Source organism: Mustela lutreola, chromosome 3 (assembly GCF_030435805.1).
Source record: "Mustela lutreola isolate mMusLut2 chromosome 3, mMusLut2.pri, whole genome shotgun sequence".
NCBI lineage: Eukaryota > Metazoa > Chordata > Mammalia > Carnivora > Mustelidae > Mustela > Mustela lutreola.
Genome location: NC_081292.1, coordinates 67,723,569 through 67,867,747, shown reverse-complemented (window position 1 = coordinate 67,867,747; position 144,179 = coordinate 67,723,569). Strand labels below are relative to the sequence as shown.

General features: G+C 41.3%; 3 protein-coding genes, 1 long non-coding RNA gene and 1 pseudogene across 7 annotated transcripts; 4 read left to right on the top strand and 1 right to left on the bottom strand.

The window, feature by feature from the left end:
* The first annotated feature begins 26,703 nt into the window (after positions 1-26,703).
* Positions 26,704-27,586, top strand: LOC131827846 (protein BTG3-like; annotated as a pseudogene).
* Positions 27,587-45,890: 18,304 nt separating this feature from the next.
* RRS1 (ribosome biogenesis regulator 1 homolog) lies at positions 45,891-48,247 on the top strand. The gene has a single exon (XM_059166324.1). The coding sequence runs from the start codon at positions 45,998-46,000 to the stop codon at positions 47,111-47,113; it is 1,116 nt and encodes a 371-aa protein (XP_059022307.1). The 5' UTR covers positions 45,891-45,997; the 3' UTR covers positions 47,114-48,247.
* Positions 48,248-49,093: 846 nt separating this feature from the next.
* ADHFE1 (alcohol dehydrogenase iron containing 1) lies at positions 49,094-88,538 on the top strand. Of its 4 annotated transcripts, none has more exons than XM_059166320.1 (14): positions 49,094-49,201; positions 56,043-56,080; positions 57,905-57,951; positions 58,677-58,730; positions 58,921-59,075; positions 59,221-59,417; positions 61,034-61,111; positions 62,432-62,537; positions 65,532-65,684; positions 67,951-68,049; positions 71,422-71,500; positions 71,686-71,782; positions 74,589-74,746; positions 88,145-88,538. In XM_059166320.1, the coding sequence occupies exons 1-14, from the start codon at positions 49,137-49,139 to the stop codon at positions 88,253-88,255; spliced, it is 1,437 nt and encodes a 478-aa protein (XP_059022303.1). In that variant the 5' UTR covers positions 49,094-49,136; the 3' UTR covers positions 88,256-88,538. The 4 variants fall into 4 exon arrangements, with proteins under 4 accessions (XP_059022303.1, XP_059022304.1, XP_059022306.1 ...); XM_059166321.1 differs by lacking the exon at positions 88,145-88,538 and adding an exon at positions 81,808-84,599; XM_059166323.1 differs by lacking the exon at positions 56,043-56,080 and having other exon boundaries at positions 49,114-49,201.
* A 19,325-nt stretch (positions 88,539-107,863) lies between these two features.
* On the top strand, positions 107,864-131,851 carry VXN (vexin). Its single transcript, XM_059166318.1, has 6 exons — positions 107,864-108,386; positions 112,913-112,968; positions 120,562-120,712; positions 124,682-124,743; positions 127,560-127,651; positions 129,482-131,851. The coding sequence occupies exons 1-6, from the start codon at positions 108,320-108,322 to the stop codon at positions 129,663-129,665; spliced, it is 612 nt and encodes a 203-aa protein (XP_059022301.1). The 5' UTR covers positions 107,864-108,319; the 3' UTR covers positions 129,666-131,851.
* Positions 124,724-137,723, bottom strand: LOC131826762 (uncharacterized). Its single transcript, XR_009351733.1, has 5 exons — positions 137,500-137,723; positions 134,114-134,205; positions 128,820-128,943; positions 126,925-128,647; positions 124,724-126,823 (listed from the first exon to the last, which is right to left on the bottom strand). It is a non-coding gene; the product is annotated as an uncharacterized LOC131826762 (long non-coding RNA).
* Positions 137,724-144,179: the final 6,456 nt, after the last annotated feature.

Below are 144,179 nucleotides of genomic sequence, written 5' to 3'. Positions count from 1 at the left end.
TGTTAATATTCTATTACTCAGAGGTCATTAGCACATTCTGCTGGCAGTATAGATCAAATAATATCAAGTGACAAGGGGAGAACATGAAATATTCCAATTATGATTTCTTTTAGAAAGGGCTGCCAAAACCTTCTCTCCAGAGTGAAAACTATATCCTGCAAATTCTAAAAATGCTACAACCTTTCTCCATTAAATGAGGTACCATCAGGGGAGGGGAAGATTACCTAAATAGAATAATAGCTAACATTTAATATGTGCCAGGCACAGTTTGAAGGGTTTTCCAATAATTCACAAAATCCTCACAAATAGGTAGTTATTATCCCTATTTTAACAGGTAGGGAAACCAAATCCCTACTGAGATTTTAAGTAAATTGTCCAACCAAGATTGTATACCTTTTAAAAAGGGAGCCACATGTAGAAACATGGAGCTATGCCACTCAGACCCCCACTTCAAGGAAGGCTTTGTGGCTAAACACTATAAAGATGTATTTCTTGCCCATGCTACAATTCTTCTGTAGGTGTCAGGGTAGTTCTGTTCACTCTGGTCACTCAGGGACCTAGACTGATGAAATAGTCATCATCCTGAATGCTTCTGATTTGCAACTCAGAGGCAAAGAGAGACCCCTGAGAGTCTAGTATTATTAATTAAATGTTCCTGGTTTAAAATGACACATATCCTTTCTACATAAAGCTTACTGGCCTGAATCACAAAAAAAGATGAGAAATGGCAATCCCACCGCGTGATCAGGAAGGAGAAGAACTGAAAATACTTGATGAATTGTACTAATCGCAGTCACATCTAGTGACAGAGATTGTCAAGGTCAAGGGTTCCCAAACTTGGCTATATGCAACTTAATCATTTGGGGAGTTTTGGTTTTTAGTAAAAATTGCCAAATTCCAGCCCATATCTACAAAATACAAATGTCCAGAATGGAGGCTGGAAATACATAACCCCCTTGCAGGCAACTTGAAACCAATCTAAAACTATGCATCTGAGAATCACACCACTAGAACAGCTCCAAGATTCCTTGCAAAGAAAGAATGCTATAAAGCAGGGCACAGATTTCAATAGACTAAGTGGTTTTACATATGCAAATTTAATTTTATTAATTTCTTAGTCTCTATTAAATCTTTCTAAAGTATATTTTATGTATTCATAAATTATATGGAGTAAACCTCTCTGTGTTGACTCTGATTTCAATCAGCAAAGAATTCCCACCTTCATTCTAGCACTTTGTTGTCATCATGGTCCTGACCTCAGGAGGCTCAGGAGCCGTATGGCCTGCTATGGCCTAATAAACCATCTCCCTGGCCAGCACAGTCTGTGGCTATGACCAATCCCTTGTCTCCCTAGTACATGGCCCTGACTTTCAATTGCCATCCAAGTCTCACACCCTGAGTACTGCTTGTCATAGAGAGACTTTTGATTAAATAGGCCCTTGATAGAGTTTATCAAACATATACAATGACTACTTACATATATACAAACACAAAACTAGCCACATGTAAATTATACTCTAGCTTCTGTACAACTATAAAAACAACATAAATGTATGAAATAAAACCTAACAACTAAGAGATTGAATGTTTAAAATCAGACTATCTAAGTTAAAACTAATTATTCCTCTTACAAATTGTGTCTTTTTGAGTGTTACTTAAACTCTTCAGGTTTTGGTCTCCTTATCTGTAAAATAGGAATGATAATAATTACTATTATATACATTGCTTCAGGATTAAATTAAATAATCCATGTAAAGTATTAATGAATGATTAGTTAATATTATTATAAAATCAAAAACTTATAAAATCAAATAAAATACAAATTGAATTAATATAATGTGATACACAACAATATAATGTGATACATGATATTTTCCTGAAACCAAATAACCAACATGAATATGGTACTGAGCTATGACAGGTTGAGTCCCACATATCTATACTACTATCTGCATGATGACTCAGTTTACCTATCATATACCGACTTCTGGGAAAACTGCATTTGTCCAGTACACCATGATGGCTATGACCTTTTCCTGGAGTGAAATGCATTACTTATCCATTGTCTTTCTCTGTACTATACCCATGAGTTATAACACAGTATTAGCACAATTTGTGCTATTATGTGATACAGATTACATATCTGTATTTGGTAATAACATGGCCATTAGGATTAGCCAGAAAATGTTTACTCCTATTTCCTAAACTGTCGTCAAAATGAAAACACAATAAAGAACATTCCACCAGGGGCGCCTGGGTGGCTCAGTTGTTAAGTGTCTGCCTTTGGCTCAGGTCATGATCCCCAGATCCTGGGATCAAGCCCCACATCGGGCTCCCTGCTTGGCAGGAAGCCTGCTTCTCCCTTTCCCGCTACCTCGCCTGTGTTTCCTCTCTCATTGTATCTCTCTCTGTCAAATAAATAAATAAAATCTTTAAAAAAAAAAAAGAGCATCCCAGCAAATCTTATGAGGAACCCTGCCTGGTTCCTTATGAGGAACCCCAGGAAGCCAAGAAAAAAGCTAATGGTGCTGGATGCCAGAATTTAGATGTTAAATGATAACCCAAGTATAAGAAAATGAAAGTTAACATAAATGCAAATTCCTACACTCCTATCCAAAAGACAAACCACACAAGTATATCTGGGAAGATATATCCTGATAAGAGCACAAATTTTAAGAACCAAGAAATTGTTTGATGGCCAATAGGATGATGTGCTTGCCAAATAGTAAGATCTTGGTTACATTATCAGAAGCAAAGTCTCCAAAATAAAGTGAGTTCTACCCTGCTCCATGCAAGTGAGATCATATCTAAAATCATGCATTTGGTACCATATGTGGCCCTTTAATAGGTTTATTAGTAAATCAGAACCAGTCTACTGTGGTGATTAATAACATGGAATCTAGAGTTCAGGGAATTGGATGGGAATTGGAATATCAGCCCCAGAATCTCAGACATTTTGGTTCACCACTCTGAGCTTTAGTTTCCTTATCAGCCAAGCCCTGATACTAATAATATGTATCTCATGAGGCTGTTGTGAGAATTAAATCAGAAAATACATAGTAGTATATACTGTAATCTAAAGGTAAAATGCTGAACACAATGTTAAGCCTTTAACTTCTGGCCCAGTGGTATTTAAATAATCCACTGGAAGTCCATCATTTTTGTTATTTTGGACATACTATGTTTTCATCTATCCAGAAAATGAAGCAAGGTTCAGCAAATGCAAGTTTTCCGGTATCCATTTTTAGTTTAATAAAAGAAAGAATTTTTTAACCATTATTGCTGTCTAGTAATGGGGTGGTCTGTCTCTGGGGATAGCAATGTCCCTGTCAGTAGAAGTATTAGAACTGAAACGCGGTGGGTATGGGGCTCAAACTAGATTACTTTTTAAGTCCCTTCCAACCATACTTCTATCTATATAATGATGTGGTGATTTCAAATGGAGTCTAGAAAGAAAAATCACCTGAGTGTATAAATAAATGAACTCAGGTTCACTTACTGAGACACATCTGCACTTGTTATAAATACTTTAATTTAGAAAATAAAATTAAAACTTCCATTTCAAATAGTTTTACTGCTATTTTCCTCATGAAAGATTAGTGTATTTTAAAGACTTTTTTTTTTTTAAGTACTACTCTACACCCAATGTGGGGCTCAAACTTAGGACCCCATAATCAAGAGTTGTATGCTCTACTGACTGTAGAGTCAGGTGCCCCCCACCTTTTAATTCAATTTAGTTAACATACACTCTGTTCTTAGTTTCAGGGGTAGAATTTAGTGATCCATCAGTTGCATATAACACCCAGTACTCATTACAACAAGTTCAGGTGCCCCTTTTACAGATTTTCTTTTTAAGTAATAGGTTAGTGTATTTTAATGATAAATGCTTGCAGTACATTACAAAGAAACAAGTTCTCTAAGAATATATATGTAATAACAAACAAAAAACTGGGTGTATAAAAGTTTAAGTGAAATCCCAGAGCAGCAATTGTGTAATATCCTCTGAAAATGTATAACAAGACTTGACTTTATATGGAATCACTACAATATATACATGAAACTAATATAATCCTGGATGTTAACTATATTGGAATTTAAAATTTAGAGGAAAAAGGGCTTGATTTTGGTTCCTCCTTCCACTTTCAGATCATGAAAAAAATCACCCAGAAGGGTATGAAATTCAATGCAATGAATATAGATGAACACAAAAATTCATATAAGAAAGAAGCTATCACCAGATCATCTCAAAGCTATTCCTATGGTTAAAAATTTGCCTTTATGACTTTCATGCAAGAAGCAATAATGTCCCACTGAACAATGTCATACTTTTAATGTCATGAGGCAGTTTTGTAAAAACGAATATGGACGCTTTTGACACACTTCCTTCATATTGCTAAGGAATATACCTCCCCCAGAGAATGTTCATTCTCTGCCTCTACAAAGAGCATAATAGTCTCAATCTCTGGTATTTCCTCTTTAATAAATAGGGAATTTGTACATGGGCCGAAAAATGTCATTAAACACACTCCCTTTAGTCACTTGGTAATTTAATTGCCATGGTAATCTTTGGTAAACTTGAAAAATACTTTGAAGGGGTCATTTCCAATGCTTGTTTTTAAAATTCTAAAACTTTTAAAAGTCCTAAAGGATAAAGAGGCTGAAAACGCTTATCTCTTCAATGCCTCGCCAAGGATTCATCGAATGGAGCACAGCTATTCACAATGTGACATGCATTATACCTCTGACAATGATCATTTCATCATTTCCCACCTCAAGATCATTCTTATAGACTGCCCATATCTTCCCAACTGAGTGAAAGCATTAACTTGGTTCTCCCTGGCAGCAAAGGGAATTAATTCATGAAATAAGCACTTTCCCATAATAGCCCCCAAAGCTTTTCACAATTGAGCAGTGTCATTTTTGGCCTTCCATCAATAATAGGGTGACAAATTATACTCTGAAGCAGTTTAACAAAGGAACACCAGATAACTTGGGACTTGAACAGATCCAGGCTGCTACCCAAGGAAACATTGTCGGACATGAGGCTCTGATGATTCATAGCTCTAACCCACTCTGTTCATCAACCATGTCAGGGCTCAAAAGGTTTCAGGAAACACTGTCTGGAAGACTTTTTTCTGCCTAATAGCTACATTTGACAACTGACCTTTAATCTTTACTTCACATTATCATCCTATCATTAGCCAAGGATAATACACGAGCATTTTTCAAATGATTTGATGGACTGGAGGTGTTCTAAAGATTTTTCATCCTAAGACACTATTATTAGCTTTATCAGACTCTGACTCTATCCTGAATTTTTTAAAAGAACTTAATTAACTAAAATTAATGGTTTCATAGTGTTGAATAAGCAGTCACACACTATTTGTTTCATTCTTTTCTGTGGGGCTCTCTTGGTCACATTAGAATAGTATAACACTCATGAACTAAAGCAGTGTAGGCTGTGTGGTAGAAGGAGCACTGACTTGGAAAACAAGAGTCTGCTTTGATCTTAAGCAAACCATTTAATATCCTTTAATCTGTTGTCTCATCTGTAATATCTGAGGACTGAACAGAGTAAGAGAGCATGTGGCTCCTATCAGTATAGCTAGAACACAGAGGAAGAAGTAAAACACAAGGCAAAATGAGGTTTGGCCATGTAGGGAGGGGCTATACCTTGCCTTGTGGGGCCTCCTCAAAGATTCTGATTATTTACAGAGAGCAGGAGAATATAACCTACTGAAGATATAAGCAAGGAGGTAATATGATCAGAGATTTATTCTGGAAAGTTCACTATGGAGTTTGGATTCTAGATCAAAGCAAAGACATGGAATCCAGTTAATAAACTACTTCAGTAGACTTGGGATGACCTGCTTATTATGTCTCTGCCCCTGAGGCAGAGGCCACTTCACTACCACCCAAGTAGATCCAGCCCTGCCCCAAAGCTGAACTACTTTTTTAAAGGTAGATCATAATCCTGCTTTCACAAGATTGTTAAAAAGCCTAGCACAGTGCTTTGTCAAACTAATAGCGGTCCTATTCTCCATTCTCCCCACCTTGGTCCCAGGATCAGGATCTTTTGGTTATGGGATCTTGGGATACTTACTTGCTACCTGGGGCCCTTAAAGTCAGAAGTTCCAGTCTCCATGTTGAGACTTCCTGGCTATGTGAACTTGGGCAGGTTGCTTACTATTTATTTACAGCCTTGGGATCCTCACCTGCAAAAAGTGGGGTAATAACTATCTCACAGTAGGGTCAGGATGATCAAATGATATGACTTATTGAAAGCATTTCAGAAATCATTCTGCACATCTTGTGCTTCCCATTCCTGGTAATCAGACAGCAGACCCTGGACCTTCCAGCCGGTTCCACCGTGGGTGGGCCTGGTGTGGCAGGCTCCTTTCTGCCCTTGGGAGCTGCACTAAATAAACCATCCCCTTCTTCAACACAAAACTATCATATCATCATAACAGATGACTTCCCTATCTGAAGGCCCTGCTTTGGCCTCACTCTTATTTAGTAATACCCACTCTGAAATACCCCTTTTTTCCAATAATCTCACCTTCTCTCACTACTAGCTTCTGTTTCTCTCATATCACTCCCCTCCATTCTCTGCTACAATTTTCCAGTTAATGATACCAGTTCAAACTATTCTAAGAGAATTGAGGGTAGGAAGGTAGGAGAGGCTAGGAAGTTCCACAAAAGTTCCTAGAACATGTGTGCATGAGGAGGATGGCTGCTGCTTACACAAACCTCATTAGTTTTCCAGCTGCCTCTGTGTGTGTATCTCTCCATCAACAGTGATTATGCAAATGTGATATTTGTTTTAATGAGCATGTCAGGTGTGTTTTGCTGTAACGTTACATATGATTGACTGTGGTATTAAAGTAACAACTTGATGACAACTGCATACGAATATGTGGAGCTGTAAAAATAGAGGTCTGGCAAGCTTCTCTCTTCTAACAATAGCACAATCTCTGCTGGGACAATAGGAGCCGAAGTATCCTATAGAGCAACTTCCACAATGTGAAGAAAATTCAGATATTCAGAATCCAAGCATAGTCATCCATACCTGCCAACTTCTTTGGAGGCACAAGACTCCGGGGCTCCAACTGGCCAGTTGACGTAGGGAGGCGGTTTTCAGACCATATGTGGATTCCTTTGTGAAGCTGTATAGGGTTGAGGAAAGCACAAATTATATTCTGGAAGATAGAAAATAGCAGAGTATGAGCATACAACAGAGTATGAATTCCGGTTTCTGCTCCTTCTTGCTGTATGATCTTACTGGAGTTACTCTGTAGATCTGAATTTCCTTAACTATAAAGTGAAGATATGGAACAATGCCTGGGGTGCTGTAAGAATTTGATGAGGTACTAGCAGCAAAGCATTTAGCCTTGTATACGATCCCTCAACAAGTTGTTCGTGTTAGTAGAGACAAGGACAACCAAAGCATTAGTTTTCTGTCCACCAGTCCAGTCTCTGTTCATTGTACTATATATTATATATTAGTGAAAATACTGCACCCTAGATCTGTCCTCCCATATTTTCCTCCCACCTCCAGCCTCAACTCTCCCTATCTTGACTGCCTCTCTCCACCTGTATTGAAAAATATCAAACCCTCTTTTGAAAGATACATATAAGTGACCAAAATAATGGGAAAAGAAAAAAAAAAAAAAAAGATGGGATAAAGATGGGAAATACTGGTATCTCCTCTCAAGGTTTCTGACAGTTGTCTGACAGGATCAAGAAAAGAGCTCATTGGCAAGAAGGCTCTCCTCTGAAACTCCGATTCTTTCATTACTAGTACATGGGCAAGGAGAAAGATGGCCTGCTGGAGGAAGATTCCATCCTTCTCTAGGACACAAACAGGGAGAGTACCAAGGAAACCAATACACCAAAATTGAGTAAGTAACCAAGACAATTTTTTATTAAAATCCATTTTCAGTTCTTTGATTTTACCATATGACCTCTAGTTACTGCTCTGGCTCTCCCTATCACAATACGTACTTACATATATTTCATCCGAATCACACAAGGTGACTATTAAAACACCAAACATCATAAACCACCATTTGGCCATTTTATCTTCCTACTCCTGGATCTAGAAAAGTGTATGATGGGAAATGCCCAAATAACAACAATAGCAGCAACAACAAAACTGACAGAATACCTGAATTCTTATGAAAATGATAGTAAGTCAGAGGTTTTGATAATTTCCTCTTGTCATAAAGGCAAAAACAAATTTCATTATCTGAAAAGTCTGAGCATCAACAAGGACAACAACCCCTTATCCAATATATAGTGGCAAATATTTTGTTCCATTTTGTAGGTTGCCTTTTCATTTTGTTGATAATTTCCTTTGCTGTGCAGAAGCTTTTTTGTTTGATGTAGTGCTATTTATTTTTTCTTTAGTTACTTGTGCTTTTGGTGTCAGTGTCAAGAAATAATTGCCAAAACCAATGTCATTGAGCTTCTTCACCATATTTACTTCTAGGAGTTATGAAAACAGGATATTGAGGAGATGTTTATTACAGCATTATTCACAACAGCCAAGATATGGAATCAACTTAAGTGTCCATCAACAGATTAACAGATAAAGAAGATGTTGTATGTATAGAAAATGGAATAATATTCAATCATGAGAAAGAAGTCCTACCATTTGCATCAACATGGATGGACCTTTAGGGCATTACACCAGTGAGATAAGTCAGACGGAGAAAGATAAATTCTCTATGATATCACTTAAATCTGTAATCTAAAAAAGCTGAACTCATAAAAACAAGAACCAGATGGGTGATTATCAGAAGCTTGGCAGGTGGGATGGGGGAGTGGTGGAATTGGGAGACCTTGTTTAAGGATATGAACTTGCAACTAATAAATAAGTTCTGTAGATCTAATTCATAGCAGAGTGATTATAGTCAATGATACGGTATTATAAACTTTAAAGTTGATAAAAGACTAGGTCTTAATTGCTCTCACCACAAAAAAGAAATGATAATTATGTGACATGATGAAGGTGTTCATTAATGCTACACTGGTAATCATATTGCAATATATACAGAAATAAATCAACATTTCGTAACTTTAAACTTACACAACAATATATGTCAACTATATCTCAATTAAAAAAAATTAAAAGGGGAGGAGTCAAGATGGCGGAGAAGTAGCAGGCTGAGGCTACATCAGGTAGCAGGAGATCAGCTAGATAGCTTATGTAAACATTGCAAACACCTACAAATCCAACAGGAGATCGAAGAGAATAAGAACAGCAATTCTAGAAACAGAAAATCAACCACTTTCTTAAAGGTAGGACTGGCGGAGAAGTGAATCCAAAGTGACGGGAAGATAGACCGCTGGAGGGAGGGACCGGCTCCTGGCAAGCGGCGGAGCAACACAGCACAAAATCGGGACTTTTAAAAGTCTGTTCAACTGAGGGACATCACTCCAGAGGCTAAACCAGGGTGAAGCCCATGCAGGGTCACCATGGCCCCAGGTCCTGCAGGGTCACAGAAGGATCGGGGGTGTCTGAGTGTCGCAGAGCTTGCAGGTATTAGAACGGGGAAGCCAGCTACAGAGACAAAGCCGAGAAGTGAGCTCTCAGCTCGGGGTTACCTTGAACCGGTCACAGCCTGGGTGAGCTCAGAGCACGGCCGGAGGCCAGGGAGATGGGAGTTATTGGGCACTATTTTCTGAGGGTGCACTGAGGAGTGGGGCCCAGAGCTCTTGGCTCCTCTGGGCCGGAGACTAGGAGGCTGCCATTTTCATTCCCATCCTCCGGAACTCTACAGAAAGTGCTCAGGGAACAAAAGTTCAGAAAGCAAACCCTATCGGATTACTCAGCCCGGCCCCTGGTAAGGGCGGTGCAATTCCGCCTGGGGCAAAAACACTTGAGATTCACTATAACGGGCCCCTACCCCAGAAGATCAACAAGAAATCCAGCCAGGACCAAGTTCACCTACCAAGAAATTCCACAGGAGGAGAAACCAAAGCACTGAACTCATGGCTTTCTCCCCATAATTCATTAGTCTTGCAGTTAATTTAATTTGTGGGTTTTTTCAATTTTTTTTTCTTCTGCTAAATTTTTTTTTAACTTTTACCCTTTTCTTTTTTAACGTTTTTTAACTAGTTTATCTAATATATATATATTTTTTTTCTTTTTTATATTTTTTCTTTATTCATTTTCTTTTTTTGTTTCTTTTTTTTTTTCTGAACCTTTTTTTTTTTTAAAGATTTTTATTTATTTATTTGACAGAGAGAGATCACAAGTAGGCAGAGAGGCAGGCAGAGAGAGAGAGAGGAGGAAGCAGACTCCCTGCCGAGCAGAGAGCCCGATGCGGGACTCGATCCCAGGACCCTGAGATCATGACCTGAGCCGAAGGCAGCGGCTTAACCCACTGAGCCACCCAGGCGCCCTTCTGAACCTCTTTTTATCCCCTTTCTCCCCCCCCCCCCACGATTTGGGGTCTCTTCTGATTTGGCTAAAGTATTTTCCTGGGGTCTTTGCACCCTTTTGGTATTTTACTTGCTCATTCATATACACTTATCTGGACAAAATGACAAGGCGGAAAAATTCACCACAAAAAAAAGAACAAGAGGCAGTACCGAAGGCTAGGGACCTAATCAATACAGACATTGGTAATATGTCAGATATAGAGTTCAGAATGATGATTCTCAAGGTTCTAGCCAGGCTCAAAAAAGGCATGGAAGATATTAGAGAAACTCTCTCAGGAGATATAAAAGCTCTTACTGGAGAAATAAAAGAACTAAAATCTAACCAAGTTGAAATCAAAAAAGCTATCAATGAGGTGCAATCAAAAATGGAAGCTCTCACTGCTAGCATAAATGAGGCAGAAGAAAGAATTAGCAATATAGAAGACCAAATGACAGAGAATAAAGAAGCTGAGCAAAAGAGGGACAAACAGCCATGGGACCACAAGGGCAGAATTCAAGAGATAAGTGACACCATAAGATGAAATAACATTAGAATAATTGGGATTCCAGAAGAAGAAGAAAGAGGGGAGCAGAAGGTATATTGGAGAGAATTTCCTAATATGGCAAAGGGAACAAGCATCAAAATCCATGAGGTGCAGAGAACCCCCCTCAAAATCAACAAGAATAGGTCCACACCCCATCACCTAATAGTAAAATTCACAAGTCTTAGTGACAAAGAGAAAATCCTGAAAGCAGCCCGAGAAAAGAAGTCTGTAACATACAATGGTAAAAATATTAGATTGGCAGCAGACTTATCCACAGAGACCTGGAAGGCCAGAAAGAACTGGCATGATATATTCAGAGCACTAAACAAGCAAAATATGCAGCCAAGAATACGATATCCAGCTAGGCTATCATTGAAAATAGAAGGAGAGATAAAAAGCTTCCAGGACAAACAAAAACTGAAAGAATTTGCAAACACCAAACCAGTTCTACAGGAAATATTGAAAGGGATTGTCTAAGCAAAGAGAGAACCTAAAAGTAGTAGATCAGAAAGGAACAGGACAATATACAGTAACAGTCACCTTACAGGCAATACAATGGCACTAAATTCATATCTCTCAATAGTTACCCTGAATGTAAATGGGCTAAGTGCCCCAATCAAAAGACACAAGTTATCAGAATGGATGAAAAAACAAAACCCATCTATATGTTGCTTACAAGAAACTCATTTCAGACCCAAAGAAACCTCCAGATTTAAAGTGAGGGAGTGGAAAAAAATTTGCCATGCTAATGGACATCAGAATAAAGCAGGGGTGGCAATCCTTATATCAGATCAATTAGATTTTAAGCCAAAGACTATAATAAGAGATGAGGAAGGACATTATACCATACTCAAAGGTTCTGTCCAACAAGAAGATCTAACAATTTTATATATCTATGCCCCCAACGTGGAAGCAGCCAACTATGTAAACCAATTAATAACAAAATCAAAGAAACACATCAACAATAATACAATAATCGTAGGGGACTTTAACACTCCGGTCACTGAAATGGACAGATCATCCAAGCAAAAGATCAACAAGGAAATAAAGGCCTTGAATGACACACTGGACCAGATGGATATCACAGATATATTCAGAACATTTCATCCCAAAGCAACAGAATACACATTCTTCTCTAGTGCACATGGAACATTCTCCAGAATAGATCACATCCTCGGTCCTAAATCAGGTCTCAACCGGTATCAAAAGATTGGGATCATTCCCTGCATACTTTCAGACCACAATGCTCTGAAACTAGAACTCAATCACAAGAGGAAATTGGGAAAGAACCCAAATACATGGAGACTACACAGCATCCTTCTAAAGAATGAATGGGTCAATCAGGAAAATAAAGAAGAATTGAAAAAATTCATGGAAACAAATGATAATGAAAACACAACGGTTCAAAATCTGTGGGACACAGCAAAGGCAGTCCTGAGAGGAAAATATATAGCGGTACAAGCCTTTCTCAAGAAACAAGAAAGGTCTCAAGTATACAACCTAACCCTACACTTAAAGGAGCTGGAGAAAGAACAAGAAAGAAACCCTAAACCCAGCAGGAGACGAGAAATCATAAAGATCAGAGCAGAAATCAATGAAATAGAAACCAAAAAAACAATAGAACAAATCAATAAAACTAGGAGCTGGTTCTTTGAAAGAATTAATAAGATTGATAAACCCCTGGCCCGACTTATCAAAAAGAAAAGAGAAAGGACCCAAATAAATAAAATCATGAATGAAAGAGGAGAGATCACAACTAACACCAAGGAAATACAAACATTATAAGAACATATTATGAGCAACTCTACGCAAACAAATTTGACAATCTGGAAGAAATGGATGCATTCCTAGAGACATATAAACTACCACAACTGAATGAGGAAGAAAAAGAAAATCTGAACAGACCCATAACCAGTAAGGAGATTGAAACAGTCATCAAAAATCTCCAAATAAACAAAAGCCCACGGGCAGATGGCTTCCCAGGGGAATTCTACCAAATGTTTAAAGAAGAACTAATTCCTATTCTCCTGAAACTGTTCCAAAAAATAGGATAGGAAGGAAAACTTCCAAACTCATTTTATGAGGCCAGCATCACCTTGATCCCAAAACCAGACAAGGATCCCAACAAAAAAGAGAACCACAGACCAATATCCTTGATGAACACAGATGCGAAAATTCTCACCAAAATACTAGCCAATAGGATTCAACAGTACATTAAAAGGATTATTCACCATGACCAAGTGGGATTTATTCCAGGGCTGCAAGGTTGGTTCAACATCCACAAATCAATCAATGTGATACAATACATTAATAAAAGAAAAAACAAGAACCATATGATACTCTCAATAGATGCTGAAAAAGCATGTGACAAAGTACAGCATCCCTTCCTGATCAAAACTCTTCAAAGTGTAGGGAGAGAGGGCACATACCTCAATATTATCAAAGCCATCTATGAAAAACCCACCGCAAATATCATTCTCAATGGAGAAAAACTGAAAGCTTTTCCACTAAGGTCAGGAACACGGCAAGGATGTCCATTATCACCACTGCTGTTCAACATAGTACTAGAAGTCCTAGCCTCAGCAATCAGACAACAAAAAGAAATTAAAGGCATCCAAATCGGCAAAGAAGAAGTCAAACTATCACTCTTCGCAGATGATATGATACTATATGTGGAAAACCCAAAAGACTCCACTGCAAAACTGCTAGAACTTGTACAGGAATTCAGTAAAGGGATATAAAATCAATGCACAGAAATCAGTTGCATTTCTCTACACCAACAACAAGACAGAAAAAAGAGAAATTAAGGAGTCAATCCTATTTACAATTGCACCCAAAACTATAAGATACCTAGGAATAAACCTAACCAAAGAGGCTAAAATCTATACTCAGAAAACTATAAAGTACTCATGAAAGAAACTGAGGAAGACACAAAGAAATGGAAAAATGTTCCATGCTCCTGGATTGGAAGAACAAATATTATGAAAATGTCTATGCTACCTAAAGCAATCTACATATTTAATGCAATTCCTATCAAAATACCATCCAGTTTTTTCAAAGAAATGGAACAAATAACCCTAAAATTTATATGGAACCAGAAAAGACCTCAAATAACCAAAGGAATATTGAAAAAGAAAGCCAAAGTTGGTAGCATCACAATTTCCAGACTTCAAGCTCTATTACAAAGCAGTCATCATCAAGACAGCATGGTACTGGCACAAAAACAGACAAATAGATCAATGGAACAGAATAGAGAGCCCAGAAATAGACCCTCAACTCTCTGGCCAACTAATCTTCAACAAAGCAGGAAAGAATGTCCAATGGAAAAAAGCCTCTTCAATAAATGATCTTGGGAAAATTGGACAGCCACATGCAGAAAAATGAAATTGGACCATTTCCTTATACCACACATGAAAATAGACTCAAAATGGATAAAGGACCTCAATGTGAGAAAGGAATCCATCAAAATCCTTGAGGAAAACACAGGCAGCAACCTCTTCGACCTCAGCCGCAGCAACATCTTCCTAGGAACATCACCAAAGGCAGGGGAAGCAAGTGCAAAAATGCACTATTGGGATTTCATCAAGATCAAAAGCTTTTGCACAGCAAAGGAAACAGTGAACAAAACCAAAAGACAACTGAAAGAATGGGAGAAGATATTTGCAAATGACATATCAGATAAAGGGCTAGTGTCCAAAATCTATAAAGAACTTAGCAAACTCAACACCCAAAGAACAAATAATCCAATCAAGAAATGGGCAGAAGACATGAACAGACATTTCTGCAAAGAAGACATCCAGATGGCCAACAGACACATGAAAAAGTGCTCCACATCACTCGGCATCGGGGAAATACAAATCAAAACCACAGTGAGATATCACCTCACAGCAGTCAGAATGCCTAAAATTAACAAGTCAGGAAATGACAGATGCTGGCAAGGATGTGGAGAAAGGGGAACCCTCCTACACTGTTGGTGGGAATGCAAGCTGGTGCAAACACTCTGGAAAACAGCTTGGAGGTTCCTCAAAATGTTGAAAATAGAACTACCCTATGACCCAGCAATTGCACTACTGGGTATTTATCCTAAATATATCCTATCAGATCACAAACATAGTGATCTGAAGGGACACATGCACCCGAATGTTTATAGCAGCAATGTCCACAATAGCAGCAATGTCCACAATAGCCAAACTATGGAAAGAACCTAGATGTCCATCAACAGATGAATGGATAAAGAAGATGTGGTATATATACACAATGGAATACTATGCAGCCATCAAAAGAAATGAAATCTTGCCATGGATGGAACTAGAGGGTATCATGCTTAGCGAAATAAGTCAATCGGAGAAAGACAACTATTATATGATCTCCCTGATATGAGGAAGTGGTGATGCAACATGGGGGCTTAAGGGGGTAGGATAAGAATGAATGAAACCAGATGGGATTGGGAGGGACCCAAACCATAAGTGACTCTTAATCTCACATAACAAACTGAGGGTTGCTGGGGGGAGGGGTTTTGGGAGGGGGAGTGGGGTTATGGACCCTGGGGAGGGTATGTGCTATGGTGAGTGCTGTGAAGTGTGTAAACCTGGCGATTCACAGACCTGACCCTGGGGATAAAAATACATTATACGTTTATTTTTTAAAAAAGAATTATGAATAAAGCAAGTGGTATTTAAAATAAATTAAAAACCACACACTAAAACCAAGGGAAACAAGTCTGACATTTAGGCTTATTCTCTTTCCAACAGTATCCAAGTTCTTTTTAACTTTGGGGCCAGTACTAGTGGCACTCTATTCCCTTCAAGTTCTTCTAGAGAATTTCTGCTTAATCTGCTCTTCTTAAAATATCAAGCTCTTTACATATTTACCCAAAATTGTTTACCTTATGAACTAAGGTCCTCTATTTCCTGTGCCATTAGCAGACCAATGATGTCTCAGAACTTGATGAGCTAAACTTGGGTGTGAATCTAGTCTATGCCCTTCTTGGATTTTATTATAAGATGAAGTTGTACATTTCAAATACTGGAGGCTTCTCTGAATCTCAAATATCTGAAATTTTAAAAATAGCTTGGTTTAGGGTGCCTGGGTGGCTCAGTCAGTTAAGCATCTGACTCTTGATTTTGGCTCAGGTCATGATCTCGGGGTTGTGAGATCAAGCTCTGCCTCTGCTCATGCTGAGTGTGGAGCCTGCTTAAGGTTCTCTCTCTCCCTCTCTCTCCATCCATCCCCCACCTGACCCTATCCACCCCACTGCCATGTGCACATGCACATTTTCTCTAAAAAATAATAATAAAATAAGCAAAAATAAGTTTTAAAAATAATTTCAAAATAATAAAAATAATGTGGCTTTAAGATCCACAAATAATGCAAAAACTTTTAAATAATTAAAATCAACCTTCTCACTCATGAAAATTTTAGCCAGAATTCCTAACGAAATAAACTTTAACTCATATAAAATAGAATTAAATGTTTCCAAACCAGGTTGCTCAAAAAGACCCAAAATGCCTAAATAATTAATTGACAGCCAAGAACTGGGTATCATTTCCAAACCCCCAGAATGGGGCTGAGCTAAATGAGCAAAGAAAAGACATATCAAGTCAGACATGTCTTGGTGAGGCCTTCCTAAGCAGACAGCACAGTAACACCTCATCCTTCACCAGAGAAATAGCAATTCATCATCATATGCTACTATCTTTTTAATTTAAGAATAGCATTTAACAAGCTTATTTTGGAATCTGATTCATTATCATTTTTAGGAAATGTAAAGGCCTTAAACCTTTTCCATACTGTGTGTGATTATAGCTAATTAAAGTTCACATCTTTCGCAGAAAGGTGAAACATCAGTTCTAATTTTATATACTAGTGTGATAAAGAGCATAAAGCATCAGATTAAAGGTCAGGAGACCCAGGTTCAATTTCTGACTTCATCACTACTTCTCTTGCTTTTCTTAAACGTCTCAGCTTTTCCAACCATAATATATGGTAAGAGTTTACTAGAACTTGTTACATCTCCTTAGGACAGATTATGTCATCAGCATTTGTTTAAAAATTATTCAGCCCATACCATGTGCAAGACACCATCCTATTTGCTAGAAATACAATAGTGAACAAGAAAGGCATGATTCCTAATCTCACAGAGTTTACATTTGTTCCAAATATGTTCACTGCTATCCAATCATTGATATGATACCCTCATGAATTACTGAGGACATGTGAAGCCAGTAAGTTATTTATTTACTTATTTACTAACTGACTTGGTTAAAGTCAACAAATATTGTTGAATGCTTATAAGGTACAAGGCATATTCTACATGTAATGAGAAAAAAAAAATGTCCCCCACTAGACTTACGCTACAAGAAAATAGAGGTCATATTTGTCATTGCACTCTGTGTCCCCACTAGCCTGGTACCTGGTACTAAGAAGGTACCTGATATATAACTGCTGGAATGACCAAATGAGTAAATTTGTGAGTAGGAAAAAAAAATTGTGGACCCTGCTCTCAAGGGATTAGTATGTAATGAGGAATTTAAAGCATATGTGTATCAACTACAATAAATCATGGTATGTTATAAAAAGACATGAAGGACACGAAAGTATTAAAAGCAGGAACTCCAAACAGATCTAGCATATCAATGTTCATAGCAACATGTTCACAATAGCATAAAGGTGAAACAACACAAATGTTCATTAACAGATGAAAAGAGAAACAAAATATGGAATATCCATACAGCGGAATATTATTCAGCCTTTAAAGGGAAGGTAATTCTTTTTTTCCCAATATTTTATTTATTTGACAAAGAGAGACAGCAAGAGAGGTAATACAAGCAGGGGGAGTGGGAGAAAGAGAAGCAGGCCTCCCGATACGCAGAAAAGCTGACACTGGCCTGATGAGGGGCTCGATCCCGCCTGAGCCAAAAGCAGACACCTAACAACTGAACCATCCAGGCGCCTCTAAAAGGAAGATAATTCTGACACATGTTACAACACAGATGAGCCTTGAATCATGAGACCAAATAAGACACGAAAAGGACAAATAATGTACAATCACAATGACATGGGATAACTTTGAATAGGCAAATTGATAGTGACAGAAAATAGATTAGTGGTTACCAGGGGCTGGGGGGAGAGGGAAAGAGGAGATAGTGTTTAATGGACAGAGTTTCTGTTTGGGATGAGGATAAATTCTAGTAATGAATAGTGGTGATGGTTGAACAACAATGTGAATTTACTCAATACCACTGACCTATACTCTTAAAAACAGCTAAGATGGCAAATTCTGTGTTATATATGTTTTCCTACAATAAAATACAATGATAATTCTAAAAAGACATGAAGGAGTTTCGGAGGCAGTGACATCTGCCCAGCCTAACCAAGGATGGGTTTCTTAGAGGTGGTATCATTTCAGCCTGCTCTCCACTTAATGCCTACAGATCAGAGTCATCACTTACTGGTATGAACCAAGCATTTAAAAAATTTAAAAAATAAAATAAAATTTAATTTAATTTTAAAAAATAAGAACAACAACAACAACAAAAAAAAAACATTACATTTCCCAGAATTTTTTAAAAATTTTTTATTTGAGTATAGTTGACATACAATGTTCCATTAGTTTCAGGTACACTACATAGTGATTCAACTTCTCTATATGTTATGCTATGCTTACCACAAGTGTAGTAACCATCTGTCACTATACAATGCTATTAAAACACCATTGACTATTAAAAAAAAAAAAAAAAAGAACCAAGCATTTGTTTTCACAAGGTTCATGAATTTTATAGGACTCCTTCCTATACAAGAAACTGGTCAGAGTGGTTGCTTCTCAGCAGAGACACTGGAATTCTGGAGAGTTAAGGATATAATGGCCTGGGGTGAAATTATTTCCTTTTCACTATACATTTGTTCCTTTTTAAAAATTTTTGGATGGGAGGGGAAAAGAGAGGAAGAAAGAGAAGGAGAGAAAGAATCTCAAGCAGACTCCATGGCCAGTATGAAGCCTGATGCAGGGCTCAATCCCAGAACCCTCAGATTATGACCTGAGCCAAAACCAAAAGTTGGCCACTCAAATGACTGAGTCACCCAGGCACCCCTATGCTCTGGGTTTTAATCTTGGATCCTCTTCTGATAAATTGCAATTTATTCATAGAGATATTTGTGGTGGCAATGCCCTGGATTAAAAGACAAGCTTCCTTAGACTCCTTTGCAGTAGGTATGGCTAAGTGATTAAATTCTAGCCCATGAGAAGTATTATGTTATTTTTTTAGAAGATTCCTTTTTCCTTCACTCTGCTTCCTTCCAGGAAGTGATTTTGAGGATGGAAGGCACATGCTGAGGATGATGGAAGAGACTGAACACTTGGTTGCTGGTGGGATCCTGATGCTTCCATCCAACACATGGTTCCCTCTTGTGGATTTCTTTTATGTGACAAACCACTGTGTGGTTAAGACACAGTTATTAGGACTTTCTATTATATGCTGTTTACATAAGCTTTCTTTCCTTTTCCCCCACATATTCTTTCTTCTTTGGGCTTTTTTTTTTTTTTTTTTTTGTCTATTTGTTTGTAGTTCCTATACTTTCATATTTTGTAACTCACTCTCTGTTTTCTGGAGGTTTTCACTTTCTTGCTTCAAGCATTTGCAATCCACTCTGCCTTTTGCACAGGGCTGCTACTAGGTATTCTCCTCCACCTATGACTTCTGTGGCTACTTTATCAGTCCCATCATTCTGGCCTCTACACAAAATGCTGCACATTCTGCAGTTCTTCTATTTTGCAGTTGGTTCCCACTAGGAATATCAGCTCCAAGAAGGCAGAGCTGTCCTGTCTACTTCCAGCTATACTCCTTGAACTTAGAGCAGCACTTGAATTTTAGTAACCACTCCATAAATATTTCATCATGTTTATTCAGCAAATATTTATTCCATAAATATTTCATCATGTTTATTCAGCAAATATTTATTGAGCACCTTTCTAAGCAAATTTCTTCACTATGTTCTAGTATGGGAGAAAGAAAAATAAACATTCAATCAATCAATCAATGAAAAAACAAATGAAAAGCTAACCTAGTATTTTACCAGGGAAGAAGTGCTATGGAAAACCAGAGCAGGCAAGGGGGATTGGAGAACTCATGGTAGAAAAAGCAGGAGGGAAAGGAGATCACAGTTTCAAATAAAGAAAGGACTAAATTGTCCCTAAGAGAAGGCAACATTTAAGCAAAGACTTGAAGGAGGTGAGGAAGTGAGCCATTCAAATACTCCAGGGAAGAGCATTCCAGGCAGCTAGTACAATGAGGGAATAGCTAGTACAAAGGCCTGTGGCTTCAAGAAATAGTGCGGAGGACACTGAGCCTAGAAGAAAGTGAGCAGGAGGGAGAGATTTAAGAAGAGATCAAAGCGATCTCAAATTTTATAGGTCAATCTCAGTTTTTTGGCTGTTGCTCTGGGTGACACAGGGAACCACTGCAGGGCTTGGAGCCGAAGAGAGACTCGATGTAAGAACACTCTGGCTGCTGTGTTGAGAACAGACAATAAAGGAATAAGAATGGAAGTAAGAAGAACAGTAAGGAGACCTACAATAATTCAGATGACAGTTAAAAGCTTGGGCCAAGATGTACAAAGAAGTAAGGGGGAAATGATCAGATTCTAGATATATTCTGAAGGTAGAGACAAAGGGATTTGTCAGTCAATTGGGAGTGGGGTATTAAAAAAGAAAATAATCTCTTGAATGATTCCAAGTCTTTCAGCTTGGACAGCTGGAGTAATAGTGTTGCCATTAACCACAACTGGGAAAACTACAAGAGGACCAGGCTTGGAGGAAGGATTTTAGTGTGGCTATGTGAAGAGGGAGAAGTCTCTTAGACATTCCAGTAGAGGTGTTCCACCAGATAGCTGGATATACACACCTAGAGTTCAAAGAAAAGTTCTGGGTTAGGAATATAAACTTTGAGGTCATCATGAATATATGAAAAATGGGCTCTGAATAATGATAAAACCTATTTTCCTTTCTTGAAGGAATCTTAATGTTTTGCAGCTAAAAGAATGACTTCCAAAGAGTGTGAACAAGACCGTTAACCAAGGAAACAAAACAAAACCTCTATGATGCTTTCCATTCTTTCAGTTTAAGGCAACGTGTCTCAAAATATGGTCTGCAGATCCCAAATCAGAATAAAACCATTTGTAACAAACATTTTTAGTGATTCGCACACATACTCAAATACAAAAACCACCCGCTCTGTGTGTATAACTCTGTGGCAGAGAGTGTCATCTGGAAGTTTCCACTTTCATATCCATAATGGCAACTAAGTGTGGGTTACACATGATGGACAGAACCTAAAGACAGAGTCACTAGGAATCCCTGATAACCAATTCATTTTATAATAGCCATAGACTGACACATGTTGCATGGGATTTATCAATATTCAAGGAAATATATTTCTGGGTAACACTCTGAATCATTTCCTGCATCATCTCCATAGCAACCTTGACCACTTGCCTTTAAGATAGATTTCTCTTGCTCTGAGTTATAATAACTTTGGTTCAGATGAGCATGTTTCAAGAAAGATGCTGCTGTTTCTCAGCCATATCTGATTTTCTGGTGTCAACATTTAGAAAATTATATTCTCATGAGTTTTTCAATCCTTGTCATCTTTATTTTTTTTTCTTTTACTAGTTTTTTGCTTGCTGATAAAGCTTAAGAGCACATGAAACTATACTATAGTCTCATAAATTGTAAAGTCCTTTCAAAGTGATTGGTTACTCAAAGAAACAAGCACAGCAGACACTTGGAAGGCCTATCCTTTAGGAGAAATATTGCACAAACAAATTTAACAGGTTTCTTGGGTAATCGTTTTCAGGCCCAGATTAAGCTATATTAGCTAACTAATATTTTCAAATTTTCTGGACCAGGAAAGCCATAAACCAAAGATCTCTTCAAATAGTTTGTCAGAATGTGTGGCAGCTATAGGTTGCACTCAGGTACATTTCCTGCCTGGCGCTTTTGGGTACTAGAGTTATCATTCCTAACCTACATCAAATGTTCTCATGGGTTCAAGAACCTGGAGCTATATTTTCAATCCCTTATATCAAAAAGAAAAAAAATAACAACAGCACTTGGCTCAGCATGTTATTGAGATTCTGGTATTAGAGAAACTTTAGGAAGTACTTAAGCCATTTTTAAAGTATAAAACCCAAATTTGTGGTATCTCTAGGTTTTATTTTCCAAAATTCTGTGTATCTCTGACTTCAGTTCTGCTGGACAAATAGTTTACATGTTAAATTACAGCTATCACTTTCATTTATCTCAATGCTAAAGTAAAATCCTTTTAGATTTTATAATTTTATTTTATAAAACATTAATAAGTTTGATAGTTTGCATATAAGTTCAGCAAGAGTATAAAAGGACTAAAAGTCCAGAACAGAAATTAGAGATCCTAAGGATCCATGATCATGTGGTACAAGAGTCCCAGGCTGCAGGCCCACAGCATCTCTCAAATAGGCTCTGACCTCACCTCTGTACCCAAAGTGAACAGGACCCAGGAGGGGAAAGGGCTAATGTTACAGAGTCAGAAAGTGCTGTCTCTGATAACTCCCTGGCACCATCTTAAGCACCTGATCCTACCTGGATCAGGATCCTACCTGGATCTGGTGCTGGTGAGAAGAGAGCACAGTGGAGGCAGTAGAAGAGTGTAGTAGAAGACAGGGTTCCCTGGGGAAGTCACTCCTCTTCTCTGAACATAAACCAGAAGGGGCAGCAGCATCAAATAAGAAAATATTGGCTTTTCCTAATTAAACTTCTGAGCTTCTGACTCTTGGCAGACAGTAAGTTTCTAAATTATATCATTTTTTTACTTCCTACTGGTTACTACTAAACAGAACTCAAAGGGCTTCATAAATATTAAGATAACCTTTCAAACTTTTATCATCCACTTTTTTTTAGATGGTACTTCATTCAGATCTTGTTTCTTCCTGGAAGGTACTGGATCTTATTCCCAAAATACTGAGGTATATGACTTCCCTTCTTTCCACACATGGTAAGTAGGAAGCACCTGGCCATGAAGAGCACTGGGACCAGTAAGGGGGTGTGAAAGGGAAGGAGCAAATACGTGTACATTACAATATCTGGGAAGTACTGCCCCTTTGTATATGCCTTCCATAATGGCATTTCATCTTTCCCAGTTGTATTAACAATCCCTGCAATACAGGCATCTTGTCTTTCTGTGGCACTTGGTAATCTGTTGCAATGGACATTCACCAAGAATTTGTTGATTCACAAGTGATATAAACTAGAATATGTAAAAAATAAAGCTGTCCTACCTACGATGTGTCTATTTTCAAGGCTGCAAATAACATAAGATGCTGTCATGAATGTTTAATAGAAAAGTTGCAGTGTGCAGCTTACATATACAGCTAATCTGGGAGCCATAAACTGGGAGAAAAATATAATGTAACAGAATGTTCTCAACACTTGCCTGCTTACAGGAAACTGAGAAATTACAATTTGGAAGGTATCAATAGTGTCTGCTAAATCATCTGTTATTAAATATATTATCAAGGGAATAAATCCTTTTGTTGCATATTATAAGAAAACAGATTTATACCAGATTTCTCAAAGGAAGGAAAGAGATGGCAAATGATATGTTGTAAAATATCCTTTGTTAAAATAGCAGTCACCATTTCCCCTTTATTTTTATAGCTGTTAAATGACAACAGAGACAACAAAAACTAGTAGTCATTAAAAATTTCCAACTACATACATTTATTTATACATTCAATTATACAATATTGCCTTACTTAGCAATTCTTTTTTACAACAACCGCATAAGATAATTCACAGAATTACATCAAATGGATCTCTAGCTGCTCTAGTAAAAACTTAGGAAATAATTTAGTTTCTCCACAGGACCATTTTCAGTAAGTCAATTGTGATGAATTAGTTGACGGTGAACTCTAACCTAGCTAACAACATCCTGTGTTTACTGATGCAATGCTTCAAGCAATTGGGTTAGGGGGGTGGGGACAAAGAGAGTCCATAAGAAGCAGAAACAAGAGCTGAAGTACAGCAACATCACCACTATCTTCAGACAAGGCATGGAAGGATGTGGCTAGAGACTACTGGCATGCCTCCCTCTCTGGGTCCTGCCCCCGTGACCTTCTCCCTACCCCATACATATCCCCCTATTACAACTGCTCTGACAACTGCCATCACCCTCCATAGTCCATGCATGTATGATTACTCTCTTGAACTAAGACAGTGGTCGCCTACCTAACTGGACTCTGTTTCCAGTCTCTTTCCCCTTGACTGCCACTTGAGTGAAATTTCCATCAACGACAGGTTTAAGTCACTTCATTCCATCAACTTCCTAAGGGCTATAGCTCCTGGAGAACAGAAACACTGTCCTTCTCACTCTCATATCCCCAGTGCTAGCATGGCTCCTGGCACACAGAATTCAGTAAATGTTAGTTGAATAAATAAAGAATGAAGTATGACATGCAAACCCCTTTACAATCTGGCCCCATCTGACCTTCATAGCCTCACTTTCTGCTATCCCTTCAAATGTTTCAGCAGTTCAGAATAGCTCTATTTTCCCAAACACACAATGAATTTTCAAATTTCTGATCTCTAATGGAGCAACTCTGTTTAAAATATTTCTTGCCCATTTCAATTTTTACCTCCTAATTCATGTGCTAAAGTTCTGACTGACACACATTAAATGAATGAATGAGCCAACATGGAATACCCTTGCCTCTATTCCTACATCTCACTGGCAGGACTACTCTGTCAACACTGCTTCCCCAATCTCATTCCTGTCCAGATTCATATTCTACCACCTAATAATATTAACTAAAACTAGCTATGTGAGCCTGAACAAGACTCAGTTTCCTTATTTGCTTTTAAAAATGTGGTTGGGAAACATTCTGGGATGATGTCAGCCTGGGTCTTTGTTTCTCCTCTCATTCTTATTTCTCCACTTTTTTTTTAAAGATTTTATTTATTTGACAGAGAGAGAGAGAGAGAGACCATAAGCAGGCAGAGAGACAAGCAGAGAGAGTGTGGGGGAAGCAGGCTCCCGGCCAAGCAGAGAGCCCAATGTAGGGCTTGATCCCAGGACCCTGAGATCATGACCTGAGCCGAAGGCAGAGGCTCAACCCACTCAGCCACCCAGGTGTCCCTCTCCCACTTTTTGATAAAAGATCTGAAAATAAAATATTTTACCGTGTGCTCAGGAAAGAGAAGGATAAATAAGCACTTATGAAACACTTGGTATATGGAGGGGGAGCAGAAAAAGAGATCAGACAAGTAGGTTTGGGGGGGCACCTGGGTAGCTCAGTGGGTTAAAGCCTCTGCCTTTGGCTCAGGTCATGATCTCAGGGTCTTGGGATCGAGCCCCATATCGGGCTCTCTGCTCAGCAGGGAGCCTGCTTCCTCCTCTCTCTCTGCCTGCCTCTTTGACTACTTGTGATCTCTCTATCTCTGTCAAGTAAATAAATAAAATCTTTAAAAAAAAAAAAAAAAAGTGGTCTGGTCAGACACTTGTCTGGTGCTTTGTTTAAAAAAAAAAAAAAAGAAAAGTAGGTTTGGGGTGGATTTGAATATATTCACTGAATATCATTTAACAAGCAAAATAAATAGCTAATGGGGAAAAGGGGTGTGCGTGTGTGTGTGTGTGTGTGTTGAGTGGCTCACTGTTAAAGACAGAGGCAATCCCACCATCATTTGACATTTAGTTCCTAAGGAAATTCAGCAGGGCAGCCAGTGGAGGACACATTTTGTTTGTAACTCCAGGAGGACCAAGCTACTGCAGAGGAAACTGGCTTCTCTGAACAACCATGGGAAAATGCTAAGATTGCCTAAGGGAGAACCAGAGCTGGAGACCACTGATCCTCCCCAGTATTGAGAACCACACTGCTTAAAGAGACCCCAAATTCTTCTCCATATGGCATTCAACTCCATCCCCCTATTGCTGATAAGAGCAGTAAAGAATTTGTGGACCATACCTGAATAGGTGGCTCCTATTAAGGCAGATTTAATGGCAGAAGAAACCGAAGGAGAACTTTAATTAAAACATAATGATAACTCTTCCATACTGTTTTTCCAGAGTGGCTGCACCAGTTTGCATTCCCATCAATGATGTAAGGAGGGTTTCCCTTTCTCCTCATCCCTGCCATCATTTGTTGTTTCTTGTGTTGTTAACTTTAGCCCTTCTAACTGGTTTGAGACAGTATCTCACTATAGTTTTGATCTCTATTTCCCTGATGATAAGTGATATGGAACATCTTTTCATGTGTCTGTTGGCCATCTGGATGTCTTCTTTGGTAAAACATCTGCCCATTATTTGGTTTTTGTATGGAGTTTTATAAGTTCTTTATATATTTGGATACTAATCCTTTATCAGATATGTCATTTACAAATACCTTCTCCCATTCCATAGGTTGCATTTTAGTTTTGGTGATTATTTCCTTCACTGTGGAGAAGGTTTTTATTTTGATGAAGACAACTCTTGGACAGATTTTCTTTTTTCAGATTACATTTCTTTGTTCACTTTTTTAAAGACTGGTTTTATGGATAGGTTTATTTGAAGGAAAGAAATATGTCTGGCAACTTAAAAAATAAACATTACTTCAGAATTTAAAACCTACAAAAAGAATCCAAAAAATACTACTGATACAAAGTAGTCATCAGGATTAGTAAGCTAGAAGCTCTATAAGATTAAAATATGATTAAAAGATTAAAAATATGACAGAGGCTTGCTGCCGCACAGCATGGCCCGCTGCTGTTGTCTTCTTTTTCACAAGGCTAGTTCGAAAACATGGCAAGTTGAAAAAAAAAAAAAAAAAAAAGGCAGTTGAGAGGTCTGCTGAGAAATTGACACTTACACATCAAGAAAAATATAAAAATCACTGGTATCCAGAAAAAAACATCAAAAGGACAGCCTTACAGATGCATTTGTGTCAATAAGTTTCAGAGAGTTGATCCTGAAGTCCTGAAAGCCTGTGAGAAGAGCTGCATCTTGTACAGTGATCTAGGCTTACCGAAGGAACTCACTCTTTGGGTGGATCCATGCAAGGTGTGCTGTTGGTATGGAGAGAAAAACAATGCATTCATTGTTGCCAGCTTTGAAAATGAGGATGAGAACAAGCATGAAATCTCCACGAAAGTTACCAGAGCCCTTGATAAGGTTACTTCTGACTATCATTCAGGATCCTCTTCTTCAGATGAAGAAACAAGTAAGGAAGTAGAAGTGAAACCCACTTCTGTGACTGCGACCCCAAGCCCTGTGTACCAGATTTCAGAATTGATGTTCCCACTCTTCCAATGTGGCACCCTTTGCCCAGAAAAAAGCCATGAAGGTACCAAGGGAATGGTCATCAGAACCACTATCCTCCTTCTATTCCATTTTGTTATCCAAATCAGGGAAGAAAAAATAAACCATATCGCCTAATTCCAGTACCATGGGTACCCTCTCCTGGAATGCATTGTGACTGGAATCACTGGATTAATCCTCACATGTTAGCACCTCACTAGCTGCTTTTGACTCTGTTGGTGTCAATGCTGAGAGAAGGTAGAATAAGCCTGACCACATTAAAAGTTAAAAGTTCATACTCATAGTAGTAAAGTTAGATGGCCAAACTATCAAACTCATTTTTATAGAAAAGCTATTGATAATAATCTTTCTTAAAAAATGTATATGCACTTTAGATATATTGATATAGTTTGAGAAACTTTATTAAAGTGAGTTTTTAATATTGGACTTGAGTATTTACATATTATACATGAACTCTGTTGGATACGAGAATACTGTAGCAGCAGACGATCTGTTCTAGCACCTTTGAGTATTTATTTTATGGAGAGTATGAAAGTTATTTATTCACAGGAAATCTATTTTATGTCATTGTTTAGAAGAATTGGATGAAATCAAGTAGTTTGAGGCATGACAAAAAAATATGACAGAGATAAAAATACAAATAAATGGAAATCATTCATGTAAAGAAACATGGATGACAGTTTCAAGAAGTCAGATATGCAAATGAAAATAAAGGCATTCCAAAAGGAAGAAAAGAAATAGAAGACAAGCCACAACCAAATAAAAGGATAAATGAAAAAAGTTTTCCTGAGCTGAAAAAAAAACCTGACATTTCAAACAGCAGGGGCAACCAAGTGCCACGCAGGATTAATGTAAAAATATATACATTTAGGCATATTCTTGTGTCACTTCTGACCTCCAAAGATTAAGAAAAATTCACATACACTTCCAAAGAGAGATCACATTATTTAAAAAGAAAAGAGAGTCAGAATAACTATCACATTCCTCCCTGATAGTACTAGAGTCCAGGAGAAAAAAAACAAAAGGAATACTGTTTAAAGACATTTGAAAGAAGTGAATATAATCCAAGAATTCTACTCCTGGCCAGAATATCATTTATATGGAAGTTGGAAAACCTTCTCATTAGTGGGACCCCTCCATCTGGGGCCTCCCTCAACTTGCCTATGCCTGAGTGAGTAATAAACCGTTGAATTACTTGGGGTCATGTCTCTGGTGTGTTATGTCTTGACATGAATACCTTTAAAGGAGGGAAGAGAGAGCCTTGCAATAGGCAGGGCTAAATCATAAGAGGTAGAAGAAGGGCATTTTCAAACATAAAAGAACTCAGAATTTATACCACATATGTAAATTTTTTGAGGAAATAAAGAGAGAATACCTCAATTGAAAGAAAATTAAAACTAAATAATAAATTCATTGTAGGGGTCTAGAGTATAAGAAACAACTGTGATCCACGAATCTAGCAAAATATATAATTATGTCAAAATACATGCTGGTATTATGTTTATATAAGAAAAACAGCACACTTCTCGAGAGCAGGAATGGAAACCAAAAGATGAAGTAAATAATATCTTTGAAGTGCTTAGAGAAAGTAACTCACTATTGAGACCTGCATCCTCAAATAAACTATCTTTTATTAACTGGGGTAAAGACATTTTCCAATAAAAAATACAAGAGTTTGTCATAAGGAAACTTAACGAAAGAATTTTATAAGAATGTACTTCAGGAAGAAAGAAAATGAACTAAAAGTTTTAAGAGATAAAAAGAAAAAATGAGCAAAGATATTGATAAATATACAAATCAATAAATCTAAACATATCACCTATAACTATAATGATGTCTAATTTAAGAGTTTAAAAAAATAAAACTAACCTGTACCCCTGGAGCTAATAATACATTATATGTTATTAAAAAATAAAAAATACATATTAAAAAAAACTAATATTGGCCAACAATAGTAAATAATCTGATAGAGGATGATCAAAGTTCAGTACCTTCTACTATTTAGTCAGGAGTGTTAAGACATTGATTAACTTCACAACTCATTAAGTTAAATATAAATAATTATTAAGAGAAGAAATCCATGTCCATCGAAAGCTGTCATGTGTTAGGTGTCCAAACAGAAACCCCATTTTTTAGTCTATTTCACTCTCCTATTTTTATATACATGGCTTGCTTTAATATATTTTGATTCTGAATTCCAAAGGACCAATGTCATCCTCAAAGTGAATAAACTATATCTAATCTGCTCTACTTTTTCAAAGAAGTTTTTTTAAAAAAAAGTATATATATGGAAAAAATCTAAACTCAAAGTATATATATGGAAAAAATCCTTTTCCTTGAAAAGGAAAGCAGTGCCTAACTTCCAAATAATCAGAGAAAAAATGGAAGATTAAAAACAAATATGGTATCATTGAAAATAGAGACGGATAAAAAAGGAAAATAGGACAAGTTTTTTAAAGACAGGTTAAAACAAACCCAAATATATATCCTAAATTCCACTGAAAGTTAATGGATTTAACTTCCCAGTTAAAAGATGGAGACTTTCAGGTGGATTTTAAAATTCTAGCTATAAGCTACTCACCAGAAACATACCTAAATCAAGAAGATATAGAAAAGATGAATATAAAAGGAAGAAAAAATATATTCTGGAAAAATACAGAGAACTAAGTGAAATTCAAAGTATCATAAATCAGATGTTGTTAAGTGAAATTCAAAGTATCATAAATCAGATGTTGTAAGAAGCAGTAAAAGCATTACTTGAAGGGAAAGATATAGCTGTAAATACTTACATCATAAGAAATAAAGTATAAAAACTAACGAACTTAAGTCAAACTATAGAAGTTTAAAAAAAGAATAACAAAAAAAATCTAAATTGAAGATTAATAAAAGTTAAAATTAACATGTTGAAGATATAATGGAGAGTATCAATTAAACTGAAAAATGGATCTTTGTAAAATAGAAAATCTCTAGTAAGACTGATCAAGAAAAAATGATTATAGACAAAATAATACTAAGAGTTATATGATGGATATAACCCTAGATAAAGAGGAGAATTTTTTAAAGAGACTATGATAAAAATTTTATGCCAGAAAATTTGAGCTGTTAGAATAGACAAATTTCAATGAAAACTGTGGAACTCCAGAGCTAGGGGAAAACAATGCATAGAATTCATGGCTTTTTTCCCCATGATCCATTAGTCTTTCAAAGTTAAATTTTTTTAATTTTATTTTTTTACTCTATTTTTTAACTTTTCCTCTTTCTCAGTTTAACATTTACTGTTCATCTTATCAATGCCGTTTTTTTAAAAAATCTTTTAAAATTTTCATTGTTATGGTCATATTTTATCCCTTCATTGTATTTAAACTTATTTTTTGTAAACATATAGTTTTTTTTTCTTTAAAATCTTGGGATACAATTTCTTCTAACAGATCAAAATATACTCTAAATCTAGTGCATGGCTTTGTTCTAGTCTCCAGCCTGATCACAGTCTCTCCTTTTTTTTCTTTTTCTAACCAACTTCTTATCTTATCAATTCCTTTTTTAGAATCTTTTTTAATTTTCATCTTTACAGTCATATTCCATCCCTTCATCATGTTTACCCTTATTTTTGTATATATGTAAGTTTTTCCTTCTTTAAAATTTTGGGAGGTAGTTTCTTCTAAGAGACCTGAATACCCCCCAAAATCAAGTGGGTAGCTCTGTTCTATTCACCAGTCTATATCTATCTATCTATATATAGATAGATAAATATATATTTTTTTATATTTTTTTTATTTTATTTTCCTCCTGTTTCTTCTTCCCCTGGTTTTGGGTCTCTTCTCAATTTGGTTAGCATATATTTTTCTGGGGTGTTTGCCACCCTTTTTGTACTTTGTTCTCTCATTCATCTATTCTTATCTGGATAAAATGACAAGGCAGAAAAACTGACCACAAGGGAAAAAAAAAAAACAAAACATATGAGGCAGTACCAATGGCTAGGGACCTGATCAATACAGACATTAGTAATATGTCAGAACTAGAGTTCAGAATCACAATTATCAAGGCACTAGTTGAGCTCAAAAGAGCACATAAAATATTAGAGAATTCCTTTCTGGAGAAATAAAAGAACTAAAGCCTAACCAAGTAGAAATCAAAAAAGCTATTAATGAGGTGCAATAAAAAATGGAGGCTCTTACTACTAAGATAAATGAGGCAGAAGAGAGAATTAGTGATATAGAAGACCAAATGACAGTGAATAAAGAAGCTAGGCAAAAAAGAGACAAACAACTACTGGACCATGAGGGGAGAATTCAAGAGACAAGTGATATACCATAAAACAAAACAATATTAGAATAATTGGGATCCCAGAGGGGGAAGAAAGAGAGAGGGACAGAACATATATTGGAGAGAATTATTGTAGAGAATTTCTCTAATATGGCAAATGGAAAAAGCATCAAAATCCAGAAGGCACAGAGAATCCCCCTCAAAATCAATAAAAATAGGTCCACACCCCATCATCTAATAGTACAACTTACAAGTCTCAATGACAAAAAAAAAAAAAAATCCTGAAAGCAGCTTGGGACAAGAGGTCTGTAACATACAATGTTAAAAATATTAGATTAGAGCAGACCTATCCACAGAGACCTGGAAGGCCATAAAGGACTAGCATGATAGATTCAGAGCACTAAACAAGAAAAATGTGCAGCCAAGAATACTATATCCAGCTAGGCTGTCATTGAAAATAGGAGGAGAGGGGGCACCTGGGTGGCTCAGTGGGTTAAAGCCTCTGCCTTCGGCTCAGGTCATGATCTCATGGTCCTGGGATCGAGTCCCGCATTGGGCTCTCTGCTCAGTGGGGAGCCTCTAGCTCTGCCTGCTGCTCTGCCTGCTTGTGATCTCTCACTCTCTCTCTCTGTGTCCAATACATAAATTAAAAAAAAAAAAAAATTGGAGAGATCAAAAAGCTTCCAGGACCAAAAAAATAAAAAAAAAATAATAATAATAATAACTAAACTAAAAGAATTTGTAAACACCAAACCAGCCCCACAGGAAATACTGAAAAGGGGTCCTCTAAACAAAGACAGCCTAAAAGTAACAAACCAGAATGGAACAGAGACAATATCCAGTAACAGTCACCTTACAGGCAATACAATGGCACTAAATTCATATCTTTCAATAGTTACCCTGAATGTAAATGGGCTAAATCCCCCAATCAAAAGACACAGGGTATCAGAATGGATAAAAAAACAAGACCCATTGATATGCTGTCTGCAAGAAATTCATCATAGACCCAAAGACACCTCCAGATTTAAAGTGAGGGAGTGGAAAACAACTTACTATACTAATAGACATCAAAAGAAAGCTGGGGTGGCAATCCTTTTATCAGGTAAATTAGATTTTCTAAATTATTTTTATTAACATATAATGTATTATTTGCCCCAGGGGTACAGATCTGTTAATCATCAGGCTTACATATTTCACAGCATTCACCACAGCACATAACCTCCCCAGTGTCCATTACCCAGCCACCCTATGCCTCCCCCTCACCCCACAGCAATCCTCAGTTTATTTTGTGAGATTAAGAGTCTTTTATGTTTTGTCTCCCTCCTGACCCCATGACAAATTAGATTTTAAGCCAAAGACTATAATGAGATGAGGAAGGACACTATATCATACTTAAATGGTCTGTCCAACAAGATCTAACAATTTTTTTTAAGGTCAACAATTTTAGATATGATATACCCCTAACATGGGAGCAGCCAATTATATAAACAAATAAATAACAAAATCGAAGAAACACATCAACAATAACAGAATAACAGTAGGGGACTTTAACACCCCCCTCAATGAAATGGACAGATCATCTAAGCAAAAGATCAACAAGGAAATAAAGACTTTAAATGACACACTGGACCAGATGGACATCACAGGTATATTTAGAATATTTCATCCCAAAGCAACAGAATACACATTCTTCTCTAGTGCACATGGAACATTCTCCAGAATAGATCACATCCTGGGTCACAAACCAGGTCTCAATTAGTACCAAAAGACTGGGATCATTCCCTGCATATTTTCAGATCACAATGCTCTGAAACTAGAACTCAATCACAAGAAAAAAGTTGGAAAAAACTCAAATGTATGGAGGCTAAAGAGCATCCTACTAAAGAATGAATGGGTCAACAAGGAAATTAAAGAAGAATTAAAAAGAATATATGGAAACAAATGAAAATTTAAACACAACTGTTCAAACTCTTTGGACACAGCTAAGGCGGTCCTGAGAGGAAAGTATATAGCAATATAAGCCTTTCTCAAGAAATAAAAAAGGTCTCAAATACACAACCTAACCCTACACCTAAATGAGGTAGAGAAAGAACAGCAAAGAAAGCCTAAACCCAGCAGAAGAAGAGAAATAATAAAGATCAGAGCAGAAATCAATGAAATAGAAACCAAAAGAACAGTAGAATAAATCAATGGAACTAGGAGCTGCTTCTTAAAAGAATTAATAAGATTGATAAACCCCTGGCCAGACTTATCAAAAAGAAAAGAGAAAGGACCCAAATAAATAAAATCATGAATGAAAGAAGAGAGATCACAACCAACACTAAAGAAATACAAACAATTATAAAAACATATTATGAGCAACTATACTCCAGCAAATTTGACAATCTGAAAGAAATGGATGCATTCCTAGAGACATATAAACTACCAAAACTGAACCAGGAAGAAATAGAAAACCTGAACCAGGAAGAAATAGTAAGGAGATTGAAACAGTAATCAAAAATCTCCCAACAAAGGACCAGGGCCAGGTGGCTTCCCAGGGGAATTCTACCAAACTTTTAAAGAAGAATTAATACCTATTCTCCTGAAACTGTTCCAAAAAATAGAAATGGAAGGAAAACTCCCAAATTCATTTTATGAAGCCAGCATTACCTGATCCCAAAACCAGGCAAAGACCCCATCAAAAAGGAGAATTATAGACCAATAGCCTTGATGAACATGGATGCAAAAATTCTCACCAAAATACTAGCCAATAGGACCCAGTGGTACATTAAAAGGATTATTCGCCATGGCCAAGTGGAATTTATTCCTGGGCTGCAAGGTTGGTTCAACATCCACAAATCAATCAGTGTGATATAATACATTAACAAAAGAAAGAACAAGAACCATATGATACTCTCAGTAGATGGTGAAAAGGCATCCTTTCTTCATCAAAACTCTTCAAAGTGTAGGGATAGAGGGTACATTCCTCAATATCATCAAAGCCACCTATGAAAAACCCACAGTGAATATCATTGTCAATGGGGAGAAACTGAGAGCTTTTCCCCTAAGTTCAGGAACACGGCAGGGATGTCCACTATCACCACTGCTATTCAGCATAGTAATAGAAGTCCTAGCCTCGGCAATCAGACAACAAAAAGAAATTAAAGGCATCTGAATCAGCAAAGAAGTCAAACTCTCACTCTTTGCAGATAATATGATACTTTATGTGGAAAAACCCAAGACTCCACTCCAAAACTGCTAGAACTTATATAGGAATTCAGTAAAATGTAAGGAAATAAAATCGATGCACAGAAATCAGTTGTATTTCTATACACCATCAGCAAGACAGAAGAAAAAGAAGGAGTCAATCCCATTTACAATTGCAACCAACACCATAAGATACCTAGGAATAAACCTTACCAAAGAGACAAAGAATCTGTAATCAGAAAACAATGAAGTACTTGTAAAATTGATTGAGGAAGACACAAATAAATAGAAAAACATCCAATGCTCATGGATTGGAAGAACAGATATTGTGAAAATGTATATGCTACCTAAAGCAATCTATACATTTAGCATAATCCCTATCAAAATGCCAACAATTTTTTTAAAAGAAATCGAACAAATAATCCTAAAATTTATATGGAACCAGAAAAGACCCCAAATAGCCAGAGGAATGTTGAAAAAGAAAGCCAAAGTTGGTGGCACAATTCCAGACTTCAAGCTCTATTACAAAGCTATAATCATGAAGATAGTATGGTACTGACACAAAAACAGACACATAAATCAATGGAAGAGAATAGAGAGCCCAAAAATGGACCCTCAACTCTATGGTCAACTTATCTTTGACAAGGCAGGAAAGGATGTCCAATGGAAAAAAGACAGTCTCTTCAACAAATGGTGTTGGGAAAACTGGATAGCCACATGTAAAAGAATGAAACTGGACCATTTTCTTACACCACACAAAAAAATACACTCCAAATGGATGAAAGACCTCAATGTGACAGGAATCCATCAAAATCCTTGAGGAGAACACAGGCAGCAACCTCTTTGACCTCAGTCACAGCAACTTCTTCCTAGAAATATCACCAAAGGCAAGGGGAACAAGGGCAAAAATGAACTACTGAGACTTCATCAAAATACAAAGCTTTTGCACAGCAAAGTAAATAGTCAACAAAACCAAAAGACAACTGAAAGAATGGGAGAAGATATTCTCAAATGACATATCAGATAAAGGGCTAGTATCCAAAATTTATAAAGAACTTATCAAACTCAACACCCAATGAATAAATAATCCAATGAAGAAATGGGCAGAAGACATGAAGAGACATTTCTGCAAAGAAGACATCCAGATGGCCAACAGACACATGAAAAAGTGCTCACTATCACTCAGCATCAGGGAAATACAAATCAAAACCACAGTGAGATACCACCCCACACTCCCCCATTAGTCAGAATGGCTAAAATTAACAAGTCCGGAAACGACAGGTGTTGGCAAGGATGTGGAGAAAGGGGAACCCTCCTACACTGTTAGTGGGAATGCAAGCTGGTGCAGCCACTCTGGAAAACAGGATGGAGATTCCTCAAAAAGTTGAAAACAGAGCTACCCAATGACCCAGAAATCATGCTACTGGGTATTTATCCTAAAGATACAAATGTAGTGATCTGAAGGGGCGTGTGCACCCCAATGTTTATAGCAGCAATGTCCACAATAGCCAAACTATGGAAAGAACCTGGATGTCCATCAACAGATGAATGGATAAAGAAGATGTGGTATGTATATATATATACAATGGAATACTATGCAGCCATCAAAAGAAATGAAATCTTCCCATTTGCAACAACGTTGATGAACCTAAAGGGTATTATGTTGAGCTAAATAAGTCAATCAGAGAAAGACAATTATCATATGATCTCTCTGATACGGGGAATTTGAGAGGCAGGGCGGGGGCGTTTTGGTGGGTAGGGAAGGATAAAATGAAACAAGATGAAACCAGGGAGGGAGACAAACCATAAGAGACTCTTAATCTCATGAAACAAACTGAGGGGTGATGGGGGGTGACGCAGAGGAACAGGGTGGCTTGGTGATGGACACTGGGGAGGGTATGTGCTACGGTGAGTGCTGTGAATTGTGTAAGCCTGATGATTCACAGACCTGTACCCTTAGGGCAAAGAATGCATTATATGTTAATAAAAACAAACAAACAAACAAAAAACACTTCTCCATCAGAAACATGGACACAAGAGGGTATAAGCTCCCTGAAGACAGCTTCCAGTAGCCTTATGCTCTGTACCCCTCTGAATTCAGGATAGTGCCTGGCCCAAAGCCCCCTTAACAACAACAACAACAATAATAATAACAATAACAACAACAACAACAAAACAAAAGAACAGGCAAATTTCTAGAAATATATATCCTACTACAACTGTTTTGAGAAGTCAAATGGCTTCATCTTTTCAAATGGAATCAGAACCTTAAAATCTCTTCACCAAGGTAATAACAAACCTAGATAATTTTATAGGTGAATTCTACCACATTTTCAAATAATCGGATGTTCCAATCTTATTGAAATTCCACCAGTGACTAGAAAAAGGAATACTCCCCAATTTAGCCAGTGAAGTTACTATATAATGTTGATATCCAAACAAGACAAAGATAGTACAAAGAAAAATTACAGACCCACCTCACCCATGAACATAGATGTAGAAATGTAAACAAAACATTAGCAAACCAAAATTAGCAGTATAAAAAAAGGTAATACATCATGATCAGACTGGGTTTATATGGAATGTAAAACCTAGCAAACCAAAATTTGCAGTATAAAAAAAGGTAATACATCATGATCAGACTGGGTTTATACAGAATGCAAAACCTATGAAATATATAATTTACCACATTAACAGATTATAAGAGAAAAAAACTATATGATAATTACTGGGATTAGACTAAAAAGGTTCATATCCTGGTTTACCATTTACTAACTGCAAGACCTTGGGTAAGCTACTTAATGCTGATGATTATCAATTTTCTCATCAATAAAATGAAGGAACCATCAATATCTACCTCTGAGTCCTATTTTGAGAATTTGTAAAGATGATCTGTGTCGAATGCACTGTATCTGCTCTGTAAACACCGGCTACATGTCTTTATTTCTCTTGGTACCATCTACAAGAACATCCACCCGTCTTCCTCCTCCCCTCTATTCAAACCAGACCCAGGCTCAAAGGCCAACTCCAGTTCCTCTTCTTTCAAAAAGTCTTTACCATTACTCCCTTTAGCCTTCATTTATTTAGCTCTTCTACACAGGACAATAGTTCTTAAACTTCTGAAGGAGGGGTAGAGAGTCACAGATGTCTTAGAGAATCTAATGGAGGATAAAAAGGATCTATTCACAAAACTGCACATGCACACACATTTGCCTAAAACATAAGGGGATTCCTGTCCCTCTGAAGCTGATTAATAGAACCGCAATTAAGAACTACTGTCTTGGGGCACCTGGATGGCTCAGTGGGATAAAGCCTCAGCCTTCGGCTCAGGTCATGATCCCAGGGTCCTAGGATTGAGCCCCGCATCGGGCTCTCTGCTCAGTGGGGAGACTGCTTCCTCTTCTCTCTCTCTGCCTGCCACTCTGCCTACTTGTGATCTGTCAAATAAATAAATAAAAATCTTAAAAAAAAAAAAAAAAAAAGAACTACTGTCTTGGGGACACCTGGATCCTTGGGTACACAGTGGGTTAAGCATCTGCCTTTTAGGCCCTGATCGCAGGTTCCAGGGATAGAGTCCCAAGTCAGGGTCCTTGCTCAGCAGGGAGCCTGCTTCACCCTCTGCCTGCCATTCTTCCTGCTTGTGCTCATTCACATGCTCTCTCTTGCTCTCTGACAAATAAATAAAACCTTTGGGGGAAAAAAGGAAAAGGAAAAGGAACCTCAGTCTTCAAGTGTATGCTTCACCATCACCCACTCTTTCTACATGAGACCATCTTAACAAAAAGCACAGGATGCTGCATGGAGCTAGAAGCAGCAGGAGAAGCTAGTGAAGCTCAATTCACAGATAAGGAAACAGAACACAAAAAGGTGACGTGACTTACCAAAGCCATCCACAAGTACAGAGTAGCAGAGATGGAGCCAGAACCTGTCTCCTGACTCTCTCAAAGTTTCTCTGCAAAAGTGTGTTTGAATAATTTATCTCCAACTCACAGAACTCTAAAACTGAGAAATAATGTTAGCTCCTTTTTGAGATGGAGCAATGATCCCTTGGGGAATCCATCCCCAGGTAATTGGGTATTGAGGTAATCAGAAATTACTAAGACTTATTCTCAGAATGATAATTACTAAACATACTAGCAACATAATTATGTCTTATTCTACTTTACCTTCTTGTATTGAAAAGTTCTCACTAGCTTTATCTGAAGCAACACCAAACCAGGAAACTCAAAACTGCCCCAATTTTATTATGTGAGGGGAGTTTACTTTGAAGCTTTTTTAAAAAAAAAAAAACTCTTCTACAACTGTAACAATCAAAGAACATCATAAGCCTTAGATCTTGGGCCCAGATAGACACAAATAAAGCCAATCTATGATCTTTCATTTTCATAAATAAATCTTCTATCTTCTTTCCTAGGAGACATTTTTCCAGAACAGCTAACAAATAGTAAAATGTATTATACCTTGCTCTACCTACCTTTCAATTCTCAAAGAAGTTTAATGGTAAGAGGAAAAAAACAGAAAGAAAAAAAAAGAAAGAAAAGCATCATGAGTAACTTACAGAACACAATAATCCACCTCCACATTATTAAACACTGATTAGCACTTGTGTAGTCAGTCTGCCTATGCAGACAAGGAGCTGTTTCACTCTGTGGAGTCATACAACCAACCTGGAAATGAGACAATGACTCAGGAAGAGGGGGAGGTTTGTAAAATGGGATATATTGGAAATTATAGGAAAAACAATATTGGAGCATCTGAAGAGCACAGGTTTTTAATAAACGTATCTTAGAGATGAATGGTAAAGGCCACCTATTCAAAACCTTTAATTTTCCAGGTGAGTAAAATGAAGCCTGAAGCCTGAAACCTAAAAGGCCTCACCTCTAAAATCCATAGGCTTTCCAGAGAAGGGAACCTGGGACCCACAATAAGAAGTCAGCTTGCCCAGATGAAAATTCATACTATCTTGGGTAATGAGACAAGTACTATGAATACTGGAAAATTCCAGGAACATTATTTATACGTTCTAAATTCTAAATAATAAGTCTGTCTTAGGCTTTGGGGAAAAGTATACCACAGGCACTGGATCTTCTGCATTACCAAGTGGCTCACAGGGTCCTAGATGAGGCTGTAGTGCACTTCTGGATGCTGTCAAGGACAGTGTCACACTACTTGCCACAAAACAAGTCTTTTTTTTTCCTTTGCTGTCTTTCTTTAACAAGGAAAAACACCTAGAAAAATTGTAGGTTACAGCATTTTCCCTATATGTGGTTATATTTTTAGTGTTTATATCCATTGTTTTTATTTTTCATAGATCATAGTCTAAAAACAATGGGGTTAACAATGTTCAGAAATAATTCTAAGTAAAGAGGGACCAAGAGGGACCCAAAAGGGGTTCAGTCAGTTAAGCATCTGGGATCCAGCCCCACATCAAGCCCCATATCAGGCTCCTCTCCTGCTTTTCTCCCTCTCCCTCTGCCTGCTGTTCCCCCTGCTTGTGCTCTCTCTCCCTTTCTTTTTCAAATAAATCAATAAAATCCTAAAAAAAAAAAAAAAAAGTAAGGACCAAGAATTAATGTTTATTTGACATAACAATAACTTCATTATGTACTCTTGATATTGCTTATGTGGGAAATTAAGCAGAAAAATTTTATTGGCAGATTAATATATGTTCATACATGGGTTATAATTGCAAAGACAAATTGAAATCTGCATGACAATCAAGTTATTTTCCTTAGGGGAAAGGAACTGAGGACTCAACTGCCTCATCTGGAGTAAATCTCTCTAAAGTTTTATGAAAACTGTTCAGACTCTATTAATTAAGAAAAACACAAAAAGATTTCTTGCTCAATGCAATTTTGCTTTCGTAAGTTAAAATATAATTTAAAAATATTTTTAAAAATAAATAGAACTAAATTCTGTTGTTAGATTCTTTGAGTACAAATATCCCTAAAGTTCTGGAACTTCAGTTTTCTCTTTTAAATCAATCTTTCGTTCTTACGTCACACCTCTTATACAGGTAAAGTCTAGAACCAAACACAAATCTTATTCCCTTGGGATTTAGTGAAGTCTTATGAAGGAAAACCATCAGCCAGTGGTGCTTACATATCTTACAGGTAGTCATAAGATTCTGGAAAATAACGCTTTCTTGGCAAACTGCGTTTGCTAATTTCTGAAAAACAGAAACTGTTATATATTTCATAGACAGCAAATCAACTTAGTTCTAAAATGCTACCATCATTTTTATTATCCTCAAATCCAAAGTTCCTACTAGACAAATGTACAATGTTTAATTATTATTCTATCTGCTTTTATACTATCTATACAAAATCTTGATGCTGTATCTTCTCTTCATTTGTAAAACAAAACAATGGATTTTTATATAGGTTTCTGACTAAAACCACAGCATATGAATACACAGATTTTTGTCTATGATTGAGAAATTTTCAAAATTAAATTTTCCCTTCAAGTACTTCCAAATTAAAATTATAAATCAGTAAAAATTAACCATGTGGAAAAAATGTAAGCATTTGAAGGGCCCCTTTCTGCTATTTTATCAAATTACTGGCACATTGAACTTCCTAGACAAAAATACTCAAAATAACCATGTTCACAGCAGGATTAAAGATTGAATCATCCCTAACAATTTCCGCTACAAAAAGAGGCAACTGAGAATCATTTAGAAAGTAAATCTAAGTTATGCACCATCAAAAAAATGAAAAAAAAAATGCTTACAAAAATGTTTTGCTGAACAAAGTAGTTATGTTTTGGGGGAACATAAAAGTATAATTTTGTGCCTTCAACCTTCTAGCCCCTACCTGTACAGAAAAAAAATCTCAGTATAAGTTCACTTTTTTTTTTTTAAAGATTTTATTTATTTTATTTGACAGACAGAGATTACAAGTAGGCAGAGAGGCAGGCAGAGAGAGAGAGAGGAGGAAGCAGGTTCCCTGCTGAGCAGAGAGCCCAACTCGGGACTCGATCCCAGGACCCTGAGATCATGACCTGAGCCGAAGGCATCCGCTTAACCCACTGAGCCACCCAGGCGCCCCTATAAGTTCACTTTTGTTACTGAAATCTTTCTCAGTAGGTGCTAAAAAAACATAATTGTTGATTCTTCTGTCTTGTGCCTTATTTTTGCCTTTCTTAAGGAATGTTCTCAGCTACCTCTAGAAAGGTAGTTAAGATAGAAAGATAGGAGTGGGAAAGAAATATTTAGAAACCAAACATAAGGAGCACCATCATGCCAAGGAGTAAAGAGTTATTTGGGGCCAGATCATGACCATCCAAGACTAAGAATAATCATTGTTTTTGTTAAGTAGAGAAGGGAGTTTATGACAAGAGTGATTTTGCCAGATCAGGGGAAGCAAATCCTCTGGACTGACTTAAAGAGAAAATGCAAGGAAGGAACCATGAAGATGCTTCTAGAATAGTTCCCAGGATCCTGGCTGGAAATAGGTAGCAGCAGTCAAGCTGGGTAATTTAAGAAAGATCAAAAAAGGGACTATTACAAAGATGTGAGCGCGGTTTAAGGAAACTCACAAAGAGTAGTAACACAACAGCAAAAGCCATACCAAACCCCAGGCCTGCAGGAACCAGGGGAGCAATTAGAGGAACTAAGAGCTGCCTGATTGGAGCTACAGCCTTTTAGAGGAACCAGCCAACCCATGGCAATCTACACAGAGGGCTAGGGGCACACATGCCCTCACCTTAAACTCTTAATTCTTTACCGTCTGATCTCTGTCATTGCTTCCTGCTAACCACATCCAGCTGGAAGCCAAATAGCAGAGTAGAGAGAGGAGCTGGAGAAATAGATGGAAAAGACCCAGTCCAGGGAAAAGATAGTGGCAGTGGGAATGAAAAGATACAAGAAGAAATTTAACAGAACTTTTAGACTGATTGGATTAGGAGTTAAGAAAAGCTGGAGCACCTGGGTGGCTCAGTGGGTTAAGCCTCTACCTACAGTTCAGGTCATGATCTCAGGGTCCTGGGGTCAAGCCCCAGGCTTGATCTGCTCAGCAAGGAGCCTGCTTCCCCCTCTCTCTCTGCCTGCCTCTCTGCCTACTTCTGATCTCTCTTTCCCTGTCAAATGGGTAAATAAAATCTTTAAAAAAAAAAAAAAGCCAAGGATGACATCATAGTTTCAGGCCTGAGTAGCCAGACTAGAATGATGATAACATCAACTAAGACTGTTTTTACTAACCATTGTACTCCCAATGTCCAGCACAGTACCTTGAGCATGAAAGGTTTTCCATAAACTTTTGTTGGGGAAAAAAATGTAAATGGATGGATGATGGAAGAAAGAAAGCAAATTTTCAGGAAAAGTACATGTAATGTCGTCTTACATATACTGACTTTAGATTATTGTGAAAGAGCCCACCAAGTGGTTGGAGATTTCAGTCTGGACCTCTGAAAAGGAAAGGAATAAAGATGTACCTCTAAGAGGCAACTACACAAAAGTGGCAGCTGATAACAATGAGCGTGGATGAAATGGCATAGAACTGTGTATAAAGACAAAAGCAGAGTCTCATGACCAAACTTGGGATCTAACTGCCTTATGGGACAAAAGAAGGTAGGGAAACCAACAAAGAGAAAAGACAAAGGAAAAAAAAAAAGAAGATGTACAATCATTTCCTGTACTGTTAAAATATATTCACATATATTTGCATATATTTGGTAGGCTTCCTTTTTCTTGACACTCCAAATCCTGCCTCACATAAGGATAATACAAATGCAAGCTAGAGACCACCACTCACCTACTTCCCTAAGAGTTTTTTTAAGCCACAAATCCCAATCTTACTAATCTCATTCACCTTGAATCTAACAGCCAACATTAATCCTTTTTTGAATTTAGAAAAGTCTATTTAATAGGTTTACTAGTTCAAACAGCTATGTATTGAATACCAACTATATATCCAGAATTATCATAGCCAAAGTAGAAGTAAAAGTCAGTCTTCCATCATAAGGAAATTAAAATTGATTTGGACTGTAAAAAACTATCCAGCCAGCATTAAACAATTAGAGTTCAATTAAGAACTGACATATGATTCAAACCAAATATCATTTCACACAGTGAGGATTCATTGTTTACCGTTTAACACCTGTTGACATTTACTTCTTTTTTCCCCTAACTCTGAAGACTGAAAGAGAAGTGAAAACCTACAAATGCGTCCTTCCTGTCAAAAGCCCAATCATGCCATATTGTAAATTTCTCTTAACCTTTCCTTCTTCCTTACTGTTCCACACAGTCTCAATAATCTTTGTTTCTAATTTTTGGAATATGTCAATCATTCAAATGTTGCTGAATGAATGAGATGTTAAGCCAAGCCCAGAATAACCATGTCAATGACTGGAACACTCCCAAATCACAAAAACTTTTAGTGGTCAAGGCGAGGTTCAAGACAGTTACCTAATACGGCCTTTGACTTAGCCTTGACCCCACAATATGAGTGGTATTAAAGATTTGGTGCTGAGTACACAGAGAGAAAACCCCTGCAAATCCTAAAATGTTTTTTGTTTGTTTATGCGGCTCTAATCATAACTGCCACCTAAAATGCTTTTAGAAAAGAGGACAAAAGAAGATTGTAGTAGACTGTCTGATGCATAAAATGTGCTCACTAAATGTGTGATAAGCAAATGAACAAAGGGAAGCTGAGGAAAGATAGTGAGCTCCAGAAACCAAACTCAGGGGGCGGGTTCAGTAGATGGGAGTGTGCCTAACGCCCTTGCTAGCTGAAACTCGACAGAATCTATTTCCTAATGGCAATTATGTCCATTTCCATGGGTAATTTTCCAGCATAACCCCCTCTTCACTATTCCCAACTTCCCATTAAAAAACAAAACCAAACCTGTAAGCCACACAATCAGCCATGTGTCTTCCAAACTTGACATACATACTCATCGCCCAGAGATCTTGTTAAAATGAAGTTTCTGAATCATGACATCTGTGTTGAGGCCAGAGACTCTGCAATTCTAACTTCTCAGGTGATGCTATGCTGCTGGTCAACAGACCACACGCTTTTGTGTATAAAGGGCCTGAAAGACATTGCAGAGAATATGCCTGTCATCTTAAAGCAGAGTTAAGATCATTCCTGCTCCCACATTTCTTTGTTGTATAACCCTAGACCCTTAGACAAGCCTCCTTTTGTGGAATATGGTGATTAACAACTGCTAACACTTACTGTTTACTGTATACTAGGAAACAATATTTCATACTTTCAACTTACGTTATGGACTTAGGTTAAACAATCTGTCCAAAGTAGACTACTGTACTACATCTACTGTAAACCTAGATGTGATTCTTGGTAGTTTGATGCAAGAACCTGGTGCATAATCGCTGTATAAGATTGGGTCTTTAGCTTACTCCCAAGGTGATTAGAAAGGTAAATAATTGGTATTTAGCTGGTATTTAGCTAACATTTGTTGGGTGCTCATGTGTCGCAGACCAAGCTCCCTCAGAGGCATATTAACTCATTTAATCCTTACAACAGCCCTAAGAGGTAGGTACTATTACCACCCCATCTTACTAGTTTTAAAATAGGCCAAATACCCGAAGGTCCAAGAGCAGTCAGGACTGGAACTCAGGCAGTTTCACTGCAAAGTCCAGCTATCTTTTGCCACAAGCCTGGAGAGGATGTGATCCCAGGGCTCTGGGCTACCAGACCTCGGCTCGGCGGGATGGACGCACCCCCGTGGCCACTTAGAGCAGTTTAAGTTCGCTCGCAGAGCAAAAAAACCTTCCACAACTAGCTTTATATGCATCTGTGGGAAATGTCTTTCTCGGTCAACACCCAGGACCCCCCATGAAAGGGTTCAGACTCTGGTAAAAATAAAATTTACGTAGTCCCAGAAAGCTGAGAAGCGAAACATCTAGTGAACTGATTTATCCTGAAATTGGTAACACTCGCTCCTGGACCCCCTCAAATCGCGACACCCCAAATTTGCACCACCCCTCTCCGCCGCCACATCCTGGGAGAGACAGTCCCAATTGGGCCGTGGAATTTGCAGTCTAGGCTCCTTGCACCAGCACCGCCTACCTCCCGGCTCACGTCAAAGGGCCTCCGGTCCTCCCATCTGCTCTCCAACACCGCTCTCTGCCGGCCTTTTCTCGGGTTGCCGGGACAGCGAACCTGTTCCGGCTGCTCCGGAAGTGAAGCTTTCTCTTCCGGAACTAGCTTCTGGGCGACTGCACGTGGTGGCGCTGCCGGGGCTTGAGCCGGCGTTGGCAGAGTAGTGGTTTGAACTCTCTCCCCGGAGCGAATGAGCCTAGGAGGAGCCATGGAGGGCCAGAGCGTGGAGGAACTGCTGGCAAAGGCGGAGCGGGACGAGGCAGAGAAGTTGCAGCGCATCACAGTGCACAAGGAGCTAGAGCTGGAGTTCGACCTGGGTAACCTGCTGGCATCAGACCGGAACCCCCCGACGGGACTGCGGCGCGCGGGAGCAACGCCGGAGGCTGAGCTGCAGGCCCTGGCGCGGGACAACACGCAGCTGCTCATCAACCAGTTATGGCAGCTGCCCACGGAGCGCGTGGAGGAGGCGCTGGTGGCGCGGCTGCCGGAGCCTACCACTCGCCTGCCGCGCGAGAAACCGGTGCCCCGGCCGCGGCCGCTTACACGCTGGCAGCAGTTCGCGCGCCTCAAGGGCATCCGTCCCAAGAAGAAGACCAATCTAGTGTGGGACGAGGTGAGTGGCCAGTGGCGACGCCGCTGGGGCTATCAGCGCGCCCGTGATGACACCAAGGAATGGTTGATCGAGGTACCCGGGGGTGCCGACCCGCTAGAGGACCAGTTCGCCAAGCGGATCCAGGCTAAGAAGGAACGGGTGGCCAAGAATGAGTTGAACCGCCTGCGTAACCTGGCTCGCGCGCACAAGATGCAGGTACCTAGCTCGGCTGGCATGCACCCTACGGGACACCAGAGTAAGGAGGAATTAGGCCGCGCCATGCAGGTAGCCAAGGTGTCCACCGCCTCTGTGGGGCGTTTCCAGGAGCGCTTGCCCAAAGAGAAGAACCCCCGGGGCTCGGGCAAGAAGAGGAAGTTTCAGCCCCTTTTCGGGGACTTTGCAGCCGAGAAGAAGAGCCAGTTGGAGCTGCTTAGGGTGATGAACAGCAAAAAGCCTCAGCTGGACGTGACAAGGGCCACCAATAAACAGATGAGGGAGGAGGATCAGGAGGAGGCTGCCAAGAGAAGGAAAATGAGCCAGAAGAGCAAGAGAAAGGGGGGCCGGCAGGGTCCTGGGGGCAAAAGGAAAGGTGCCCCGCCCAGCCAGGGAGGGAAGAGGAACCGGGCCTTGGGAGGCAGGATGAATTCTGGGCCGCCTCCCTTGGGCAGCAAGAGGAAAGGAGGACAACACCAAGGAGGAAAGAGAAGGAAATAATTTTCACCCTCGGACCCATCTGTAAACCCTAGAGCTGTACTAAATGTTAAGGTCTAGTTACGAGGTGGGTGGGGTTGGTGGGGCTGGAGGGTTGTTGAAGAAGGTGGCCGCTGCCTTCACTGAGGTTTAAGGAATAGACTGCCTTCCTTGCCAGATAGTATGTAAATGTTGGACTCTACAGATTGTTTTCCCACAACCAGGAATTTGGCTGGAGATTAAAAGATGTATGTGAGGACACAAGAATCCAGGAAAAGTTGGTGGAGACTGGGAACTAGTTGTATATTTAAACAGACATCTTTTTTTCTTTTTAACTTTGGACCTGTTGTGGGGGAGAGTTGGTCATCTTTCAGACTTACAATTGATTTCTGCATTATTTTTATAACAAGGGAATGTGTCCGATGGGAACAAAGATTATTTTCAAAACTGGACTTAAAAATAATTCTTATGAAGGTTTTTTAATAAAAGTGTGTCTTTCTAGTGTGACTTTGGTCATTTAGGCCATTGCTAGAAATTCTAAGTAAAGCCAGGGGATACAGGGTTTCAGATTATTTTTATTTGCTTTCTAAAAAACATAAAGCAGGTAATTTATGATTTCAGTGACACCAAAAGAAGTATGGGTTTTTCTAATAAGTATCAGATACAATATAGAAAGTGTAGTACAACTGGTGTCTCTTTGAAAAAAGATTTGGTGCTTTTAATACTGTAAAAACATTGATTGGCTGTAAATTATAAATTTGGGTTTCACTAAATAATGGTAATTATCCTCATTAATCCAGAAAATACTTAAATCTTTTTCAGCATTTATGTCCCCAATTTTTTTTAAAACTTCAGGTAGAGTCTGTTTTGAGAAGAGAGAAACCCACCAAATCTTTACTGCAACAGTTATCTTTGATTAATTTGTCAAACTGCCCTTAACTGGTTTGATTAGGTCAAATGTTCATAGCTTTTATGGATCTCTTTCCCTAATTGATCTCTGAAACTTGTCTTTGTAAAAATGAGTATCTTCGGAGGAGGACTCAGGGTAGATCCAGAATCCAGGAGAGCCTTTTTGCTGCTATTACATGCCCATGAGTTACTCTGCTCAGGTTTTTGGTCTGACCTTTGATAGTATATTAAAGTTGGGAGTTAATCTTTTCTTTTTTCAGTGTTGCCTCATCTTTAGAAATTGCTATGGAAGAAAAGATTAATTCAGATTTCATGATACGTTACTAAAAATACAGATGTTCAATTGTTACTGTCTTAGGATACTTTCTGATTAAGTTAAAGTTGAATTTTTGCCACCATTGATCAACTTTCCCCCTGGGAAGTGGAGCCCTTGTCCCTGCTAAGCCCTAGAGTATAGTATAATCATGGAAGGTTTGTAACTACTGATGAAACTATTTAATGGTAGCTTAACTTCATCAAAGGCTATTCTAGAGCACTTAACACCTTTTAAGTTCTCACCTATCCAGGATGTTTTGTTGTTGCTGTTTTGTTTTGGGATTTTTCTGTGTTTTTTGTTTTTGTTTTTGTTTTTGTTTTTAGACTTTAGATTTAGCAGTTGGACACAACACTGGCCCTGTTTTAAAACAAACAAAAAACACGGACTTTTTGCAAGGTCCTTATTTACTATTAAAACAGTTTAAATGCAATGTCTTAATTTATTTGGAAAGCAGGAAGGCAAAGTAGCATTTTAAAGGCATCAGTGGAAAAAGAATGCCCTTTTTTCCCTTTCCCCATATCCCCAGTATTTGAAATAAAGGGTTTTAAGTAGGGACACTTAAGGAAGCAACCACGATCCTACAAAGCAGTTACCTTTACAGCAGTTTCAGAGGTGGTTGGTGGGACTGCTTTTAGGGCATTTGAGATTTTGACTCCTGGGAAAAAGGTCCTAATCCAAAGAGGGCTAATGCTGGGGCAGGAAAATTAGCATGTGAGGGGGGGCAGTCTCCGCCTGAGAGGGCGGGAGCTGGAGGCCGGTGGCCGGGATTGGCTGGCGGAGGGGCGGAGGGGGCGAAGGAGGGGCTACTGGAAGGAAGACTGCATGGCCATGGCTGCAGCCACCCGCGCCCGTGTCGCGCACTTGCTGAGGCAACTGCAGCGAGCAGCGTGAGTGCAGGGCCGACGGGTGGGCGGGCGGGGGGACGAGAGGATGCCACCGTGCCCACGCAGTCCTTCTGGGGGCCCCGCGTGGTCTTACTCAGGTTACTTTCGGAAACTCGGGGGAGGAGATCCCACTGCGCGTGCCCTCTCCACGTCAGAGCCGTGCGCCAGGAGGGACCGCATTGTAGCGGGGTGCCATGCAACCATGCACAGGGCAGCTAGGCAGGTTGCACCTTGCTTGTTCTACCGTTAAGGAAATAGGCGCAGAGAGGGCAGTGCCTGGTCCCATGTCATGGCAGACATTGGAGGGCTTGGCACAGTGACCAAGACAAATGTATATATCCAATCAACACATTTGTATTGGGTGTATGTTATGTGCCCAAAACTAGGCAAGGTGCTGGAGATAAAAAGGTGTAAGACTCTGGAGCAGTTAAAACTCCAGTGGGTAATTGGATGAGGGGACAGGGTTTGTGAAACAGGCCTGTGAGGAACAGAAGGAATAGGGAGTGCAGAAGAGAAAAACGGATGTGAGAAATTGCCAGGAGCTTCACCCCCTGGTATGTACAGGATGTTGGGGTATTAAATGTTTTGACATGGCAGACCCCGCCCCCATCCAGAAATGGAAGGTATATTGTAGCCCCCTGATAGTATTTGTGGGATGTACAAATGCACAAGTCAGCCTGGGAAAACATGTAAAATTTTGATCTAATAGAGATAAGAGGAAAGGAGGGGGACTAGAGAGGAATTTGAGGTAACTGGGAGGAGCAATGCTGTTGGCAAGAGATGTAGTTCCAGGATCAAAAGAAGTTAAAATCTGGACCTACCTTCACGGAAGGAGGCGAGGGTGTAGAAGACCGGCCCTGAACAAGAAGAATAAGAATATAGCACTTACGAGGCACTTACTATGTGCCAGGCACTGTCCTACATGCTTTACATATGCTGTTAATAGTAACTGTAATCCTTACAACAACCCTATGCCATACTATATTATTATCCTTATACTATAGATAACAAGAAAACAGCATGAAGAAAAGCAGTATGTCCAGTGTCACACAGCTAAGCAAATGGCATAGCCATAATCTGAACCCAGATATTCTAGCTTCACGTTCCTTGTTCTCAGTCCTATGCTAAAGAATTTGAATTATGTCCTGCAGATAATAGGGAATTCTGGAAGCAATAGTTCTAATACTTTGAAATGCCCAATGGGGGGCAGGGAATTCCATGGCTAAATAAATAGGAAACTGCCGACTGTTGCATAGTGCTTTTAGGGTCAGGATAATTAGCAAACAAAAGGCTCTGAGACATCCCAGAGAGATGGAGGGGGAAAAAAAAAAGGTTAGCTGTATTTAAACTCTTTGTTCCAAATCTGTGTTACCACAAAACTTTTTATCAAGCAACACTATTCATATCCCTTGGAACCAGTGTCCTGAGAACATGTTTTTGGAATGGTTGTATGACAAAGGAAGGTGGCATGATTAGAATATATCCAAGCTTTCTGGTGGCAGTGTACAGTGGAAAGGAAAGGCTAGAAGTAATTGTAATGCTCCAGCTAAAAGGTGATGGCTTTGGGTACCAAGGAGAGCCAGCTGGTACATGGGGTAGATGTGAGAAATATTGAGTCTGTCAAAATCAGCAGGATTTTGTATCTGATAAGTGAGACAGGAGGAGAAGTTGAAGTTTCTAGATGGGGTATTAGGTATTAGGTAAACATTGGGGTCATTTACCAAAATAAGACTACATGCACATTAGCTGTAGGAAGAAGATGATAACTTACCTTAGGAACTTCAAATTGGACATGCCTCAGGTGAAAAAGACCGTCAGCAGGTAATTGATTACATTGTTCTGGAGCTCAGAAGTGAGTTGGAACTCACCCACGTGTATAGAGGACAGTTGAAACTGTGGGTGTGGAAGTAAAGGCCTTAGCAAACTGTAAACCCAGAAGGGTTGAGAATGAGATCCCCAGGAGCAGCAATGTGTTAAAGCAAGGGTGGCAAAATGGGGCTTATTTTTTAAATAGGATATGCATTTAGAAAGTTGGAGATTTCAGATAAAAGTTTTGGAAAATTGAAAATGGCATCATTGGGCCCACATTTCATCTGGAAGGTCTGCCAGAGCTGACATGAAGTGGTGGCCACCTCCTCTGAACAGGGCAAGCATTCCGGCTTCCCGAGAGACCCTATCACATAGCCTGCCACTCATTCTGCACACCGGCTACACAGCCAGCCAGGAGCTCTGACCTCCCATTTACATTATCTACCAGCCACCTTATGCACTTGCATTTGCAAATGATTTGCACTTTGAATGAAGGAAAAGGAGCGAGTATTAAAGGACAGGAACATGGCCAGAGAGGCAGGAGAAAGCCCAGGAGGGAAGGACTGCACAAGCTACAGATTTGCAGTGTTCTCATCCCTGGGAGTACAGCAAGAAACAAAACCACCTGATATCCCTGGTGCCTAACTGTAGGTGGGGCAGGTGGGGTGGACAATGAACCAGTAAAATTTAGGGTATATTACATGTTGTTAGTATTAAAGAGAAAGTAAAGGAGGACGGGTCGTGGCAGGAGGGGATGCAATTTTAGAAAAAGACCTAACTATTAGTATCTTATTGCTGATATAATAAATTACCATGAACTTGGCAGCATAAAACAACACACATTTATTCTCTTAGAGTTCTTAAGTCCAAAATCAGTTATACTGGGCCAAAATCAAGGTGTGAGAAGGCCACACTCCCTTCAGAGGTTCTAGAGGAGAATCCATTATCTTGCTCTCTTCAGCTTCCATTGCACTTCTTGCAATGGTAAATCGTAGCTCCTTCCTCCGTCGTCACAGCCACCAATGTAGCCACCACTTGCTTCAGTGGTCACATTGCCATTATGTCAAATCTCCTTCTGCCTCCCTCGTATTAGGACGCTTCTGATTATTTAGGGCCCACCCAGATAATCCAGGGTATCTTTCCATCTCAAAATCTTTAATTTAATCACATCTATAGAGTCCCTTTTGCTTTATAATGTTCACAGGTTCCAGGTTATTAGGACCTGGATATCTTCAAGGTCTCAGCCAACCACGCTTGCTCTTGAGAAGGTAATGGTTACAGGAAGACCTGTGGAAGGTGGAAGGAAGAAGCAAGCCATGTGGCTCTCTGGGAAGGTACTCAAAGGTGGGAAATACCAGCATGGTTTCAGAACATGGTGACTGGAGCAGAGTGAATGAGGGGGAGATGAGGTGAGAGATGCTGGCGGCCAAGGATGAGCCCAAGGTGTTTTGCCCTAACAAGTGGAAGGATGAAGTTGCCATTAAACTGGGGTGGGGAAGAGGCTTTAAGGGAAGACCAGGAGCTGAGTCTTGGGCAGGAGCTGAAATGCCTAACAGACATTCAAGTGGAGGTGTCGGAGGAGGCAGCTAAATCTGGAGTTTAAGCAAGACATCTAAACCAGAAGGATAAGAGCACAGAAGTCACTCAAGACCATGAGACAAGGTGAGGTCACTCAGGGAGTGAGAGTAGAAAGAAAAGAGAGGGACTCATAGGCCGAACCCCAGGACCCTCCAGCATTCAGAGTCAATGGCATAAAAAGAAACTAGGTGAGGAACAACCTGGAAGCCAAGGGAAGAAAGTTTTCCATGGAGAAGGGAGTAGATAGAAGAATGCTGCTGACAGGTTGTACAAGATGAGGACTGAACTCAGAACTGAGTGGTATATTAGCAAGGTGAAGGGCATTCGTGACTTGGCAAACTCTTTGTGGAGTCACAGGGCAAAGGTCAGTTGGAGGGGATGCCAGAGAGAATGGGAGAAATTGGAGAGCCTTTACAGGACTATAGGCAAGGAGAGCGGTGGGGGCAGCATCAGGAGAGGGAAGAATAAGAGAAGGTTGTTGTTAATATAAGAAAGGGGAAAACATGGGACATCTGGGTGGCTCAGTCCGTTAAGCATCTGCCTTCAGCTTGGGTCATGATCCCGGGGTCTTGGGTTGGATCAAGTCCCACATCAGGCTCCTTGCTCCCCTGAGATTTAGTGCCCAGGAGAGGTGCTGACCTTTACTAAAAACTTGGCCAGTTTATCCAAGCCAGTGATACTGGGAGGAAAGCCAGAATAATCAGGCCAGAACCAGAGGGTAGGTAAATGAGAGCCTTGCTCTGCCCATGGTTTCCTCAGCTTCTCAAGAGTAGAGAAGCCCATCAGTGGTTTCAAGCTGTCCTAAAACAGTGGGGGAACCCACAGTCCATTCTTCTTACCCAAGCTCAGGTTCTCTGTCTTGGTACACCAGGAGATGAGAGGAAAAGCTCAGAGGATTTTAAACATCTGCATTTACTTACTCATTTACTTATTTCTTCAGTCAGTATTCCTTCAGGTGGTATTAGTATGTACCTGTTGCAATGCTAGCCATTACAGATGAAGTTGTGATAAATGGCAGATCTTGTCTTGCCACCACAAAACTTACAATCTAGAGGCAGATGCAAACAGAAGAATGGTACCAACAACTCAGAGTGATAATGATTCTAATGGGGAGAGAAGCATGGTACAGACCACAGAGGGAGAGTGCCTACCTGGGCCCAGCCTTAGGGAGGACTGCCCAGGGTGACATTTCAGCTGTCGCTAGAAAGGATACTAATTACCTGGAAGAAGAGACGGAAACATGTTTCAGGCAGAGGAAATGACAAAGACAAAGTTCTGGAGGCAAAAAAGAGAATGTGTGGCCCTCCCATTCACAGAAAAGAACTTTCCAAGAGCTCTGGAGATGGACAGAGGTGGGGTTACCAGGCTAGAAAGATTAGCTGGGCCCATGAGGCAGGGCCAGGTCTGAACTTCATCCAAAGAGGGTGAGGGGAGAGGGCATCATTGGAAATAAGCTCCTGACCCTTGTGTGGCAAAGGTGGAGCCAAGAGAAGCCTGTTAGGGGCTTTGTAGTTATTCAGATGAGAGATGACACGGAAACCAGAGATTGGCAGAGGACCCACGAGAGGTGGATGGATTTGGCTAGAGAAATACTGGGGGGCCTTGATGTGTTTGCTATAAAGGGTGAAGGGTGAGCCCAGGATAGAACCCAATATTTAAGGAATGAGCAGAGTGGTAAAGGAGCTGGAAAAAGAATAATTAGAGGAATCCCAGGTGAGTAGGTAGTCCTGGAAGCCACGGAAAGCATTTCAGCCACCCAAGGAGGGGGTGGCCCAGTGTTCAGTGCTAGGAGAGCAAGGTGCTGGGGAGGGGGGGGGATGTCCTGAGAACTAGGAATACAGCAGGAAAGCTGGAACTTGTTGAGACAGCAGCCAAATTTCAGGGAGCCAGGCAATGTGTGGGAGGCAAGAAAATGGAGCCAGCAGACCTAGGCCAGGAGGGGAGACAGAGAGGATGAGCAAGCCAGAGGCGACAAGAGGTTGAGACTTTGAAGCATGAAACTCTTAAATACAATGACAAAGATCAAGTGAGGAGGAATACTAGGAAACACAGGACTGATGGAGGCCCTAAGAAGGCAAGAGAGGATGGGACTCAAACCACAAGTAAAAAGTAGAAATGATTAATCAAGGCAGCCTCAGAACCTAAAAAATACAAAATAAAAAAGGGGGAGGAATGTAGGAAAGCATGTGCTCCCACGTTCCTAGGCATTGGAAAGTTTAGAGTCTGGAGATTTTCTTCCCTTTGCCTCCACTTTCTTGTCCTTGGAGGGTGTAAAGCAGGGAAAGTTCTCCAAAGAAAGCCCACCGGTGAAAGACAACATCTTGGCGTTCCCAACTGTGCTTTCCCTATGGCAGCCTGCGAATGGCTCACACCGGCTGGGATGGTCCTGGGACTCTCAACACTTGGCATTTTCAGCCGTGTCCAGGAGGTGGCAGCCTTGACTCATGGTGGTACTCACACCGGTTTCCTGGCGGCTTTGACTTCAATCTGTTTTTGAGGTCTTGACCATTGAGTTGAACACTCTTCTTTCCTTCTCTACCTTTCCCCTCAGATGTTTTCACTCCAACTTTAAAGGGGGGATGGAGTGGTTGTCCACTCACATATCTACTGGGACCCCACTAGGACAAGGTCCTCTGGCAAAAAAAAATAGAAACATACAACCCTTTGGTGCTGCTCAAATGCACAGCGAACAGGAGGAGAAAGGGACTATGCAGGAAACAGGAGGCTACCAATACGGAGAAGGGAAACGGAGTCAAGGGCAGAGAAGCAGAGTGGGAACTGACAAGAGGTGAGGGATTCGAGGAGGCCAGAGTGACGGGCATGAGCGCACTTTAGGCCACAGGGGAGCGAGGAGAGGGGGACACAGCCACAGGCCCTGGAGAGGGAACCAGCACATGGAGGCATCCAAGGGGCTGCAGGTCCCTGGAGCTGGGCTGGAGCTGGGCTGAGAAAAGATGGAGGCATGAGGTGGTGACCAGTGAGGACTGCAGGCCCACTGAGGGCTTCTCAGAGGCCCAGAGTCTGTTTCAAGAAAATAAACACACTGAAGACAATGAGAAAATACAAATTCCCCTGGGTGGGAGGAATGGGAGAGGAAGTGCATTGAGTAGTTAACCTTGGGTAGATTTGGTAAAAGTTCCTAACCTGGTAAAAGAGCTGGGACCTCATAGACACTAAGACTCCATCTCAAACTTCCTTGTATCCCCAGAGGACTTATCTCAGCTTCCCGTACACATGTATTGAGCACCAGTTGAATAACTCCTGAAAGAATGATCCTGCAACACTGGAAAGACTCTGAGTGGACTTCCTGTCCATGATGATTTCTGTGTTTTCCTATGGAGCATTTGCCAATAGCTACTACTTTGATGGCATCTCAAGAGTAGAATGCAATGTGAGTCACATTAAAGCATCCTATCTTCTGGTTTTCTAGTTTCACATTTTTTTTTCTTTTCCCTAGATGCCAGTGCCCAACTCATTCTCATACTTACTCCCAAGGTAATAATACATTTTGTGTTTTTAAAGTGGCCAAAATTTCCAAGCCCTCCATTGGCATTCATAATACATTTGGGAAAATGATAAATCAAGGAAATCAAGGGATGTGAAAGTTGGAATGCAACCGGTAATATGTAGTTCTAATTATATGACGGTAGCTGAACGTGTGCTGATTGATTATGTTTGACTCAAGTATATATTTAATGCTATTTACGATAATTTTCTATTTCAGATAGCATTATTTGCCAAAGCTAAAAATGGGGGCACAGATGAGATGAGATTTTAAGATCATCTGAGTTAATCAAATTAATCAAGATGAAATCTTCGGACAGTCTTAATACATCTCAGGAAAGAAAGAGGCTAAAGAACAAAGGTGGTTCCTAGAAGGAAAAAACTTGTTTGTATCAATTTTTTAAAAAATTATATTTCTTAGTAATTAAAAATAATGACAAAAGTTTTCAGTTCTCACAAACATCTTAATCCTTCCCAACTCCATTGTCCACAGAGCAGCAGGAAGCTCATTGTAGCTTCAGCGTGTCCTCAGAATGTCACATGAATTACTGACACAAAAACTGATTTCACCTCTTAGAAGGAAAGGTCAAATCTAAACAGCACAGTGAGAATGGAAACAAGGGGGGCTGCCCGTACAGGAAACTAAGCAGAACCCACAGAGGAGCCTGTTGGGGAATAGAACAGAGAGAGTGACTGAGGGCTTTTTCCTGCCACAGGTGTGGTTCACCATTCAAGGCAGGCCAAGGGACCTCCCAGTCATTAATGACCGTCTGCTAGGTGAAAACATGGCCAGCCTTTAAGGTCCTCGTGAACATCTGCAGAATTTTGTCTTTAGCTGGTTCTTTCCAATTCTTAGTCGATTTCAACAAAGAATTAGTAGTCTCCTGTTTGGGAGCATAAAATTAGTAAATTAAAGAAAGATAATCTCACTGTTTTCTAGATTCAGTTTATGTCTTTTCCTAAACTTCAGTAGCAAGATTAATAGATTATTTCTTTACAGTAGATACAGATCAAAGAAATTTGAATTTTGACTAAGGATACCCTTGCCCTCAAGAATCCAAAGGTAGACTGTTGTCTAGTTGTGGTCTCTTGTTCTTTAAAAAAAAAAAAAAAAAAAGTAGTGGAAATTATTGCAGACTTTTTTTCAATCTTATGACTGACGAGGAGTGATGAAAACAAGGATAAAACTCATTAAGCGGGGCTGTCTTGTTCTGATACGACAGGAAATCATTTCTGCCATAACTAAAACCTAATAACATTATAAAGAAGCATCAGTTTATAAAAATGTTTATTAAATCTTAGAAATAGAACTAAATTTTTACATATTTTAACTTGAAAAATATAAATATCTTACTGTGTTAGTTTTTTCTCTATGGAAAAATATTTTAATTCAAACTGATCACAGTTGTTATAAGAAATGTAAGCAGGACTCTAATTAATTAATTTACTAATAATTGTTCTCTAACAATAATCTAACTCCAGAGTCTAGAGGGTATTTTTTCTAGAGGATTTTTAGACATTGTTTCAAAAATGTATTTTATTTTCAATGAAGAAAATATTTTAAATAACTATTTTCACACAATCAGCATCAAGTTAGCATTACATTCTCTTAAAATGCAGATTTTAATTTCAATTTGATAGGCAACAATGAAACTTGAAAATACATTTTAGCTAAGGCTTTTAATTTTCTTTTAAAGGTAAGTCTTTTTAAGGGAGATGCTTATGTTCACTGCTGAAATACCAATTTACTATCAAAAACCATTATTTTTGCTTTGTTTTAGAGGCCTACTCTAACACTAATTTCTACATTTCTAGCTCCTGGATTTGCACCTTCTGGGAAAACAACAGATTATGCCTTTGAGGTATATATAATCAATCCATTCTTTCTTTGATGATGACTTGAAAAAATACTAGAGTATTTTGCTAGTGCTTTTTTTTTTTTTTTTTAAATTCATGAGGGACAGAGAGAGAGACAGAGGCAGAGAGAGAACCAGGAGGGACTTGATCCCAGGACTCTGGGAACATGACCTGAGCCGAAAGGCAGATGCTTAACCAACTGAGCCACTGAGGCGCCCACTAATGCATTATTATCTCATTTGAAATCTACTATTAATTGGTGTTCCCTAATCTCATTATTTGATCAGACCCCATTTAACAAAGTCCCTTGTTGGGGTAATGGAATACAGATCTTCAGATAACATGAGTAATGTTTAGATATTGTCTGTCTTTTGTTCAGCCATCAAAACAGGACAAAGTCCCAGTTCTACAGACTCTCCAACTTACATATGTTGTAGGTTACAGCTTAGTTTTGTAATTATAACAATTCTAAAAGAGGTCCAAGCAATCTTTTGAAGCAAGAACAAAGGAGCAATGAATTTTGATGAATTTTTATCATACTATTATTATATAATTATTTGTTTAAATCTCTGTCTCCTCCTAGTTCAGGAGTCATAAATTAAAATGAAGGACATGCTAAGGAATATATACTTTATTCTCTACACAATAAGGAATGATTCATTTCATTTATAGGTTTTTAGAAATGAAACACACCTATATCTAAGTCTTTTTTTGTTTTGTTTTTCCACAGATGGCCGTTTCAAATATTAGATATGGAGCAGGAGTTACAAAGGAAGTGGGAATGGCAAGTATTTAAGATTCCTACAGTCTTTTTGTTAGAAATATTACCTGTCTTTTAAAACAAATGCAAACTGAAAACAATTGAGTTCTTTGTTTTTAAAAATGTGCAGTGTTAAGTTGGCCAGAGAGAGAGAGAGTCTATTGCAGTTCTCGGGCAATGAAACCTAACGTATAAATTATTTTTGTTGTTTTAGGACCTACAAAACATGGGTGCTAAAAATGTTTGTTTGATGACAGACAAGAACCTCTCCCAGCTCCCTCCCGTACAAATGGTTATGGACTCCCTAGTAAAGAATGGCATAAGTTTTAAGGTTTATGATAATGTGAGGGTGGAACCAACAGATAGAAGGTATTATTTTATTGCTGCTATTTACTTTATGTAGAAGCCAACACATCTCACTGTTTCTTAAAACTTGCTCCAGGCCTTTAATGGTGTGGCAATTTATTTCTGAAAACAATAATGACATGATGGCTTTTCTTTTCCCTTCTCTAAGCTTCATGGAAGCAATTGAATTTGTCAAAAGGGGAGCTTTTGATGCCTTCGTTGCTGTGGGTGGAGGCTCCACCATGGACACCTGCAAAGCCGCTAATCTGTATGCATCCAGCCCTCACTCTGATTTCCTAGACTATGTCAATGCCCCCATTGGGAAGGGAAAGCCTGTGTCTGTGCCTCTTAAGCCTCTGATTGCAGGTAAAGACTATACGTTTTATTTTGCAATTGGCAAAAGGTCTTAGGAAAGATGTAAGCCAGGAATTTTAGGCTTTGTTTCCAAAGCTTTCTGATTTCTTCATTTCAGTGTAGTACAGTGTTTGGAGAGCAGAACAGATAGCAGTTCATTTATGTTTTAAAATTCTGATCATTATTGCACAGGCAGACGATTTGGGTCAGTGGTGGGAAATTTTGCAGATTTATGCTAGCTAGGCATAGGCAGTCATTGTGTGAAGGAGGAGGGAAGGTTATCGTTTCCATATTATTAGATCCCTCTGTTGGCAGGTTTGTCTTCTAAACCCCTCTCTGCTTTGTCCCATTCTGCCAGCCACCGTGGAGTTTAAGGGGAACATTCGCTATTATTTTTCTGGTATTGACTCAACCCTTTCTTCCACACAATGGCTCTTCAGCTGACCTGGGGCTTTGTCTCTTCTCTAGGACATGTGGCCAGCATGGCCACATCTCTCTGGGCAACATCTGCTCTGTGGCTGTCCTGGGGACAGACACGCAAGTCCAAGTCAGAATAGCTTGTCTGTCTCGCACAGAGCTTGGGATCCTTGGGTCTTTTCTGCCCTCCCTCCTATTTTATGGCTGTTAGCGTATTACTGCTTAAAGTTTTATAGTGAAAATGCACTAACTGGTAACTGGACAATATCTGTCTGAAGTTTTGTCCTCTCTCTTCTCCCCCTCAACTGCCCCCACCGTGAATGGGCCCCATGATGGTACAGGAGTAGGTTGAGGCAGATGAACTGCTTTGATGTGAATGAGCAATCAGCAGGGAGCAACATAATTTGAGCAATCAGCAGGGAGCAACATAATTGATGTCTGGCAAACGGAACCCTCTGGTGAAACTGTGTCAGCATCACACAGAGGGGTGATTAGTAAAGTTTAGAAACTTGACAGAATTACAAAACCACGGAGCCTAGCAAAGGCAGAACGTTACTGTGCTTACTGCCAGGAGGGAATAAAGATGTCTTTCAGAGAAGGCATATAGGAGCTTTCTAACCGAGATGCCGAGCAGCCGAGATGCCGAGCAGCCGGCCTCTGAATACCCGGCTGCAGCTGCGTAAGCTCGGGTGCTAGAGTTCCTGGGGTTCCTAGCTGTTTATACAGAAACAGGACACATAATACATGGTAAACATACACACGTGTTAGTACAGGCATGGACACCATACGTACATGTCAGGCCTGTATACATGCTGGCACAGGCACTGACATCATGCATATGTGTTAATACAGGTAAAGCTATCACGCATACTCATCAAAGTGCGCATAGACATTAGACATGCCTACACGTTATGCAGACATGAACACCGTGCACATGAAATGTGTGCATATTAATGTAGACATTGCCATCACATATGCATAGGAAACCTGTTAATGCTGACAGGCACGCTATTACGCATGCATGTAAATGCAAACACAGGCAGGCATATGAAGCATACATGCGGATCAACGTAGATACGGAACTCACGTGAGCAACAGGGGGATCAGCGTTTCCTTCTCTAACTTTGTTCCTTGCTTCCTCAGGCTGAATTAAGTATCTCCACTGACCTTTACTTAGATGCATTATGTAAATTAATGTTATTTTATTCAAGTCCCAACTACCTCAGGAACTGGGAGTGAAACTACAGGAGTTGCCATCTTTGACTATGAACACTTGAAAGTAAAAACTGGTAAGAACTGTGCCCATAAGAATCGTGCTTAATTCTCTCTCTTACCTTTCAACCCCGTGGCCTTTTCTTTAAGCCTAATATTTAAAAATCAAGGAGTTATAAAGTTAAGGGCATGTATATACACACATTTTCTTTTACCAAGTACATGTAAAAATATGAAACAGTCTAATAAACTTCTCTGAGAATTACCTACAAAGCATATTAAAATGCCCTAATCTTGATTGGCCATTTCTCTGCTCAAGTTAGTAACTGTACTTCAGTGCTGAATGATTATTCCCTTTCTTGGACATCTTTGCAACACTTTTTTCCTTTCAACATTTTAAATCAATTTCACTGAGATACAATTTTTGTATAATAAAATGCATACATTTTAACAGTCTGGTGAATTTTGGCAAATAGATATACCCATGTAACCACTATCCCAATCAAAGTATAAAACATTCCCAACACTCCAGAAAGATCCAAAGGTCCCAGGCCTTTGTAGCAGAATAAATTGGTATTTGGCTGCACATTTATAGTAACTTCTCTTTTTAAAATTAAATGACATTATCCTTTGATGTTATTGAAGATAGCAGTAGCCAATACTTGAATTCTATCTTACAGTTTTTCAAAGACTTTTACATAACACTTTCTAATATGAGCCTTACATTAGCTATGTGGGATAGAAGCCCTATATGGTTATGATCTAATGGAGAACTCAGAGAGACTAAGTGACTTGGCCAAAGACACATAGCAAGCTGCAGAACCAGAACCCAAACCACCAGTGTGCTAGTAAACCAGCTCTCTGGCATTTAATCAGTAAATAAGCCCCAGTTTCTAGTATTGGCCAGTTTCTTTGGTGTAAATACTCCCACCATTGCCAGTGACATCCTTCAAACCAGAGTTGGGAAGAGATGTGCACACTTGGCTCCTTCAAACGAGGAGCCTCAGACCCACTGAAAAACCCAGGTTTCTTTTTTTTTTTTTTAAGATTTTATTTATTTATTTGACAGAGAGAGATCACAAGTAGACAGAGAGGCAGACAGAGGGAGAGGGGGAAGCAGACTCCCTGCTGAGCAGAGAGCCCGATGTGGGGCTCAATCCCAGGACCCTGAGATCATGACCTGAGCTGAAGGCAGAAGCTTAACCCACGGAGCCACCAGGCGCCCCAAAACCCAGGTTTCTGACCCCAGATCTCTTTCCACTGCTCTTGCTGCCTCCCTTCATGAGAATGAATCGCATATTTTTAATTTTTTTAAGAATAAATCGTTATCCTAAAGTAACTTAATTTCTTAAAATGGTGTCCATACCTTTTGCCTCTGTTGAAAATCCCTGTTTTAGGCATTGCTTCCCGAGCCATCAAGCCCACACTGGGACTGATCGATCCCCTGCACACCCTGCACATGCCTGACCGGGTGGTTGCCAACAGCGGCTTCGATGTGCTTTGGTAGGTACGAGTGCCAACTGGAGGGGCTTTTCCAGTTGGAAAAAGTCTCTGGACTGCATTTTCTTGCTGAAAGCACTTGCTAAGCATACCTCAGTTAGTGTTCCACAACCACGCCAATTTTGGCTGTCATTATCCCCTTTCCTAGATGAAAACATGGAACCTATAGAGGATGGTGACTAGGTGAGCTCCTGGATGAGCCTCAGGCCACTGTTCTGGATCGACTGTGCCAGCCACGGCTGCTGCCACAGGGACAGGAGTGCGTGGAGTTGGCAGCAGCATCTCAGGCCCACAGCACCTGCGTCTAGGGCTACAGGAAACAGGAAACGGTCAGGGCTGCCATGGCATGGAAGAGGGCAGGGAAGGGAGCGGACATCCCCGGAGCGGGACTGTGCTCACGTGTCAGGACTTCGCACACATCCCCACCTCACTACAGCTCTGCACCACACGAGAAAGAAACCTGCCGTGGAGATGTTCAGTAACTTGCCAGAGTCCTGCTGCATGTCCCTGGGCTTCAGCTGCCATGGCTCCCTGATCCGTGTTCCTTCTAGGGGCCTCAGGGAGACCCACGGACGACTTTCGCATTCAGCATGTCCCAAACTACCTATTTCATCTACTTGCACATGTACATTTTTTCACATTCTAACATCTGTGAACTCAGAACACGTCTTAAGATCTGTGGCGCCACAGTACGGTTTTCTTCCTCAGTGGTATTTTTAATGATGCGTTTTATAATGCATGACATCTTAAATTTGATGAAATCCCAATTTATTCTCCACCTCCTCCCACCACCTCACAACTTCTCCTGAGTCTCTTAAGTTAGTGAGCAGCAGGGCTTGCTATGAACTTCTTTCTTATGTCCACACATAGCCCAGTACTTCCTACCACTTGTCTTGCTGGGCTCTCTCCTGTCTGCTCACTCCTCTTGAGCCTCATTGTTCCCACCTTGGTTCAGACCTGCCCAACTTTTGCTTGGATAATTGCAGTGGTTTCCTCGTCACTGTCTCTGCTTCCATCCCATATCCTTCTGTCTGTCCTCCATACCGGCCTCAGCAAGTTTTCAGAATGCAATATAATCATCACACATACACATATACACACACCTCTACCTGACAAGTCTTTTAGTGCCTTTCCACGCCTACTGCCAGACGGCCAAATTTCTTTGCCCTGGCTTGTCCCCAATGCTCAGCTCTTTATCTCTTTGGAGAATTCATATTCCAGTTCCACTGGAGCACCCTCCTCTTGATGGAGACTTTGCTGACAGCCTCCCCACCTTTCTTCTCCTCGGGTACAACTGACCACTCCATCCTTTGCTCTTCCGCATTGGGTGGACTTCCCTTTCACATGCCCATCTTCACTGCACTGTGAGCTGGATGAGACAGGACCATCTTACTCCCTTCTCCATCCCTGCCCCTTGGCACAGTGACTGTCACATCATAGGTATTTGGTTAATATCTCCCCACACAAATGCTCCATTCTTGCACTGCCCATAGATTGGACAGATTAAGAACCATTAAGCCGGGCGCCTGGGTGGCTCAGTGGGTTAAAGCCTCTCCTTTTGGCTCAGGTCATGATCTCAGGGCCCTGGGATCGAGCCCATCATCGGGCTCTCTGCTCAGCAGGGAGCCTGCTTCCCCCTCTCGCTCTCTCTCTGCCTGCCTCTCTCTCTGCCTACTTGTGATCTCTGTCTGTCAAATAAATAAATAAAAATCTTTAAAAATATATTAAAAAATAAATAAATAAAATAAAATCTTAAAAAAAAAAAAAAAAAGAAGAAGAAGAACCATAAAGCCATAGCATCCATCCACCAACTATTTAAAAGCATTTCCAATGGTTTGTTCAAAAGATGTTATCTGCTTCTCAGGTGTAAAAGAAATTCTCCATTCTAAGACCAAAAACCGTAATTCATGCCTGAAACAGTTCATCTTACATTGTGTTCCCAATGCATCACTGATCTAGATGGCTATGTTTTGTTGTGTTTTGTTTTTTCTCTCTTCTGCATTTGATTGATTGGAATTGATAGCAGGCCATCAGGTGGAGGAAATTCTGAAGCTTGGTCCTTGAAATAGCCAACCTTTAGCTGAGGGAATATCAGAAAAAAAGAACTGAATTTTATTTTTCAGGCCAAAATTTAATAATAATGATGAACTGTAAGTTTTACAATGTGCTGGTCATTATTCTAAGTACTTTACGTGTACCCCCTCATTTAATTTTTACAGCAGCACCAGGAAGGCATACTATTATTTGTCATTGTCTTAGAGTCACAGGTTAGATAGTGAGTTACCCCACACCTGCTACAGGAAGGTCTGGTGCCAGGATTGGTCTGTGCTTTCACCCACTGCACTGTACTCTTAATAGAAGGCTCATGTAACTATGTCCCTCCTTAGGTAACAGGAGTTTAATGGTAAATATATATATATATATATATTTTTTTTTTTAAGATTTTATTTATTTATTTGTCAGAGAGAGAGAGAGAGCAAGAGCGAGCACAGGCAGAGTGGCAGGCAGAGTCAGAGGGAGAAGCAGGCTCCCTGCGGAGCAAGGAGCCCGATGTGGGACTCGATCCCAGGACGCTGGGATCATGACCTGAGCCAAAGGCAGCTGCTTAACCAACTGAGCCACCCAGGCGTCCCTATGGTAAATATATTTTATAAGGAAATCATTTTTTAGATTCAGGGCTTTTCTTCATGACCCAAATAATGTAAAAATTCAACATCATAAAGATTTATTTGCACTAGAAAGGGGCCATATGTAATCCAGCAACATATACTGGTCAAAAAATAATGCTGTGACTATAAACTTCACTGTTAATTTCTGTAATAAGCAATGACTATTGTAGGCAAGAGTCTGACCTGGTGGAACGCACTGTGATTATCACTGCCACGGAGCTTATCTGCAGTGGAGTGAGTACTGAACATATCCAAGAGAGTCTGTAATCTGAATGGAGGGGAAAAAGAAGGTGCTTTCAATCTGTGTGTTTTAAATATGTCTTGTTAGCCATGCCCTGGAGTCCTACACTGCCCTCCCCTACCACATGCGGAGCCCTTGCCCTTCAAATCCTATCACCCGGCCAGCATACCAGGGCAGCAACCCAATCAGTGACATCTGGGCCGTCCACGCACTACGGATCGTCGCTAAGTATCTGAAAAGGTATGTGGCCCAGGGGAGATAGAAACAGACTAGAACGGGTACCTTGCTGGCTCAGTCAGGCAAGCAAATCTTGATCTTGGGGTTCTAAGTTCAAGCCCCACATTGGATGTCAAAATTATTTAAAAATAAAATGAAAGAAAGAAGGAACGAACGAACGAACAGAGAGAGAGAGAGAACAGGAAAACCACATTCCACCCTCACATAAAATGTAGCGTGCCAGATCCTGAAATAGCCTGAGCACGCCTGTTCACCAAAAGATTAGTCAGTGGATATAGAGGAGCACCAGAGACCAGCAAGCTCTGGAAGGATGAAAAGATGGGGAGGGATGCATGTAAGGACAGATGAAACCTGAGTCCTTCAGTCTGAAAAGGCAAAAGCAAGGGAACAAAATATGAGCCCCTGATTTCAGAAGGATGCATCTAGAAGGATTATTCATCAAAGCCTTGAAACCAGAGCTCAGGTGAGGGCAGATGTCCTCTGAGATTTGACTACACCAAGAGCTGAAATGAGACCCAGAGAGGCAGATGTTGGCCAAGCCCATGCAGGCCGTGTCTGAAGGCAGAGTCAACCCAGTAAGCAAACTCACATGAAGTGAGTTTAAGAAACCAATGTCTAAAGTTGTCTGTCCCAGGAGATATAAAAAGCTTTCTGTGGGGTGGCTGGGTGAAGGACACTGGGGAGCGTATGTGCTATGGTGAACACTGTGAATTGTGTAAGACTGGTGAATCACAGACCTGAACCCCTGAAACAAATATTAACACTATAGTTAATAAAAAATAAAATTAAAAATGTGGCTTTCCTGAGCTGATATATGTTATAAGTACAAAATACACATCAGATTTTAAAGATATTATGCAGAAAAAAGAATGTAAAAATTTCAATAATTTTTAGACTGATCATATCTGAAAAATGTTATAGTTAAATATTATTATAGTTAAAAAAAATAAAAAGCCTTCTCAAAGATTTCAAAGGATTTATAAATGCTATAGCCATGATTGGCTCCTAAGAGAGCAAAGATATACTTAGAGATGAAAGCTGATCCCTGAGACATTAACACCTATTCAAACCCAGACTCACTCTTGTACACGTAACAGAAGGAAAGAGCACGGCAGGTTGGACCTAGATGTGAACATCGTGCTTCCTCTGGCCCCAAGCTGGTAGGTGTACCGGAGAAGGAGCTCAGACTGCATTTTGTCATAAAGCAAAGGGAAGGGGCACAGAGCTAGTTCAGGAGACCATCAGGGAGCAGGGAAGCACTTGCTTGGGTAGTCGCAGATACAGATAGTGGTCAGCCAGCATGAGACGGGGACAGAAGGCTTGGCAGAGCACAGTGGAAGGTGAGGGAATGTAAAGGACAGAAGGAAAGCTAAAGCCCCATCAACTGCTCTTTCATCTTGGCATTCAGGGAATAAGAAACGAATGCTGGGTTTGGAAAGGAGCCACAGATGCCTAACCATTCCAAATGAAAGGAGATAAAAGGCTGTAGCACGCTTACTGCACAACAGGAGCCCTTACTCCAGGCAAAATCGTGAACAGCAAGCCAGGGGTGTCATTCTTGGCAGTCTTCGGCTTCATCCCTGGGGCAGGGTTTCTAAGCCAGCATATGCAGGATGGCTGAGCTGCATGTGCAAGGGGCCTTTGAGAATTTGCTTTTACAGAGTGGCGTCGGGACATCTAGAGCAAGCAAAGGCTCATCCTGCAATAACATCCCACTTCCATAAGGAAAAATATTAAAATAGTACATGTGGTTTCAACAGATTCTTAAAGAGGCCTCCAGAGGGTTCTATTTGGGGCAGTGTCACAGAAAGAAAGATGGCCGGGCAGGCTGCTTTTAGCCTGCAGGTAGCCCCAGGCAACAGGGACTCATTTCAGAGAACCAGTCTGGGCCCTGTCCATTCAGAGTGTGTGTTTACTTGCAGTTCATTCACAGCTGCAGTCAAGCTCACTGACAAATGAAGAAGAAGAATGAGTCTTGGGGCACTTTTCTAGAGCAGCTCACAGTCCAAGGGTCAGTGCCTTGCTTCCCCCAGCACTTTCATCACATGAGCAGCCTGACAGCATATTTATTATGCCTTTGCCCAAAACCATTGATAAGAAAATATGTTTCCCTTCGGTTTTTGTTGAGAAGACAAGGTGTCGTTTGAATAAGTTGCCTAATTTTTCTTCCTACCAAGTAGAATTTCTTTCTTCCCAGGTCTTTCCCTAAGGCAGCTCTTGATTCGATAGGAAATGCCAATGTTGATGTAGGTATTTATATCATCCACAGGGCTGTCAGAAATCCTGACGATCTTGAAGCAAGGTCTAATATGCACTTGGCAAGTGCTTTTGCTGGCATTGGCTTTGGAAATGCTGGTGTTCATCTGTGGTGAGCAAACTTGAGATTTTATTTCTTCACCTAAGTTATTGCTTTTAATTTTAAAAAATGTTTATTATAATTTAGGACAAAGGGTAAGACCTAAATATGCTCTAGAAAAAAGAAATTTAACTGAGGGTCCTGGAATGTTTTCTGAATTCAAATGTAATTTATTGGGTCATAGATTTTTGTTTAAGTTTTATTATATTTTTTTAAACATACTCTAACCCTAATGTGAGCCTCCAACTCATGACCCTGAGATCAAGAGTCATGTGCTCCACTGAGCCAGCCAGGTGCCCTCATAGATTTTTTTTTTTTTTAACAGCCTTGAGATACACACTATAAAATTTACTGATTCAAAATGTATAATTCAGTGGGATTTAGCATATTCATGGAGTTGTACAGCCATTACCACAATCGATTTTAGAACATTTTATTGCCCTGAGAAATTCCATGCCCTTTGGCAGTCATCCATCAATCCTCCTACACCCCCCAGTCTTAAGCAACTACTAATCCACTTTCTGTCTTTATAGATTTGCCTGCTCTGGATATTTTATATTAATGGAATTATATAATATGTGGTCATTTGTGCCTTTAACTTAGCAAAAGGTTTTCATGGTTCATCCATATGTGCGTCGCTAAGTTGCTCCTTTTTGTTGCCAAGTAACATTCCACATGTTGGAATATGTATGGATATGCCACATTTTATTTTCCATTCATCAGAAGATGGACACTGGGCTGTTTCCACCTTTTGGCCATTATGAATAATGCTGCTATGAACATGTGTGTACAAGTTTTTTGTGTTGAATCATGTTTTCATTTCTGAGTGTATGCCTAGGAGTGGAACTGTTAGGTCATATGGTAACTCTGTGTCTAAATTTTGAGGACTACCACTGTGATCCACAGCAGCTCTACCAGTTTATATTTCCATAAGCAGTGGATAAGGGTTTTGATTTCTCCACATCCTCACCATGTGTTGGGGATTTTTAGAACCTCAAATGCAAGATTTTTTTTCCTCCTACTAATCTCTCACAAAAAGAAAAGGATCAGAATCATTATCTGTAGCCCAGAATTGATTGGCTTGATCAGAACTTTTTGGTATGATGCCTTAACATTGAATACCTATGATCACTGAGAATTAAGAATAGGCCTTTGCTGTGGAGGATATAGTGGAGTCGCCCCAAAACTTGGCTGCTGAGAGCATAGATTGAAAACACCTTTCTAAAAAGCAGGTGAGTGGGGTGCCTGTGTGGCACCCCACTCACCTGCTTTGTGGTTGGCACAAAACCAACTCTTGGTTTTGAGTCTGGTCATGACCTCAGAGTCGTGGAATCAAGCCCTGTGTTGGGCTCCACACTCAGTGCAGAGTCTGCTTAGGATTCTCTCCCCTTCTCCCTCTGTCCCTCCTGCTAGTTCTCTCTCTCTCAAGTAAATAAATAAATCTTAAGAAATAAATAAATAAATAAATAAATAATAAAATAAAATAAAAAGCAAGGGAGCAAAATCTCCCAAGAGCCTGAAAAATGTTTATATCCTTGGGCCCACTAATTTTAGTTCTATGAATGTAGACAAAAGAAATCATCATCATATGATCAAAGAATTTCTTTATAAGGATAGTCACCTAAGTGGTATGTATAATTGAAAATTTTAGAAACAATCTAATTTCCAACAGTTTGGGAATGGTTAACTGAAGTGCAGTACACAAAGAATAAATATGGCTATTAAAAATAGTGTTTTAGGGGCACCTGGGTGGCTCAGTGAGTTAAGCCTCAGGTCATGATCTCAGGGTCCTGGGATCAAGCAACACATGGGGGTCTCTGCTCAGCAGGGAGACTGCTTCCCCTTCTCTCTCTCTGCCTGCCTCTCTGCCTACTTGTGATCCTTCTCTGTCAAATAAACAAAATCTTTTAAAAAATAAATAAAAAGTGTTTTAGAATAATAGAAAATTATATGGGAAAATGTTTGTAAAGAATATTAAGTAGGGGCACCTGGGTGGCTCAATGGGTTAATCTTCTGCCTTTGGCTTAGGTCACAGTCTCAGGGTCCTGGGATGGAGCCCCTCATCGGGCTCTCTGCTCAGTGGGGAATCTGCTTCCCCCTGCCTCTCTGCCTACTTGTGATTTCTCTCTCTATCAAATAAATAAATAAATAATCTTTTTTAAAAAAAGAATATTAAGTAACCAAAGCAATGTTTGAAACTGTATGCACATATGATCATAAATTGAAGATTGCATGATAAGACTAGAAGAAACATTGTATAATGGTTATCTTGAAGAAATAGGATTGTGGACCGTTCTAATTTTTACAAAGAACATACACAACTCTTAAAAGAAATCAAACTAAGATGTTGGATATCGTTAGAAAGTTACTTTTGAAAGCTACATGAACCCTTTCACATCATGAAAGCACACTAAGCAATAATTTTCCACAAACTGTGAAGCCCAAGAAAGGTCAAGCATATTCCCAAATAGCAATTCAGAGAACCAACAGCTTCTGATCCATCTCACGAAAGGGATAGGCAAGGGATACCTTCTTGGTATTCCTTATACCATTCACCAAAATACCTGGTCTTCCTATGAAATGTTAAGTCTTTTGCTGAATAAGCCCAAAGTCATCCAGTAACCCACAGAAAAAGACTTACGGACCATTTTACTATTGTAAAGCATTTCATTTACAACATATTAATTATAAATACATAAGCTTCTCACAAGATATATCTTCCGGGTCATCTAGTAAACTAAATTAGTCCTGTTTGTTCACCAAGAATTCAAGAGTATATAAAAAGTGTTTTTTCATCAAAACAAATCAAACCCCACAAATAAAAAACATGATGCCTTTTCTTGATAGCCTTTCAGACTACAATAATCATTTATGAGTCAACTCTATTAGTATGTAACATTTGAAAAGATGTATCAATTATCGATGGGACAGATCACTGGAGGGTCAAGCTTGCAAGTCTAACACAGCACATCTTGGCTCTTAAGACTCCCACCCATCGTCAGCTGTGCAGGGGCACGCTGCCAAGCCAGTGCAGAACAAAACACAAAATGCATGCCCTGAAGCTTATTAAAGAAACTTCAAAGTACATTCTCAATTTCTTCAAGATCATCAAGTTAATCAATGTGTTTGGGAAGCAATTTCTGCATTTGACCTACAATTCTACAAGCATTTAAATTTGAACATTTCAGAGGTTTTGTTAGCGAATACACAAAATGTCCAATGCAAGAATATATTGTTATATCAAAGAAAAGAGAATGTATCACTTTGTGAGATAACTCTTTTGTCAATAGACTGTGAAGGGCTCTCCCATAAAAGTATGTTTGTTTTGTTACTTTGAATTTCTGATAGCTATATGTCAACATAAGGACTTTCTTTCTTTTCTAGCCATGGAATGTCTTACCCAATTTCAGGCTTAGTGAAGACATATAAAGCAAAGGATTATAATGTGGATCACCCACTGGTGGTAAAATCATAACAAATTCTTTATTTACATTTCATGTTCTTTGCAGTTGCCATAAATGTATTTGTTATGTCTATTTGTCAATTCTTGATTGCTTGGAGTATAGGGTAAAGTAATTCAGTATCTAGAATATGCAGGCTGAAGACCCAACTTTGCCCCAGTGGTCACCACATTTTGTTTCTCTTCAGCCTCATGGCCTTTCTGTGGTACTCACCTCCCCAGCGGTATTCACTTTCACAGCACAGATGTCTCCTGAACGGCACCTGGAAACGGCAGAGATATTGGGTATGAACCAACATTCATGAATCTGTGACCTGCATTATGTGAAGCATTTTGTAAGGTTGCTTCTGCAGATAAACTGTAAAGGATAATAATACCCATAAAGTTTCTCTGAAAGTTTAATAATAAAATGTGAGTGACCTGCCTAAAGTCCTATCTAGCACTAAAATTCTCTAATTTTGCTTCTAATAGTCTATTAACAATGAAATGGAACCAAATATTGCTTATGTTAAGGTTGTAGTAATGCTATTTATCTTGTTTTCATCCCTAAAGAACATGAAACTCTTTACATAATATTAATATTGCAAGTGCCTTTTGCTACATTTAATAGGTAATAAAAAGAATCTTGTTTCAAGAAGTAACAGTACATTCCCAATTATAGAAAATCTAAACCACCAGAAACTTCATAAAAGGATCCCAAAAGAAGAATTTGTTTTGCTGCTCTGTAGAATAAATAATATCTATAACAAGACACCCACAGTGCTTTCTGAATCTCACAAGCAATAAAATTATATGCAGCCTAGCTTCAATGTTAAGTAAAAATTTGGGGTATTTTTCTAATATGGGAACTCTTTCAAGTAGACTTTGAGAATTTGATTAATTTTCCAAACATTCTATTGCCATACTTATGTTCAGAGTAGGAAGGGAAAAGCTAAAAAGAAACTTCATTATGCTTTTCTAGCACTAGCCGTTGGAGAGGTTATTTCCAAGAAGATAGGCATGACCCAGACTCCTTCCATGTGCCCTGCCTCACCTTCACGTCGCACACTGATGGGTGTGCTTCCGTAGAGTTCCGGGTGCTGGGCTGAGCAGGGAATGGTAATGAGAGAAGTCCAGGGTAGAGAAGCAGAGCAGCGGCTCCATGTCCCAGCATGGGCTGCTGGAAATACGGTGCCCACCTTACCAAGGATCTTCTGTCCCTTTCCCTTTTGGATCGGGGTGTTTTTTAGCCATTTGGGGCACTCAGATAGATGCCTGGTAAATATGCAGTGGCAAGTAGGAAGGAGCCCAAATAGTAGGCTTGAGTATGGGAAATGAGAAAGTCTTAGAGAATAAAATTCCAGGCAACCAACAATGTTACGGAGAAAGCAATTCCTCCAGTAGACAAAACTCAGGGTAGAAGAACCCACCAACTCTTCTCCCTTGCATAGGAAGATTTGTTTACTGTGATTCCATACTCAGCCATTAAATTTTTTTTTTTTTTTTTAGATTTTTTATTTCACAGAGAGAGAGAGAGAGATCACAAGCAGGCAGAGAGGCAGGCAGAGAGAAGGGGAAGCAGGCTCACTGCTGAGCAGAGAGCCCGATGCAGGACCCGATCCCAGGACCCTGAGATCATGACCCAAGCCGAAGGCAGAGGCCTAACCCACTGAGCCACCGAGGCGCCCCCATACTTAGCCATTACATATTTTAACTCCCAACGTAATTTTGGGTTTTCTCAGCTCTATACCAACTTACTCTCTTTCCTACCCTCTCTTTTTTCGAAACACTTCACAGGAAAACCCAGAGGCTTTGATGGTGTGTTTTATGGCAGCAATCCCAGGAACATAAAAACCTCACAAACCTTGTATCGTGTGTCACCTTTCCACCTAATCCGTATTTCAGCTGCCACCGTGTAATACAGACTGGTCTTGTCAGGCAAGGTTTACCTTCCATCCAGCCGCTCTGCCAACTAGTCTCATATCGGGTTCTATTTAAACCTTTTCCTGGATTACTAAAACAGCTTGCTATCATAGAAGAAAAAAGTTAAAACTAATTGAATAGGTTGCTTCAGTAGGGACATACACTATACATTCTAGTCTCTTTTTGAACAATACAGAGAAAGGCGGCTTAGACTCAACATGATGCGTTTGGGATAATGACTTACGCCACATCTGTTTGTCAAGGGCTTCACTTCCTGGCAGTGAATGTGTTCGACCAGAACAGCTGAAGGGCTGGAGAGCTACAGGTCTGGGGGCTCTCACTGCTGCCCTGCCTGAGGCCAGCACCCCTAGCTCTTCCACACTGATGTCTCTAAAGATTTCATGTATCAATTACTAATTGTGTCCAGATTTCCACCCCTTGGCAACCTCCTTTCCCCTTCACCAACATCATTATTACCTACAGAGTAAATACTGTTTTCTGAGAGTCTTTATGTTCTTAGTTCTGTCTGACTAGTTCTGCAATATTTACTTAGAAGAACCCGCCCTGCCCTTTGGCAATGCGGCCCAAAATAAGAAGTTTTATAGCTATAGAAAGGAAATACTTCCTTCCCTTGCCACACATAATCCCTTTTTGTAATTTTCCTCCTTTGGGGCAATGTTGGAGCTTTTCTATCTCTATGTCCTTGCCTCATAAGGTGTTTGCAAGGGGTTGGTGTTCTCCTAAGATGTTGCTGTGAGAAAAGACACTGAACACATATACCTCTAGATGTCAGCAAATTCTAGGCCTTGAAAGTTACATAAGCTGTGCTTTCTCCTACAAGTGCTCCTTCCTCCTCATCCAAACACCAGCCTTCTTTTTCGGTCTCCTCTCTGTGCTTCTTTGCTTGGCTGAGTTCCTTTTCTTCCCACCACACCAGGGGCGAGCAGCCCATTGCAAATGTGAAAGCCAGCTCAGCCTCAGCCAACTTCTCTACAGAGGACCTCGGGGTTCTGCAGGCTGGCCTGGTCCATCTGTGTTCCGTGGGGTTGGTCGCTGGGCTGGCCTCCATGTGGAGGCACAGCAGTGCTCTTGTCCTTGGTGGTAGGGAAGCAGCAGGTTATATATTCAGCTATCTTGTGACTGAATGACACCCTCTCTCTCTCTACAGTCAGCACTTTGTGTCTTCTAGGAGCTGACACCCGCACTGCCAGGATCCCAGATGCTGGGCCTATTTTGGCAGACACACTCCGGAAATTCTTATTCGATCTGGATGTTGATGATGGCCTAGCTGCCATTGGTTACTCCAAGGCCGATATCCCTGCATTAGTGAAAGGAACGCTGCCCCAGGTAAGAGATGTAGCGTGTCCTCAATCCCTTCCGAAAAGCACAAAGCTGCTGGGAAAACATGGTCCATTTGGGGTGTCTTGGGGGAAAGGAAAACCCAGAGGTCCTCCAGCAGCTTTCAGGTCCCCTCCACACCAGACAGTAGCTCTTCTCTTCCCCTGTAGGAAGAGGCCAGGCTCCCCCACCTTTATATTCTTCCATAAAACTGGCTTTTTTTGAGCTTTTATGATATAACTGTAAGTATCTTTTTTAAAAACTCAAGGCAAAAGCAATCACATTTGTCTTGAGGTATGGCAAAATTTCCCTTTTTACCAGTTCTGCTCTTTTAAAAGTCTTCTATAAAACCACCTAAGCTGTTCCAAAAGGACCACTAATATTATTTTATATTATAAACATTATAAATTCCTACTATTTTGTGGAAAAATAGGCATAGCTTTTAAATCAATATTATTACAAAATCACTTTTTAATGTATCTGGGAGAGTCTATTTTATACACATATATACCTATCTGTGTCACTTTAGGTCTTATTTAAATGTTGCTTAAGAATTTAAACTGAGCTGCCAACCTTGATTAGGTAGAATCTAATAGATGTAGAGATTCCCCTCTAAGTTTCTTTTTTTTTTTTTATTTTTTTTTTTTTAAAGATTTTATTTATTTATTTGACAGACAGAGATCACAAGTAGGCAGAGAGGCAGGCAGAGAGAGAGGAGAAAGGAGGAAGCAGGCTCCTCATTGAGCAGAGAGCCCGATGCGGGGCTCGATCCCAGGACCCTGGGATCATGACCTGAGCTGAAGGCAGAGGCTTTAATCCACTGAGCCACCCAGGCGCCCCTCCCCTCTAAGTTTCTTATGCAGAGAATTTACCTTCCCATTGCACCTCTCTCACATTTTGATCAGATACCCTTGTGCTGTATCAGAATCTAATAGGCTAAGACCCCGTTCACTGTAACTCACCATAAAATAGAGCCAGAGCCACAAGCTCTCGGGTTTTGGACCACACCATGCTCACCGTGCCCAGAGTACTCATTTAGTCCCCCTGTCTAAAATGGGAAAGACATGGATCACTTAAACACTGTAAGGATACGAGGGCAAGGCACTTCTACCCAAAGTTAAGGCAAACACGGATCTATTGCTGACTCTGAAACAGAGTTAACAACTAGACTATCCACCCTGCACAGACTCCTGCTTACTGTGAGTGCTTTTCCCTCATCCCACTCTAGTTAAACACAGGCCTCACACTAGCTTCTTCTCCACTTGGCAACTGCTTAGAATCCTGAAGACCTCACCACTCACATAAGTTGATACTAGTACAGACTGGGTCAACAGACTTACATGTCCTAGGAGGTAGGTAGGCAATAACAATGAACAAAGTAATTTAAAGCAGCAGGGAGTGATGGGACTTCGGTGAACTGGGAAGTTCCCAATCCATCTTATTGCATGAGTGCCTTTTCAGCTACAATGCATTATCCGCCCCCCCACCGCCGCCCCAGAAATTCAGGTCCCCACGCTGAGTTTGAAATTTCCAAAAAAAAAAAAATCCAATTGGTTGAATTTCTAATTTCCAACAAAAATCAACACTATGGATGTTTGTATTGTATTCCCTGATTACCCACTGTACAAATCAAACATGGCCCATGGGCCAGGATTCCAAAAGTTCCCTGACTTAGACCACAGCTGCATCTAAAAATATAAATGAGGAGCACCTGGGCAGCTCAGTCGTTAAGAGTCTGCCTTCAGCTCAGGTCATGATCCCAGGCTCCTGGGATCGAGCCCAGCATTGGGCTCCCTGCTTGGCGGGAAGCCTGCTTTTCTCTCTCCCTCTCCCCCTGCTGGTGTTCCCTCTCACATGGTGTCCCTCTCTGTCAAATAAATAAATAAAATCTTTAAAAATAAATAAAGTAAAATAAAATATAAATAAATGAGAAAAAGAAACGTCTCTAAGTGTAGCTGAGCACTTAGGCTAACTCACAAATGCTTAGTTCTAAGCAACAGTCCAAGAGACTAAATAGCCAAAAGATATGATCAACACAGTTATTTTATCCAAACCTACTAGACTGTGAATTCCAGGAGTACAGAGACATGTTTTGCTCACCCATCCTCAACTGCAACAAGCCCAGGCTAGGAAATGTGTCTAATGGACACATACCTGCAGCCCTCTCTCTTCCAAAGTCTTCTGTGCAGATGAACATAATAGCTGGATGGTGTTAACTTTTTCAGAAGTTTCCTTACACTTAATGGGGCCCACCTAATGACAAAAAGCCATGAAAGCCTGAGACCAAGTGATCGCCACAGTTTTGACATCGCCTTTGGCTCTGACAGCACGGTTCCAGTGATAGTGTCCGTTCTGCAGGAGGGGTTCGGGAAAGTTCTGCTGCCTCAGGAGTGTGTGTTTGTCAACCTGCAGGGATGGTAGCTGTGATTTTCGGCTAAAACTGTGTGATATTCTTGGCTATTTCATTGCTAGTGGCAACGCATCTTCCAGCCATTGGCACATGCTGGCAAGTGTTTGCTGTTTAAATTCTACTGCACTCAGTCTTTTACTTTCAGACACTGTTCCAGAAAGCAACAGATCCAGATTAACATTTGAGACCATCCGCTAACACAGCGAGCTAATTAGTTATCATATTGAATGCCTCAGGGCATGTATCATACAGGGGGAAATCACAGAGAGCAAACCCTTAATTAGACAAAACTAATTTCTTAGTTTCACAAAAGATGCAAGGTAAACTGGATCTTTTGCATACAAGTCCTGTCTGTAGAGGAGGCCAGGATCTCCTCACGCCGTATTCAAGAGGCAGCCCCAACACAAATGCTGCCTTTTCCATCACGTGTCTGCGATGGGGAGAGACGTAATTTTAATAGACTAGCACTAGTTCCATTTTGGAGTCCATGGAGTTGAGTCCGTGTTTCCGTATACGGAGAGGGCAGAGGATTCACAGGACTTCCGGAGGGATCTCCACCATAAGCCTGTTTTGCAGATGAAGAATGATTATGGGGTTTTTTTTTGTTTGGTGTTTTTGGCAGCGGTGAACATTTTACAGGAACACTATGGCAACTTTAGAGTTTTACACCCGCAGCAGGCTAATCTTCATTTATTAGTATCTACAGGATTTAAGGTCATGAGAGGAAAAGACTGGTTGCTGCGAAGAATATTGCCAGAAAGATTATTTACATAGTCAACATTTGATAAAGCTTCTTTTATGTTCAGCAAGGAGGGATCGGTTTTCTCTGGAGGGAACAAGCAGGCCAGTATTCTTGACCAAACACCACATCCCATACTGGTGGCAGCAAACAGCAGCCCTGTGTACGGAGGCTTCCAACCGCCATAGCCAGGCTGCAAGGGGAGCAGGCAAGAATAAATTAATCTTCCAAGTGGGGTTTCTGAAACCTCTGGAAAAAAACATTTACATTTCAAATCAAAACATTTCATTTCTGAGGAGAGCTGTCTACCAAAATGAGCACTTCCACTCCCTGGCTGACAGGCCAGCCGAAATGTTATTTTATGAATGTGCTAAAAGCAGTAGTGAGGATTTATTTCAGTGCCCATGTTAATCAGTTGTCCTTCGGTCTTACACATCTATAAATAATAGCGCATTGCTGAACACATCTTAATTTCAGGGAGTTTAGCTTTTATATGGCCTAGAGGATAGGAGTGGGGAGAGATCACAAACTTTATGTCCTCATCCAACCTATCGCGGGGTAGTAGATATGTGAGGGAGAAACTCAGATCAGTTTGGCCTCGAGTACTTCTGAGACTCCTCAACTTCACCAAAGATGAACAGGATCGTGTTAAGGGCCTCTGAGCTCAGAGAAGATTCTTGTTATAAACAGAACAGTGTGGCAGGAATTGTCAGCCATAGCCAATGCTGAACTTCAGTCCTCGACTCTGCCGCCAACACAGATGTATGCCACCATGAACAAGTCTCTGCCTTGCTCTGGATTTTCAAAATTCTTTAGAGTCTCTGAAGATCTGCTGCAGAGTAAATATTTACTTTGGCTTTACCCGTACTCACCAGCATGTCCCGCCATCCTTCTCCCATCTGTCCATCCATCCTTCTGAATTATTTTTTTAATCATGGTAAAATATACTTAACATAAAACTTACTATTCCAACCATTTTTAAGTGTACAGTTCAGTGCCACTAAGTACACTTAGTGTTGAGCAACTATCACTACTATGCATTTTCATAACTTTTTAATCATTTCGAATAGAAGCTCTACTTTATTGCTTAACGGTGAAATAATAACTCTCCTCTCCCAGCCCCTGGTAAACTCTATTCTATCCTTTGTCTCTGTGAATGTATCTATTGCAGTTACCTCATATAAGAGGAATCAAACATTTGCCCTTTTGTGTCTGCAAAATGTTTTCACTTAGCGTCAATCTTTGATGTGTCTGAATTTCATTCCTTATTGTGGCTGAGTAATATTCCATTGCATGGATATGCCACCTGTTGCTTATCCCTTCATCTGCAGAAGGACACTTGAGTTGTTTCCACCCTCTGGCTATTGTAAATAGGGATACAATGAACACTGGTGTACAAATATGTTTTAGTCCCTGCTTTCAGTTCATTTGATTATATACCTAAATAAAATTATAGGATCATAGTGTAATTCTCTTATCTTTTTGAGGAACAGCGAAACTGTTTTCCATAGAGGCTGCATCATTTTACATTCCCATCAACAATGCATGAGGGTTCCAATTTCTCCACATCTTCACCAAGATTTCTTATTTTCCATTTTTTGCACAACTGTCCTGATGATGGGAAGTGAGAACTCATTGTGGTTTTGAATTGCATTTTTCTAATGACTAAAGATGTTGAACATCTTTTATGTGCCTACTGGCTATATATCTTCATTCAAGAAATATCTAGTCAAGTCTTTTGCCTAATTTCTAGCTGGTTTGTTTGGGAATTTCTGCTGTTGAGTTGTAGTAATTATTTATATATTCTAGCTATTAACCCCTTATCAGATCTATAATTTGCTAATACTTTGCTCATTGAGTTGTCTTTTCAACCCTTGAGAGTGTCGTTTGATGCATAAAAGTTTTAAATTTTGATGTAGTCCAATTTACCTACTTTTTTAAATTGCCTGTGCTTTTGGTGTCATATCCAAGAAATTATTGCCAATCTAACATGAAATTTTCCTGTTTTAGTTTTAGTTTTTAGAGTTTTAGTTTTTAGTTAGAGTTTTAATTTTAGCTCTTAGATTTAAGTCTTTACATTTAGGCCTAATTTTTGAGTTAATTTTTTAATACATCCTATTTTCATTCTTCCTTTTACCTTAAAAATACTTACTGAGGTCCTACTATATACCATGCATTGAATGGGATACAGGAAGGAAGAAAATGAAATCTTTTCATTCCCTCAAGGAGCTTACATTCTAGTGACAGACAGACAGACAACGGGCATCTAATCAAATATACAAATAAGATAAAAATGAAATCATTTCAGATAATGATTAGTGGTATGAAGGGAAACCTGGGTAATGGGATAGTGATTTCACCTGGGACAGTGTGGCAGGAACTCCGGCAAGGGTGGTCACAGAGGTTTCTGACTAGAGGTGAAGGCAGCCATGTTAAGATCTAGGAGAAGAGATGTGGGAGAAGCGCTCCAGGCAAAGGGAAAAGGACCTGAGACAGGGTGAAGATGAGCATTTTTGTGGGACTGAGAGGGATGGTGGGATTAACTGAGATGAACTGTTGGGAGAATAATCAGCACTGAGGTGAGCAGCAAGGCAGGAACAGAGTGGCATTGGAGGCCATGGTCTTGTCATTGCAACGGGAAGCCCCAAGAGAGCATTTAAGCAAGTAATGATATGAACAAATTTATACTGGAGGGAAGTTATCACTCTGGCCTGTATGGAAATTGCCTTAAAGGGGAGAGAGTAGAGCAAACGTGGAAACAGACTTTTGGAGGCTGGAGTCAGGATGACTGAGACTTGGGTGTGGTGGAACAGGAGGTGATAAGTGGTCATATTGGGGATTGACTTTGGAGGTAGATCTGACAAATTTGCTGGTGGATTAGAGAAGGGAAAAAGGAATCAAGAGGACTCCTAGGTTTCTCCCTGAGTGACTGGGTGTCACTGCTGTGATGAGAAAAATGGGAGGCAGGTGGAGTCAGTTCTGTCTTGATGTGAATTTTGAGATGCCGATATCCCCCCTCCCACCATTTTCATTAATTCGAGAAAGAACTGTCAAGCACTCTAACAGGCACTGGGCACGAAGAGTGGGCACAGCCCTGCCCTCATGGAGTTGCCTCACCTACCAGCTTTGCTCCCACACAAGTACTTATCCTAAGAAAACAAACCAAGAGACCCAAGAGAATGGAACCCAAACTCTGGCATATACCTTAATTTCATTTAGGCCCAGAAATTTGGACACAGGTTAGTCATTATGGTATCTTTTAATCTTCTGTCCCACTGGGATTAAGGAGACCCTGCTGGGGGTATACATTGCAAGAGGGTGTGCCATCTTTGCTGATTTTACTCCCTAACAGGAGAAATTGAGCAAGTCCCTGAATTTATTTAGGAAGGTAGAAATAAAATCTTAGTTCATATTAAAAAGGAGTCACTTATTGTCCGCAGTCTGAAAGATGATGTCCTAATGAAGTCTTTTTGAATATACTTTGAGTCCAAGCAAAATACTTTGACTTTAAAGTGAAGGACAACCCGGTTCTATTTCCTTGGCAGCACCTGCTGTGCCTGGGACAGTGGTTTCTGCACAGAGACCCTCCCCTGGCCAAGGCTGCTGTCCAGTTCCAGTGGAGTTTGGTCAGTATTGCATTGTACCCGAAGTTCATTAGGTTTTGTACTTTGGGCAGAAGGCTACTGGCTTCTGAACATAAGGCAAAAGCAATGGCTTTTGAAAGCTTTGTGGGAAAGTGGAGTCACTTGATAAACTTCTGAGTTGGGGGACCAGCCAGCATGAAGCAAACAAGAAACAGGATTTTTAAAGATAGGACCATTCTCAAGTTTCTTACTGCCAAGTTAACTTACATAACCTAGTAGCTTTAACAAACTATCTTTTCAAAGATATCCATGCTATCCTTTTTGCTTCCTATTTCAGGAAAGGGTCACCAAGCTTGCACCACGCCCTCAGTCAGAAGAGGATCTGTCTGCTCTGTTTGAAGCTTCAATGAAACTATATTAATTTTCATTCTCACTGAAAGAATTACCACTGGCCATCACAGTCCTAACAATAGAAGCCAAGCTAGCCAGAACGGTCTTTTCAACTCCACATAAAACATACCTGTTGCCAGTCTGGATGTGATACAAACTTATCCTGCAAAAGATTCCCTGTGCTCAAAGTCAAGCTACTTCCATAAAACGGTGGGAAAATGATCACTATGTCGGGCCTTGGGCTAGACTTTAAGGATCCATGTTCCTGCCCCAAACCCCACAGATTGCCACTGCTCTATTTACCAAGTGGGCAAAAACTCAGTATCTATCAAAAACATAAATGTACATGTCCTATGCCCAGTAACCCCAGTCTAGAAATTTATCCTCTAGAAATACTAGCACAAGCATGTTAAGAAGTAGGTCAAGGATGTTTCTGGCAGCACATTTCCTAATAAAAAATATGAAAGAACCTTAATAGTATAGAGATAAATCACAGTATATTAAATAATGGAATGCTATAGTGCTATCAGTAAGAATGAGATAAATCTATTGGAAAAATGCCTGTGATATACCACTAAACTGGAAAAAAGCAGAACAATTATATCTTTGCATGGTCTGACTTTTACTCACTAAATTATATATAAATATATGTCTAGAGAGACAGAAAAGGAGACATGTCAAAATATTAAAAATTATCACTGGAGAAATGGAATTTGGGGTACAGAGAATTGAAAAAATAGTCACTTTGTTTTGTACTTCCTGTTTTTATTTCATCAACTTCTATATTGTTTGGCTATGTTACAACAGGCACATTTTCTGATTTTAAAGAAATAAAGGGGCAGCAGAACAGAAAAATTATACCTCATTGTTTTAGGTCAGATTCATCTTAATTTATAAAAGTACTAGTAACTAATATTTAAGGATTAAAACAGACCCAAAGAGGTAAAATATTAAAGACTGATCCTCAAATAAATTGTTCCTTTGAGAAAAACACTAACATCCTACATGGTAATTCCCTCTTTGAAAAGATATGTTTGGTGCTCAGAATAAATTAATTCAAAAGCAAGCAGTGTTGCAGTTTATAGACTTCAGCCTTGCAAGTAGAATCTAAGGATGGTCGTCTGCCTGCTATCCCCAGCCTCCAGAAACTTCTACAGCTCATTTCTCCTCATAAAGGTTCCTACACTGATGTTTTTTGCCTGCACCAGCTTTGGCAATCTGGATCTCGGTGTACTTGGGATTTAGTCATGTTTTAAACTGAATTAAAGTTTTAATCGAATAAGTTATGTATATATAATAACATCAGGACTTTTAAAAATGCAAGAGAAGTGCATTACTTGCCTTCAGCCTGGCCAGGCCCACTTTATCTGTATAAAGTTATTTCCTTAAGATCTTTTAAATAACACTGAGATAATGTTGATAGGTTTCTCTAACTAGAAACATAAAATATGGTCAGTACCAAAAACTGGTAATACAGATATAAACACAAAAAGAAAGTATTTGTTCATATTGTACCATCCAGAAGACAGCCACTGTTAAAAATTTGGTTTATGTTTATTATATGCATGAATGTATTTTTGACTTAGAAATGATATTATTAGGGTATAGTTTTAATTCCTACAGAACACTCAAATCATTTATACCAAGTGGCCAAAAGGCAAGCATAGGACAGTACCAACAGAATTTCAGTTATACCTTGCAGACCATAACTAGCTAAAATTCCCTCCAGCGTTTCATGAGTATCATGGGTTTTGAAGGCAGAAGCTGTGTGACTGAAAGTACAGCTAAACTCTCTGGTCATCTGAGATCCTTCAGGAAACTTGAGTAAAAGTTGTTAAGGTCTCAAAACAGCTTTGGCCCAGCAAAAACATGTATGCGTCTCTCCATCAACCCACCCTCCCAAAAAAGTCCAGTCAAGATCTAGAACCCTTACATTCTACAAGGTGATCACTAGAATGACATTAGGTTAGGGGTCAAGGGCTGTGGGCTCCACTCTAGTCCCTTGGTCTGTCTTGAGTTTTACTCAAGAGACCAAGGCCTCTTCCAGCTTGAAGATGCTATGCCTAGATTTTATGTATCCCATAGTCCTTACTGTGTGATTTTGAGTTTGGGAAATGTAAAATAATTTGAGACACAAAGATGCATTCTCGATCTCAAATGTTCGATGCCTTTACTACCAGTAGCCAGATGTCTAAATGTGACTCACCAGGAGGAGTGTTTGGTATTCATACCGATGATGACTCTGTAGAGGAAGGATTTAAAGGTCAGGCATGAAGAAACAGATTTAGGAAGACTTCATGTTTTCTATCTTAATACCCATCATGTTGGTCCTTACAATTTCAGAATATGGAAAAGAGGTGCTTCTTGACTAACCAGCTATTAAAAGAGTGTGAGAGAAGAAATTCAGCCCATTTCTTTAAACCAAACACTTTGATATTTCTGAGACAACAAATATATTTTTCTAAGTCAAATCCTAGTTCTTATTACCGTTAAAAGATGAAAAAGTACTTAGGGGTTATAGCTCCATTTGTATGGATTAATTTATTTGCTACGGCAAGAAAAATTAGAATAATATTCAAAAGTGTATAATATCACTTTCACAAAAATACATTTGGTGGAATTTTCACTTAAAATACATGTGTATCCCTAACTTGTTTTATGATATAGAATACTGATTTGTTTCAAGCACATCAAGTTTATGATTTTTGTCAAGTGCCACAATAAACAGCCTATTCGTTTTGTAGTCCTCTCACTTCTCCGCGCACCAGGACGGCTGTGCTGGGCTTGGCATTTCTGCATAGCTGTGGACACAGCTGTGGGGTGTTTTCCAGTGGTCAGTGAAGTCAGTCTACTTTTGTAAAATACAGACAAGTACAGTATCAAAATAGAAAGCAAAACTTGCTTTCCTGGCCTTTTAACCCTGAGAAAGATTAATGGTTGTTTGGATTAGAAACTGTACCCTAATGAGGGACTGTTGCCTCCAGGGAGTGGGTCTGAGAAAGGGGACTGTTCACCTCTGGGTCAACACTGCACATACTGCCCTGTCTCTGATGACCAGCAACCCCAAGCCGAGACAGCTGCCCAGGCCCTCCATCAAAACGCCTGACCCTCAGGGAGCTGTAGCGGAGGCTGGCCCACATCCCTGCCATCACCATCACAATGGTGACAAACCAGACAAACCCTGGTCTGCCCAGGGTAGTCTCCAGGGATGAGCTGCAGTTTGAATGGGCAGAAATTGCTTCTTGAAGCCCTACGTTCAATTACCAGCAGCTGGGGGTGGGAGGGTCTAGTTTCTGTTGCTATTATTCCACTGTCTTTCCAACTACCCCACAACTCTTAGAATAAATGCATACCCCCTGCAAGTTGCAGTAACTGTTCGTGATTTTTGTCCCATGTGAAATCCCTCATGAAGCTCCGTGCAGAACGGCCAACTTTAAAGTAACCCTACTTCATTCTTTCTGGCTTTAAGTACTGGCTTTTTAATTTGGGTATTTTTAATTGGTTTTCCAATTTATAAAATTGGAAGACTGATTAAAATAATCATGAGCGAAAAAGAGAAAATAACTACCATCATGCCATTACCCAAACACAGCTGCTATCATTTGATATACTTCCTTTCCATCTTTTTCATTTGGGTGGTGCAATTTCCAGCTCATTTGCCTTAAGGCATGACATTTTAAGTACTTTCTACGTTGCTACATAATCTTCATAATTATTCTTTTTAAAGGTACACAATGTTTTCTTGAATAGAAATTTAAACACATCATTGTTATAGGGCATCGACTGCTTCCAAATTTTGACCCCTACTAGTGACATAGCAATGAATAATGTGTATATGGCTTTTAAAAAAAATCATATTCTAAATTAACTTAAGTTAACCCCAAATTGAATTTTTATATTAAAAGTATGAACATTTTTATGACTTTTGATTCATACTACCAACTTGCTTATACTCCACTATTGTCTTATCTTTGTGTCCCCTCTCCTTTAATCCTCTCTTCAAAATACATAGTATAAGCCAGTAAGAAATGAAACTGAACTCACATGGATGACCAGGGCTAGGCTATTTGTGCAGACCTGCAAGAGTCACCTGTGGTTTTTTTCTTTTATATCAGTGTATCTTAACAGTTCACATGAACACAGATTAAAATTTTCAAATAAAATTATGAGACTTTAGTGTTACTTAATCCAAACTGTAGATCACCAAGACCACTTTTACCACTTTTTTTCCTTCTGGAACCTTCCACACGACCCTAAACCCGTGGGCTTGTGTTATTCATTGCCCCCCGTTTTCCTGGCCAAAAACAAACAAAAACGCACAGGGACATTATAAATATCCTTTTCTATAAGGCTGTTCTAGAACCATCCAGGCCTATGTGCAAGAAGTGCTGCACTGGGAGAACATAACCAACAACCATCTCCACCAAGATCCCTCCCACGGGTCTAAGTTGCCCCTTTAATCAAAAAGCTCTCAGATCTTTGCAATTATCCACATTGGTCCCATGTGGCTTTGGCAAAATTTACCGGAGACCAACGTGAACCATATACCAAGCATTGCATCGGAGAAAAGAATGTTTGTGAGGCAACATACAAACGGAAAGAGGTCCAAAGAGTACCACCAGCCTGGAGTGGCCACCTGAGTAAAGACAGGCTAATTTTCATTCATTTTCTACATCTCCTTTAACTCCTATATACTCAGTACACAGCTCAGCACCTTAACAAAATATTTTCCCAAAGGAGGAAGGAGATCATGTATTTGGGAAGAGGAAGATTGGGGTTCTGCAGGTAGCGGTGATGAGGGGGCGGCAAGGAAATGATTACAGGAACATGACATTTAGGGTTTTTTTAGTAATATTTAACCAAACTAGGGTCACTTTATAAATATAAATATCAACTCTTAGGAAATGTGGAGGCCAATTTACTAGGGTATATACTACAGCTGGCAACAATAATAAACTAAAAACAGTAACAGTTTCATTATAACAGTTTCAAATAAGAGTCATTTACTGGGTCCTCAACCTGTGCAGTCTCTCGATCAAGGAGTTGCCCACTATGACAGAGGCATTACTGTGTCCTTTTTGCACAAATGAGGAAATGAAGTTTAAAACAGAACAAAAAAATAACCAAAACAAACAAAAACCAACTTCACACAGCTAGTAAGGGATAGGACTAGCACTCAATCCCAAGGTCATCCTGACCCTGCATTCCCAGCCACCAAACTCCCTACCTTCCAAGTGCCTTCTGTTGTCTGAGAGCTTCTTGAATTGCATTTAAACACTGTACACTCCTGTGTACAACGCAATACCTTGAACACAGTAGGGGACCCATAAGCATTTGCAGAATAGAGGATCTTATTTCATTAAAAGATGAAAAAGGAGGGACGCCTGGGTGGCTCAGTTGGTTGGACAACTGCCTTTGGCTCAGGTCATGATCCCGGAGTCCCAGGATCGAGTCCCGCATCAGGCTCCCAGCTCCACGGGGAGTTTGCTTCGCTCTCTGACCTTATCCTCGCTCATGCTCTCTCTCACTGTCTCTCTCAAATAAATAAATAAAATCTTAAAAAAAAAAAAAAAAAGGTGAAAAGGAGAAGAAAAACAAAAGAAAGTCCTGCAAACCTTTGACACGTCAGAGAAAAGTGGAGCTGGCCATGCGGAGGTCACACAGAAGGGTACTGGGGGTGAATCCCAGCCCTGCTTCTTACTGAGTAACCTAGGGTAAAGACTTAGATTTTCTGAGCACAAACAACCTCATAAGGTTGTTATAAACATCAATAGGAAGTAATGCATGCGAAATGTCTACAACAGTGGCTGGCCCACAGTCCTTGCTCAGTAAATGTTACTTCTCTTCTCTTTCCTGAATGCTAGATCCACAGGAAGACTTTCACCCCAGCAGCTGACTAGCAGATGACTACAGTGACATCAGCTGTACACTAAGGGCTTCCAAACTTCCCTCAGAACAAGAAGTACCTGGGATGCTAGTTAAAGATATAGGTCAGTCCTTTCCTCCTACCCTGGAGAAATTCAAATCCTGTCAACCTGGGTTGGAACCCAGGAGGCAGCTGTTAAGTCAATTTGGTTTAGGAAAGTTAAACAGCACCTGGGCCTGTCTGGTGGCTTCTTGGCATAGATGGTGGTAGAAACAGAGCAGTAGTCTCATCCTTCAACGTGCATCAGAAGCTTCTGGAGAGCTTAGTAAAATACAGGTTGCTGGGCCTGGTCCCCAGGGTTTCTGATTCATTAAATCCAGGTGGGAAGTGAGAATCTGCATTTCTAACTGGTTCACAGGTGATGCTGCTGATCAAGGAACCACACCTTGAGTGGATGGCAATTTTCTCACATTTCAAACTTACCTGGCTCAGATTTCAGCTGGAATTAGTTCTACATCGCATGTGGTAAGGCAATGAGCCCCTGAGGAGGGTCAGGACAACACCAGAAACTTACCGCAGGACTCCTCCACCAGACTGGGAGACCACGGCCTGAGTGCTGTCCTGCCTCTTCCCCACCATGACTGGCTTGCCCTGCAAGCTCCTGCTTCGCATATCCACCTTATTTTCAGGCTAAGACCTTTCATGGATGTGCCCATCAAAACCTGAACAGAAAGAAGATGCTTGCTTACGACTCTAGCCTTGATGGTATTTGCTTCAACCACCAGGAGACTATTAAAAAGTACATGAAGTAACTGTACACCAAGTTTCATTTCAGTATAATTGGTAGAAAGAATTTAAGACTCCCAGCTATGAGGTTTCCAGACTGATAAAACCGCTCTAATTTGTTTAAATAAGAAAGTATCTGGGTGCCTGGGTAGCTCAGTCTATTAAACGTTTGCCTTCAGCTCAGGTCATGATCCCAGGGGCCCCCGCTCAGTGGGGAACCTGCTTCTCCCTCTCCCTCTGCCCCTGCTTGTGCTCTCTTGCCCTCTCTGACAAATAAATAAATAAAATCTTAGAAAGAGAAAGAGAGAGGAAGGGAGAGAAAGACAAGACAGACTAGGGGTGCCTGAGTAGCTCAGTCAGTTAAGTGTCCAACTCTGGATCTCAGCCCAAGTCCTGATCGCTGGGCCTTGAGTTCAAGCCCCATTCCGGGAGCCCACCTAAAATTAAAAAAAATAAAAAATAAAAAAAATAAATAAAATCCTCCTTGTTATATTTCTATTTTTAAAGGTATGTTGTGGAAAGTTTCCAATTTAACGTGAAAAGGGATGTAGAAAGATTGAATACAAACTGAGAAGTGCTTGTAATTATTGGTAAAGTAGGTCCTTGGATATAAATCAAACTAACTGTGCTTCAAGAGCGAAAGTGCCACGGTGAACAAAAAGGACAGCTACTTATATCTAATTAGAAAAAGGCAACGCAGTGGTCGTGCTGCTCACTCATAGGCACCACAGGGCTCCCTGTTCTGGCTCTTGTCCTTGACATCTGGCATTAGTTATCTACCACATACCCTTGTTAACCTTAGAAAATAAAACTGCCTGTTATTTTACTAGCAAAACGTGGTCTTATTTTGAAACAGCAGCGAACTGCGATCCAGAGTAAGCACGCTATGGCGAAACCATAGGAGAACACCTGGATCAAAGGAGAGAGGAGGGCAGTTGGAAGGGCTGATATAAACAAAAAGCCCATTGGCCTAAACTGGGAGTTTAAAGGATAGCGGCTTCTCATTGGCTGCATTGTGACTCTTTCTCATTGGCTGGGCCGTTGCCGAGGCAGGAGGAAAGCCTCTCCTCCTCCAGCTGGGGTAGAAATGTTTATCCCAAGGTGCGGCTCTTCCTATTGGGTCTGCAATTGACAACACGTGGTAGGGCCCAAGAGCGCCCCCTGCTGGCCTCCAACTCCATTCTAAATGAGATATTCTTTCGTTAGTTTTCACGGCCTTGATAAAGGGTTTTAGATGATCTCACCAAAAATGAGCACAGGCAGGGAGGACTGGTACCGTCGTGTTACTGAACCACCAAAATATATAGATTTAAAACGTTTGATTTAAAATTGAGTAGAAAAAGATATTCCCTAACTTTATGGAGAGAGAGAGATGGAGCACCTCCCAAACTTTCATTGATTCCACCCTATTCTCCTGTCTGGCCAATAGCAGGGTATTATCTTTGTTAGCCTGGATTCCCCCACCTTTCTTGGGTAGCCTCAGTTACCCAGTATGATGTACTGAATTGTTTCCCCCAAATTCATATGTTAAAGCCCTAACTCCCTCCACATGGGACTGTATTTGAAGGTAGGGTCTATAAAAAGGTATAAGGTTAAAGGGGGTCATATCTGTGGACCTTAATCCAATCTGACTGGTGTCCTTCTAAGAAAAGGAAATTTGAACACAAAAGAAACACAGAGATGCATACACACAAAAGAAAGACCATGTGAGGACACAGTGAGAAGGTGGGCCAAGGAGAGAGGCCTCTGGAGAAACCAAACCTGCTGACACCTGATCTTGGACCCCTGGCCTCCAGAACTGTGAGGAAATAAAATTCTGTGTTTCAAGCTGCCCAGTCTGTGAATTTTGTTAGGGTAACCCTAGTAACCTAGGATTTGCTGGCAAATGACAGAGTCTTGAAGGATTTACATCAGAAAGGGCTAAGAGTAGTAAATCCAGAGGAAAGAAAGAGAAGAAAAGACTTGAGGCAGCAACATGAGTGTAAAGAGATTCTTAGGTGAGGTGAGCAGAGAGGAAGAGATGAGGGGCAGCCAAGAAGCAGGCACTGGAAGATAAATAGGGAGAGAGCGGTTTGGTTTTGTTCTTAAACTTTGTCTCTGTATTATAAATGGAATCCCCTTTGGAGTGTCTTAGGAGACGGCAATAATGACATAGATTGTTTTAAAATTTTTTCTGCAGGTCAGACTTGTGCTGTGATGCTTTTGCAAAATGCAACACCAAACCAAGCCTGATTCAAACAATGGAGAGTTTAGGTTATAATTTTCAATAAGTACAGCAAGAGCAGTGATCCAAAAAAAAAAAAAAAAATGGGAAAGCCTTCATGAAAGAAGTGATTCCTGTGTTGAACCATGAAGGAAAGATGGAGTTAGATAGGAGGTAGGACATTCCAGGGACAATGAACAGCAGGAACAATAACAAGAGAGTTTTCAAGAGCAAGAGGTGGCAAGTTGAGGCTGGAGAAGTAAATGTGGCCCAATCCTGGTGCTTTGCTGGAACTTGGAACATACCCAGAAAGGTGGTAGAAACCATCAAGGATGAGCTGGGGTGTCAGAGACAGAACTGTATTATAGATTGGTCACTTGGACATGTGATAACAATTGATTCTATGAAACAATTATAGAATGACAAAAAAAGATCATTATAAATAAGCTTATATTTGTTTCATCTTTTTCTGTATTTTTAATTTTTAAAATTTTTTTTAAAGATCTTTTATTTGACAGAGAAAGAGAGAGACAGTGAGAGAGGGAACACAAGCAACGGCGAGAGGGAGTAGGAGAACCAGGCTTCCTGCTGAGCAGGGAGCCCAATGTAGGGCTGGATCCCAGGACCCTGGGATCATGACCTGAGCCAAAGACAGATGGTTAACAACTGAGCCACCCAGGTGCCCTCTCTGTATTTTTAAATTTTTATTTGGAAATAATTGTAGATTCAGATGCAACTGAAAGAAAGAACACAGAGAGAGATCCCGTACATCTTCACACAGTTTCCTCCCATGGTAACACCTTGCACAACTGTAGTGTAATATCACAGAAATTGACACTGATACACTGCTTCTGCCTTATTCGGTTTCACAATTTTACATGAACTCATTTGTGTGTGTACTCAGTTCTGTCACATTTTGTCACATGCACAGATTCATATGGCATCACTACAGCCCAAATACGGAACAATTCCATCACAAGGATGCCCTGTGCTACCCATCTAAAGCCAGAGCCACTTCTCTCCCTCCCCAATCCTTGGCAACTACTAATCTCTTTTCTATTTCTATAACTTTGTACATTTTAAGCACAAAACCTTTTGAGACTGGCTTTTTTCCCCCACTCATCATAATTCTCCTGAGATTGATTTAGGCTATTGAGTGCACTAATAGTTCCTTCTTTATTCCATGATGTGGATGTGCCACAGTTAACCATTCAACTGCCAAAGGACATTTTGACTGTTTACAGCTTGGGGCTATTACAAATAAGGCTGCTATGAAAGATTGTATACAGGTTTCTGGATGAGCATAAGTTTTCATTTCTCTGGGTTAAATGTCCAAGAATGCCATATGGTTTTGTTTAGTTATGTAAGAAACTGCCAAACTGTTTCAGGGGGCTGCACCATTTTACATTCCCACCAGAAACGTGTGAGTTTCTCCACATCCCACCAGCATTTGCTGTTACCACTGTTTTTTATTTTAGCTGTTCTGGGAGGCATGTAGTGAGCTCCCATTGCCGTTTTTCATTTGCATTTCTCTAATGGCTAATGATGTTGAACATCTTTTCAAGTGCTGATTTGCCATCTGTATATCCTCTTTGCTAAAATGTCTGTTCATGTCTTTTGCCTATTTTCTAATGAGATTATTTTTTTACTGTCGAGTTTTGAAAATTCTTGTATATGCCAGCTATAAATCCTTTGACAAATATGTGGTTTGCAAATGTTTTCTCGCAGTCCACTGCTTGTCTTTTCATCTTTTTTAAAAATAAACTATTTTTTAAGATTATATTTATTTATTTGACACAGATAGAGAGAGACAGCAAGAGAGGGAATACAAGCAGAGGGAGTGGGAGAGGGAGAAGCAGGCTTCCCACTGAGCAGGGAGCCTGATGCTAGACTCCATCCCAGGACCCTGGGATCATGACCTGACCCAAAGGTAGACACTTAATGACTGAGCCACCCAGGCGCCCCAGTCTTTTCATCTAATTACAGAGTGCCTTTTCACAGAGCAAAAAGTTTTTATTTGAGAGGTCCAATGTATCATTTTTTCCCCTATCTTGCTTTGGTGTCAAGTTAAGAACTCTGATTAGCCATAGAGGTCTAAATTTTTTCCTAAAAGTTTTAATTTTACATTTAAGTCCATGGTCCATTTTGTGTTAATTTTTTTTTTTTTTTTTTTGAGAGAGAGAGAGATTGAGAGTGCACTCAGGGGTGGAGGCCAGGGAGGGGGACAGAGGGAGAGAGAGAATCTTAAGAAGGCTCCAAGTCCAGTGCAGAGTCTAATGCACGTGATCTCATGACCCTAAGATCATGACCTGAGCTGAAATCAATAGTCAGACACTCAACTGAGCCACCCAGGGTCCCCTGCACTTATTTAGATCAACATTTCATTTCATTGGCATTCGTAATTTTTAGGACAGTTCATAGGCATGTTTTGTTACATTTTTTTGTTTTGTCAGTTTTATACCTAAGTATTTTGTTTTCTTTGCAGCAATTATACGTGATTTTTTTTTAACTTCTGTTTCCACATGTTCGTTGTTAGTATACAGAACTGTGATTTTTGCACATCTATATTATATGCTGCAACATCGCTGATTCCTTAAGAATCATAGGCAATTGGGGCACCTGGGTGGCTCAGTGGGTTAAAGCCTCTGCCTTCGGCTCAGGTCATGATCCCGGGGTCCTGGGATCTAAGCCCCGTATCGGGCTCTCTACTCAGCAAGGAGCCTGCTTCCTCCTCTCTCTCTGCCTGCCTTTCTGCCTCCTTGTGATCTCTGTCTGAAAAAAAAAAAAAAAAAGAATCATAGGCAATTATGCCATCTGCAAACAGGGACAGTTTGATTTCCTCATTTCTAATATGTACACTTTTTATTTGCTTTTTTTTTTAAGATTATTTATTTATTTGACAGAGAGAGATCACAAGTAGGCAGAGAGGCAGGCAGAGAGAGAGGAGGAAGCAGGTTCCCTGCTGCACAGAGAGCCCGATGTGGGGCTCGATCCCAGGACTCTGGGATCATGACTTGAGCTGAAGGCCAAGGCTTTAACCCACTGAGCCACCCAGGTGCCCCTTTTCTAGACTTTTTTTTTTAAAGATTTTATTTATTTATTTATTTATTTGACAGAGAGAAATCACAAGTAGATGGAGAGGCAGACAGAGAGAGACAGAGGGAAGCAGGCTCCCCGCTGAGCAGAGAGCCCGATGCGGGACTCGATCCCAGCACCCTGGATCATGACCTGAGCCGAAGGCAGTGGCCTAAACCACTGAGCCACCCAGGCGCCCCTGCTTTTCTAGACTTATTGCACTTGCTAGAACTTCCAGTACTATGTTGGGTAAGAGCAGGGAGAGCAAATATCCTGGCCTTGTTCCTGATCCTAGGGGGAAAGCATCCAGACTATAACTATAAGGTTAGCTGTACAGTTTTACAGGTGCTCTTTATGAACTAAAAGAATCGGTGTCATCTTTTGAAAATAAGATAAAAAACATATCTAAGTGGTTTTTTTTTAAGATTTTATTTATTTATTTGACAGAGAGTAATCACAAGTAGGCAGAGAGAGAGAGGGGAAAGCAAGCTCCCTGCCGAGCAGAGAGCCCAATGCGGGGCTCGATGCCAGGACCCTGAGATTATGACCTAAGCCGAAGGCAGAGGCTTAACCCATGAAGCCACCCAGGTGCCCCCATGTCTAAGTTTATGCTTAGATAGTTTATTGGAATTCAGTTATTTTTATAATTAATAGACAAAGCAAGCTGTTCCATTTCCATTATAATCCTGTTAAGGTGATGTGCAGGTATTATAATTTCCAGTTTTCAGATAAACCTTTTAAGAATAGAGACTCCAAGAGGTAAGTTTGCCTAAACTTACATGCAAATTAATAAACTTACACTAAGTCCTAGGGAATCAGTTCAATAACATTTACTGTAAACCTAATACTGAGAGCATGGCTGAGCTCTTATGAGCCAGGCCCTATAAGTGCTTCAGGTGTGTTATGTCATTTAATTGCTCAAAACAGCCTACTTAGGTGGATATTGCTATTATCCCCATGTTATAGATGATAACATCAAGCCTCAGAGAGCTGTGTAAGTGACCAAGTGCTAGCAAGTGGTAGCAAGTAATTTGGACATAGACACAGATATCCCCCTTAACCACTCAGTGCAAAATCCTGTGTCAGGTTCTGGGGACACAAAAATGGATAGAAGAGAGACCCCTGCTTCTAAAGGAGCACATAATCTAGCAGGGGAAACAGATCAGCATATTTGCAGCGTGGTTCCTGAAGAAGCCGCAGCCCCCAGTCAGTAAATTATCTCAACAGTGTTAGAACAGATCAGTAACATTTGTTGATTGAATAGATAAATGGAAGGAAAGAAGGGAGAAAGAAAGGAAGGAAAGAAAAGGAAGAAAGTAGGAGGGACGGAAGGAGGAAGAGAGTCATCATTCTGGTTTCTTCAACAAATCTAACATTGTTTGTATCTTATACAGAAGCTTCTAGTAGAAAGTACTTTCTACTTTTTTATCCCCTCTAAAACTCTAAATCCCTTCAACATAGCTTAGGTTCCTTCCATGGCTTCAGACAGCCTGGTCTTTACACAATTGTGCTGGTAACAGTGACTAAAAACTATCAAATATAAATATCATGGAATAATAGAACAGAACAAAATGGCAGGAGCTGTTCATCCAGAAAGAAAAGCAAATCCTTCACACACAGCTTTATGGAATAGACAGGTTCAGCCACAGCAGCTGCCCAAGGAAGGGACGCTTTCCTGTCTGAGAAACTTTGACCTCAGGCTCCCCAAACTCCCACCACCTCACAAGACCTCCAATACCTCCAACACCAAGCTTGCCTCTCCTTCTTCATACCACAGGTAATGTTTCCTGCAGGGCAGAGACTCCAGGAGACACACGGGCAAACACTCTCTTTTTGATACAGTGTCCTTTCTCCCTTCCCATTCCCTAATTCTCCTTCTCCTCCTTTCCAAACACTTTACATATTTTTCAATGTTGTTATTTTAACAAACTAATGAGCCATTATTACACCTTCCTCTTCACCCCAAACATATACAAAGCCCCCTTGGTTTGGGTCCACCACCCCCCACCTGGATCACCACAGTCACCTTCTTGATGGCTTCCCTGCCTCCATTTCTTTACCTCCAGCAATCCATTCTCCACACTGGGCCCAGGGTGGTTTTTATAAAACCCAAATTGTCTGACCATGTTTTTTGTTTAATTAAAATCCTTCAAGAGATGGCACACAGCCCATAGTAGACCAGCAAGGCTATGAGGATCTTGCCCCTGCCTCCCTGACCAGCCTCCTGTCCCCATGTGGACCCTTCACTATAGCCTCACCCTCCTCCCTAGGGGCATCAAGGAACACTTGTTGAGGTGACATTCTCTTTGTGCCTCTAGCTATCACTCTGTGGCGTAAATATATCTTATTCTTTGTCCAATCATTTATTGCCTTGTCTAGCTCCCCCCTCTAGTCTGTTAACTGAGGGTAAAAGACTTTGTCTTAATCATCTCTACAACCTTATCACCTCGCCTGACACCTGGCATACACACCATTAAATTATCAATAACTTGTCAGCAAAGAATGGGAAGGAAAGAATGAAACAACTGGTCAGATTTTTTACTACTCAGTCTGATTTTTCATTGGCCAAAGTCTTGAACTTTGCAACCAAATAAATGCAAAGCCTACATTGCCCCAGATCCTCAGCTACAACTACTGAGCAGGAGAACAAACATGTCTTGCCGGTTATATCCCGATATAAAAATAACCTGCCAAAAAGCAAAAAGTGTTCTGAGATATGCCTTCTGAAGTCCAGGTCCACTAAAAATGTTGGGAGGGCAGCCTTGGGGGGTCCACAGGATTTAGAAACCTTCCCTCTTACAGATCAGTGCACAGAGAACCCCTCCATCTAGGCCAGTGAGGGACAACTTTGTAAAGGATAGACAACGATTTATCTCCACAAAAGAAAATCTTCCTACCATTAGTAACACCATTGACATCTTAGCAGCTTTTCCATTATGAATCCGACATTTCCTTTTTCTTCAAAGCCCAGTTTGAGTGCTTTTTTTTAAAGTGAAATAAAGCCATCAACAGACAATAAAAGCTATGCAATATTTATAATTAGAGGTCTCCAGAGTATATTTTATGTTACAGAAAAGATTGAATTTCTAGGCCTTCCCTTTTAAATCCCTTAAAACCTTCAGCTTCAGAATGAGAGACTCAAACTCTTCTCTCGGGTCTTAACTTTTATGTGGCTTATTACTTTTTTATCCCCTCTAAAACTCTAAATCCCTTCAACATAGCTTAGGTTCCTTCCATGGCTGAATTGGCAGCAGGCTGATCTTTTTATTGGTGGGTAATGGATTTAGTTTGATTGCTGACACGGGAACAATGAGAGGATAAACAATTCCATTTGTGGCCATGAAATTTCCCATCTGTTGAGTGCGTTCATGACTGAAGAGTGCTGGGCAGAGACAGATGAACGCGCCCGCCACGCCCGATGTTAATGACATCCGTCATACAAGCGGAACATGTGGCTTCATAAATCAGGAGCTAATAGCAACTCCGGTTGCTCATGTCATTAACTCGCCAGCCGCCTAAATACCTAAGAACGCACCATAACGTGGAACATAGAGACCTGAGTTGCAATTCTGATCTCACTAATGAACCAGAGGTAGCCAGGGAAGCCCTTTTTCTAAGTTTAAAAACAAACAAACAAACACCTCTTTCAGATGCATACTTAAATATGTGTAGATTGTATCTCAGATCTATACTATCTGGAATTGGTTTCAAAATACAATGGATGGGGGGAGTGGGCAGAGACATAGATGAAAAAAGATCAGCCATGAGTTGATCCTTGTTAAAGCTTGGTGATGGGAACTTGAGATTTCTTTATACGACCTCCTTCCCTTTTATATGTTTAAAATTATTCATAAGGAAAAGGGTTTTTTTTTTTAATTTGAAGATGTGTGGAAAATGGGAGTTTCCATTGTTGAGCATGAACATTTTTTGCCAAATTCTCTCTTAAAGAAAAAGAAAAAAGCTATGCTCACACAACAGTTCAAGCATGTGACAAGGCCAGTAAGCCCTCCTCACCAAAGAGGCAAGCAATACGTTTCAGAGGGAGAAGATAAGGCAACACCCACTGCGGGTTTTCAGGTACCCACATCGCTCACAGTCCAAGCTCTAATGGTGGGAGATTATGGTGTTTGAGAAGTTTCAACAGTTTCTCCACTCCTCACCCTTTTGATTTCCCACAACAGTGAGTTACCTATTGTCACCATCACTTCTGCATTTTTGTCGCTTTTTTTTTTTCATGGACGTTCAGTCTTGGGTGTTTTAATTTGAAGGCTGTTGTCAAAGACATGGAAAATGAAAGAACAAAGGGGAAGGAAAATAGCAAAAGGAGAGTGGTAGTGCCCTGTTCAAAGGACTGTTCAGTTCATTTCTGTTAGGTAAAGCCTCTTAATGCCACCCAATGCACACCGTCTCAAGTTCAGCTGGATTCCCAGAGGAAAGTCTAGGTAAGTCTCCATCAATCCTGATATTATTGCAAAGCCAGAAAAGAAGAAAGAGAGAAATCTGTGCCTCTACCAGCCTCCTGACTCCTAAATTATATACAAATAGAGTGTTGCTATAATTTATTCATGATAAAAATCACTGAGTACATACTCTGTGCCCAACACTTTGCTGGGCGCTGGGGTTACCACAATGAATAGGGCACATGCTTTTGTTGGGCAGGCAGACAAAGAAGCAATCACTGGAATATGGCCCCCCTGACCTGCCTTGGGAATCTTCCAGTAGAAGTGATGCTGAAAGTGAGAATGTCAAGTGCAAAGCCCAAGAGCCAGTGGAGATTTGGCAGGGTGGAGAACCTCTTGAGCTGTGCTGTCTGATATGGTGACCATGAGCCACACATGGCTATGGAGCCCTTGATACAGGACCAGTCCAAGTTGAAAAGGATTGTATTCTAAATGTAAAGTACATACCAAATTTTGAAGACTTAGCATAAAAACAGACAAATATCTCATTAGGATTTTATGTTGATTGTTAAAATGACAATATTTTGGATCTTTTAGGTTAAATAATGGATATTACTAAAGTTAATGTCACTTATTTCTTCAAACTTTTTGAATGTGACTACTACAATGTTTTAAATTAGACATATGGCTAGAATTACATCTCTATGGGACAGTGCTGCTCCAATGGTTAAGTATGAGAATAGGATGGGTTTGAGAGCCATCTTGAGGGAACGGAGAGACGGTACGGTCCCCTGGTATCAGAAAAGGAACAAGAGTCATTTACTATCTCCCTTAAATATCAAACTTCAGGTCTGAAATTGAGCTCCTGACCAGATTCTCCTCCCTCAGCTGTTGGGCGTTGGTGGCTGACAGCTCACCCCTCACTTCCCACCAGAGCTTGCCCCACTGTAGAGAATGACCTCACCCAAGACCATTCCCTTCTCCAGGTGGTCTCCAACTGGTACCAGTCAAGTAGGAGGTCAATTAGGAGACCTGACCAACTACCTTGACCCAGGTAAATCTGACCCAGGCCGGCTGCCCAGCCTCCACATTCCTTCTTGGGGTTGGCTGGGTTCCTCGTTGGGACTACATGGCATCCCAGTAACTTCCTCTGCCTGACCTCACTTCCTTCACGTAACACCTGGGTGTTGATCCTACAAGCACTGGCCAGCCTGTGCTTGCTCCCTGCAAGTTTCATCTCAAAGTCAGCTTCCTGGGAACTGGATCTGCAACAGGATCTGCCTTCCAAATTGCTTCCTTTTCCAGCCTTCAGCTGTGCCACCTTTAACTCCTCTCTTTCTCTTACACCCACAGCCTACTGGTCAGAAATCTTATTTACCTTAAATCACATCCAGAATGTAACAAGCTCTCACCTCCTCTTCCACTGTCACTCTGATCCAACTCTCCACCAGCTCTTACCTGTGGTGCTGCAAGGGCCTCTCACCGCCGCCTCCTCCCGCTTCTACCCTTGCCACCCTTCAGTCCCTCTTAACACAGTTAACTGGAGTGAAGGTATCAAGTCAGATCATGGCCCACCTCTGCTCAAAGCCCACCAGGGACTTCGCATCTCACTCAGAGTAAAAGTTAAATCCTTGCATTGATCCAGCATGCCTAAGACAATCCCAGTTTATATTTGATTGCCCAGAATAATTTAGTAGCACTTGCTTTCCCCTCAAAAGCAACCTACTTTGGATTATAAATTATATAGTTACCCTATCTGTAAAGCCCTTCGTGTAACTTTCTGCTGTCTCTTGGGCCTTGTCTCCTACCGTCTTCTTGTCCACACTAGTCCAGTGACTGCAGAATACTCTGCAAGCAAGTAGAGAAACTTCTGCCTCAGGATATTTGCACTTGCTGTTCCCTTGCCTAAGATGTTCTTCCCTCAGTTATTCACAGGCTAACTTCCTCATGCCCCTCAGGATATTCAAGACCAATTTTTTGGATGAGGTCTTCCCTGGCCACTCCTTTTAAAACTGCAAATATTTTACTTACTTATTCTGGTGTCTTAGTCCATTTGGGCCTGTAATGAGATACCACAAACTAGGAAGCTTATAGACAATAGAGGGGTGCCTAGGTGGCTCAGTTGGTTAAGCATAAGACTATTGGTTTCAGCTAATGTCATGATCTCATGGTCATGGGCCCCACACTGGGCCCAGAGCTTGCTTGAGATTCTCTCCCTCTCCCCCTGCTCCTCTCCCTACAGCCTACACATGCACACCTGGGCATTGTCTCTCTCTCTCAAAGATCTTTTCTTTTCTTTCTTTCTTTCCTTTTTTTTTTTTTTTTTAAAAAAAAAAAAAGAGTCTCTCTGGGCCCCTGGTAAGTATCTGCCTTCAGCTCAGGTCATGATCCCAGGATTCTGGGATCGACCCCCACATTGGGCTCCCCACTCAGCAGGAAGCCTGCTTCTCCTTCTCACTCTCCCTCTCCCCCTGCTTGTGTTCCCTCTCTCACTGTCTCTCTTTGTCAAATAAATAAATAAAACTTTTTTTTTAAAGTCTCTTGTGAAAAAAATTAAAAATAAAAAATAATAAACAATATAAATTTATTTCTCACAGTTCTGGAGGCTGGGAAGGCCAATTGGGTTCAAGGCACCAGCTGTCTGTGTTCTGGTGACTCTTCCCAGTCCATATGTAGCTGGTGCCTTCTCACTGTGTCCTTATGTGCTGGAAAGGGTTAAGGAGCTTTGTGGGGTTTCTTTTATAAGAACATCCATCCCACTCATGGGGGCTCCAACTTTGTGACTTAAACACCTCCCAACGACTCCATATCCTCATACCACCACATTAGGCACTAGGATTTTAAGATATGAATTTTGGTAACACAAACATTCAGACAAAATAGCAGCTGGTTATCATCTATTCCCTTCCATAGGATGCAAGCTCTGTGAGTTTACACTTCATCATCCCCAGTGCTTGGTGCATGGTAGGTGTTCAATAAAGAGCTTCTGGAAAAATAAATAAATGAAATATGGATGGCCTTCAAAAATATTAGGCTAAATGAGAGAGGCCAGACACAAAAGTTCACAAATTGTGGGACTTCGTTTATATGAAATACCAGAATATATCAGTCTGCAGAGACAGAATGCAGACTAGTCATTGCTAGAGGTTAGAAGGGGGAGCAGAGGATGACTGATGGGTACAGGGTTTCCTTCCAGGGTGAGGAAGTATTTTGCAAGTAGGTAGTGCTCATGGTAGTGATGGTAGCACAACTCTATGAATATACCAAATGCCACTGAAATGTATGTTTTAAAATGGCTAATTTCAGGCTATGTGAATTTTACCTCAATAAAAAAAGAGCACAAAAACCCAAATATGAATGAGCGAACAGGGACGGAATGGTGAGGTTGGGCAGTGTCCTGGTTTTGCTGCCCCCGGTACTGTGTGGGGGCTGAGGGCTGGTATTCATTCCTCAGGTTCTAGAAGGACTGAGAACCAGGCATGATCCTCTCTGAACCTTACACAGCTCTGATAACAGCCCAAAGCAGAAATCAAGCTGCAATCATAACAGGTCGTGCAAAAGTTCTGCATGTCATTTTTCAAATGATTTCCTTCCAAATAAATGTGATATGCTAGATTTCTCTTGATTCCTGAACTTCTCTTGTCAAAGAGCATAAGCTTTGGGTTCTAATGCTGGCTCAATATCTTAACAGCTATCAAATATTAGATCAATCGTTCTCCACTGGGGTGAATTTGCCCCCCAGGGGACATTTGGTAACATGCGGAGACAAGTTTGATTGTTACAACTGAGGGGATCCTACTGGCAGCTAATGGGTGAAGACCAGGGACGCCATTAATCATCCCGCAATGCCCGGGAAAGATGGTCCCCACAACAAAGAACTATCTGGTCCCAGATTCTGATGACGGCACTCTTGCGAAACCCTGTCTTAGACCAATCACCAAGCTGTTTTGGGTGATACTAGTGCTGGGCCTACTTACAGAGTTGTGATATAAAATAAAAAGTGAGCAAAAGGATCATAGCACAGTGCTTGGCACATAGGAACTGCTTTTTTCTTTTTTTTTTTTTTTTTAAGTATTATTAGACCAAGACTGCTTCTGGTTATCTCAATTATTGCAGAACCTAATAAGACCAGATGAATTTGTCTTCTCCCTTCTGCAACCTTAGCTGTGAGCATCTAACACAGGAGCAGCACGGATCACAAGGAGATGGAGTGTGTTCATCACCTGGGTCAGAAAACCCACTGCAATAGGCTTGCCTGACTTAGCAAATAAAAATATAGGATGCCCACTTAGATTTGAATTCCAGTAAATAATAAATGATTTTTTATATAAGTATGCCCCCTGTGATATATGGGGCACGTACCTTACGCTAGGAAACCAATACTTCTACTACACCAGAAAGACTCTTTGTTAATTATCTTAAAATGTAACTGGGTAACCTGTATTTTATCTGATCACCCTAGCTCCAAGCACTAGCTCTCCTGCCTTCTGACAAGGAGAGTCTTTTTCACACAGAGAGAACATCAATTTGCCTAAGTTAAAGATTGAAACCATCTCTCTCTCCCTCAGAGGAACTGAAAGGTAAATGTTACATCTGTTAAAATTACGAACACATCTCCAATTTCACAAAATAAACCACTGAAGATGGAACATAGAGGCCCTCCCTAACTCTGCACAGATTAGCACTGGGGGAGAGGAAGTCATGGAGTCATGACTGACCAGGGTTAGGGGCTCTCTTCTGTAAAGTGGTAGTGGGTCCACTTTGCCAGACTGTTGTAGGACTAACATATAAAATGCCTGGGACATAATAGCAGTTCAACAGGGATATCTTTGACATAGTGTTGGCACATGATGGGCTTCAGTAAATGGGGGGGCGAATGGGCCAAGGTTGTACCTCACAAGCCAGGGGCCATAGACCACCATTCATATTGAGAGGTTACCATCCCTCTGCTTGGCCCCTAAATCCACATCCCCCTGGTGCTTTTAAAGCCACGCACTCCCAGAAACCACTCCAAATCTTTGTAATCAGAAAAAGATGGGGGTGCAGCCCAGGCTTTATCAAGCCACTTAGCAGGTCTGATGCGCAATCAGGGTTGAGAACCACGAGTCCAAATCTTGGAGGATGGCTCTTTCAAGAGTGGTTCTCAAACTTTGGCGAAGGTCAGAGGCCCCAGAGAGCTTGTTAAAATGCAGATTGCTGTGCTCTGGGAGTTTCTGATTTAGGAGGCGGGGTGGGTCTGAGAATTTGCATGTCTAACATTTCCCTATTTCCTTATTGCTTGCTGCTACTGCCTGAAGACAGTTTGAGAACCACCTCACTTCACCCAAGCCCCAGTCAGATATTATTATCATTGTTTATTTTTTAAGATCTTATTTATTTATTTGAGAGAGAGAGAGAGAGAGAGAAAGCATGAGCAGGGAGAGGGGTAGAGGGAGAAGCAGACTCCCCACTGAGCAGGGAGCCCAATGTAGGACTCGATCTCAGGACCCTGGCATCATGTCCTGAGTGGAAGGCAGATGCTTAACCAACTGAGCCACCCAGGCACCCCTCATCGGAGGGGTGTTTTTAAATATCTATGCCTTGGCCCTGGAGAATCATATTTAAACCCTCTAGTGAGGGACCTGAGCTCCTCCTATTGCTAGTGCCTCTGGGTCAGGAATGTCTGCTTTCCTAAAATGAACTTTTTGCTCTAATTCCAAGGTGTGCCCTGGCACCAACAATCAGAAATTTCACAGGAGCCCCTTAGAAACTCAGTTTCTCAGGGCCCAACTCAGACCTGTGAAATCAGAATCTGCATTTTAACAAGGCACTAATTCCTATCACATTAAAGACCGAGAAACATTGCTTAGGATTCAACCAAAATGAAATGTTTTCTAAGAGGCCTCCTCCTAGCATCTTTGTGATGGTCTCTCTCCAGAATTCAGGTTGGAGAAACACAGCTAGCACCACTCAGCCCTCACCAAAGCCAGGCAGATAGGTAGCCAAGCCTGCAATAAATAAGTAAAGTTTTCCATTGACATTAATTGCCTGCCCTTTGAGACAGAGTAGAAACAAATTTTTTAAATTGCAAGTAAGTGGGCATCCCCGTGCCAACAGTGTAGAATCCTCATCACTGACTTCCAGAACCTGAGAGAAGAGGAACCCAGCCAGGACAGACTCTACCTGACTTGGGCTTTGGCTGACCCTGGCAGGGACTGCGGCCAGGACTCACAGGTGTGGTGTGTACTCACTGTTGCACATAGGTGATAGAGTTTATATTCCAAAACAAGGTCTCAGCCATACACCCCTTCGTGGACTGTAAGGTATTTGGGCAAGGAGCCCTGTAACTATTAAATGTGATCAAGATACTTGGCTCAGAGCCCAAAAGCCAAACAGTATAACTGTGACCAAAATAATTAATAATAACATGTATTGCCTAAGGTGTTAGGAATAAGCCCCTCATATCCTATTAGTGAAAGTGTCAACAGATGGAGAATTTTTGCAAGGCAATGTGGAAAAAGCCCTCAGATTTTTATTTTATTTTTTTTAAAGATTTTATTTATTTATTTGACAGAGAAAGATCACAAGTAGGCAGAGAGGCAGGCAGAGAGAGAGAGAGGAGGAAACAGGCTCCCTGCTGAGCAGAGAGCCCGGTGCGTGACTCGATCCCAGGACCCTGAGATCATGACCTGAGCCGAAGGCAGCGGCTTAACCCACTGAGCCACCCAGGCGCCCACCCTCAAAATTTTAAACACCGATATGCTAAGACCCACACTCTCACAACTAGAAACATAGACTACAAAAAAGTTAGAAGACATGTATAAAGATACATATATTTGAATGTTCTCTGCAGAGCTGTTCATAACTTTTTAAAATGGAAATAAGCTATAGGTTTATCAAGAAAGGAGTAGATAGGGGCTCCTGGGTGGCTCAATCAGCTCAGTGTCAGCTTGGGCTCGGCTTATGATCCCAGACTCCTGGGATCAAGCCCTAAGGCAGGCTTAACTCCTGCTCAGTGAGGATTCTGCATCTCCCTCTGTCCCTCACCCTCCTCATGGTCGCTCTCTCTCTTTCTCAAATAAATTAATAAAATCTTCTTTTAAAAAGGAGTAGATAAATGTGCAGTAGTCTTCTGCACATTTATTTTAAATATGGGAGCTATAAATGTTTACACATGAATGCATAATGCATACCTCTGTGTATATGTAGTATGACTCCATTTCTATTTTTTAAAGTATATATATATATATATATATATATACACTTATAAATATATAAATAAGGATAAGCAAATCTGGAAATGCACCACCAATCTGTAAACAATGATTGCTTTTAGGAAGTGAAGCTAGAATAGGGGAAGTAGATTTCACTTTTTCTGTATACCCATCTTTAATTTTTTGATGTGTTAATAAGCATGTATTTTTATCACTTCAAAAATACTTGCAACAGATAAAAATTACTTCTTAAGAACTGTTTTTCTCTGATTGTGTTTCATTACATTAGCTCCTTTAGTTCTGTATTTCAGGTTTATTCATTAGATGTAATATGATATACTCTAATTGACTAAGTTTGGACTTTATTAGGAAAAACCTAATCCAGCCTGGATTCCTTAAGATTAAATTCAGGTGACCCTGATTGGCTTCTGAGTACCCTAGAAGGTTCTTAATTTTTTTGTTTATGTGACAGAGAGAAAGATCACAAGCAGGCAGAGAGGCAGGGAAGTAGGCTCCCTGCTGAGAGCCTGATGTGGGACTCGATCCCAGGACCCTGAGATCATGACCTGAGCTGAAGGCAGAGGCTAACCCACTCAGCCACGAGGGCGCCCTGAAGTTTCTTTATTATAATTTAGTATCAGGTCCTTGAAACTACATTTGTGTCTTCTAGCTCCTACTCTTTACTATTGTTACTTCTTATTAAGCATGTGGTTAACCAAAACTTCATGTTTCTTTTTAATAAAATGCTGGTATAAGGTCACCCCAATTCTGTATAATTTTTTAATGTAAAGGTAAATGTTTACACTTGGTTTTATTAAATTCCATGTATATTTTATTACCTACAGTCTGTTAACAAAATTTTAGTCTTTTAACATAATTTTGGATCTGGCTTTCTATTTGGATATTCCCCTAAATTTTCTATTATTTAAAAATGTAAAAAAATAAATAAATAAAAAATTTAATCACTTGGAGGTTATAAAATGTATAGACATGTCTTTCAGACAGTACTCTTTTTATCTGACAATGACCAAAACCTACTTAAACAAAAAGGACACTTACCAGATAAAGACCTAAATATCTCATTGGAAACTATTCAGTTGGATTATTTTTCTGTCCCTCCCTTATTTCTGTCTCTTTATGCTCTTTCTCAATTCTCCACACCCCACCCCTTCCAATACTTTGTTTACCCCCAACACCCTATCCTTTGCACTGGCTCTCACCCACCTGTACAGGTAACCTCGGACCCACCAAGTATGTGTCAAAGTGAAAGTACTTGCTTTCCTCCCCCAGCTAAAACTCTTTACCCTGGATTTGCATTCAGGCCTCAGGCCTGTACAGATCATTGGTTCTATTTATTTCCACAGGCCTCCCCTCAATTTCATCCCTATTGACCCTGAGAAACCACCTAGGTCTTAAGAGTTTATACATTTCCTTTGGCCCCAGCCTAAGGCCCAATTTCTGTTCCCAGGAGGCAGCAGTTTGGGTTAGGTGTCTACCTTGGTCCAGTCAAATATGGTCCAGGGGACAAATTCAGCTAGAATAAACATGGCTTCCCAGAACCATCCTCTGTGGCGAGATGCAATTCTGAGATATAAGTGTAATGTTGACAACTAACTGATAAGTATATGCCCCAAATTTGTCTACTATAGAAACAGCAGTGGACACCAAGTCCAAGTCTAATGGGTCCTTAAACCCCTAAGTTCAAAATGGGGGCAAGTCTTTAGAGGTAAAGAATGGAATATAATTTAATGATTAAGTACATTGATTTTGGAGTCAAATTAAGGATTAAACCCGATTCTGCCATGCATTCCATATTTTAATCTTGGGCAAATTACTCAGTCTTTTCATGCCTCAGTTTCCTCACCTTATAAAACAGCAAAAATGATGGCTAGTCTTGTTGGGTGGTTGTAGACATTAAATAAGATTATATAACACACTGCCTAGCTCTTAGCAAGTGTTTAATAAATGCCAGCTGTCATTATTAATATGATTACATCATCATTATCAATATGAAGAAATAAATCTGTCATGGTATAATAAAAGATGGTGGGTTTGACATAAAACAAACATTTCAGACATACCTTATTTCTGTGTGTATATATAGAATATATAAGATAAAATATAGAATATATATTGTTCTACATAAATGCAGGATAATAGAATGTATAGGATAATATGTATTAGGATATTTAAGATAAGAAAAATAAAATCTTCTTATAAATCTAATCTTCCTGTGCTACCTTGGGTGTGAGGGCACCGCTTGTTACCATGTCTCTGCGAGCACCTGAAGGGTTGTACAAGGAGATGCTAAATAGACCACCCTCGAGAGATGTCAGCCTTGTCATGTACCGGCATGAGGCAAAACCGCTCTGGAGAAACAGTCCTTTTGTTTAAAATAGAAACTTAGAAGGAAGCCAAAGTAACACACGACAGATTACTGAATATCCAGTTCTTCTGGAGTGGGGGTGGAGGGGAGAGCTCCCTTCATTTCTGAAATGAAAAGGGTAATTGCTGGTACCAAAATTCACGTCTCCTTTTCAGTGGAATTCTCCAGCCAAGCTGGGCGCTAACCGAGCAGGCGATTTCACTTCATCCTTACTTCACAAAAGACTTCCAAAATCAGTGCAGCAGACACGGCAAAATAAAAATGTTAACTACATCCTGGCTGGGAGGCGACTGAAGCCTCCACGCTCAATCAAAGGTTTACAATAATAGGATTCATTAAAAAAAAAAAAAAAAAAAAAAAAAAAAAGACAGATGGGATTAGAAAATGTTGCAGTGAAGACTCTGGAATGAGATGAGATCACAGCACCAGCCTGTCTTTTGTGGACCTGCACAATGATCCCCGAGCCAGACTGGATTAGGAAACCTCGCGACTAGGGGTTCAGAGAGAGGCTTCCGGTTCCCGGCACTTTGGGGGAGAGAAGGCTGAGACGATGCATCAGATTTACAGCTGCAGTGATGAAAATATAGAAGTTTTCACCACCGTGATCCCTTCCAAGGGTGAGTAAAATCGCCCTTGACGGTTTCCTTAACGCGGCACCTTCTGCCGGAGGTTAAGGACAATCACGTGCTGTTTTACTATGGCTTATCCTCGGGTCTCTCCGAGGGGTTCACGGGTTCGCTGTTGTGATGGTATTTGTTATTGTTGTTGTGTCTGAAAAGGACGTACATGGATAAACATCAGTCATTGAGAAATAATCCCTCAAAGGGGGTGGGGAGGAATGAGGGCAGTTAAAATGCTCCCGTTCCACTTAATTCAGTACTGGTAACCCAATATGCCGAATGAAAGTGACAGCAAGCCATTGTTTTGGGAAACAGAGATGAAAACAAAATTCCCAGAGCAGCTAGAGAGATTCTTTCTTCTTCTCCAATGAGCAAGTGGGCTCTGAAATGAGAACCAGCTGGCTCAAAAGTATGATTTCTAACCATGCCATCAAATGTGAGGAAATAGACTCCCGGCAGTGGCCTGAAGTCTAATAAAGTGGTCAAATAACGTCCTGCCCCGGGGCTGGCCTCTAACGAAGATCCCAGGGCCCCCTCCCAAACTTCACCTGGAACTAGCGCTGCCACAACGTGTGACTGTCAGCTCCTGTGCTGGGGTGAATGGTGTCAAGTCCCAGGGAGGCCTTTGTGTGTGAGCTCAGCAGCCAGCAGGTGTCTGGTTACTGGACAGTTCCCTCACTGCCCCCCCCCCCCAAGCTCAACCCTCTCTTCTGCTCCCTCTGTTCTCTCCCCAGGACCCCTGCCTTGCTGGGAGAGGCTGGGACTCTGGCTTAGCCCTGGTCTCATTGTCAGACTTGAATGAAGGGGGCTGGACGTTTGCTGGTGTTGTGCCCCTGCTCAAACAATCCCTTTCTTCTTCCCGTGTCAGCCACTGACAGGGTCACTGCTAGGGGGATGGGGAGGGGAAAGGAGAGACTCAGCCTGGTCACAAAGAGACAGCCAGCAAAACATAAATAAAGCTTTTGACATGTATTGCCACATAGAGAGAGGAAAAACAAGAGCGAGGAGTCTGCCCACGTGCAGGAGTTGGAACTCTGTCTGGAGATTCTGAAAAGTACCTGGAAAGTCAATGCTGACCCTCGGACCCAGCAAGTCCACTTCTGGGTACTCTGACTCACGGATGTTCACAGTGGCACTGATTCTAGAAGGGCAAAATGAAAAATAGCTTCAATGTCCTTGAGAAGGGGAGTGGGTAAAATGCGGTGTCATTGTACTACGGAATATTCCACAGTTGTCAACAGGGATGAACTAGATCTATGTGTATGGACACAGATCTCAAAAGCATAATGTTGAGTGGGGGGAAAAAAAGGCTGGCTGCAAATTTTATATGTATGATAACAATTACTATATCTGGCAGTACAAAACAACTTATGGATACATATTCAGAGACAGAGAATATGAAAACATAGGCTGGAAAGATGCAGACTAAATTAGTGATCTTAGTAGCCCTGGGGAGAGACAGGAGTAGAGTTAGGGGAGAGTAGAAAGGGAACCTGAACTTGCCCAATTTTGTATTTCTTTACATGAGACAAAAACAAATTGGAAGTAAATATGAAAATGTTAAAACATGTCTATTTCCTGTCATATTTTTCCATTTAACATTTTTTTAAAATATTTTATTTATTTATTTGACAGAGAGAGATCACAAGTAGGCAGAGAGGCAGGCAGAGAGAGAGAGAGGGAAGCAGGCTCCCTGCTGAGCAGAGAGCCCGATGCGGGACTCGATCCCAGGACCCTGAGATCATGACCTGAGCCGAAGGCAGCGGCTTAACCCACTGAGCCACCCAGGTGCCCCTCCATTTAACATTTTTTAAAGAAAAAAATCAAAGCCACATAGCTCTTTTTAATTAAAAAGTTATTCAACAATTCAGGAGCAACATCACACTTCACCTGACTAAAAGCATTTGAAACAGGGCCTTTGACTGCATATGCTTAGCACAGTAGTCAAGGAACTGTGGGTCACTTCTGCACTGTGTGACCTTGGGCAGGCTACTTCATCTCTTTGGACCCGAGTTTGCACTTTTATAAAAGGGAGAGCTAGAATTTACCTCCCAGGGTTATTACGGTGGGGGTTAAAATACAGATAAAACCTATAAAGCATTTAGTATGAAATAAATCACTTACAAAATGATTTCTATTTTTATTCCATATTTAGAACAATGACTATGTCCAGTCAAAGATAAATGTTTAATCCTGTATTTCTTTCTTGCCATTTTCATTCATGGCCATCTCCTGGTCATAAACCAAGTACTCATTGGTATTCATGGACATTTCACTGCTCAGGAAGTCATTCTCTAGGAAAGGAGTATTTGCAGTCTTACCTTAGACCATGAATGGAAAAAGTTCACTTCTTCCTACTTCCTTTTTTTGCCTCATCTTGCTTTCTCCAAAGCTATAGAGCAGAGGGCTTTCAGTGAGAGAAGGCAGTGCTAGCCCTTCTTAAGTCACCGCTTATAAGAGAGATTGGTAACTCTTCCGCACATCCCCACATTCCTTACCTACAGAAATAGAAGGTGGCTTAATTTTATCTAACTATCTTAATAGTTCTCCCGGGGATGCCCTTTTCCCAATGCTACCATTTAGGGTGACCAAAATGGCCAAGACATTTTCTGAGCACAGGTTCAACAGTGTGAGCAGTGTGGCCAATGGTTAAGAGGTTAAGAGGCAGTGTGGCCAATGGTTAAGTTCCCGTGAACTGTGGGACCCCTAACTTCAGTATCCCCACCAATAAAATAGAGATAATGCAGAGTACCTCGTTCACAGAGTTGTTACAAGGAGTGAATGAGATAAGGCAAATAAACCATCACCTGGTATGGCTCAATGTGAGCTATTACTACCCTTCTCTTGTATTGTATCTTTATTTCCAACACACACATACATACACATATTGGGTTCAAGTTAATATTTCTACGTATTTTTTAGCTGAGCCATCTTAATGTCCCACAAAACTATGGCAGCAGCAAGTGTTAGAGCGTTACTTAAAGGCATGGGACATAAATATCAAGTCTATAACAGGACAAGTGTGGATATTTTTTACTTTCTGGAGAGAAAGAGAGCCCTTTAAGGGAAAATTTCATAGACACAATTCACAGTAAATATGAAAGATAAAAGCTGCGGTTTTACCAAGAAGTTATACCAGAAGTTATTTCCTGAGACACACTAGAGGGGGTTTAATTCTAGGGTGAATGGCACCACAGCATTCAAAATAATTCTCTGGAGGAGAAACAGCATGGGGAGAGGTTGGGGAGAGGAATTGGGGAATAGCAGGAGGAAATGGAGAAAACTCTGGAAAGAGAAGTCCTAATGGAATGTTATAAGATCTAAAAGTTATCAGCTACTCTTTCCACCTGCCTTCAGCTTGCAGAGATGGAGGACAGTCATAATAACCACCACTGATTCCTGGGAAATTACTCCTTGTCAGGCACTGGTCCAGGGGCTTTATAAAAATTAGTTCATTTCATCCTTGCCACAGCTCTCGGAGGTGGGTGCTGTTTATTCCCGCTGTCTTACAGATGAGGAGAGGAAGGTGTGGAGAGGATGGGTAATTTGCCCAAGTCACATAAGTGGCAAGTGGTCTAGTTCTGATCCACACTCAAGTGAAAGGAGTTGGGAACCTTGGCTATTAACTAGCACACTGTATGCCAGGTTTCATGGCTATAGGTGCTCTGAAGAAAATACCACGACCCAGCCCTCATCTGGTCACTTATCTGATACGTGACAAGGAGTAGTTTCAGTTCTAGGCAGTGACATGGTGGGACTGCAGTTCTAAATAAATCATTCTAGCAGTAGGATGGAAGAGAGATGCCAGAGTATCTCCATTTTCAACAAAACACATGCCTTCATCCAACCAACTAACATTTTTTAATGCTTAATTGATTTTTTAAGCTTTCTACTGTAGCAAAACATACATGATATAAAATTGACCCTTTAAGCATTTTTAAGTGCATAGCTCTATGGCATGAGGTCCATTCACATTGTTGTACAGATATCACCACTATCCATTTCCAGAACTTTCATCATCCCTAACCAAATCTCTATATCTGTTAAATAACAACTCCCCATTCCCTTCTTCCCCTAACCCCTTTGTAACCTACTTTCTGTCTGAGTTTAATACTCTAGGTATCTCATATAATGGACCCATACAATATTTGTCCTTTTGTGTCCAGCTTATTTCATTTAGCTTAATGTTTTCAATGTTCATCCATGTTACCACATGTATCAGAATTTAATTTCTTTTTAAGGGTAAATGATATTCCATTGTATGCATATAGCACATTCTGTTTATCCACTCATCTTTTAGTTGGACATTTGGGTTGTCTCCACCTTTTAGCTGTTGTGCATAATTGCTGCTATGAGCTTTGGTGCACTCAGCCAAGTAACATCTAAAATTGTAATTCCACCCTGCTTATTCTCCCCACCTCCCCTCCTCTGCACCCTTCCCCACTCCAGGAGCAAACCCGCTCTGAGGCTACATCATCCTCAACCTGTGTTCTCTAAAACCTTTCCTTTCTCTCTCTTTGCAGTGTCCAGTCCAGCCAGAAGAAGAGTCAAAAGCTCTCAACACCTCTTGACCAAGAATGTAAGGACAACTTCAATTTTGATCCCTTTTTTTGATTTCCATTACAAAAGCAACATCTAACTTCTTCTCTTCCTCTCCCCTGCTCTCAATAGCCAGGAAGTTTTTCTCTATGACACGTGGTTGCTGCTCAATTTCCTGTCTTCCACTTCACCAAAATAATTGACAAATGTCTACCAGACAGCAAAAAGCCCTGAATCGGACTCCCCGATTCTGACATTTTCCCTAGACACATAGAGTATATCTCATTCTCTAAAAAAATTGTTCTTATTTAAACAGAGTCCATGATGAGTATAGCATTCCTGACTTAGGTGTTCTCCTGTTGCTGGCATTTGTGATGTTCTATTTTTTCACTATTATAAATAGCATTGCAATTAATTTGGACAAAATACTATTCTTTTGAATTAATTCCATGGTAAATTAATAAGTAGAAGGTTAAGAATAGTTTCATCTATCCATTGATCTGTTCATCCATCCAGTATTTTCATTCCTACTACGCAAGAGACACTATGCTAGATGTGGAGAATAGTGATTTTTTTAAAAAATGGTTTCTGCTTACAGCTTTGTCACATATTACCGGAATTCTAAACAGTTGCCAGGCTTCCAGCAATGTTTTTCCATTTACCTCCAGCCTCACTGACTTTCATTTTTCTACATTATCTTTTGCTACTCTAATAAGCACTTGCATTACCTTAAAATTAGTTTACATGTCATTGAAGCCAAAGGATGCTGTGAATTTCTCATTTTACTTACAGATTTCTTTATACAAAAGCTGTCAATCCATCTTTGTACTTTCTCTGGAAAGGTTTACTGCTGATTGTTTCCTCTTGGTTATGCTGAAGTTTCTATTTCTATCACAATTTTTCAAGGAACACCATTTTGATTTTCTAAGTATGTCAATTTTTGAAGGCCCATTCTCCATTAAAATGAATTTTTTTTTCAGTGTCCTGGGAATGAGATGGAGTTTTAGTCATTATCATTTTTTTTTAAAGATTTTGTTTATTTATTTGAAGACAGAGATCACAAGTAGGCAAGAGAGGCAGGTGGAGAGAGAGAGGAGGAAGCAGGCTCCCTGCTAAGCAGAGAGCCCGATGCAGGGCTTGATCCCAGGACCATGGGAACATGAGCTGAGCAGAAGGCAGAGGCTTTAACCCACTGAACCACCCAGGCGCCCCTAGTCATTGTTATTTCTACAAACATTACATTTTTTAATTCCCAAAGTAGTGTGTGCCTACTATAGAATTTCAAATACTATGAACATATAAAATATAATAACGAAAAATTCTAAGAAACTGTGGAACATAACAGGCAGGTATGTAGACTTAGAGTTCAACTGCCTAGACATAAATTCCAGTTCTATCCATTTCTAGCTAGGTAACCTTGAACAAGTTGCCCACCATACTGGGATTCAACTTCTTTAGTATTCAAATGGGAATAATAGCAGCACATATCTCAAGAACCACTGGAGAACAAATGACTTAATACATGTAAAATGCTTAGTCCAGAGCCTGACACACACCCAGCATTCAATGAATGTTGGTGCTTTTTAAGTGAAAATTTCCCATATACCAACATATCATTATTATGTTCCATTGCTCAATAACATACCATTTTGCAATTTGCTTTTTTTCACTAATCTATAAATCTTGAATCTTTTTACATGTCAGTTAATTCTTATAGATCTACCTCATTCTTTATAAAGGTTGCATATCATGCTATTATATGAATGTACTATAATTTTCTTCCCAAATCACATCTGAAGTTTTCTAGAATATTTAACCGAATTCTACTAAACAATGCCACAAGCAATATCCTTGAACATATTTTCATGCTCTTATGCAAATTTTTTTGAGAATAAAGTCACAGATATGAAAATGCTTGGTCATGAAATCAACACATTGTATTCCTTAATGTTATATGTCAATTATAATTAAAAAAGAAAATGCTCAAATGCTCAAAAGATATGAACATTGAAAAAATCTTACAGCCATTGTCAAATTCTGTGTTTTAAAGTACCTTTACCAAAACACCTAAGTCAATACTGTATGTCATCAGTGTTGTTAGTCTTTGACAATCTGATAGGTGAAGGTATCTCGTTTTAATTTGCATTTATTTAATTATTAATATAATTCTTCATCTTTTCAGGGATTTTGATTTTTTTCTCTATATGTTCCTAATTCATGTCTTTTGCACATTTTTCTGTTGTCATATGTATTTTTTTGATGACTTTTGGGAATATTTTATATTAAGGAAGACAGGGGAGTATCTAGGTGGTGCAGTTAGTTAAACCTCCACTCTTGATTTCAGCTCGGGGCTTGATCTCAGGATCAGTTTAGCCGCTGCCTTGGGCTCTGTGCTAGGCATGAAGTCTACTTAAAAACATACCAAAAAAAAGGAGGAAAGAAAAGGACTTTGAATGGATGGAAGATTTCTTTGTGGTAGAAATTCTTGTGGTAGAAAGGTAGATTCTTACCTTTCTCCTCATCCCTGAAAACCCAAGCCCACAATCTAAAAGAAATATGCCTCTGGTTTTCAAGGAGTGGGTGTTACCAAAAATAGAAAGGGAGGGGCACCTGGGTGACTCAGTCGATTCAGCAGGGAACTCTTGATTTCGATCCTTATCTTGGGTTTTTGGGATTGAGGCCCGCCTGAGGCTCTGTGCTCCTTGGGGAGGCTGCTTGAGGAGTCTTGTTCTCTCTCTCTCCCTTTTGTCCCTCCCTCCATTCACACTTGGGCTCTAAAATAAATAAATAAATCTTTTAAAAAGTGGTAAGGGAAGGAGTTGTTTGTAGGTCATTTTCAGTTTAAGGGAAGTTTCACAAAAGACTTTTTGGTCCAGGGGCTTGAGTTTGGCATTACTCTGGATTTGAAGGAACCGCAAGTCATTCATGACTCTGGAAAGATCTTTTGGGAACTGGGAATATTTAGTTCCCCACCACGTTCTTTCCCTGAATTTCTAACCTTGAACAATGTTCCTGTCTGAATCACTCCTAATACCTGTATCTGCTGGCTTTGTAAGGACAGAGCAGTGTTTACAAAAGCTTTTAAAATGGAAACTAAATCACCACACTTACTAATAATTAATAGGTTCTAGGGAGGAAATCCTTAGGAGGTTCCAAACCTTAATAAAGAAGACAACTCTCAGTGGAGACAGCTTTCTGGAAAGCCACTTGACTTCAGCCAGCCCTGCAGAACCAAGCTCTCAGGTTTCCTGGGAGTGGAAATTTTTGAGAAAGACAGTTATGTTTATGGTTTATGACTTTCCCTCTCCAAAATATTTTTACTCAGAGGAAAAAAAATGACTCAAGTATATAAATACATATTAAAATTTGCTTTTGATTTAAAAAAAAAATTAGAAGCTGGATCTTGTCTTCAACCATACAGTCTTCCTCCAGGTGAGACAACTTAATAATGCCCTCTGGTTTTTGAGCTCACCTCTAAATTTCTCATTTCCCCTAACATCCTGACTCATCCTTTGTTTGCAAACCTCAATGTCAGCTGTACAGAACATTCAAATTAGAAAAGACAAGAAAGGTCTTAGTCTACCTAAGATGAAGGAAGTGAGTCCTAAAGAAAGAACCATCTCTGATTATTTGTTTCCTCATCCGACTGGCTCTTGGCTGCCTTTGAGTTCTCAAGGAAAACATTCACATTTTGTAACTGCTTAAATCTACCAAGGTTTTGAATTTTTTGTCCTGAAATTCTTATTTGTGTCTGTTGTCCTTGGGCTACCATATGGAGTCAGGTTCCCTCCTTTACAAAGATCTCCCCTCTCTAAACCATCTTAGTGCCCCAGCATCACTAAGATAGAGAGTCAGGACCCCCCCCCCCCAGGGGCCACTGATTCCCCAGCCCCATCACAATGAGCAGTGGTACCACTACCAGGAAAGATGGAAAAATGAGATTGTAAATGTCACATTCTCCCCAGAGCTCAACCTTACCAGAGAGAACTTGGCTGCAAATTTACTGATTTTTCAAAATGTCCTGAGTGATTGATTGCACTTGAAATTTCTTATCTGGATGTAGGCACTTCTCTGGGTCTTCTAAAAAGCGCTCACCCAGAAGTCATAAAACCACAACTCTCATCCTGGCTCTGCCCCTTATAACTCTGTGACCCTGAAGACACATGATCTCTCTTGGACTCAGTTTCTCTATGTGCAAAATTAGGGAGTTGGGCTAGAACATTGCTATGGATCCCATCAGCCCTAAATCATAATGATTCTTCATCACCTAGGTCTCACCTGTCTTTCCAGCCCCCTACCAGCCCCCTAGGCTGGTGAACACACAGAAGTGAGACTTGAAGATGTCAGTGGATGGAATCCTGAGGCTTGAGTGTTAGCCCATGACTTCTGTTCTTCTAATCTCTGACCCAAGACCAGCAGGGGAGCATCAGTGTATTGCTCTACTTTCAGAAGACAGTTTGCTGACTAGGAAAGGAAAGGCAAATCCAACACCAAACCTGCCTCTCCCTTCCTTCTCCCCATTCCCCAGTCTTACCCCTGTACCGGAAGTGTGGGGGGAGGAGGGAATGCTAAAGAGCCTGCTCTCAGACCAGTTTGTTCTAAGACCAGCAGTAGCCACCCCAAACTGTGTCCTAGAGACCAGAAAATAACCCAGGCTTTCAGGAGGCCACAGCCATCTATTCAGCTGCCCCTTTCCTGGTGAGAGCCAAATGTGCTCCCCTGGAGTCCTCTCAGAGCCTCTGTTCCTGTGGGAAATGAGAACCAAGTACAAGACCAGCTAAGAAAGGGAAATCTTCTGAACTGGGCACCTCTCCTCTTTCCTTTCGTGTTATTGGCATCTTTGGGGCCTGGAGAAGACACCCAGAAGAGGTACCTGGCCCTAAGTCATGATGTGGGAAGTAACCAACCTCATCCCAGTCCCCTGGGAGCTCCTACCTCCAGCAGAGGGCTGAGCAGCTAATACCTCTGGGCTCCCTCCCTCCCCATTCTCTTCTCCCGCACCACAGTGCAGAGAAGCGATTGCTTGCGGAGGTGGAGTTTCTTGTTCCTGAAAGGGAACGTTTGCTGGGTTTCCCTCATGGACTCCACAGGCTTTCTTTACCTGCTTTGCTTTCTCCTTGTACAAAGTAGGTCTGAAAACATACCAGTCTCACTCCTCCTTACTCAGAAGAATGCTGACAGAGTGAAAATAAAATCAGAAACCCCTGTGACAGCTGTGTCAGTAATGAGGCTCAGGAGTCTCTTATTCAGCCTGGAGGGTCACGTTCAGGGGAGAGCCCTTAGGCCAAATATTACATGTCCAGGGGAAAGTAAGTGGCTCTGAACCACCATTAATCTAGGAAATTCCAGTATTCTGGGCAACACCATGGCAGAGCAAGGGGCCAAGGGGAAGGGAGGTAGGTAAAGAGGAGAGCAGAGGAGACTGGACAGTCAATGCTGGGCCACCCACGGAGCTGGTACAGGGTGGGCTCAGGGCTGCCCCCAGCCTAACCGAACCACCCCCTTCTAAACATACTACAGCTTATAAATGGATCAAATCAACCCATTGTACACCTTACCAAATCATATGTCAGTGGACATACGATATAGCTGGGAGGAAAAAGGAACATATTTTAAATTATTGGGAGGGGACCACCTCCTGCAGTGCCCAGAGAAGAAAAAGTACTAATCCTCCATGTTTCTGAGTGATCAGCTTTCCCCAAAGCCACAGGGTGAGTGGTTCTGGGCCTTAAAATGGGCTTGAGAGGAGTTAATTTCCTAACCCGAATAAGACCAAATTAGGGATATATTGGTTTTCTGAGCAAAGGACTCTTTGTGGTAAACTGAAGCGAAGAATGACAGCTTCTCCTAGTTTTGTCTTCAGGAGACATGAACTGCTCTCTGATTCTGTAGATAAATATGTGGCTTGAAGATAGAGAGCACGCTCTATTACCAAAACCTCTACAGATGATAGGCATTTACTTCGCCCCAATAGAGCAAGGACACGCAAGAGTATCTCCTTTCCACAGAACCACTAATTGTCAAGGCTGGGGCGTGAACTCGGGTCTGCGTGACTGCAAATGGAGCTACCTTCTTCATCACGGGCAATCTGAGAGGAGAAAAAAACATCAACTTTGTTTTCACTTTCACTTAATGACTGTTCAACATCTTTTAATGTTTGTGGTGTTATGTTTACCAGTTGTGTTTCTATTGTCAATGGCCAGCTTCTGGTTTTTGCTCCCTTTTTCTCTTGTTTTCTTCTTCTTTATTGATTTTTAGGTGTTCTATGTACATAGGGGTCATTCCCCTTCATGTGTAACAAATGTTATATTGAGCCACGTTCAATTCTTGTGTGTTTTGTTTGTTTTCAACAGGTATCTTGGATCTGTCTGGTATTTATTTTGGTGTAAGACATGTGAACACAGATCCATTTCCTCCAGTGACCTGCCATTTATTGTAACAGTATTAAAGATCCAATTTTTCTCCGCTAAATCGAAATATCACCCTACATAACTTTTAAAAATCTAGTTTTATTTCCTTCAGCATCCTCCAAAAGCAACACCGCTGTTGTATGTGGACAAGTGAGGGGGATCCGTCCAAGGCTCGGAGGGGTCCACCTAACTTGCAGATGTGCCCAGTGCCCAGGACCTGGTACGGAATGTGCCCTCACAGGGCATCTGATGAAGGAGCAAATGAATGAGTCAGTGTAGACCCCAGAGCAGCTGCCGTGCACTATTGAACATTCTAACCAGATTTAAAGGAGTGAAGAAATTCAGAATGGACGACCCCAATGTCCTGGATATGTATAAAAATATGCAGGATAGGAGCCAAAACCCACAAAGATACCCTTCATCACTCCCAGTATTAAGATAAAATACGGCATTATTTGTCTCAAGTTTTTTTTACATTTAAATTATTTCAACGATTTGAGTATGTTTATTATAACTTTTAAGGCCCATTTCATTGGGTCCTGACAAAAGGGGTATTTCCTCTTACTCTACTTCCCCAGATAACTATTCAGCAGGTGATCATTACTAAAAACACCATAGGTCTTAGTATTCTGACTGGTTTGGGGGAATTTCCACTTAGGAAACCATTCATCTCCAGCTCCAGCTCACACAGGCGTCCTGCAAGGTGAAGGAAGTGTAAGCATGTGGAACTGTGCCAGCAGTTTTCTTCTTTTTAAAACCTGGGACTTGGTTGGGCCCCAAGTCCTGTCCCTAGCTCTTCCCTCTGCTAGAGCATTCAAAAAACTGTCCTCTGTTTGAATAAGGGTGTCTGCTTCTCACAAAGACTGTTATGACCCTGATTTCCAAAACTGTCATCATTCCAAACAGTCTGTTCTGTTGCCAAACCATGTAAGGCCCCAGGGTGGGTGACAGGTCTGGCCCGAAGGCCCAGCCAGGCTCCTGACTCTGTGAAGGGGGTGCTGGTGAGGAACTCCGGGGACCCTCATCTTCCTGCACCATGGCACCATTTGGCCTGCTGAAATTCCATAAAAGCGGTTGACTGTCGGAGGCCAGTTAACCCAAGTTGTCTCACTGCTGCTAGCATTCTCTGGCATCAGGAAAACTCCACCAATGCCCTGTGGGCCCGAGTGCCTCTAAAGATCTGAGGAGAGGAACAAGCTGACTGTCCTTCCTCCTCCCTTCAGGTGGTGATCGAGTCGGACCTCTACACGCCGCGGCCCCTGGAGCTGCTGCCGCACCGCAGCGACCGCCGCGACGGCGAGGGTCGCAGGTCGGGCCGGCTCCACAGCGCGCGGCCGCAGGGACCCCACCTTGCCAAGGCCCCGGCCAGACCCGGTACGTGCGCCCTGGTTCAAGTCCCTGGAACCTCCCTTGGGGACTCAGTGACGCGCTTTGTTAGACCAGACGCCGCAAGGCAGGAGACCTGGCTTGTCTTTTCCAACAACCTCATGCTCCTCCCCGGCGTCCTCCATCGCGCCGGGGTAGCGCAGGTGCTGTGGCGCGGGCCGTCCGCTTCCCGCCCTCCTCCCTCGCCTCCTCCCTCGCCTCCTCCCTCGCCTCCTCCCTCGCCTCCTCCCTCGCCTCCTCCCTCGCCTCCTCCCATTCTCGGCGCGGGCCGCCCCTGCGCTGAGTGCACCTGCTCTCGGGCCCCACCTACAGAGCAACACAGAACAACCGCCTGAAAAATACCCTGGGCGGGCAGAGATGCTTTCCACCTGCCATCTTGCTCCCCAGGAAGCCCTGCTGGGTTCCAGAGATGAAAATCATTATGTTCTGGGGGAGGGAAAGCTTACCTTATTTATTTTACAGGCCATGTTTGTAATTATATAGGCTCTTTATAAACTGCCAGCTTAAGATCTCACCACTGTAAATGTGAATGACTTAGGGCTATTTGAACAATATCTAAAAAGAATTTAGGGACAAATTTGCTTTGAAAACTGGAAACATTATAGACTTAACTTCAGCACTATTTTTTTTAAATGGCCCCCACCCCAAGTAGTTCAACAGGAATCTGCGCCCAGCCCTCTGGAGTCTGTGATGTTATCTTGCCTTTAATTGTTGCCTTAGGTTATTTCTGTTATGTCCACAGCCTAAAGTCATTCATATTTTAACTCCTAAAATGCACAACAGAAAGTTTGGGATGTCCTTCTCAAGGCATTTGGGTGTCAACAACTTTCTATGTTGTAAGAACCGAAATTATACTTCATTGAGTATATCTCTTCAATCTTCTATCTTCTCACCTTCTTCATAGATGCTCAACTGGATCTCTAAGGTTTCCTTGATCAGTAACACCCTGATCCTGTTTTATGATCTGATGTATAATAACGCATAAATCAAGCTATACTCTCTAGCTAAGTGATTACATATACACATATGTAAAGTGAAAGCATTGGGAAAACCACAATCTGCCTTGCAAATTAAGAGGAGATAAATTTTTCTCTGTGTCTATATATAGGTGGGTGGGTGGGTACATATCTGTGTAGAAAGGGAAAAAGAGAGTATCTTTGCTACAAAAAGATAAACTGGATTTACAGCCATGTTTCTCAAATTTCAATGTGCAAAAGAATCACCTGGGAATCTTGTTTTCATGCAGATTCTAACTCAGTAGGACTGAGTAGGGCCCAGATTTTATGTTTCTAAAAAGCTTCTGGATGATGTTGATGCTGTTGGTCTGAGGAGAATATATTGATTAACAAGGATTTAGGGACCAGTCAAATGGGTAGTTCTCACAGTGGGGGTCTCCAGAGCAGCAGAATTACCTGGGAACTTGCTGGAAATGCAAATTTGGGGTCCCACCTGAGACCTATTGAATCAAATTCTAGGGCGGGGCCCAGCAATCTCTGATTTAACAACCCCGGGTGATTAGAATGCACACCAAAGGGAGAGGACCCCTGGTCCGCAACACCCCATGCTCATTTATAGAAAAGGAAACTGAAACCATAGAGGCTGTTTGATCAAAGTCACACTGCTTATTAGCAACAAAAACTGAAATTAAATCTTAGTTCTTCTAATTTGCTAGTCAATGCCTCCATCTCCCACCCCCAGAAAAGAAGGTCTTCCCAACCATCTAGCTTTCGGGGTCGCTTTCCTTCCTAAGTAGCTTGTGAAAGCTTGACTGTCCAAGTCAGACTTTTATTCTCTAAAAGAACAGTAAGTAATGAAATGGAGAGAATCTGCCCAACATGTGACAGTCAGCTCATGCAGGGAATGTGCTAGTCAGGTTAGGAAAAAAAAAAAAGATTGAGCTGGGCATTGATTCAATTCCTTCAGCTCCCCCAATCTGATAGATTCCAGAGGGGGTTGGGGAAGACAGAGGGTTTCTGAGTCAAAGCCAGACCCAGTGCTTTCCATGAGAAAGGCTGAGGCACTGAGTCTTCCATCCTCCCATCAGAAGGATGTGTGTCTCCAGAGATCTCAGATCTGGGGGCTTGCTTCTTTTCTGAGCTGTAGAAGGTTCCTGGATGATGTAGCCTTCTCATGTGGGAGAAAGATTCTCTGAGGAATCTTGGAAATTGCAGGGACTCTGAAGGCAGAGATCCAGCTAAGAAACTCTCTCAGCATGAGGCCCTGAGCAGGTGAGCCTCAAATGCGTGGAATGGGGACAACCACCTCCTAGGCCCTGGAGAATCCGCCACCTAAGGAATGTTTCCACCAAGATGTCCTCGGGCACCTCAGAACCAACTTGTTCAAATGGAGTGAATCCCTTCCTTTCTCAGCAGGGTTATTTCCCTTAACACCCCCTTGTCCTCCCTACCCCCACTCCACCCACCACGTCACATACTAAACACTGACAATGTCAACTCCTGGATATGTCTCATCTCTCCCTCTTGGTACCTACCTCAGGCTACCCGGGCTCAGACCCATCTCTGGTGTGTAGCCTCCAACCCTGGCCCTCAGCCAGTAGTCCTTCTTTCCTCTACCAGGTTACCAGAGGGGTCTGTCTAAAGCAGAAATCTACCTCTGCCATCCTTCTGCTCCAGTGTCCTTCCTACCCCCACTGCCCTCCAAACCATGTTCAAGCCCCCCAGAATCTGTTCTCTGCTGGTGGCCTCTCCAGGGCCACCTCCTGTGACACACTCCTGTCCCCACCCATCCATATACACAGAAACCCTGAGCTGCAGTGCAATTCTGGGACTGTGCCATTATATTCTATTTCCAGGAACTTCCCAGACCCTCTTCTTTCTGCTGAGTGTCCTCCCTGTCTCCACCTGGCAGATACCTCCCATAATGGGCTAGGGTGTCCCTCAGTCACGTTTCTCCAGCCCTGCAAGTCCCCCCAAAGCAGTTTGCCATTCCCTAGATTATCCTTACCTGGCTTCCTCTGTTATGTATCTCCGAGGCCTCGATTTCCTCATCTGGAAGGTGAGGACTATTATGATACCTACCTAACAAGGTTATGGTAAGGGTTAAATGAGATAATGTCTATGTGTTTCATACTCAGCACAGTGCCTGACACAGTAAATACTCAAAACTCTGAGCTGCTATTATTACTTATACACTATAAATTATGATTCAATCTCGGTAGTCTTTAACTTCATTTTATTAGCATTGAAGTGTTTTCTTCCTTGAGTTGGGGAGTGTTTTATCTCTATTTTTATAGTGTGATAGGATGGGGCTTGTTCTGGAATGTCTGCCCAAGGAGAGGACTAGATCGAAAGCCAATTTTCCTCTACCTATTGCCAGCTCCCTCAGCTCAACACCTGGTTTCTCAGAAGCTAAAGACTGCAGGGTAGAGATTACTGAGAAGTAGGTCGGGCTTCAGGAATAAAGGCATAGCAAGAAGGTTCTCACGTAAGTCCTGTGTAGCCAATGTCTCAGAACTCTGATCATCTCCAACACTCGCACATCATGAAGCTGGGCCTCCCACTGCAGACAGGCTTCTCTGCTCATTTCCAGAGAGGACTGCACAGATTTAGCAAGCTAAATCGATCCCAGCAGCAAAGACTGAACTCCTGATAACCTCTTGTGATTGGCACCTTAGGAAGGAAGGACAAGCTAAGGGCACATTCTCTGAGCACCTACTGCCCGCAGACATACTAAATGCTTCCACACACATGATCTTCTTAGACATTAGTTCTACCATCCCTACCCATCCCACACCCGGAAGACTGCCAGGGATGCAGGTGACCCACTCGACAGTTGTCCCGTTGCCTGACCCTCTTACCCGATCTTGCTGCTTGGCACAAAGGGCTTTAGAAATTCCCAGCTTGTGACTGATTAGCTAATGAGATCATTGACGCAGAAGCGGGGGGAAGTGGAACACAGAGTACCACTGAGTAATGCCTCCTCTGTTCAACCTTGCAGTGGGGAGTTTGGAACCCAAATCTTCCAATCTGTGTGGGAATCGAGCATATGGAAAGTCTTTGGTAAGTAAAATAAGCCTGGTTAGTTCTCCATATTGTGCTTTAAACTCCTCACCCTGTCCTTTGTTGCAGCCATGAAGATTACTAGAAAAGCCTACCTGCAGGTTTTTGGCTCCCAACGTCAGTCACCACTGGATGGTGTTCTCTTTCTTGCCAGAAATTCAGCTCTCAGGCAAACAGAAAAAGGTGTTGCCTAGGGGACATCTCAAACACAGGGAGAAAGAAGTGGTTTCTGTGGTAGGCCCATGCCAGGTGGACAGGCCTGACTAATTCCCAGGGGCAGCTAAGAGGTCAAGAGTTGCCTCTCAAGGGTCTTAAATGTTGTGAAAACATGAAACACCAGGCATCTGCGCCCAGGACACCTCTGGAGGATGTCTGTTCCCAGTCGGGGTCTCTGAAGGCAGACTCTGAGATGCAGGGTAGGGGGTATGAGATTTGTATTAGGGATCAGTACCTGTTACAGGAGGAGGGAGTTCAGATCACTAGGAGGCTGAACTGCCATGCACACGGGATACCTACTGGCGGAAGTTCTGGGGCCATTGCTACCCCTCCCCCTTGTCCTGAGTTGGGCCCAAATAGCCAAGCCTTTGTTTCCTCCTCGCTCCATTATGGTACATGAGCTACCCCCATGGTGGCAGCTTGTCCTTCTTTGAAGGCAGATCAGGGGGTGCACATCCAGATCTAGCTCAGGGTCCCTCTAGGGAAAAAAAAAAATCTCCTGCATCTTCTTCTGGGCATGAATGTGGGTACCCTTTAGGTTTGCACAGTAGGGGTGGAATCGTGGCTAGAGGTGAGGTCAGCTCAGGCACCCTGGTCTCTGTGAGCAGCAGCTCTCCAGATGGGTGGATCGTGCCAGGTGAGGACTAGAAAAGACCCTGGAGATTGTGTGGGCCAGCCCCCTCATCATTCTGAAACAAACTGGACAGTGAGCCCTTTGCTCCCTGTCTGAGCAGAAAATCTAATCCAAATACCTCATTTAGGTCATCCCTGTACTAGGAGAACCACAGAAAGAGGAGAGATGGGCCAATCTGTTTTATCAGGAGCCCTCTACCCCAACCTAGTCCTCAAGAGAAAATGAGGATGGCTGGGCCATTGCCACAGATTTCCAGGCTGTGACAGCACAAATAGCTGCCCTTAGCTGTGGTCAGAAGAAGACCAAAGTTAAGGGGAAGAGGGTGGCTCACATCCTTGGATTACCTGCTCCAACTCTCTGGGCTGGGCTCACATAGTAGCCTTGGCAGAGAACTACTTCTGGGAGACCAAAAGGAGTTGCAATGGGACAGGATGGTCATGGGGACACAGTGACAAAAGAAAGGCAGCAGGACTGACTCTTTCCCCTGAGCCTGAGACAGTGAAGCAGGGGTCCTGCAGTTGATCAGAGGCCCCTTATCCCAGCGTGGAAGAATGAGTCAGAGCTCGTACAGCTAATTCTGACTCAGTGCTGCAACGTACTGGAGGAGGACTGAGGACAGTGGAGGAGAGGCGGTATATGTTCCCGGGGCTGGGCTGTTGGCACGATGGGGAGGGAGAGCTCCCGAGAGGCCACAAGGTGGCACAGTAACTCTGCCCACAACATTTGGCCAGCTAGGGAGAGAAGGGGACAGTTAATCATCATGTCCTCAACCTGGAATTTCCCAGCAATTTCAAGAATGTGGTGACCCTAAGGCTTCAGTGGGGTTGGGGTGAAGGAACAAAGCATAGCATATGTCTGTTGACTAAGCCAATTCTGGATTTAACCCTTGTTAGGTCGTCATGCTTCTTGAGCACTCACCATCTCTAGGAAGGCTGCAGAGCACCGCCAAAGGGATTAAGTGCCAGACCCTGACACACATCATAGCACTTTTCTGAGAACTGGGAGCCTATGAAACAAGAAGCAAACCATAGAAAGAACTGGGGAATTGCTGAAATATGTCACATAGGTTCTCAGTACTGTGGGGACATGGAGCATGAGGACCGAGAGAAATCAACTCAGGCCACCAGCCTGAGGAAAGGCCTCCGGGAAGAAGTGGCTCTGAAGGGCAGGCAGAAATGAGGCTCTGTCCAGAGGATGAAGGAAAAGCCGAAGGAAGATGCAGCGCTGCGCCTGTGCATGAGGAAAAGCTTTGTTGAGCATGGGAATGAGTGTGAGCAGGAGGGGAGGCAGGACCAGCCACACACTGGGATAGGAGCTGTCACGGTACCCACGGGGGATTAACAGAGGTAGAGCTGCATAGATGAGGGAGAGCTGGGTTCTGAGGAGCCTGTGCTTCCAGAGTTGGCCTCAGTCTGACCTGCCGTGGGCAGGCACTGCAAATCCAGTGGGGCTGGGGTCAGTGGTGGGGCTGGTCCAAAGCAAGGAGTTCCCGGGTGACTGGATCGGAAGGCTGCGTGTGGCAGAGGAGATGGGGGAGGATGGCACTACCCGAGGCAGTCTTTCAAAGCATGAATCTGCAGGATTTGGCAACAAAGTAGACATAGGTAATGGGGGTGGGGGCGGGGGACAGAGTTTTCAGATAAAATTGAGTTGTGCGCCCTCTCTCTCTCAAGTTCTCTGGGTCAGTGGTTCTCAGTGTGGGGTCCTGGGACTGGCAGCACCCAGGAACTTGTTAGAAACGCAGATTTTCAAGCCCATGTCAGACCTATTGGATCAGAAACTGGGGTAGGCCACGCACAGTGGTGACCAGCCCCGCAGGAGAGTCTCGATGCCAGTCAAAGCTTGAGGACTATTGCCCTGGGTGGTGGATGGACGGAGACATCCCCCTTTCAACTGGCTCCGGTCAATGCCAGAGTTGGGATCATGGCCACATCCTCATCTTCCCTTCCCCTTCTGCACCACGCAGATTCCTCCGGTGGCCCGGATCTCAGTGAAAGCCCCCAGCGTGCTCGAGGCGGCGGCCACAGCCTCAGAGAAGGGAGCTGTTCTAACGCGAGGGTAAGTGCCAGGGCCCCCCACCCACTCCTGGTCCTATCACATGAGAGTAACAGGTGGCCCAGCTTACAGACACTCAAGATGCTAACACAAAACCCATGCCAGCTTTAAATTACCTTTTAATGAGGGCAATAATCCTGGGTCTCTGTGGTGCCTCATCAACTGTTTCCCTAGGATTAAGCTGAAGTGTTTTTGATGGTTTCCACTTCATTAACACCACTCTTTAGACTTGGAGAAGTGTCATTTGGGAGAGTTTTTGGTTAATTAGATAAATGTAATCACGGGTCGCATTCTGAGCTTCCCTGTAGGCACAGTGGTGTCAGAAATGTCTCATGAATTAGGTGAAGGGCCCCGGCCCAAAGGTAAAGAAATATGTAAGATACCAAAGTTTCAAACCAAATGTATTAACCCCCATGTTATTGTTAACTTTGATCCAGAACACAGTAGATAGTCCCCTCCCCCACCCCAGCAATTCTCTCAGTGCCTTCAAGGTTGCACTAAGAAAATGGCAAGCAGGTGTCTGAAACTCAAGTCAATATGTACATTGATGCCTCACCACGATCGTCCATACCACATGTAGTAGAAAAGTGGCTTAGGGGGTAATGAAGGGTGTAGGCTCTTGACTCCCAGCTTCTTGCTTGCCCAAGGCCACCACTAACCCGCTATGACTTTAGGCAAGTTATCATAACCTCCATGCCCTCACTTATTTAAAAAAAAAAAAAAAAAAAAATGGGGATGATCGTAATACCCCTCTTGAAGGATTATTGTGAGAACAAAATGGGATGATACGTGAAGAACTTAGCACAAACTCTGACTGTTTTATTTTTCAAGAAACCTATAATCTAGCAGTTGGAAAGACACATTCTTGGGAGCATGTGGGATGTGTACACTGGAGGGACCATGGGCTAAAATATCTACCCAAGTGTATACACCTTGGAAGCTTGGGAGTCCAAGGAGGAAGCAACCAATATGAAGCTCTTCTAGATGAAAGAAAATCGTCTAGAAAGAATGATAAAAACCAAGTTACTCAATGTACTAGGACCTAACTGGAGAAAAATCAGAAAGGCACATGGATTGTTTGAAGGTCTAGTTCAAATGGTCCTGAGCAGCAATAGCTATTGCTGGAAGTTGGAGTAAGCCCACAACAACCTGCTGAGCTACAAAGACCAACCTTTCTGCTCCATATAGCTGTGTCCAGAAGGTTCTCCATGGTTCCTTTCTCTCTGAGCTCAGATGTCCTCATTTCCATGTGTTCCTGGAGGCCGGCTTTTGAAAAGGAAGGCCATTTCTTTCACCTAGGAGGAGAAAGTGAGGAGAAAGATAAACATTCATGGAGGTCTACAAGGAGCCCAATGCTTTATTAGCTCATTCTCCTCCTCACAAGTCCTGTGAGTTTGATGATATTATCCCCCTTTTGTACATGAGGAAACTGAGGCTGGCTGAGATTAAGTCACTTGCCTGAGGCCAGTCAGTGAGCAGCCACATGTACCCCGAGGACTCAGACTCTTTCAGCAGCTTAAAGCTTTGGGAAGCTTGCCCTTTCCATCAAGATTGTTGGTCTATAAGTGGGATGGGTGGAAAAGGAGAACTTGGGACATGAGCAGAACTTGAGATCCATGAACCACTGTGCTAGAGCCACCTCCTTCCCTCACCCCATGTGAGGATCCTCCAAAAGAAGTCACCTGTACATGTGTCGCAACAGTGACCCTCTATCCTGGTCACAGGATGTATGAGCAGAAGAGAATTAAGAGTTGTGTCTACTCCTTGAGGGCAAACATTAAAAGTCTGACTCTGTGAAATAACTGTCCTCCCTCCCCCCTGGCTTTTCTTTAGATCCAGACATCTCAAGAAGATGACTGAAGAGTATCCGACCCTGCCCCAGGGAGCAGAAGCCTCCCTACCGCTGACAGGAAGTGCTTCCTGCGGGGTCCCTAGCCTCCTCCGGAAAATGTGGACAAGGCACAAGAAGAAGGCTGAATATGTGGGTGCTACCAACTGTGCCTTTGAGGCTGACTAAAGGTGACTCTCCCCAGGGTCCATGCATTGGTCAAAGTTCACTGCATATAGGGGAGAAAACTTCAGATTGGAACTGAGCCACATTCACCTCTGCTAGTAGCTGGTCCAAACACATCACCATTTCTTATTAACCAATAGCCCTGGCTTAGGGTACAGGCAAGGGACTCCCCTGGAAGGCAAAAGAAAAGTGTGCCTTCTTAGAACCAATAAAGCCATTGGTCTGAAAGTGGCTTTGGGAGATAGATATAAACTCTGTCCTTATCTTAAAGCAAAATCACACCACAATCAAACTTTCCCAACCCATTTTAAAGACCTCCAGGGGAAGAAGAAGGCAATTCCTCAGTCTTCCTTGTAAGTTGTTCTAATGTATGTGATTTCTGTTATAAATATAAGAGCTTGATGTTTGAGGCCCTTGTAAACACAGTGGTTCCTACTATTCCTCTTATCACATTTATTTCATCTTGACAAGGTATAATTTCTAAAGACAAAGCACTATATATTTACTTATAGTTCTAATATTCATTTTACAGTATTCTCAAGATCAGTATTGATCATTTGGCATGATTGCATGAATTCTCTATTCTTTTACGTGCAGCTTTTCTATAGAGAAACATGATTAAAAATTAAATGTTGAATGCTAATGTTCTCTGAAGTGGCATAGGCTAATGAAATTAATAATACCTTGCATTGGCAAAATGATTTTAACTTTTGAAAGTGCTTTCCCGTCCACTACCCCTGCTAAGGAAAGCACAATTGTACCCAGTCTACAGATGGCAAAGCCAAGGCCTTAAGACAGACAGTGGAACAGGATACTAGGTTCTCAAGTCTGCCAGACTCCTTGCTTTGCTCACTCTAGCAACTGATTTGAGGAAGGTTTGGAGGGGTAGGAATAGGACTCTGGGGGCAATGTTTGAAAGGAAAAATTTGATAATTTTTGGAAAAAGGTTGGAAAAAGTAAGTGATTTAAATGAAATACATCATTAAGTATTGGGTTGACCTTGAAGAAATTGCCTTCTCTGTAGGTCAGAAACAACCGATCAGTTTCATATGGTTCAACTTAGCATATAATATTGTGCTTTCCTTCTTTTAATGGAAATGTCATCATCAATCCCATAGTTAACATCAATAGACTTACAATGATCATACAATACAACAGCTCTCATCTATTAAATGCCTACCATGCGTCAGACATGACACTGAGCACTTTACATACATTCTCCCTCACAACTCTGAGTGAGATGTCCTTATCCATTCCAATGGTGACAGTTTAAAGCCATTACATGATTAGTCTCAAGGCGCCTGGCCCACATGGGTGTCAGGATTCAGTGCCTGGTGTTTGTATCTATTCCTTCACACAGAATAGTTCCAAACACAGAGAAAGATCGAGGTTAGTAAATAATTTTCATCTCAAATGCTAACCACACATGACTTGCAGAGGCCGCCAGGAGCACCGTGTGACGGCAGAGTCTGAGACACAGGCGTGCAGTGGTCAGTTAGGAATGCCGGCCTGTGCAGGACCTAGAAGCTTAAATTAATCTAACCCGTTTAGCAAAATTAGACACTCCATGGTGACACAGAGACAGAGACTCAGCCAGAAATCACCACGTCTTGGAACAATGAGGAATTTGGCCATGTTACCAGTCTCAACCGTTACTCATAGACACACTCTGGCCATGTGTCACATTTTGCTAAGTTACCTGCTTCCGCATCTCCAGGTGAACCGTAAGGAGGCATGGAGGGATAAGAGGACTGGGTTTTGGCTTTCATCTTGCTGATCCCTGCCCTTCAGCCATTGTTTTAGATGGTCAGCACCCAATCCTCATGTTGGAACATGATTTGGAAACCCGGGCTTCGAATACTCTTTCAATGAGGGCCTAGTCTCAATGGACTAATAGTCTTGCACAGTACTGATAACGGGGCCTGGAGCACAGTTAAGAAGCAAGCAGGTGATTTATGCTGGACCTATCAATCAGAGTATCCTAAAACTATTTATTTCAACTTATTTAGTCAATAGCTGATGTCCTCCATTTATATGGGGCAGCAGGAGATTTCTGTAGGATGGAACTGAGTTATTTATTTTTAATTTAAATATTTCATGATGAAGTGTTTGCCTTGCATAGAATGTTTTAACTGACCAATTCAAATAAAAATAAAGTATGCTTTGTTTGTGACATCAATAAACCACCATAAGAGTATGAGGCTCCTTCATTGAATAAGAGAAGGCTTTCACCAAGGGAAAGAATTACAAATCTGGACCTCATTGTTCCTTTACCTAAATGAAAAGGATTGTGAGAAAGAATCCAGAATGTTCTTTCCATCCTAAGGCAATGTCTGGTTTTCATATTATGGGCCCTGCCCAACAGTCAACACCAGGGCCATTTCTGACAGGGCTTGGCCTGGCATGACCTGTCCCCTCTGGGATCACGCTCCTCACCAATGCCCACCCCCCAGTCCTCACCACAAATCCCAGGGGGCCCACTGAACATCCCAGCCTGCTGGCCTCTCTCCCCCGAGGCCAGGGCAGACAGAGCCTTTTTCCTCCATGCCCACCTCCTGTTCAGCCTCCCTGGAGCCTGCCCCTGTGACTCACATTACAGCCACTTGCAAAAGGGCGCCAAGGCTAGCTCAGACTGCTGTCCAGGATGACGGAGCCTGGAGTCTTCTTGCGCCAGAGGCACCAGGGTTTCCAGGACATTTAGGGTAATAAAATTGCCTCTGTTAGGACCAGGTCCAGTCAAATAGTTCAGTTCTTACTTGTGTGCTCTCTGGCTGTCTCCCCACCCCTCCCAATCCTTGTGTTGTCTTCAGAGCAGGCAGATGGGCAGTGGGTAGGCAGAGCCACGGCAGCCAGAGCCCAATTTTAAAAGGAATCATGTGATGTGTTGTCTCTGACTCTAAATTGGCAGAGACCTAGGGACCAGCAAAGGAAAAACACAAGAAGATGAATCTCCCGAGGAGATTCTAATCCTCAGGAATTGCAGTTAGTGTTTAATGTTGAGAAATGTCAGCCTCTGTTGAGAGGTTTGTGGTGAACACCTTGCCAACATGCCCAGGAAGAAAGATTTCATTTTGCAGATAGGCCACATGCCTAGAAAAAAGTTTTCTATTTGGGGCGTTTCTTGGGTCACTCTGGACTTGGGGCAAGATTTGCACAGATGAATATCCTTTGCTGGGAGGCAGCATAGAGTTTGGGAAAAGGCATGTGCTGTCAAAGAGAGTGGCTGCAGGAGAAACCTGACATGGGACTTGCTCATTGATAGGGAAGCTGGGCCTGTTTCTTAGCCCCTAGTTAGGGTCTCTGGGAAAACCCAGTAGAGAGATTCATACCACTTCACATCATAATCTTTTCCCACAAGGCTGCCACTCCTGGAGACTTCATACATCCCGAGTGCTGGGCAAGCCCATTGGAGCACAGGTTACCATGAGGTTAAACTCCCCTCTCAGGGGGCAAGCAGCTAGGCCTTTGCCTGACAGCCTAAAAAGGGTCTGTGCTTTTCCGGGAAGAATAGGAGGGACCTGAATCCCACCCAGGCCCAGATAGCAGGGGAGGGGTGAGGGAAGTACCTGGAATTCTGGGCAAGTGCTGATTAACATTTCAGACTCCATCCACAGAAGAGCAAATTGAGTTTCCTGCTCTTTGACCGTCTGGGCCCCAGCCTTCTTCAGGGAGAGGTCCTACCTCAACAAGAACCAGCTCATTGCTCACATCACCATCCACAGAGCTCAGGATTTTACCCAGCCTGGCAACTGCAAGGGCTTGGTGTGGGGGGCAGGCTTCAGCGGTTAATCAGCAGCCCCTGATAAACAAGACACCACTATTTCTTTCTTTCTTTTTTTTTTTTTTTTAAAGATCTTATTTATTTATTTGGCAGACAGAGATCACAAGTAGGCAGAGAGGCAGGCAGAGAGAGAGGGGGAAGCAGGTTCCCCGCTGAGCAGAAAGCCCGATGCGGGGCTTGATCCCAGGACCCTGGGACCATGACCTGAGCCGAAGGCAGAGGCTTTAACCCACTGAGCCACCCAGGTGCCCCGACACCGCTATTTCAAAAATGAAATGCCACAGATAGTCCTCCAAATGTGATCACATTCTCTGGGTAACAATATTCACATATAGGGCAAGAGGCAAAGCAAACAGTAAAGATGATTTCTTTGTTTCTCTCAGGACTAGCTCTGGCCACAGCAAGCCTGCGATGAGGGCAGGCTTATTCCCAGTTTCACAGTGTCTGCCTACCTCCATCCCCTTTCATCTTCCCAATCAGCATCAACACACACACACATACCTTTTCTCTGTGTTTGTTTCCCTATCCCCTTGCTCCCTGACATCTGGTGGGGTCTGAGCCCTCAGGGGTGCCCTTGGCCTGCTCAAGGCCCCCACAACCTCTGTCTCACAAAGAGCTTCCCACCTTGAGTACTCCATGCCCTGAATTTCTCCAACTTCCAGAAACTCACTAGCTGTGAGAGCCTGAGGAGTTGTTGGATAGCATAAAGATTCAGTTTCTTCCATTGTTGAATAGCAAATGTAGTATCTTCCTCCTCAGGTCCTAGAAAAGGTTAAACAAGACAATTGGTATTAATATACAATGGCATGTACAAGTATGGTGGTGCATGTGTGGAAATGTCCGAATGCTTTGGCACTAGCTGGCAATGGCCAATGCCCAGAGTTCCCCCAAAGTACCCTCCTTGGCTCTGGGTGCCCAGCCCTGCTCCGGGACTCTTGCAGACCTCCCCATGGATCAGCAACTGTAGGTAATACCTAGCACTATGGAGGGGCAGGGGGCCTCCAAGACCCACTGAGTACTATGACTCAGGTTTGTTCTCATTGGTTGTCTGCCCATGCTATGCCAGTTGTTAAAAATTTGTACTCTCGGGTGCCTGGGTGGCTCAGTGGTTAAGCCGCTGCCTTCGGCTCAGGTCATGATCTCAGGGTCCTGGGATCGAGTCCCGCATCGGGCTCTCTGCTCAGCAGGGAGCCTGCTTCCCTCTCTCTCTCTCTGCCTGCCTCTCTGTCTACTGTGATCTCTCTCTGTCAAATAAATAAATAAAATCTTTAAAAAAATAAAAAAATAAAAAAAATAAAAAAAAAAATTTGTACTCTCTCCCAGAGACTAATAAAACTGCCAGTTATTTTACTAGCAAATATGGGTTTATTAAGGACTAGCAGAAAACTGCAATCTAGGACAGAGAAACTACATCAAAACCATAGATAAATCCAGGAAACAAAGTAGGAAGTGGGAGATGGATAGGCTGTTAGAAAGGACAATCCCACTGGAGTAAACTGGGGGTTCCAAGTATAGTGGCTTCCCAGTGGCTGAGTTATGTCTGTCTCTCACTGGCTGGGCTGTTGCCTGGGGAAGAAGAAAGCTTTCCTTTCTCTTGCTGGGGTAGTCAAGTAGGAACCACATGCAAAATCCACCTTTTCCTATTGGATTAGCAATAGATGAAGAGTGAAAGTGTGTGAGAGCTCCCCATGCTGACTCCTAGAAAAGATTTCCTTAATTCATTTTCACAAGATAATGAGTTTGGGTGTGCCTGTCTTATAAGTTGAGGCATAGACCACATAATTATAAGGTGAGCTAAGGTCCGGAAGGATAGGCCTTTTAACAGTGTAAACTGTTTTCAATCCTTTATTCCCCCAAGGAATGGAGGAAAGGTTTTCTTAGGAACCTGAGCATGAGGTGAAAGGAGGGGATTAGGGACGCTAATGTGGGAGCAAATTCAGGCTACTTTCTCTCCTTCGTCTAGAGTTCTGCTTATCCCCCATCAGTATTTTAGGTACCTCAGATTCAAAGTGCAATGCTCCCCTGAAGCAAACATCCTCCATCAAGAAGAAAAGAAATGGCCACCGCAGGTGTTTCTGCAGGGTCTCCCTTGCCAGGGCTCTATAGCGTGCATACCTAGATATGTGGGATGTAGGCAGGAGCATCGGATTCAAAACTGGAAGCCTGATTCTTTTTTTTTTTTTTTTAAGGTTTTTAAGGCTTTATTTATTTATTTGACAGAGAGAGATCACAGGAGACAGAGAGGCAGGCAGAGAGAGAGAGGGAAGCAGGCTCCCCACCAACCAGAGAGCCTGATGCGGGACTCGATCCCAGGACCCTGAGATCATGACCTGAGCCGAAGGCAGCAGCTTAACCCACTGAGCCACCCAGGCGCCCCTGGAAGCCTGATTCTTAAGACTCAACTCCACAATGATTTGCAGTATGCTTCTCTCAATCTCTCTCTCTCTCTCTGTGTGTGTGTGTGTGTGTGTGTGTGTGTGTGATTGATCAAACTGCCTGAGTTATTTTGTGCCTCCATTGTTGCTCATCTGTGAAATACGGATTAAGTTACCTGCATAGTGGACCTCACAGGCTGATGAAAGATCAGAAGAGAGCTGGTGCACAAAAAGGCTTTATAAATTGTGAATTGCTTTTCTAACATATGGTGTTATGCTAATCCAATCCATTCAGAAAGAAGCAGAGCAGGGAGCGAGAAGTGACTCAGGAAGCTCAAGACAGGAATGAGGGCTGAAGAGCTAGTCAGCAACCTAAAATAGAATCGTTTGCAGAGCCTGGGGCCAGACTGCAGGGCCAGGCCCGTCAGCAGCTGGCAGGCAAGAACTCCAGGCTGGCAGGGGCCCAGGCTACCTGCTCTCCGGGTGTGGCCTGTGGGGTCAGTGCCTACAGCCGGAGATGGCTGCCCACGGGCCAGCTCAGTGCCGGCCAACGGCCACTGGCCTCCAGGCAGGAAGTGGAGGGCAGGAATTCACAGTGAAATCACTGTGAATTCAAACAGCTCTCCCTCTCTAGATGTCCCCTTGCTGCCAAATGCTGCCCTGGCCTCTTGCCCGTATTCCCTACCAGCGAAATTAGACTGCAAATGAAATCTACAAAGCACGTTGGCCCAGGAGAGCACAGGGCCTGCCCATGTCCTCCTCCTGGTCCTGGAGGGAAGCTAGCCCCTGCCCATCCTGTTTGGGCCGAGCTCCAGCCCTTTCGTTCTGAGGCAGGTAACAGACACCTGTATCCACAGGACTAAAGACGAAAGAACTACTGAGGGGCTGGGGTCTGGATGCAAGCTGACCTCCTTGGGTGTAACTAGGCAGGGATTTGATGTTTCACAAACAAACACTGCTCCAAGGCATTCCTGCTGCTAGCTCTGGCCAAGGAAAGCAAGGTAATAGCTCAAGGAACGGTGACCTCATCAGCAAAGCAGGCTCCCCAGTCTCTCACACAAACCCCACAAAGGACCCAGGAGACTGTTTGTCATGAAAAGTCCCAGAGTGGACTGCCCTGTAGGGTGAGCAGGTGGCCAGTCTGGAAGTGGGCTGGGGGCAGGGAGGAAGCTTTTTCCCTGCTGTCCAGAGAAACCACCATTTCAGGGCAGAGGGTAGAGGATGGAGGCTGGAGGTGGGAGTGGGGGGGGGCATTTCCTCCTCAGGGTCCTCCCTCCTGCCACAACATAAAGATACCAAAACAAAGCCAAGGCTATTTGTCATTTCGGCTCTCTCTCGGGGCCCTGGCCAGGGATCTGAGCCATCAGCGAGCTGCTTCGGTGGCCTCTGGGGACCCCGGTGCTGCTGAGACCATTCAGCCTGGTCCTGTTTCCCTTCTCCCGCCTGCTACTCTGTTTGCCCTCGGGATGTGGGGAGAGGTGGAGATTGGGGAAAGAAGTAGGAAGGGGAAAGGAGAAGGGATGCCCGGCTGCTCTGACTCTTTATTCTCTACTCCTCCAGCCTGAGGAGAGGAAGGGCAGAAAGCCACCCTGGCTTCAGAAAAGGGAGAAACTCATTTGCAGTTAATTGCCTAGGGCCTTGTGCCAGGTACTACCCGAAGCCCCAGGCTAACGAGACCTACCTTCCCCGGCCCTCCAGCACCGTGTGGTAGTCTTCTTTACGTTAAGATAAATGCAGGTGTATTAATAGGAGCAAACACTTCTTGGGTATTTAGCACTTGCCAGGCACCCGTGCTAAGTGCTTAAAGGGCCTGGGCTCGTGCAATATTCCAACAGTGCTATTGAGTTCTTTCCTTTACTCTCTCTGTTTACAGAGGCTGAGAGAGTTCACAGCGAGTCTGACGCCACGTGGCTATGAATGGCCGACCTGGACATACACCCCAGCAATCTGACCCCAGAGCCCACCACAGGTAGAGGTCCAGTTTGTACAGTGCTCTCAGGGGCCTCCCTCGGGACAAATGCCATGTGCCCCAGCACATAGGGCTTCTCCATACAAATACACTTGCCTTGTGGCTTGCCTTGAAGTGGCAGCTGCCCAGAGGAGGCAAAACTCACTCAAATATTGCAGTTAAAGCCCAAGGTGTCTTTGGACATGTTGTAGCCAACAACAAGATAGATTATATATATATGTATATATACATAATACACATACATATAATACATATAATTACATATACATATACATATAATACATACTATAAATACATATAATACATATAAATGTATTACATATGTGTAATACATATATAACATACATTACTTTATATATTATATTTATATATAACATATATATTATTATATAATATATGATATATTAATATAATATATCTTTTATATATTTTTAAATATTTATATATTTATATATAACATATAAAATATATTATTATATAATATATATTATGTGTAATACATATATAACATACATTACATTATATATTATATATTATATATGTTATATATAAATATATAATATATAAATATTATTATATATATTATATATATAATATATATTATATATAATATATATTATATATAAATATTATTATATATATTATATAATATATTATATATGTTATATATAAATATATAATATATAAATATATTATATAATATATAATGTAATATATAATATATTAATATATTATAATATATTTTATATACTTTTAAAATATATTTTTTAAATATTTATATATATTTATATATAACATATATAAAATATATTATTACATAATATATTATATTATGTATAGTATATTATATATTATATTAATTAGTTATATTAAATATTATATTTATATACTATTATATAATATAGAATATATTGATATATGTTATATATAAATATATTATATATTAAATATAATATACATTATATATATTTGATATAAAGTATGTAATATATGTATATATGTAATATATGTTATATATAATGTGTATAATATATACATATATGTAATAATATATAATGTATTATTTGATATAGAAAATAAAACCGCATATGTATTCGTTCTTTCCTCCTGCTCTTCCCTGCCTAAACAGCTCAGTCCTAAGGTAGTCTGACACAGCAGAGAAGCCTAGGCCTCCATGCAGTGTGAGAGGGCAGAGCCACATTGACCCAGACAGAAGGCAGGCTGGATCCTTTTGAGATAAAGGACACCACTGGGACAAATGGAGAAACTCAAGTGGGATAGGCAGATAGATGGCAGTTGGGTATCCTTGTGAGCTTCCTGATTGGGTGGGTCTGTTGGGGTTTTTGAGGGGAATGTCTTTGTAGGGGGGCATATGATGCCAACAACTTACTCTTTTAAAATATTTTTCATTACTAGTTTTACCTTTTCATTTACTTTTTTCCTTCCCCTAAGATAACAGAAGAGAGGTTCTGTTGTACACATGTTAGATTCAGCCACAAATGAAAACAGAATTAGTCTCAAAAGACACAGGTCCAGGGCAAAGGACCAAAATGGACTGTTTTGGTGTAAACAAGGTGAGTCTCTCAAAAGTAGATGCATGTTCCAGATCCATCGAGACAAGTTCTAGGAAGTAGGCATGCAATGTAACAATTTGTACCAGTGTCCCTAGCCTCTGGCTTTCCTTATTTCTGCTGCGGCTTCCATGAGGGCACAAGCTAATGATTTACTTGGATTTTTGCCTCCTCTTTCTTCTGGTTCATTTCAGCCTGCACATTTGCTCCTTCCTCCATTTGACTCTCACAGTGCAGTGCAAAGGTTTCCAAGAACATGGTGCTAAGGCCAAGAGATCCCCTTTTCATTTACTTTTAAAACAAATTAGTAATGCATATACATGCTCGCATTGTGAAGAAACATCAAGCAATACCAAAGTTAGTCACTAAGAAATGACTAGGGCATCCTTCCTTCCCTTTCAATATCAGTGCCTTTTTCAGAAGCCACCAGTATTATCAAGGTGGTATCTTCGTACAATACAAATATGTAAGGGAGAGAATAGATCTTCAAGTTGTCATTGTGAGAAAAAAAAATTGTAACTATTTGAGGTAATGGCCGTTAACTAAGCTTATCATGCTGATCGTCTTCCAATGTATATATATATAATCACATCATTGTGTTACATGTCAGCTATATCCCAATAAAACTAAAAAAAAAATCCAAGAAAAAAGTTGGAATTCTTACTATAAAAAAAGAAAATGTTGTTGTTAAACTTCCATTATGTTAGTCATTGAAGTCAAAAAAGGTTAATAAAATATACTTTGCTTTTGAAAAAAAACCCAAATATATAGGCAATTGATTTTATATGGTACAAAGGAAAGAGGTTATTTGCATTGTGCTTTCAATTTCTCTATAAGTTTGGGACTGTTTCAAAATGTCTTAAAAATTCACAAGAAAACGCACACAAACCAAACATAAGCCTCAAAAGAAAATCTGCTCTCATGCTGGGGACCCTTAGGGCCTATCTCTGGGGTCTCCTGTCATTAGAAGCACTAATGTAAGGAGTTTGGGGGAGTCTGGGCACACCCAGGCCACACTGTCCAGAAATACCAGGTGCTCTGTGCTCCAGAGGAGAGGGTTCCCTCCTCATGGATATATGCTCCCTGGGTTGCTTCACCCCCTCCAGCCTCTACCAGGGAGTTCCAGCAGAAAAGGTAATATAAGCAGCAGTACTTTGGCCTTCAGGTTCTCACTGCCTAGACCCTGCACCCCTGCCTCCACCCACCATTCCCACAACAAACAGCTCCCACAGCCCTGGCCTGTAGGGGCTCATCACACTTTATTGATTGCAAAAGACAATCGGTCTAAAGAAGAAATTGTCACTGTGCCTGGGTTTCCTCTCCGAAGGCAAGGACTTCTCTGGAACTAGTTAATACCAACCAAGAGAAGGACAGGGAGGGAGGGAAGTAGGAGAATGTGCCAAGTGTAATGGTAGTGTCCTCAGCCTGGGACTGTCCTGACTCCTGGGGTGTCGTCCCTATGCAATTGTGCACCAGGAAGATAGCACCAACCTGCTTCTCTGGGTTCAGGGCAAAGGGCATGGCTATTTCCCACATTTCTGGTTATCTTTTCTGTTGGATAGTCTTTCATTTTAAGGACGAGGGGAGGGTAGAAACTCCCGTGTTCCTGACCAGAACCACAGTTAATTTTCAGAGGGAGGAAATGCTGTCTGATGTTCCAGCCTATTACTCAGCAGGTGAGCTGATTGCGAAAGACAGTGGTTGTGCTTCCAGTGTCCAGGGCAACGGCACAAACAGTGTGGGGAGGGGGGGGTGTCAGGTCAGTGCCCTGGGCATCCTCACATAAACTTCCTGCATCATGCATGCTGGGAGCAGGCAGGGCAGAGAATGAAAGAGGTAGGCTTCTTGATGTGAGAACATTTCCCCAGCCTCAGAACATTTCTGGGGCCCTTAATGCAGTGAATAAGAAACCATGGACCTAATCCCCACCCAAGTCAATTACATAGGACCTCCAGAATGACAGCCCCTCCCTCACATGAAACTCGGATTTGTGACAGGGGTACAAGAAGCATATTCTCCTCCACAATTTAATAAGGAGTTTGGAAATGCAATCTCTGCCTTCCTATGAGACAAAAAAAGAAAGCAAAAGTTATCGTAAGGAAACACCAGATTCCTCAGGGCCTATATTGGAATTACTGGGCAAGCAGGAAGAAGAGGAAATACGAGCTAGCAGAAGTGAGCTCAGGGAATCGGATGTGAGAATGCGTGATGGCAGTCAGAAAGAGAAAGAGAAAAGACCAGGAGTTGAAAGCAGCTTAGAGTCAGAAAGCAGGATGACTTCAGATAGGAGGAACTGACCATTCAGCAAACTGGGCTAGAGATGGAGAATGCAAGTTGAGAAGACGGTCCTTGCTCTTGAAGACTGGAACAGTCTCATGGAAGACATTAACAAAAACCAATTTGAAAACTGTAAAGTTTTGCAGGCGAGGTAAACACGACACCAGGAAAGGTAGGCGCAAGGCAAGATTTATTAAAGGCACTCTCTGGCGAAGTTTCAGGGCTTGGGAGAAGGGGAGCCAGGAAAGTCACTGGGAGGAGGTGGGCACCCTCAGGTGAGGTTCTGGGACTCACAGAAAGAGAGAGGGAGAGAGAGAGAGAGAGAAAGAGTGAGTTGGGGAAGTCCCACTGGGAGGGAGTTGGCGGGGGTCTTTTATCAGGCCAAGGTAGGGCATGGGCTCACATTCATATTTGGTGATCAGAAGGTATGGGGTGAGGGCTCCTGATCCTCCTGTTTCCTGCATAGGTGTCCGGTTACCTATGGAGATGTGAACTGGGCGTACACCTTTTGGCCGGAGAGTCTAGGGTTAAAGAAGGGGGGAGGGGACTGGAAGATGGCGGCCCCAGCGGTCATTTCTATTATTCCTCCTGCATTTCCGGAACCATCGATCCAACAAAAACCACATGATCCAAGTCACAGTTGAGGCATTTAGAGGCTAAGAGAAAATAAAGGAGTGAAGATCTGACTGGGGAAGTCAGGGACATTTAAGGTGATTATTAAAAGGATGAGGATGAATTTTTGCCAAGAAAGGGAAGGTGCTGAGTGCCTTCCAAAGGTAAGTCAATTACAAAAACTTGAAGGAAAGGGCAAAGAGACCAGTTCAGGGAGACTTCTCTTACTGTGAGAGCAGGTAGCATTCATGGGCAAAATGTCTGGACTCTTTGTCAAGGGATTTAGAAATAACATTACAGGTCAGCCTGAACTCAAAGGGATGGTGAGCAGGGATAAAGAGGGAGAATGAGAATGGTCTTGATCATACTTTGCATACAATCTGAGGCTTTCACCTCAGATTACTTACCTATTAAATAGGGATAATAATGTGTATGATAAGGATAGCCAATTATCTAACATGTTTTTGGGGAGGGTGTTTATTAAATGATAATTTTAAGTATGAATCCAATAAATTCTTTGTGTTTTTTAAAATTTAAATTCAATTAACAATTAATAATACAATTCAATTCAATACAATACAATTCAATTAATAATACATATAATGTATTATTAGTTTCAGAGGTCGAGCTCATTCATCAGTGATTCATAAGTCTTATACAATACCCAGTGCTCATTACATTAGGTGCCCTCCTTAATGTCTATCACTCAGTTATCCTATCCTCCACCTCCCTCCCCTCCAGCAACCCTCAGTTTGTTTCCTGTGATTAAGAGTCTCTTCTGGCTTGTCTCCATCTCTGATTTCATCTTGTTTTATTTTTCCTTTCCTTCCACTCTGATCCTCTGTTTTGTTTCTTAGATTCCACATGAATGAGATCACATAGTATTTGTTTTTCTCTGATTGACTTATTTCATTGAGCATAATATCCTCTAGTTCCATCCATATCATTGTAAATGGCAAGATTTCAGGTTTTTTGATGGCTGAGTAGTAGTCCAGAGTGTGTGTGTGTATCACATCTTCTTTATCCAGTCTTCTGTTGATGGACATCTGGGCTCTTTCCATAGTTTGGCTATTTGTGGACACTGGTGCTATAAACATTGGGTGTACATGCCCCTTTGGATCTCTACATTTGTATCTTTGGGATAAATACCTAGTAGTGCAATTGCTGGATTGCACCAACTTGCATTCCCACCAGTCCTTTAAGAGGGTTCCCCTTTCTCCACATTCTCGCCAACATCTGTCATTTCCTCACTTGTTAATTTTAGCCATTCTGACTGGTGTGGGGTGTTATCTCATTGTGGTTTGGATTTGAATTTCCCTGATGCTGAGTGATGTGGAACATTTCTTTCATGTGTCTGTTGACCATTTATATGTCTTCTTTGGAGAAATGTCTGTTCATGTCTTCTGCCCATTTCTTGATTGGATTATTTGTTCTTTGAGTGTTAAGTTTGATTAAGTTCCTTATAGATTTTGGATACTAGGCCTTTATCTGATAAGGCATTTGCAAATATCCTCTCCCATTCTGTCAATTGTCTTTGCTTTTGTTGACTGTTTCCTTTGTTGTGAAAAAGCTTTTTATTTTGATGAAGTCCCAGTCATTCATTTTTACCTTTGTTTCCCTTGCCTTTGGAGAAGTGCTAGCAAGAAGTTGCTGCAGCCAAGGTCAAAGAGATTTCCGCCTATGTTCTCCTCTAGAATTTTGTTGGATTCCTGCCTCACATTGAGGTCCTTCATCAATTTTGAGTCTATTTTTGTGTATGATATAAGGATATGGTTCGTTTCTGTCTTTCGCATGTGGCTGTCCAATTTTTCCAACACCATTTGTTGAAGAGACTGTTTTGTTTTGTTTTGTTTTGTTTCCATTAAACATTCTTTCCTGCCTTGTCAAAGATTAGTTGACCACAGAATTGAGGGTCCATTTGTGTGGGCTTTC

What these genes read in the sequence shown, in the direction of transcription:
- RRS1 (XM_059166324.1), top strand. Translation starts at nt 45,998, where the DNA reads ATGAGCCTAGGAGGAGCCATGGAGGGCCAGAGCGTGGAGGAACTGCTG.
- ADHFE1 (XM_059166320.1), top strand. Translation starts at nt 49,137, where the DNA reads ATGGCCATGGCTGCAGCCACCCGCGCCCGTGTCGCGCACTTGCTGAGG. An exon ending in GTGGAACCAACAGATAGAAG is followed by an intron (nt 59,076 to 59,220) that starts GTATTATTTTAT and finishes CCCTTCTCTAAG; the next exon opens with CTTCATGGAAGCAATTGAAT. An exon ending in AATGCTGGTGTTCATCTGTG is followed by an intron (nt 68,050 to 71,421) that starts GTGAGCAAACTT and finishes TTTCTTTTCTAG; the next exon opens with CCATGGAATGTCTTACCCAA.
- VXN (XM_059166318.1), top strand. Translation starts at nt 108,320, where the DNA reads ATGCATCAGATTTACAGCTGCAGTGATGAAAATATAGAAGTTTTCACC. An exon ending in GAGCATATGGAAAGTCTTTG is followed by an intron (nt 124,744 to 127,559) that starts GTAAGTAAAATA and finishes TGCACCACGCAG; the next exon opens with ATTCCTCCGGTGGCCCGGAT. An exon ending in GGAGCTGTTCTAACGCGAGG is followed by an intron (nt 127,652 to 129,481) that starts GTAAGTGCCAGG and finishes GCTTTTCTTTAG; the next exon opens with ATCCAGACATCTCAAGAAGA.